Source organism: Microtus pennsylvanicus, chromosome 1 (assembly GCF_037038515.1).
Source record: "Microtus pennsylvanicus isolate mMicPen1 chromosome 1, mMicPen1.hap1, whole genome shotgun sequence".
Taxonomy (NCBI): domain Eukaryota; kingdom Metazoa; phylum Chordata; class Mammalia; order Rodentia; family Cricetidae; genus Microtus; species Microtus pennsylvanicus.
The window spans coordinates 107,396,110-107,516,629 of NC_134579.1; the positions used below are offsets into that span (position 1 = coordinate 107,396,110).

General features: G+C 46.4%; 2 protein-coding genes and 1 pseudogene across 9 annotated transcripts; 1 reads left to right on the forward strand and 2 right to left on the reverse strand.

The window, feature by feature from the left end:
• Positions 1 to 20,755: 20,755 nt before the first annotated feature.
• Crcp (CGRP receptor component) lies at positions 20,756 to 60,265 on the reverse strand. Of its 7 annotated transcripts, none has more exons than XM_075977823.1 (7): positions 60,175 to 60,265; positions 50,564 to 50,600; positions 48,446 to 48,544; positions 42,679 to 42,773; positions 35,172 to 35,229; positions 25,391 to 25,558; positions 20,756 to 23,875 (listed from the first exon to the last, which is right to left on the reverse strand). In XM_075977823.1, the coding sequence occupies exons 1-6, from the start codon at positions 60,180 to 60,182 to the stop codon at positions 25,409 to 25,411; spliced, it is 447 nt and encodes a 148-aa protein (XP_075833938.1). In that variant the 5' UTR covers positions 60,183 to 60,265; the 3' UTR covers positions 20,756 to 23,875; positions 25,391 to 25,408. The 7 variants fall into 7 exon arrangements, with proteins under 7 accessions (XP_075833938.1, XP_075833929.1, XP_075833932.1 ...); XM_075977814.1 differs by having other exon boundaries at positions 20,756 to 23,984; XM_075977817.1 differs by having other exon boundaries at positions 20,756 to 23,984; positions 25,388 to 25,558.
• A 4,673-nt stretch (positions 60,266 to 64,938) lies between these two features.
• Positions 64,939 to 65,038, reverse strand: LOC142842796 (U6 spliceosomal RNA; annotated as a pseudogene).
• Positions 65,039 to 68,711: 3,673 nt separating this feature from the next.
• Positions 68,712 to 86,637, forward strand: Asl (argininosuccinate lyase). Of its 2 annotated transcripts, none has more exons than XM_075977849.1 (17): positions 68,712 to 68,810; positions 68,982 to 69,036; positions 74,273 to 74,467; positions 74,981 to 75,064; positions 75,289 to 75,345; positions 75,477 to 75,574; positions 76,839 to 76,916; positions 77,035 to 77,112; positions 81,337 to 81,389; positions 82,226 to 82,288; positions 82,710 to 82,824; positions 82,949 to 83,033; positions 83,129 to 83,188; positions 83,448 to 83,531; positions 86,049 to 86,129; positions 86,240 to 86,346; positions 86,438 to 86,637. In XM_075977849.1, exons 2-17 carry the CDS (start codon positions 69,025 to 69,027, stop codon positions 86,580 to 86,582), a joined length of 1,395 nt encoding a protein of 464 aa, XP_075833964.1. In that variant the 5' UTR covers positions 68,712 to 68,810; positions 68,982 to 69,024; the 3' UTR covers positions 86,583 to 86,637. The 2 variants fall into 2 exon arrangements, with proteins under 2 accessions (XP_075833964.1, XP_075833966.1); XM_075977851.1 differs by lacking the exon at positions 68,712 to 68,810 and adding an exon at positions 68,885 to 68,903.
• The last annotated feature ends 33,883 nt before the right edge of the window (positions 86,638 to 120,520 follow it).

Consider the following 120,520-nt stretch of genomic DNA (forward strand, 5'->3'; position numbering starts at 1 on the left):
GTCGTGCGTTGCCAGAGCAACGGAGCTGGTGGCCTAACTGGGGGGGGGGGGGGGGGGGGGAGCCAGGCCAGGGCCAGGAGCTCTCACTGGATGTCCAAGAAGACCAACATCCCTGAAACCCAGGCAGTGACACACAAAAGAGCGTTCCTAGCAAGGCTCCCTCCCTGCCTGGCCATCGCTTGACACAGCAGTTAAGCACACAAATCAGTTTGCACAATATTCCATACCACAGGAAAGTATAAATGAGGGCTGAGGATGGAGCTCAGTGGGTAGAGTGCTTGCCCAGAGTGAAGCCCTGGGTTCCATCCCCAGCACTGCATAACCTGGAAATGGTGGTGCACGCCTCTGATCCCAATACTGAGGTGGTGGAGGCAAGAGGACCCTCAGCTGCACAGGGAGTTTGAGGCCATCCTGGACAGCGTGAGATCCTGTCTGGAGACAGATAAAGCGTATAAATGCAAGGAGCTGTGATGACCCTTATCTGTAATATCTCCGAAGGCTGTTTGAAGCCAGTCTGGGATACAAAACGATTTCCAGCCCAAAAGTGTATATTACAGAACGAGATCTTATCCCAGCCTCCCTTTGCTCCCTGCCCAGAAGCCACGCAAAGTGGTGCACACCTATTACCCCAAGACTTAAGAGGCCAAGGCAGGGTGCTATTCCAGACCAGCGGGGGCTGCATAGCAAGATCTGTCTCAGAGCTTAATTTTTTTTCAAACAGGAAGGCTTGAGATGGAGCTCAGATGCTCAAATGCTTGCTCTGTGTGCAGAAAGCCCTGAGCTGCCTCTCGAGCTCGATATAAGCTAGAAACGGTGATGCGCGCCTGTCACCACAGCACTAGGGAGGCTGAGACAGGAAGGCAGGGAGTACAGGGTCAGCCTTGTCTATGTGCTACATCGGAGGCCAGTCTGAGCTATAAATAAATACGTAAATAAATCAAAGGTGATAAACAAATCATTACACAAAAGAAGGACGCTGTGGAAAGGGAAGAGAAGTGAGAAGGAGAGAAGGCTGGATTTCAGAACTGAAAACCAGCCATTTCCGCTTACAACCCCCATGCACACTGAGGCCAGGTTTTACCAAAGCCGCAATTTCAATTCTACTGATGTGGACGGGAGATAGCATGGGCTCAAGGACAGAGATGCCAAATCCAAAATTCCTGTCATCATCCTCGAGCAAATGTCACTTAGAGAATGATGTCCAATCTTAGAAAAATTTACTGAGAAGACTAAAGGAGGGAGCCATGAATGTTCGTGGGCACATCAGTTATTATATCCCTCCCCCTGCACACAAAAGAGTAAAATTCAAGATGAATGTGGTGCTGGGAGGCTAAGGCAGAAGAATCAGGAGTTCGGGACTATATAGAGTTCCAAGCTACATAGAGAGACCCTGCTTCAAAAAAAAGAAAAGAAAAGAAAAGAAAAGGAGAGCCCACAATGTGGGTCTCTGTGGCTCATGGCTATACTCATATACTCCCTACACTTGGGAGGTGGAGAAAGGAGAGTAAATATTTAAGGCTAGTCTTAGCTACATAAGCCAGTTTGAGGCACCCTAAGGCTACATGAGACCCTGACTCAAAAACAAGTTGGGTCAACGATCCATATTGCTATGTCTTCCTAAGGATCAGCATTTGGTTTCCAGCACCCATGTCAAATGACTCACGACCACCTGTAACTCCAGCTCCAGAGAATCCGGCACTCTCTTTGGCCTCCATAGGCTCCAGAGGATCCAATACTCTCTTTGGCCTCCATAGGCTCCAGAGGATCCAACACTCTCTTTGGCCTCCATAGACTCCAGAGGATCCAACACTCTCTTTGGCCTCCATAGGCTCCAGAGGATCCAACACTCTCTTTGGCCTCCATAGACTCCAGAGGATCCAACACTCTCTTTGGCCTCCATAGGCTCCAGAGGATCCGGCACTCTCTTTGGCCTCCATAGGCTCCAGAGGATCCGGCACTCTCTTTGGCCTCCATAGGCTCCAGAGGATCCGGCACTCTCTTTGGCCTCCATAGGCTCCAGAGGATCCAACACTCTCTTTGGCCTCCATAGGCACCCGCATGTGTGTTCACATACACAGAGAGAAACATACATATACACACAGACAAATGATGTAAATGTATTTAAAAGCTAAAACCAACCACGATGCTCATCAACTGATTCATAGCAATCAAAACATAAACAAGATAATGGTCAATCATAAAAAAGGAATTAAGAATTGATTCACAGGGTCAGCAAGACGGCTCAGTGGGCAAAAGTGCTTGCTGTGCAGGCCTGACAGTGTGAGCTCCGTCCCCAGGCCCCGCAGGGAGGGAGAAAGAACCAGCTTTCACAAGTTGTCCTCGACCTACACAGACACACAATGGCACAAGCATGCCTACACACATATACAATAATAACAACAGCAACAATAATAATTGAAATTTTTAAAATAACTGAAGAGTCAGTGAGTAAAGGTGCTTGCCGTATAAACCGGGCAATCTTAGTTTGACCCCCAGAACCCTGATGACAGCAGAGGACCAACTTCTGACCTCTAAACGCGTGTGCACACATACATATATACATACATACATACATACATACATACACACACACACACACCCCACTTATGCCCCATGATGTGGGAGTTATTTCTTTCTAATCTGTTGCTTTCATTGGTTAATTAATAAAGAAACTGCCTAGGCCCATTTGATAGGCCAACCCTTAGGTGGGTGGAGCAGGCAGAACAGAATGCTGGGAGAAAGAAGCTGAGTCAGAGAGTCGCCATGATTCCTCCACTCCAGACAGACGCAGGTTAAGATCTTCCCTGGTAAGCTACCTCGTGGGCTACACAGATTATTAGAAATGGGTTAGATCAATATGTAAGAGCTAGCCAATAAGAGGCTGGAACTAATGGGCCAGGCAGTGTTTAAAAGAATACAGTTTCCGTGTAATTATTTCGGGGCATAAGCATAAGCTAGCCAGGCGGCCGTGAGCCAGGGCGGCAGGAACGCAGCCCGCAGTTCCTTACAACAGCCCCATACACAATAATAAATAAAAATTTAAATTTATCTGTTGGGAGGTCTGTGCAGGTGTGTGTGTGAGCACATGCATGCCCCAGTGAATGTGTGGAGCTCTTGGGAAACTCCTTTCACCACGTGGGTCCTAAGGATCGAACTCAGCTTGCCGGTCTTCATTGGCCTGAGCCATCTTGCCCACCCAACACTGACATCTTCTCATTCCTGTTCCTGAGCTGAGTCTTTCTCCACAGGCAGCCCTGAGGAGGTCGAGTCAAAATCGTAGGGATTTAGGACAATCTTGGCTATACAGCAAGTTTGAAGTCAGCCTACTTCTGCATCCTGAGTGCTGGGATTAAAGGCATTTGCCACCATATCTGGCTTTTTTAAAGATAACAAGCCTCTCCTAGAAAGCTTGCTGTTAAAGGATGTAGAAGCTAGCCCTATGACACACTTCTCTTTGAACCTGGCATCCCTGCTTGCTGGGTAAGTGCTCTGTCACTGAGGTATAGTCCCGGGACCCCTCATCCCTCCTTGTAAAATTTGAGATAAGTATCACTAATTTGCCCAAAATGGCCTTTAAATTTGTTAAAAATTTTACATTTTACTTTGTGTGTGTATGTGTGTGTGTGTGTGTGTGTGTGTGTGTGTATACACAAATGCTATGCCATACTTATAGGGTCAGGCGGCAACTTGTGGAAGCTGGTTCTCTCTCATTCCACCCCATGGTTCCTAGGGAATGAACTCAGGTTGTCCAGCCTGGCAGTCAGCGTCTTTACCCATGAATCCTTTTGTTGTTGCTGGGCTGGAAAGATGCCTCAGTGATTAAGAGCATGCACTGCTCTTGCAGAAGACTCCAAGTTCAATTCCCAGCATCCACACCAGGCAGCTCACAACTACCTGTAATGCCTGATCCAAAGAATCCGATACCTCTGGCTTCTGTGGGCACCACATTCATACATACATACAAATCTTCATACTCAAAACATACACACATACAATTAAAAATTTTTAAATTATCTTAGATTTTTATTGCATTCATTTGTGTGGCAAAGGGATACACACATACCATGGCTCACACACAAAGGTTGGAAGACAACTTTCAAAAGTTGATTCTCTCCTTCTATTTATCATGCGGGTCCCAGGGATCAAACTCAGGAAGCCAAACTTGGCAACAAACACCCTCACTTACTGAGCAATCTCAGCAGCCTGCAAGCTAGCCATTTTGGTTGTTTGATTTCTGTTCCGAGACAGGGTCTCAGGCTAGAGACATAGCTCAGTGGTAAAGAACTTGCCTAGTGTGTACAAGGCCCTGGGTTCCATCCCCAGTACAAAAACAAAACACAAAATACAAAATAAGCAACAACAAGTAAGACAGGGTTCCATGTAGCCCAGGCTGGCCAGGAACTTGATATATGACCAAAGATGTCCCAACTCTTACTCCTCCTACGTCACCCTTCTCAGTTCTGGATTTAAGTGTGTACCACTATGCGTGGCTAGCCCAGTTTGGCCTTGAATTTGTGATCCTTATACCTCAGCTTCCTAAGTAGCTGAATCAACCAAGACTCAATCCTGACTATAAATATTCTTAGACTGGAGAACTGGCTCAGTGGTTAAGAGTGTATACTACACTAAATTAAAGAATAAAAATAGGGGTTGGAGAGATGGCTCAGTGGTTAAGAGCATTGCCTGCTTTTCTAAAGGTCCTGAGTTCAATTCCCAGCAACCACATGGTGGCTTATGACCATCTGTAATGAGATCTGGTGTCCTCTTCTGGCCTCCAAGCATGCATGCAGGCAGAATACTATATACACAATTAAAAAAAAAAGAATAAAAATTAAAAAAAGCTAACGCCCTGAATATGTTCGCCATCCTGCCTGTGCACCTGTTTTCCTGCTCCAGCCTTATCTCCTCCAGGGGACCAGAGCAGACTCCTAAACTCTCCACAGAGACCACAGACTACAGGCCCCCTTGAACAACAAGGAACTCAGAAGGCATCACTCTTGTCTGTTTCGGGGAATAGCCCCAGCAGTACCCACAGTCTCAGAAGTGAGAAGAGGTATTCGCTGGTACCCAAGCAAGGAGCCAGAAGCGTGTCCCATTCAGGCAAGTAGCTGTGCATCTTCTTCGTCAGAGAGAAGGTCTAGCTGAGGTTAAGGACATCACATCTTGCTACAACAATGTTTGAGGACAGATGCAAAGGCACCATAGACCTCAAGCACTCACGGTTGGTTAACAGCATTGCTTTTGAAAGAGACGAAAATGCCGAGGCCTAGTGGCACAGTTCTGTAATCCCGGCTACTACAGAGGCTAAGGCATGAGGAGTGGAAATTCAAGGCCAGCCTGGGGTTCTAATGTGAGTTCAAAGCTAGCCTGGGGAACTTGATGAGCCCTTGCCTCAAAAAATAAAAGTCACAAAGAGAACTTCACTTGCACTCCGTAAGGGGCTAGGGGCACCGCTCAGTGGGAGAGCTCTTCCTAGAATCCCCCAGTGAGGGGCTGGGGTGTGGCTCAGTGATAGAGCACCTGCCCAGAATCCCCCAGTGAGGGGCTAGGGTATGGCTCAGTGGTATAGCACCTACCTAGAATCTCCAGTGAGGAACTTCAACAGTACAGGCTTTGTCCAGCTCACTCAATGCCTGGGTTCCATCCCCAGTACTGAAAACAAAACAAACCTAAAAACTGACAGGGCTCCTGTTATATTGTTCCAGGATCTGGCTTGACAAAAGGATGGTATAGTGGGGCAGAGAGGGAAAAAACTGAGCCCCTGAAAAGCTGGGAATGGGAAGGCTGCAGCAAAGGGCTTACACGTGGAAATGGTCCTCGGGGGGGGAGGGAAGGAACCTCAGAGGTGCACACAGACATGGCCATGAGGGGGACTGTGGCTACAAAGAGGGCTGCGAAGGGCACGGAAGTGATATGACAAAGATGGTTGTCTGTCCAACCTTCCACTCTGACCTGCCACTGCTTGGGTGGGGGTGGGTGAATGCGTGGGTGAGCAAGGAATGAATGAATGACAGCTCTGTGGCCATTCGTGGGGACCAGAGGCACGGGGAAGAAATGGGAGAGCAATGGGGTCCTGCCAGGGGAACGAAGGGAGACTCTAGGTGAGGGCATCAGAGCCAAGATCTGTGATGTACAAACTGAGGGTTAAACTTGCATTCCATAAAGGGATCCAAGAACCTTGGCTAACTTGGGACAAGAAAGCGCTTGCTTACCTGCAGATAGCATCAAAGAGGCAGACGGCAGCAGGAGACCCCTCACCGTCCATAGGCTGAGTGGAGGCAAAAAGAAACGAGTGATATGATTTCAAGGAAAAAGAGAAAAAAGAGCGCGCCTCCTCGCTTTTTCCCACCTCTAGATCCCAGAGCCCTGGCCAGGTCAGGCCCTTCGGCCACATCAGCAACTTAAAAGCCAGCCCAACCTATGAGCAGGCATTTTCCAAACGGCTGCAGAACGCTGCACCTTCCAAAAATACCACTTCGAGTAACTCATGCCAGGGAACCAGGGCCACATGCCCAGGCTAGAACCAGCCAATGGGACGTCCTATGCCCCGGGAGACGCCATCACATGCTCTACAGACCCCACAGACAGGAAATGCTTACTGCCTGGACAGGAAGGCAGACCAGGATGAACCTACAACAAAGCCTCAGGCTGAAAACTTCAAGCATCCTCTAGATTTACTAGGAGTTTTTTGTTTGTTTGGTTGGTTAGTTGGTTGTTTTGTTTTGTTTCATTTTCATCATATAGCCCTGTAACTTGTGGCAAACCTCCTGCCTCCGTATCCTGATTACTAGGATTATAGGGATAAGCTAAGACACCTGGCTTTGCTCATTTACTTTTGCTTTTGTTTAATTTGTTTTCTTTTGTTTTCAGACAGAGTTTCATGTGTCCTGGGCTAGCCTCAAACTTACTATATTACCAAAGATAGTTTTGAGCTCTTGATTCTCCTGCATTAGCCTTCAGAGACGTAGACAACAGGAGCCCCACTGCGATGGCAATGAGACGGGGACACAGGTCAGCACTGCTGCTGCTGCGATGGCAGTAAGATTGTCCCTCGACTAGGATGCAGTTACTCAGTTCACATGCTTTGTGAGTATTCAAAATTTTATATACATTTACACATCCTTAATTAAAAATAAAGACTGGGTGCAATGGGCTTACATTCACAGTGAGAGACAGGCAGATCATGAATGCAAGGCTAGCCTGGGCTACATGGTGTACCCTTGCTTCAAAAAACAAAAATGAAAAAGAACAGCTGAACCCTTTATTTAGAAAGCATAGTAAGCAATAAAATAAATGGTGAGAAGTAACCAATGTGAAATTAACTCCGCGGTGCTTACTCTTTAGCAGGGAATGAGATGTGGGAGCAGTAGGTGTGAATAATTATAATATTTGTGAATATGGAAGAGAGATGGCTGACAGGCAGACAGATAGGCACTGTATGATAGATGTGGTGTGGGAGGTTCTTCTGTCTGTGTGTTGATTTTATTGGTTAATGAATAAAGAAAACTGGCTTGGCCTACAGCATGGGAGGAGGAAGACAGAGTTAGGAGAAGCCATGGATCCGCCACCTGAGACAGACGCTGGGAACTTTAGCTGGTAAGCCACAGCCACGTGGTGATACACAGAAGAATAGAGATGCATTAGTTTAGGATATGAGTTTAGGCAGAAATATGCTTAAGCTATTGGCCAAACAGTATTGAAAATAATATGGTTTTCTGAGTGGTTATGTCGTGGCTGGGCGGCCAGGACGGACAAGAGACCCTTCTGCCAGCATAGATGGATGACTGATGAGAGATGGATAGATACATTGATGACAGCTTCCAGATGATAGATAAATGGATAGACGATAGATGGATGTCTAGATAGACAGATGATAGGTAGATGACTGACAGATGGAAGGCAGATAGATGGACAGACAGACCTCACCATCATTACCACTACTGATCCATTTGAGGGTAAACTTCAGACGGTCTTTGTTCTTTTCCCCAGAGACATCATCAGTATCACCTAACAATAAAAGCACTCTTTTAAAAACATTCTATCTATATGTTTATTTTTTTAATTTCCAGGTGTGTGTCTGTGTATGCCATGCCAGTGTAGAGCCCACGGAGGCCAGAAAACATAGTTGAATCTATGAACTGGGGTTACCGATGGTTGTAGCTGCCATTGTGCGTGCTGGGAACTGAACTCTGGTCCTCTGGAAGAGCAGTATTTGCTCTTAACAGCCGAGCCGTCTTTCCAGTCACAGCGCATTCTCTTATATAATGACAAAATGAAAGAAATTTAAAGTGGGCCTGTTGGTGCTTGCTTGCAAACCCAGCAGGAAAGAGGCTGAAGCTGAAGGGTCCTGGACTAGCCTGGGCTACATAGTAAAACCATACCTGAAAAAAAGATAAGAAATCTAGCATTAATTTGATTCTATTATCTAACAAACAACATTCTCACATAGTATTTCTCCTGAATTATTATCTTGTCTCTCTTACTCTGGACCATGTCCTCTCTCTTCCGGTGAGAAGGCATGGTCATTGTTTGTCCCAGCTGAGGGACTCCGCCTTTACGCATCTCCTTCGGCGAAGGCAGAATCTGCTGAGCGTCTCCAGTATCGTGTCCCCATGGGCCTTTGTGACAAACAAGTTAAGAGCTACTTTGAGTCCACGGAAATATTCTCGTCTGACTGCTGAGGATTCCCTGCCCAGCCCTACTACACTTGGCGGCCATTCAAGGAAAGCGGAGCTGGCCAGTGTTCAGGATGTGAGGTGACCAAGATCCAGTGCCAGGTTGGTCAGGGAAGGGAGAGTAACTAGAGCAGAAATCTATGCCTAGAACCACGGACAGATTGCATGCTGAGCAGGGTCTCACTGGAGCAGGCATCAGTGAGGCTTACCCTTCTGCCTTCATGGCTAGGACGGGGGCCAGTTTGTAGGAAAGAAAGGGGCCGGAGACCAACAAGTCCCTCTTCACCCTCTACTGGTCCCTGATGGTTCCTCGGGGTAAATATGCCAGAGACAGAAGTGCAGCATCTTCCCCCCTCCCCCCCCCCCCGACTCCAAGGAGGGTGGCAGGCTTCTGGGTCTGGTGTGGCCTCCTCCGCTGCAACTCCACATGCCCCTGCCAGTTTGCTCAGCTCCTGCAAATACTTGCTGTGCTGTTTCTGCAGGCCTTGGTTGATGCTCAGTGTGGAATGGGGGAGGGAAGTGGGCATGAAGCCCACAGGATACAAACAAACCTGGATGAGTTGGCCATGTGTCAAGTCACTGTTAGGCTTGACAGAAGGTCTATTAATTTCCTAGGGCGCCATTTGACAAGCGCAACCTAAAGGTAACATTTCTTCTCTTTGTCTCTTTCCTTACTTTCTTCCTTCCTTTCCTTTTCTTTTTCTTTTTCTTTTTGAAAGAGAGAGAGACAAGAGCTCACTCTGTAGCCCTGCTTGACCTGGAACTCACGTTGATCTGGCACTAAAGGTGTGTGCACTACACCCAGCTAAAAATTTATTTATTTATTTATGTGTGTGTGTGTGTGTGTGTGTGTGCATGTGTGTGTACAGGCTACCCTCATGTCAGAGGTGTCAGATCACCATGAAGTTAAATATACAGCTTGTGAGCCACCTAACATGGGTGCTGAAAACCAAACTGTTAGGTCCTCTGGAACAGCAGCAGGAACTCTGAACCACTGAACTATCTCTTCAGCCCATGCGTGACATTTTTTTTTCATGTATGGCTTTTTAACACAGGGGTTCTGGGGATCAAACTCAGGTCCCTCTTGGCTGCACTACTCTCTAGTCCCTCAGAGGTGTGTCTCTGAAGACAGGACTCAGCTTCGGCTCCTGCCCTTCTCTCTCTGCATCCTGGTGCTGTGGGACGATGGTTTTACCCTGTGAAGATTTGTTTCTTGTACTTGTTTAATAAAATGCTGATTAGTCAGTAGCCATGCAGGAGATATAGGCGGGGCAACCAGGCAGGAAGTAGAGGCGGGACAATGAGAACCGGAGAATTCTGGGAAGAAGAAAGATTCAGTCTGCAGTCATGACCCAGCTGCAGAGGGAGCAAGATGAGACTGCCTCACTGATAGAAGGTATTAAGCCATGTGCCTAACACAGACAAGAATTATGGGCTAATGTAAGTTATAAGAGTTAATCAAAAGCCTGAGCTAATAGGCCAACCAGTTTATGATTAATGTAGACCTCTGTGTGTTTTGTTGGGACTAAATGGCTGTGGGACCGTGCATGACAGAAACCTCTGCCAACATCCTGGTCTGCTGGAACGTGAACAGTTCCTTCACATTCCTCCACTACCATGACATCTTCCTTAAACACATGAGGACAGATAGATATGGAATGAAGCACCCTAGAATTGCAAGCCCCAAATTTGTACTTCCCTTCGATACATGGTTTCTTTTAGGTATTGTGGTCTATCAGATACAGTCTACAGTCATCTGATAGGAGAGCCTCAAATGAGAAATTGGCTAAGTCAGATTAGCCCATGGCTATGTCGCTGGGGGACTGCCTGTTACCTGATGCAAGAGGGCCCAGCCCACTGTGGGCAGCACAGGAACCCAGAGACAGGGACTTGGAGGCAGTGACCCGAAGGCAGGGACTTGGAGACAGTGACATAGAGGCAGGGACTTGGAGGAATGGTGCTTGCTGGTTTACTCAAAGTCTCAGGCTTGACCAGCTTCTCATACAGTCCAGGATCACCTTAATAAGGATAGTGATGCCCACAGTGCTGCCATATAAAATAATATATTCATAAACCATTAGGAGTGTGTGTGTGTGGTGTGTGTGTGTGAGAGAGAGAGAGAGAGAGAGACACACACATACACACCACACACATGGGGCGGAGGAGGTGTGTCTCATACAGCCTATGGTGGAGGCTGGTCTGGCACTCACAATATAACCTAGGCTGGCCTTGGACGCTTGACAATCCTGCTCCACTTTTCCGAGTGCTGGGTTACAAGCCTGCCCCATCACACCTGGCTTCCATTTTTGTGCTTATCATGTCTTCAGTGTGTCAGAAATAGATGACCTCACAGACTAGAGCTTCTAGAAAGACTGGGATTTTTGACTATTTGAATTTAGTTTTGGCATTTTTTTTCTTTTTTCATTTTTCTTATGTTTGTGTGATGTGCTTGCATGTTTTTGCATGTGTGGGGTGAGGGAGCATGCGTGTAGGTGTGTGTGCATCTGTGCATATGGAGGCTCAAGGCAATGTTAGCACCAGCCTGGATTATTCTACCACATTATTCACTGAAGTAAGGTCTCTAGATCAAGCCCAGAGATCGCCGATAGAGTAAGTCTTGCTAACCAGCATGCTCTAGGGATCCCCTGTCTTTGCCTTTGTAACTGGGGCCAGAGTTACAGGTAAGCCACCACATCCACTCAGAATTCACGTGGGTTCTGAGGAGAGAACTAAAAGGCTTGTACTTGTAGAGCAAGCGCTGTAAACACTGAGCCATCTCCCCAGGTTCCTGCAGTGCATTTTCATATAAGCCTGAAATCCATTTACTGAACTCTAGTAGGAAAAACGCTGAGTCATGTGATCCCCTCCAGTTCCAGCTCCAGGGCTGGAAGGAAGAACACCCCTATGAGTTCACACACAGTGAGTTCCAGGGCTGGAAGGAAGAACACCCCTATGAGTTCACACACAGTGAGTTCCAGGGCTGGAAGGAAGAACAACCCTATGAGTTCACACACAGTGAGTTCCAGGGCTGGAAGGAAGAACACCCCTATGAGTTCACACACAGTGAGTTCCAGGGCTGGAAGGAAGAACACCCCTATGAGTTCACACACAGTGAGTTCCAGGGCTGGAAGGAAGAACACCCCTATGAGTTCACACACAGTGAGTTCCAGGGCTGGAAGGAAGAGCTCCCCTATGAGTTCACACACAGTGAGTTCCAGGGCTGGAAGGAAGAACACCCCTATGAGTTCACACACAGTGAGTTCCAGGGCTGGAAGGAAGAACACCCCTATGAGTTCACACACAGTGAGTTCCAGGGCTGGAAGGAAGAACAACCCTATGAGTTCACACACAGTGAGTTCCAGGGCTGGAAGGAAGAACACCCCTATGAGTTCACACACAGTGAGTTCCAGGGCTGGAAGGAAGAACACCCCTATGAGTTCACACACAGTGAGTTCCAGGGCTGGAAGGAAGAACACCCCTATGAGTTCACACACAGTGAGTTCCAGGGCTGGAAGGAAGAACACCCCTATGAGTTCACACACAGTGAGTTCCAGGGCTGGAAGGAAGAGCTCCCCTATGAGTTCACACACAGTGAGTTCCAGGGCTGGAAGGAAGAGCTCCCCTATGAGTTCACACACAGTGAGTTCACACACAGAAGGAAGAGCTCCGCTATGAGTTCACACACAGAAGGAAGAGCTCCGCTATGAGTTCACACACAGAAGGAAGAGCACCCCTATGAGTTCACACACAGAAGGAAAAGCGTCTCTATGAGTTCACACACAGAAGGAAGAGCTCCGCTATGAGTTCACACACAGAAGGAAGAGCTCCGCTATGAGTTCACACACAGAAGGAAGAGCTCCGCTATGAGTTCACACACAGAAGGAAGAGCTCCGCTATGAGTTCACACACAGAAGGAAGAGCTCCGCTATGAGTTCACACACAGAAGGAAGAGCTCCGCTATGAGTTCACACACAGAAGGAAGAGCTCCGCTATGAGTTCACACACAGAAGGAAGAGCTCCGCTATGAGTTCACACACAGAAGGAAGAGCTCCGCTATGAGTTCACACACAGAAGGAAGAGCTCCGCTATGAGTTCACACACAGAAGGAAGAGCTCCGCTATGAGTTCACACACAGAAGGAAGAGCTCCGCTATGAGTTCACACACAGAAGGAAGAGCTCCGCTATGAGTTCACACACAGAAGGAAGAGCTCCGCTATGAATTCACACACAGAAGGAAGAGCTCCGCTATGAATTCACACACAGAAGGAAGAGCTCCGCTATGAGTTCACACACAGAAGGAAGAGCTCCGCTATGAATTCACACACAGAAGGAAGAGCTCCGCTATGAGTTCACACACAGAAGGAAGAGCGCCCCTATGAGTTCACACACAGAAGGAAGAGCTCCGCTATGAGTTCACACACACAGTGAGCTCCAGGGCTACTCTCAGCTACCGAATGCAACCCTGTCTCAAAACCTCAAAAGGAACCTTTAATCCCAGCACTCAGGAGGCAAAGGCAGGTGGATCTCTGAGTTCGAGGCCATATGGTCTACAAGAGCTAGTTCCAGGACAGTTCCAAACTACAGTGAAACCCTGTCTCAGAAAAAAAATCCCAAAAGGAAGAATATATTGACACTTTTATAAAAAATTATGCATAATGTAAAAGTTGATTTCCTTCTTCTTTAAAGGATTCATTTTATGTATGTGTGATACATTAAAAAGGAAAGGTGATATATGATAGATAATAGAGTTGATAGATCATATAGATGACAGATTTGGAAGTATGGATGATAGATAGATGATGGATAGATAGATAGATAGATAGATAGATAGATAGATAGATAGATAGATAGTAGATAGATAGATAGATGATTGATAGGTGGATAGATAGATGGATAGATAGATAGATAGTAGATAGATCAATGATTGATAGGTGGATAGATAGATGGATAGATAGATAGTAGATAGATCGATGATTGATAGATGGATAGATAGATAGATGATTGATAGATGGATAGATAGATGATAGATAGTAGATAGATAGATAGATAGATAGATAGATAGATAGATAGATAGATAGATAGATAGATAGATGATTGATAGGTGGATAGATAGCTCTTGAGCAGGTTGTGCATTCCTATAATCCCCAGCACTCAGGAAGCTGAAGCAGAAAAATTTTGAGAGATCTTCTTAGAGAGATCCTGTCTCAAAAACAACAATTTAAAAAAATAAAAAGAAAGCTAGATGTGGTGGCACCAACCTATAATCTTGGGAAGGAAGCAAGAAAAGTGATTAGAGATGGTACATAGGTAGGTAGGTAGGTAGATAGACAGACGGACGGACAGACCGACAGACAGACAGATAGATAGATAGACAGATAGATAATTTAATTTCAGGGGGCCTATAAAGTGTTCCGGGCATTTGTATCTAGGCTACAGTCCCTGGAGTGAAAAGGATCCGGATTTCAGGAACTGGAAATAGGAAAGCTGGAACTGTAAGTTCTGAACGGATGAAGACACATTTTACTCATTAGTGTTGATGCGGGCCAGATTGCTTTCCAAGAAACCCTGCCCTCTCGCTTTTTCCAGGCCTTCTTGATGGAGGACACTGAAGAACTAGGCCAGCCTGGAGGGAACGCTGGGCCCTCGCACGGTGGCCAGCTCTCAGGAGGGGCGTATGCAAGCAGGGTGTGAGGCGTGAGAAGAGACTCCAGCGGCCACCCCCTTCCAAAGACACCACATTTCTCTGGCTCTGGCGGCCACCGGGGAGGCCCGCCTCCACAGTCCAGCTACGACCCTATTTCCCCTGTGCTTCTGAAACCCAACCAGAGCTCATTTCTCATCCAGAACTGCATTACAAAACGTGGCAGCTGTAACAAGTGATCTCATATGTCACACAGAGCTGTAAATACACCCTTCAATCTGGCTCGTTGCTTGTTTGCTTGTTTGGTTGGGTTGAGGTGGAGTCTCTCTGAGTAGCTCAGGTTGCCCCAGAACTCATTTTGTAGTCCAGGCTGGCCTCCAACTCATTTCCTCGCCTGAGCCTTTTATGTGCTGGGCTAACAAGTGTGTGCCACCAAAACTGCTTTTAAAGCTATGCCGCTTAGCCTTGTCTGCAAACTTAATGGGATTTACAGTCACCATGGAAACCGACCTTTGGGCACATCCACGAGTTTCTAGGCTGTGTTCACCCAGGAGGGAAGACTCGCTCTAAATGTAGACAGCACCAGCTTTGGGGTTGAGGGCTTAGGCTAAACAAAACAGTAAAAAGTGACCCAAGCACCCGTATTCATTTTCCCTGCTTCCCGACAGCAGGTGCTTTGTGACCATGACTTCGACAAAGAGAATTTTCCTTGAGTGGCTCTGTCATGACAAAGTAACTAAATACCCCCCCCCCCCCCCCACACACACACACACTCTAAACTCATCTATTCAGATCTGGAGAAAAGACCATAGAGAGTCTATGGCCAGGCTCACACTAACGACTGCTATGTAAGCCAACCTTTTCCCATTGCTGGTCCTGACACCAAGTCCTGACACAATACAATTGGATGACAGAAGGATTTGTTCTGGCTCACAGTTCGAGCAGATACAGGCTTCTGTGGTAGGGAAGGCACGGGGCAGGAGCATGAGGCAACTGGTCCATTCCATCTTATCTGAAAGCAGACCGACACACAACGGTGCTCAGCTCACTATCTCCTTTCAATGTAGTCCAGGAGCCCAGCTCAGGTAACGGTGCTGCCCACTTCAGGCAGGTCTTCCTCCCTCATGAACCTTCTCTAGAAACTTCCTCTCCGCCACACCCAGATGCTCGTGGCTTCAGTCATTTGGTGATGATTACACTCTGCTGAGTGCTGGGAGGGAGGTTAGATAATAAAGGAGCATCTAAGGACTCGGGAGAAGTTGGCCTGGGAGCCTCTGGTCACGCCAGGCAGAATCGCCAGTGGCATATTTTGCTCTGGAAGGGGTTCAGCGCCCCAGCTGGGCTGTCCCGGGATGCTGGCTGGCCTTTCTCTCACCCCATCCTGCAGCGTAGCAGACACTTCCCATCCACATAGATCTGCTCCAGCCTAGGGCTTGAAGCACAGAATCTACCCCGTACTCTGAGAGACGACAAAGCCTAGAAAAGCTAGGGAGGTGGCTCAGTTGCTAAAATGCTTGTCACGAAAGCACGAGGGCCTGAATTTTACCCTCCAGACCCCAGGGAAGAAAGCTGGGTGCAGCAGAATGCGCTTGCGCTCTCAGAGACGTGGAAGCAGGTTCTAGAGAATGCCTGGGTGAACTCTATCCTAAGTCGTAATATTGTCTCAGAAAGTAAAGTGGGGACAGAAGAGACACCTCAGTCCTTAAAAAGCACGTATCGCTGTTGCAAAGGATCCATGTTTGGTTCCCACAACTCAGGCCAGGTGGCTCATGACTGCCTGTGACAAAGGGGGAGGGGAACCCACAAATTAGGAAGTTGGGAGGGGGGCTCAGTGGTAGCGCACTTGCCTATCATGTGCAAGGCCCTTGGTTTCATCCACAGCACTGAAACCATATAACAAAGAGAATGTCCTTGAGAATCTTAAGACAAAGGCCTCCCGTGGGTTTGTGTGTCCTATAACCCACCCACCGAGTAACCAGTCATCTAGATTTGGCGGAACATTGAAAGCAATGGCACGGAGGCTCCCCCAATGGAGAGCCCCTAAGCATTCTGAGATTGGGATGGTTGGGATTCCAACGGGGGTGGTAGGAGAATCAGAACTGCCAGGGGGATCTGTCCAAAGCATTTATCAGATCTCACTTTCAGAAGACATATGAGTTCATGACTATTTTTGATTACATAGTGAGTTTGAGGCGAGCCTGAGCTACCTGAGATCCCATCTCAAAAGAAATGAGGAAAGAGGGAGGGGTGTAGGAGGAGACTGCTTGCTCATTTCCCGGCAGCCCAGACTGAATAATCACACAGAAACTATATTAATTACAACACTGTTTGGCCAATAGCTTAGGCATATTTCTAGCTAACTCTTACATCTTGAATTAATCCATTTCTATTAATCTGTGTATCACCATGAGGCTGTCGTCTACCAGTAAAGTTCTGGCATGTCCTCCTTCGGCAGCTACATGGTGTCTCTTTGACTCTGCCTACTTTTCTCTATATCTCTGTTCAGATTTCTCGCCTGGCTTTGCTCTGCTAAGCCATTGGCCGAAGCAGCTTTATTCGTTAACCAATGGTAATAAAACATATTCAGAGCGTACAGAGGGGAATCCCACATCAGAGGGAGGGGGCATAAGGAAGCAGGCTCCACGAGGAATGCCTGTCAGTGAGGACAGGAAGGCACACCCCGCGTGGGGTGGGCCAGAGCTCTAAGGGTGCCGTCTACACAGACACAGTGGCATTGGTGCTGGTGGCAGGAGCAGGTGCAGTTCTGCGTTGACAGCCACATCCGTGGCTCTGCAGTGAGAATACTGGTAACCTCAAGTTAGTTCTGCAACGTGGCCTGGGCACTGTGCCTGGAGGCTCGGTTGCAGGTGGTTCTGAGTTACCTACTGTCCTGTAACGAGTGCTTTTTCTGTGCAAACTAACTGCAGGAGGTTTTGCTATATGTCATGAAGTCTTATCTGACCCAGTAAGCAGGACTAAGCAATGAAGGCGGTCTGTATCCAGATGAACTATAGTTATAGATGCTTGGTATTTAAAGTGTGTGTCATCCTACACGGATCCCCCCGGAAGGGGAAGTAGACAAGATCTCCTCAGTAAATTGGCATGTGGGGGAGGAGAAGGGTCAGAGGGGGAATAAGGAGGGGAAAAGGGGAGTAGGGAGGAGAGCATGAGGAACTGGAAAGGGTGAGTTGGGTAAAGGACAGAGGAGAGTAAAGAGATACCTTGAAAGAGGGAGCTATCATGGGGTTAGCGAGAAACCACAGACTAGGGAAATTCCCAGGAATCACAAGGATGACCCCAGCTAAGAATCTAAGCAATAGTGGAGAGGGTGTCTAAACTGCCCCTCCTGGTAATCAGACTATGGCTACCTTAATTATCACAGAACCTTCATTGACTGATGGAAGCAGATGCAGAGATCAACAGCTTAAGCACTGGGCCAAACTCCTGGAGTCCAGTCATAGAGAGGGAGGAGCAGTATCATGAGCAAAAGGGGTCAGGACCATGACGTGGAAATCCACAGAACAGGTAAGCTGGGCAAGTGGAAGCTCACTGACCCTGGACTGACAGCTGGGGAGCCTGCATAAGACAGAACTAGACCCTCTGAATGTGGGTGACAGTTGTGTGACCTGGGCAGTTTGTGGGGCCACCAGCAGTGGAACCAGTATTTATCCCTAGTGCATGAACTGGTTCTTTGGAGCCTACTATCTATGGAGGGACACCTTGCTCAGGGTATACAGGGGGGAGGGCCTTGGTCCTGCCTCAAATGAAGTGACAGACTTTGCTAACTCTCCATGGGAGGCCTCACTCTCTCTGAGGAGTGGATCAGGGTGGTGGGGAGAAGGTGGGGGAGCGGGAGGGAAGGAGGGAGAGGGAACTGGGATTGGTATTTAAAATAAGATTATTTCTAAATAAATATTAAACAAACAAACAAAGTGTGTGTCATGACCAGTGGCACCAAGGACTTGGTAACAAATACATCATTTGGAGGTTGGGGCTGTAGTTGTACAAAATCCTGAATTTGGTTCCCAGCAATACATCAAGCAAGTATACTGTCATATGCCTGTAACCTTTGACTCGGGAGGTGAAGGCAGGAGGATAAATTCAAGTTAGGCGGGGCGGTGGTGGTGCAGACCTTTAATCCCAGCACTTGGGAGGCAGAGGCAGGCGAAAAGTTCAAGTTCGTCCTCAGCTACACAGCAAGTTTGAGGTTAGCAGAGGAAGCATGAAAACCACCTCAAAAACAAAATAAAACCAACTAAAAGAGAAGCACACACATAAAAAAATGAGTATTTCTATAAACTGGTATGGAATAACTTCCAGAAAATATTAAATAGATATATTGAATTGCAGAATATAGTAGAATTGCAGAACAGAGCACACACAAGTTCTAGAACAATCTAGGCTATACTGTCTCAAAAATAAACAAAAAAGGGATATAAATTAGTAACAATGGAAAGAAAGCAAGAATTGAAAGCAGACTGCACATAATGAAATCAATTTTATTTCGAATTTGCTCCACCGCCACACTGCAATTTTGTAAAGAATAAAGCCCAGTAACTGAACACAGGATTTGACTCTGTACCCTCAGCTGGGGGCAGAGGATGTGGTGGGGAGGAAAGAGAATCAACAAATCCTAAACTGTTTTTTTGTTGGTGTGGGGTTACTCTTATGAGGCAGGGTCTGTGTGGCCCTGGCTGTCCTAGAACTCACTATGTAGAACAGGCTGGCCTTCAACTCACACATATCCACCTGCCTCTGCCTCCCAAATACTGCAATTAAAAATGTGCTCCACCAAAGCCTAGCTTAAACTTTTTTTTTTCCTTTTGAGACAGGGTTTCTCTGTGTAGCCCTGGCTTTCCTAGAACTCTCTCTGTAGACCAGGCTGGCCTCACACTCAAGAGATCCTCCTGCCTCTGCCTCTGGGGTGCTGGGACTGAAGGTGTGCACCACCACTGCCAAGCCTTAAACTCTTAAGACTAAAATTTTATTTACTAGCATTGTGCTGTGTGTGGGTGAGCGTGGCAGGTATGCAGAGGTCAGAGGACAGCTCTGTGGAGTAGGTTCTCTCCTTCTGCCTGTGTCTGGGGCCAGGGTTGTGCAGGAAGCACCCTCACCCCAAGCTATCTCACTAGCCCTAAACTCTTAAATAGCTGTTGTGCCTAATGGCATGCAGGAAGCCGTTCGGGAACTTTTTAGAAGGAAGAGAAGATTGAGTTTCTATGCTGATATAGTTGGAAGCCAGGAGTCTTAGAGGAAGAAATATGAATGTATGGAATGGGAGGGGAATCAGGTGCACATTTCAGGATCTGGAAAGCTGAGGCACAATTACAAGCTTGAAGCCAACCTGGACTAAATTGTGAGACTCTGGCTCAGTGAACAAAACGAAAACACTAAATGTGTAAGGGAGCTGGAGAGATGGCCCAGCACTTAAGAGCATGTGAGTTTGGCTCCCAGCAACCATGCCAGGTGGCTCAAAACCACCAACTCTGGCTTAAAGGGATCCAATACCCTCTTCCTCCGATGCCCTCTTCTGGCCTCCATGAACACTGCAATCATGTGCACACAGGCATACACACAAATAAAAATGAATCTTAAGCAGAAAAAAGCCATATTATCTTTTACCAGCGATGATGTCAAGACCCTGACCTTGACCTTTAGCACCATTCATTACTAATAGAAATTAAAACTGCTTCACTGGGTAGTGGTGGCGCATGCCTTTAAACACAGCACTAGGGAGGCAGAGGTAGGTGAGCTCTGTGAGTTCAAGGCCAGCCTGGTCTATAAGAGCAAGTTCCAGGAGAGCTAGGGCTGGCTGTTACACGGAGAAACCCAGTCTAGAAAAACCAAAACAACAACAAAAGAATTAGAAATTAAACTGTTACTTTGAACTACTTTAAAGAAGTAATTTAATCCATAGCTGGCAAGATACACATCTGGTTCAATCAAAGAGACTTTTAAAAGGACGGGGTTATGACAGAAGGACCCAGGAGATATCTTAAAGTGGTTTCTACTAACAAATCTGAGGCAATTTGAACACCAAGATAATTTAAGAGAATTTTTTTTTAAGCTAGAGTCTTGTGTAGACCAGACTAGTTTCAAACACACAGTTCAGCTAAGGATGACCTTCTGAACATCAAATGCACACCATGGCATCCCACACACACATAATAAATAAATGTAATTTACAAAAAACAAAAGCTAAGAAAGCCAGATGTGGTGGCATGCATTTGCAATGCCAGAACTCCAGCGGCACTGGCTAGTAGACTGAGTGCTGAGCTCTGGGCCAGTGTGACACAGACAAAAAACAAGGTGAATGGTCCCCGAGGAACAGCGCCTAAGGCTGTCCTCTGGCTTCCACATACACACATATACAAGTGCACACTCTCACAAGCGCTGTGCACACACACACACACACTAATTCAAGTAAATAAAATGTACGTTTATTTTTACATCACCTGCTTTTATTCTTTATCACATTTTATAAATTTGTTTGCACATATTTTGAAAGGTAAACAAAAAGTCCTAACACGGAAAGTGTCTGGAGTGAGGCTCTTGAAGAACGCAGTGTTCTTCCAGAGCGGTGAGTATCAACAGAGAAGCCACAGCTGAGCTGCAGCAGCAAGCACCCCCAACTGAGGAGACTTCAGAGAAGCTGGACCCTCATGTAGTTAGGTAAGTCTGGGCCTGAGGGGTCTGTTGGATGTGCCTCACCACAGCTGGAGAGCTGAACAATATGATGCCTGAGAGACACCCCTATCTGATGCTCCCCCCAGCCTAGCACACACCTAGTTGAGGCTCCTCAAGCCTCGTCCACTCTGGGCCGATCATCCCTCCTAGTCTTGAGCACTTCCAGCGCTGAACCAACCTATCGAGCAGGCCTAGGCCACCATCCACCCTGAGAACAGCCCAGCAGCTCTGGGGATCTGCAGACACATGCCAGCTTCTCCTATCCCAGCCCTTGAGATCGACTGCAGCTCCCTCTTGTGACCTTGCTCACTGCTGTTGACTTCCACCATGCCAGTTCAGCCTTGGGCTTTCTTTCAGCAGCTCTGGCACTGTGTGCCTTGCCCTAGCCCTGACTCCCTGGCTCCCCTATGACTCAGCATTGGCTCCTTGCCCCAGAACCCCACCCTGCCAATGCATGCTCTGGTCCTCCTCTCTGAGGCTCTCACTGGGAAAGAACTGGAAAATTTAACCCCAAATCTCCCAGGTTACCAGGCCCCTCCAGCCTGCCCTGCAAAAGGACAACTTGGAGCTTCTAATTCTGTGAACACAATTTCTGACCCAAATATGAGACAGGACACCAAAGACACGTAGGTGAATAATGAGGCTTTAAGCAGGAATAGCTGCTGCTCTAGCCGGAACTGACTACAGAATCAGGAACGTAACTACCCAGCCCCAAGACTGCCTGCTCTACCCTGGTACTGGTTAGTTTTATGTCAACTCATTACAAGTAGAAGAAGGAACTTCAGCTGAGAAAAAAACCTCCATAAAATTGGTCTGTGTGAAAATGCAGTGCATTTTCTTAATTACTAATTGACGTGGGAGGACACAGCCCCTTTTTGAGTGGCGCCATCTCTGGGCTGGGGGTCCTGGGTAATGCAGAGATACAGACAGATATGCAGGCTGAGCAAACCAGGAGGGACAACTGGTAAGCAGTGTTCCTCCATGATTCAGTTCCTGTCTGACTTCAGCAGTGATGGTCTGGAAGTATAAGTTGCTTTTGGTCAAGGTACTGGTCACAGCAATAGAAACTAGCTGGGCATTGGTGGTGCACACCTTTAATCCCACCTTGGGAGGCAGAGGCAAGCAAATCTCTGTAGTTTGAGGCCAGCTTGGTCTACATAAAAAGTTCCAGGACAGTCAGGGCTACAAAGAGAAACCCCTATCTCCAAAAACAACAAACACGTCCTAATTAAAACAACCTCTTTTATTTGCTCAGAAATATTCAGGAACCCAAGGAAGAAAGATCAGTAAAAGGATTGCTCAACCAAGGATGGCGATGCAGCCCTAGAGCAGAGACTTGCTGGAGCTGGAGGATTAGGAGCTGTGTGCTTAACTGTCTGGAAAAGAGAGAGGGCAAGGGATGGAGTTCAGCAGTACAACTAGCCTAGACTCCATCAGGGAAGGACTGGAGAGAGTCACTCAGTGGGAGAGTGTTTGCTTAGAATCCTCCAGTGAGGAACCAAAACTGTGGCTTAGCAGGAGAGCTTTATCTAGGATTGCCCATTGTTTCTGGGAGCATGACTCAGCAGCATGTCGGGCATGGATGAGACCCGAGGTTCAACTCCCAGTTAATAAATACACATTTAAAAAAGAGAACCAGGCTTGATTAGGAGGCCTGATGATCCAGTCTGTGGAGTCCATGTCTGGAGCAGATAGTCCTGGAGTGTGTACCCCACTTTTGCTGCTTAATGGCTCTGATTCCTCAGGCCAATGCTTCTTTCTGCTGGCAGCTTCAGGGTCTCTGTGACTCAGGAACAACTTCCATACTAGAGACTTTTTTGTAAGCAAAGCCTGACAAGAGCAATTTAAGGGAGTTTGTCTATTTGAGCTCATGGTTTCAGAGGTGTCAGTGTGTGGTTACCGGGTGGGTTGTGTTCCTGGGCCTACAGTGAGGGAGAGCATCATGGTGGTGGGAGCACAGGCAGCAAACAGAAAGCAAAGAGGAGAGAAATGGCAGAAGAGGACAGGTCATTACAGCCACCAAGGCATGTTCCTTCTCACCTACCTCCTCCAACCAGATAGGAATTTCTACCTGCCTCAACAATCCATTCTAATCCCTCAAGCGATTGGGCCTAGCTCAGTCTTCATGATCTATCTCTAGAAACACTCTCACAGACACACCCAGAGGTCTCTCAGAGGTAGACCTACTTAATTCTGAGGCCAACCAGAGCAACATAATGACACCCTGTCTCAAAAAACAAAACAAAGCGAGGAGGTGATGGTACATGCTTTTAATCCCAGCACTCAGGAGCCAGGGGTAGGTAGATCTCTGAGTTCGAGGCTAGCCTGGTCTACAAGAGCTAGTTCCGGGACAGCCAGGGCTACACAGAGAAACTCTGTCTTGAAAAAGTAGAAGAAAATAAGTTTCGAAAAAACCAAAACAAAATAACAATAGCAAGCAGAAGTCTTCAGAAGGCTGGCAAACCTGGTCCTGATGTTCCTCGGCGGGCAACTGAGGACACTGACAGTGACTCTGTGGCCAAGAAAACAACTAAAGACCCAGAAATGAATTTATGGCAGAGAATGTATCTCTGTGGATAAGAAGGTGTGTTTCTTCATCAAGGTTCATCACGGTTGTCACAGAGATCAGCTGGCTGGAAGAAGGGTGAAGAGGAGGGCTGGAGATAGGAAGTTGTCCTCAGGGAGAGCCACTGCTTCACCCTCTGAAGGACAAATACACATCAAGACTCATCTCCAGACCCAGCAGTGAAGATACTTGGTAGAGAATCTTCGCCTCCTGGACCTCCTCCCAAGGACAGGAGTGATGACAGGAGTGAAGAGAATTGCGCTAATGTTCTTGTGGAACAAATACTTAGTTCCTCTGCCGCAGGAGCTAAGACAAAGGGAGACTAAAGGTCAGAATGTTTGACTGTCCATTGCAGCCTCCCTGAAGAAGAACGGGCCAGCTAGTCACCACACAGGATTCATTTCTTAACCCGTACCTTGGGGAAAGATTGAAGGAGAAGATGAAAGAAGGTACTGAAACCTCTGAATCTGATGCTTCTGATGAAGAACCACTATCTCGTACTTCTGGCAGAAGAACACCCTCAACGAACAGGATGAAGTTTCCAGTTAGTACCAGACTTTACGTCCTTCATAGGTCATCTCCAGTACAGAATATCTTTAGCAAAAGGATCATACCATTGAGTTTTGAAGTCATGGCAATGTCCAATAAATTTTTTTTTTGGGGGGGGGGGGGAATCTATGGGACTCAAAAGAGATTACCCATCACTGCACATTGTATTTGATAAACTATGGTGTCTGGAGAAAAAGAATCTCCCCATTACATAATAATGCCATTAAACTCCTATTAAATATGACCAAAAAAGGTCTCAAAAAACAAACTAACCTCTTCTCCCCCCAAAATACACACACACAGTATAGTGGCACACCATATGGTGTGTTTATTTGTTTGTTTGTTTGTTTTTATGAGACAGGGTCTCACTGTGTAGCTCGGGCTGGCTGGAATTTGCTATGTGGACCAGGCTGGCCTCTGCCTTTCAAGCTGAGAGGCATACACTTTTAATCCCAGCGCTCAGGAGGCTGAGGCAAAAGAATCATCAAAAGTCTGATGACAGAGTGGGCTAAAGACTGAGTTCAAGGTCAATTTGGGCTATAAGTGACTGAAAATAAACAAGTGCCTCTCATTTTTCATCAGGTGGGATCCTGTGCTACCCACGCACTCTGGCAATAACAGGGCCATACCCAGATGCCCTTTGACCATGAACCAGAACCATGAGACAAAATAAGTCTCTTTTCCTTGTCACTTACCAAAGCTGTAAGAATTGTTTTTAGCAATTAACAGAAAAAGGATTAATTTTTTGTATGTATGTGGTATGCGTGCATGTTAGATGTGTTCACATGTGATTTCCTTCCTATGCAGACCAGGCTGGACTCAAACTGGAGTTTGCTCTTAATCTCCTTTTCTAAGGTCCTGTTTCTGCTAAGGACATTCCTCTAGAGTGAGCTAAGCTCCGGGTCATTTCCCCAGGAGCATCTGTGGAGGTCTCAAGCATGAGCCATTTCCACAGCTCCACTCTCACCCAGCCGCTCCTGTCATAGCCTACAACATAGGCATCAAAGCGCTAAATAGCTTAGCACTGAGGACAAGTGTGACAGAAGTCTTTCTACCCAGAAAGCTGCACAGGCAAGTCCTGTCTTGAGCTCTCTGCCCTTCTCTGACCCCATGTTTCTTGATCTCAAGGCATTAAGATTTCTTTATATCTTATTTTTGCAATTTCTCCCAACCAACTCTGAGATCGGGCATATTGAGAGAGGGTAAAACCAAATAAACAATCCTCTGAACATCCAGGAAATGGCTGCTGGGGCTTTGAACTCCACGAACAACCTTGCCAGCTGTGCACATCTATGCTGGGTCTTCCTCTTCCATCGCCACATCATTGCTCGTGCTTTTACTCTGTTCATCCTCTGGTCCTGCAGGCAGAATGCTAGTGACAGTATGCAGAAGGGCTTCAATCTGCTCCTCCGTGAGCCGCTCTTCACTCTCTTCTACCATCTACAAGGGAAAGGAAGCCCGTCAGGGGTTAGAAGCAAGCCTCCCTTCATTGCCCACCTGAGCCATGCAGTCCACAGTGCCAGTCCAGAACCTGGACCTGAGCCAGCCAGGTCTTCACCTAGGATCCACAGTAGGATGAAGCCAGCTCAAATCCAAGATCAAGCCAAAGCAAGCATGCAATGTGGGTCTGTGGAGCTGAGCATCTGTCTGTCTGTCTTTCTCTTCCTGTATGTTGCTCTTCCTTTTTTTGGTGACAAGGTAGCCCTAGCTGTCCTGAAACTCACTATGTAGACCAGGCTGGCCTCCAACACACAGAAATCTGCCTGTCTGTCTCGTGAGTGCTGGAACTAAAGATGTGCATCACCACTATGTCCAGCTTGTTCTTCTTTAGATAAAGGGAAATTCTAACTATTCTGTTCCCTTTCACATCCACACACTAGTATGTCGGGTGTGCAAAGAAATTTGCACCCTTTAGGGGGTGACAGGGCCCTAGATAAACTTTAGGATTTCACAACAAAGTACCTCCATCGTAAGTGGTATGACCCAGTCACTCGATGCTGCTTCCCCTGTACCAGTTTCTATCCTCTAACAGTTCTCACGACCCCTGCTGCTCACCAGAGCTCTGCAGGGTCCTCGTGATCTCTTCCAATACTCACTGCAATCCTAGCAAGAAGCAGGACTGGACTCCCAGCCTGGCATGCCCAGGTAGAAAGCCTCCAGCTAACACATACCACATGTGGTTTGGCTCCTAAATGTCCCTCAAATGCTGTGCCTAGGAAGTTTGGTCCTCAGCCTATGACACTACTGAGAGACAGAAGAACCTTTAGTAGTGGGGAGTACAGGGAGAAAGTCAGGATATTGGGGGTGTTAGGACCCTAGACTTTTCTCAAGTTTATGGCTTGGTCACTATCCAGGCCTAAGGCAACAGGGCCATCTGTACTTGGACTGAATCTGAAACCATCAGACAAAATAAACCTTTCTTCTTTGTAAAGTGGTTATGTCAGGTATTTTATTAAAGCAAGAGAAACAAACACAACCCACTAATCTCCAAAGAAGGCAGAAGAGGAGCCTGACAAGAAAGTAGAAAAAAAGAGAAGCTGAAGAGATGATGGCTCAGCAGTTAAGAGCACTGGCTGCTGGTGCAGAGGACCCATTTCGGGTACCAGCAGCCACACAGCAGCTCATAACCACCTGCAACTCCAGCCCCAAGGGCTCTGACACCCTCCTCTGGCCTTTGCAGGCACTCACGTGCACCCTCACACAGGCACAGGCACACACATAAACATAAATAAAAACTAAATTTTTAAGATTTTAAATTTATTTTTATTTTTTACACGTATGAGCATTTTGCATACATGTGTACCACGTGTGTGCCTGATGCCTGCTAAGACCAGAAGAGCACATCAGATCCCTTAAAACTGGAGTTAAAGATGGTTGTAAACCACAGAGGTGCTGGGAACTGAACCTGGAGTTCAGAATGCTCTTAACTCTCCATCCTCATAAAAATACAACTTTAAGCCAGGTGGTGGTGGCACATGCCTTTAATACCAGCACTTGGGAGGCAGAGGCAGGTGGATCTCTGTTGAGTTTGAGGCCAGCCTGGTCTATAAGAGCTAGTTCCAGGACAGAAACCCTGTCTCGAAAAAACAAAAAACCCAACAACTTTAAAAGCACTATGTAGGTATGCAAGACTGTGTTCACAAGGAGGCATGAGCATGTGACTGACACCGGATGAAGGTTTTTTTAAGAACTACCCTCTGAGACCCAGCAACTGATACAAAAAGGTATTTCAGAAAGAACCCTAGCAAATGTGCAGCGGGAAGTCAAATAAGGAAAGGTTCCATCCCGAAGAGAACGGCAGTCTGGCTGCCTCCTCATGCAGACACAGTAGTGCTGATCTGAAGACCACATAAGACACACCCAAGAACACATCGCGGGTGCACAGAGCACTTTCCTTTCTGCCAAACCGTTTCTATAGCTAGAGAATAGTTTTGGGTGTTTCAAGTAGGGAGTGTCCTGACCATTTTCTAATGGTTCTTTTTTTCTTTATTTAGACAAGGTCTCAAGAACCCCAGACTGTTGTCATACTTGCCATGTAGTCAAGGATAACCTTGAATTTCTGATTTGGCAGCCACCACCACCTAAGTGCTGAGATTATCAGGTGCATACAGCAAGCTGGGCTTGTGCAGTGCCAGGAAAGGAACACTTGTTCAATATCCTCAACCATCAGGGAAATCCAAATTAAAACTGCTTGAGATTTCACCTTAGATCAGTAAACAAACGACAGCAGATGCTGGCGAGGATGCAGGGAAAGAGAAACTCCTCCACTGCGGATGGGAGTGCAAAGTGGCACAGCCACTGTAGAAATCAGTGTGGAGGCTCCTCAAAAAGCTGAGAATCCATTCTCCTCATGATCCAGCTACAGCACTCCTGGATATATACCTGAAGGACTCTACATCTTACTACAGAGATACTTGCTCATCCACGTTCATGAAGCCAGAAACCGGAAACAGCCTAGATGTCTACCAGGTGATGAAAAATGAAAATGTTGAGACACTTACACAATGGAATACTGAAATCTGCAGATAAATGGATGTAGCTAGAAATGATCATCCCAAGTAAGGCAACCCCAGATCCTGAAAGACAAACACTGAACATTTCCTCTTATATGATCAGTTAGCTTTTAAGCTTTAGTATATGTGTTTCATTTAGAATGCCTAGAGGTTAGGTAGTTAGTAAGTAACCCGCAGGAAGAAAGGGATCTTCCAAGGAAGGAGAAAGAGAATACGATGTTATAAAGGGATAAAGGGTCTGGTATGGTGGTGCACATTTAGAAGCAGAGTCAGGCAGATCTCTATGAGTTCAAGGCCAGCCTGGTCTATATAGTAAGTTCCAGGACAGCCAGGGCTATGTAGAGAGATCCTATCTCAAAAAACAAAAACAAAACAACAAAAAGAGATAAAGGGGAAACTAGAATAGGAGAATAAAATGGGGATGAAAGAACAGGGTAAGGGAGGGAATGTGGGAAGGGAAAATTAACACTAAAGGCCCTTTGAAAATCCATATGGAGCCAGGTAGTGGTGGCACACGCCTTTAATCCCAGCAATCGGGAGGCAGAGGCAGGTGAATCTCTATGAGTTCGAAACTAGCCTGGCCTACAGAGCAAGTTCCAGGACAGGCTCCAAGGCACAAAGAAACCCTGTCTTGAAAAAAACAAAAACAAAACAAACAAACAAAAAAACCATGGAAACCTATTACTATAAAAGTTTGCTGAAATGTACACATATGTGGAAGAAATTCCCACCAAGACATCTTATGCTACCAAGTAACCATCCCCCCATTGCTAGGAATGGATTACAACTTGGTAAGTCATTGGTCAAAGGGATCCCAAAGAATTCCCCCCAAATCACAGGGTGCTGCCAAGGCTGTTGGTTATCCTCCACAACCTAAGAGTAAGGGCATATATGAAGACACCACTTACTATGTCATCAAGGATGGAACAAGCCAGGCAGTGGTGGCGCACGCCTTTAATCCCAACACTCAGGAGGCAGAGGCAGGCGGATCTCTGTGAGTTGGAGGACAGCCTGGTCTACAGAGCTAGTTCCAGGACAGGCTCCAAAACTATGGAGAAACCCTGTCTCGAAAAAAAGCAAAACAAAACAAAAACAAAAGAAACAAAAAACAGAGTTGGTGCCCAATTAGAAGTTTCTCCCCTACTGGCACATGGATCTCTGTGAGCTCAAGGCCAGCCTGGCCTATAAGAACTAGTTCCAGGATAGACTCCAAAGGTACAGAGAAACCCTGCCTTAAAAAACCAAAAAAAAAAAACCAAAAAAAAAAAAGGTACTTAATTCCTACTTGGAATCTATGCTAAAAGTTAAGTGCAATTTATTAATTTCTATTGCTGTGGGACAATGGTTCTACCCCGTAAAGATATGTTTCTTGCGCTTCTTTAATAAACACTGATTGGCCAGTAGCCAGGCAGGAAGTATAGGCAGGGCAAGAGAATTATGGGAAGAGGAAAGTTTCAGTCTGCAGTCATTACCCACCTATAGAGGAAGCAAGATGTGACTGCCTAGAGGAAAAATGTACTTAGTACTAAAAGGTACTAAGCACATTATCAGAGAAGAGTAGTCTTCAATAATCACCTAGCTACGAACATGTCTGCAAGATGTACTGCTACCACAGTAGCTCAAATGTTACAGGAGTAACCAGCTGCCTTTTGATTGGATTTAAGACCCACTCCATGAGATGGGGCCTCTATATGGCACTGCTAAAGGGCTAAGAACCTGAGACTAGACAGGTCATGGGTCCTAAGGGAAATCTGCTACAGTTATTCTGCTAAAGGAATGTAGCAATAGAATAACTCTTAATGAGACACTGCTGTTCCCACGGATCAGCACATCACACACCCTCACCAGTGAAGCTTCCTGCGGCAGATGGGACCTAACATAGACCTACAACTGGACACTGCAGAGAGTGGGGGATTTTGGAACACTCAGCTCTAATGAGATCAACCCCCTGCTATCAAGGCTCAGAAATCTAAGCTGAAGAGGAGGTGGAAAGATTCCAAGAGCCAGAGGTGATGGATGATAACAAGGAGTCTTCAAGGCACCGCAAGGATGATCTACGTAAGAACTCAGATGGATTATGACAGACAAGTTTAGCCCATCACGGAGAAGGGGAGGTAGACACCAAGAGGCTATTTGCAACAGAAATCTGCAGGGAAAAGGAAAATCTGTTTTCTCCAATGGAGTAACACTGGGCATGCCAATCATACTCCAGGGCAAGACCCATGCCCAGGAGCAAGCTAACACAAAGCAGACTCCATGCTCTTTATGCCTTCTGTTTTAGTTTGTTTTATTAGGGATCTTTTGTTTGCTTATTTTGATTTTTGTGTGGTTGTTTTTTTTTATCCTTTGAGAGAGATAGAACATGAAATTGGGAGGGTAAAGAAGTGGGAAGGATCTGAGTCAGGGGAGAGGAAAGAATATAATCAAAATAGACTTTATAAAATGTTTTAAAATAATAAGAAAAACAAAAAAAAACCCAATTCTTTAAAAATGCATTTTTAGACAGATATGTTGATGCATGTCTTTATTGCCAATATTTAGGAGGTAGGGACAGGAGGATCGGGAATTCAAGATCATCCCAAACTCAACTACATATTAAGTTTGAGGCCAACCCAGGCTACATGAGACCCTACCTCAAAAAAAAAAAATTCACAAAATCAGATCAGACACAAAAAATTAAAGGCAGTAATCCAACACAGTATTCCCCCAAAGAAGAAAGGGAGCTGGAGTGAAATATCTGGTTTGATTATTTAGTGCAAAGGAAAGACTGTAAGCTGATGAAACACTGCCAAACCTGGCCAATTACCTGCCTGGCCAAAGCATCTGTGAAGAGCTCCACCGTATGAGGAGCCGCACTGGAAACATACTGACTGTACTGAAGCATACTGACTTTGGGAGGCACGGCAGTGTGCAAGAGGCTCTGTCTGCAGCCCAGGTCTTTAAGCTCAATCCTAACTCCTTCTGGAGCACCAGAGTCTCTCTCACTGATGCTGGGCAGCAGTACGGAGGCTCCTGCTACGGGGTGGGTGGAACCCTCTGAGGCCTTCCTTTTTACATAGAACCAGTGCTATTGCCCGGCATCACTGACTCTGGGTCTGGCAGCGGCAGTGCCAATCAGGGGTCACTAGGTATGACCTTAGCAAAAGGGCACCAGCTCTCCAAGCTGGCAACTTTACCAGAACTATACCCACAGGGTAACTGTAGTTGGGAAGGTGGTTTTAAACTTAAGATTCAGAGTTTTCAGGCACAGGAAGAAAACGAAAGCTTACCTACCCTCTTCTTGGACCACCAGAGAGGTCAGCAACTATATCCTGCCTCACCTTTCCTCCCCACAGGAGGACAGCCCAAATAAGAAACTCAAGGCTCAGCTGAGCGTTGGTGCAGTGGAGGCAGAGGCAGAGTCACTGTGAGTTCAAGGCCAACTCGGTCTACAAACAAGAGCCAGTTCTAGGACAGGCTCCAAAGCTACAGAGAAACCCTGTCTTGAAAAACCAAAACAAGAAAAAAAAAGTAAAGCTTTAAAACTGCTTTCAGTGTTAAAGCATTTGATTTCTAATTGCTGCTGTTGGCCTGTTAGGCTTGGGTCATGTGAGGAAAGCCGCGTGCTAGGACTGGCAACTTCCAGTGGGGAGTGGCCTCTTCTGGAGTATTTGGCTGCCTCCAGGGATTAGAGAGCTTTGTGTATGCAGAGATTTGTCATTCACCAAGAGCTGTCTGCCTGCTAGAGTTTTACATATTCATTTGCTTTTATATTGTGAACAACTTGCCGCGTTGGTATTGGGGAATATTGAAATGGAGCCTTGAAGTTTTTTTTGTTTTTGTTTTGCCGGAACGGGGGAGTGCTGGGATTAAAGGCGTGCGCCACCACCACTCAACTTACTTTTTCTAGTTTTGCAAGTTTTTCATCTTTGTGATGTGTTTGTGGGGTGTGATCCTCACCGTCCACCTAGTCTGAGCTTGCTTATGCATGGCGGGACAGCTGTCTGTTTCCAGGGATTCTCCTCTCTGCCACCCGGCTCCCTAAAGGAGCACTAGGATCACAGACGCTCACACTACACAAGCTTTATGTGAGTTTGGGTCCTCAAGCTTGTGGGGGACAAGCACTGTACCCACTGAGCTATTGCTTCCACACCATCACCTTAGAATCAGGACCTTTCTGAGCACCAGCACGACACTTCCTTAGGGAAGACTAGACAAAACTGCTCTCCACCTAGGTAGAAATTTATACTTCTGACCTCAATTGACAGGTTGCATAAAATGAATAAATACAACAAAATCACCAAAAATACTGTATACAACAAAACTTTCAATCTATATGTTACAGTACATATAAATCAATCCTATGTTGAAACTTGGGTCTTAAATGATACACCCTGGTCCAATACTAAACAGAGTTGTTCATCCTGGAAAACTCAGCTGTAGCAACAGCCATGACTTGCAGCTATTTGGCCTCTCAACATCAGCTTCCTCTGACCAACTGAAAGTGATGCCGACAGTGAGCTGTAGGGCTGCTATGGGAATGTAAGCCAGTGGGCCTTGATGGGCACAGGCTGGAATGCTGTGCAGGACAAGGATCTGTGATGGAGCACAGCAGAGCAAGCTGGACTCTCACAGCAGGCCCACTTCCTCACAGAGCCTCAGTCAGTGGACAGCCACCAAAGGACCACAACAAACCCTAGCTGAGGCACTGCTTGCTCTCAACCGAACTCTGGCAAGCATGGGTGGTGCAGCCCCTTTCTGAGGCTGTCGTTACTCCAGGGAAACCAAGTCCTTTGCTTTCTGACCTCTGAGAAACCCTCATTCCTCATGCTCTCTGGCAGTCAGGATGCTGCTCTATCTAAGCCCTGCTGCTCGCTATCTTTCGCACCAATTCTATGGTGGGGAAAAGATCTGATAAGAAAATGCTCTGCTGCAGGGAAAGAAGGGTCTGTAGAAAGAGACAGAGGGAACACCACACTAACCATCTCACGAGCTGTGACGAGTGATGCTAGGCATCACCTTGACGGCACCTGGTCGACTGGTAAGGTTCTGGGTGCATCTGTGAGGTGTCTCTGGAAGCCTGTGTGAGCTAATGGACTTACTGGAAAGCGTCTACTGTTAATGCAGGTGAGCGCCACTCAAGTGGCTGGGGTCAGGACAGCCCCATTCTTACCCCAAGTGGGTCACTTGTGTCCTGGGCAACCTCAGTTCAGGCTCCTTGGCCTGAAGGCTGTAGAACATACAGCAGTCACCCTAAGCTCTCAAGCCCTATAGCCTCAGACTGTTTAAACTATCAGCTTCCTTGATTCTGAGGACTTCCCACCTGGACTGAGCCAATCTACTAGTACCTTGGGGTCTTCAGCCTGTAGATGGCTTTCTGGGAGGGGCCTCTGTGATCCCATAACCTTGTGGTCTATTCCCCTAGTAAATCCCCTCATCTCTGTCTCTGGTGATACAGACCCCAACTGGCCACTCACTGTCCTCTGAAATAAAAAGGTGAGAATATCTGTCCTCCTCCAACACTAAAAGGACACGGACAAGGCCCTTGGAGCACGTCTAACATATCAGAGCGCTCAGAATCAGCTCTTCCAACAAGCAAGTCCGGAGCTTTCCCCAGGCTCGGGATGGAGCCCTTCTAACCCTCCTCACAGCTCCTCTTCATCTGTCACTTGGCCACAAACAGCATGTGGTGCTAATTAAAGTTGGAGGAGACCCAACACGTGATCCTTAACCCAAGGGACAGGGATCGGTTTCTTCATCTTTCCCTCTCCTGCAAGCTGAATCTGTCTAACATCTAGAACAATGAGGACACACAGATGGGGACCTCTGTTTAGCATAAAGGCCAAGTCCCCCAGGAAGCTCCCCAGAAGGGAAGGAATGTCTATAATTTAATTCTGGGTATGTTTGGAAGGACAGACACAACTCTAGGAAGACAATGAAGGCTTTAGTCAAAACTTAACTACTTTATAACCTTTGAAATGTTTTAGATAAATTGAGAGGCGCATAGAGGTTCTTGGTCATTGTTTTCCATACTTTGCAAATTTTACAAAGACCTGAATGCTTCTTCTGTACTTGTTTTTGTTTTTTATTATATGTATTTTTCAAGAACGGAGTATAATATGTGACCTGGGCTGGCCTCAAACTGTCACCCTCTACTCCTGCCCCCACAACAGTGGGCTCACAGGCATGCATCCCTAACCCCTGCTAAGAGCTGAATATTTCTTGTCAACTATTTTACTGATTCTCAAAACCAAGTTTTCCTGGTAGTGACAGGACCCGCTTAACCCTTACAGCTAACTGATGCTCTGCCGTGTACCAGAAGGCCCCTGCCGCATGACACCTGAAAGGAGCCTCTCGCTGGCCTGCACCTTCACTTCCTCCCCAGACACCCTGCCCTGTCTCTGTCCACCGTGGCTGAAGCCCTGCACTGTGACTGCATATTGGGCCTTTCAAATTCCGAGGCTGCACCAGATACTTTTATGCAGGGAAATGAGACCACGTTCATGGGTTTAGAAAGGGATCTGCAAGGCAGGTGTGGTCACACATGCTTGGAGAAGCAGAAAGAAGGATGAAAAACTGCAGGGGTGAGTTATGAAATGCGGACAGAAATTAATGTTATATGCTCGAGAGAGAGGGAGACTAAGCAGAGGTGGAAGCAACAGAAAGCGGGGACAACTGAGCATCAGCTAGAACAAGAACTGCTGAGAAGGCTCAGCAGGACAGGCGAGGAAGACAGCATGTGGGGAAGAAAGAAAGAGGTGGAAGCGTGGGGGAGGGGTGCACTTTGAGTCTAATGTTTTTATGCAACATCTGGTTGGCTGTAACTCCTACAGGCCAGCCATGGCCAGAAAGGCCTACAACAGCAGAGGACACAGGGTTGCCAAACCCAAGGAAGGAACTGAACTTCCAGAGTCCCACTCTCCAAGCGGTGAGGCTCTGCTCGGTCTCTCCTTTCACTTACGGCACGGGAATGGGTGTGCAGTCCCTGGCTTGTTCACTCTCAGCCTTTCTGCATCTCAGACCCACAAAACAACTCCTGGAGTCCAGCGACCCCCACTCACCAGCTGGATCTCAACAGCGGTCATTGGCCTGTGGTTCAGCAGCTGAAGCTTCTCGGCTCTGTCAAAAGAAAAACATCAACTGCTTAAAACTCTCCTGCCCTGAAGGACCTTGGGTCTTGATCAAGTTCCTGTCAGGAAATAACTGGAGAATCCCTGCCAGGTGGCCCTGTAATAAGGAAGATTCAAAGAGGAGGGGACACTGGGCCTCTCCTCAGTGGTCCATGCGCCAGCATCCCACAGGGGACACAGGCACAGCGCTTCCTAAGGGAGCAACAGCAGAGGTGAGGGCTGAGCTCACCTGCCTTCCTGTACCTCTTAACGACTGGAGCGCCATCCCAGGGCTCTTCAAGAAAAACTTGCCTGCCAAGGGTTGTCCTCTGATCTCCCCATCCTGCACAATGGCACATGCATGCCCATACTCATATAAGAAATAAGAACATCTAAAGCATGTTTAAAAAGATAACACTTGCCATTCACAGTGGCATAAACCTCTGATTCCAGCCCTTGGGAGCTAGAGGCAGGCAGATCTCTGTGAGTTAGAGGCCAGCCTGTCTCAAGAATACACAACAACAGAACTCCCCATATTTGCTACACTAATTTTTATTTGAAAATGAGAAAGTGTTTTTTTTCTTTTTTTTCTTTACTGCTTTACCATTTTTATTTATACTCTTTTTTAAATTTAACTTATTTTTTTAAAAAAGGAAACAAACTACCATCTTTTTTCATTTTACATAAGAAAGTGTTTTCTTGGTTCAATTTAAAGAAAAAGAAGATTCTCCTCATTGGTTAGTCACTCCTTAGAAATGGTTAAGAATCCAGTTCTGAGAGTAACGTTATATATTGCTCATATTTGTTTTGTCTTAATTTCTTTTTAGAAGGATTATTTTTTAGACATGTATTTATTTATTTATGTGTGTGAGAGAGAGAAAGAGAGAGAGAACGAACATGTGTGAGAATGCCCCAGCACACACGTGGATGAGAGAGAGAAAGTGAGATGCCCCAGCACACACGTGGATGAGAGAGAGAGAGAGAACGTGTGTGAGATGCCCCAGCACACACGTGGATGAGAGAGAGAGAGAGAACGTGTGTGAGATGCCACAGCACACACGTGGATGAGAGAGAAAGAGAGAACGTGTGTGAGATGCCACAGCACACACGTGGATGAGAGAGAGAGAGAGAGAACGTGTGTGAGATGCCACAGCACACACGTGGATGAGAGAGAAAGAGAGAGAACGTGTGTGAGATGCCCCAGCACACACGTGGATGAGAAAGAAAGAGAGAACGTGTGTGAGATGCCCCAGCACACACGTGGATGAGAAAGAAAGAGAGAACGTGTGTGAGATGCCCCAGCACACACGTGGATGAGAAAGAGAGAGAGAAAGAGAGAACGTGTGAGAGATGCCACAGCACACACGTGGATGAGAAAGAGAGAGAGAAAGAGAGAGAACGTGTGTGAGATGCCCCAGCACACACGTGGATGAGAAAGAGAGAGAGAAAGAGAGAACGTGTGAGAGATGCCACAGCACACACGTGGATGAGAAAGAGAGAGAGAAAGAGAGAACGTGTGAGAGATGCCACAGCACACACATGGATGAGAGAGAGAGAAAGAGAGAACGTGTGAGAGATGCCCCAGCACACACGTGGATGAGAAAGAGAGAGAGAAAGAGAGAACGTGTGAGAGATGCCACAGCACACACGTGGATGAGAAAGAGAGAGAGAAAGAGAGAACGTGTGAGAGATGCCACAGCACACACGTGGATGAGAAAGAGAGAGAGAAAGAGAGAACGTGTGAGAGATGCCACAGCACACACATGGATGAGAGAGAGAGAAAGAGAGAACGTGTGAGAGATGCCACAGCACACGCGTGGATGAGAGAGAGAAAGAGAGAACGTGTGAGAGATGCCACAGCACACGCGTGGATGAGAGAGGACAACTTGCAGCTGTTTCTCTTTCTCCCGTGTGGATTCCAGGAGTCAAACTCAGACGTTCAGGCTTGGCAGCCAGTCCCTTACTCACTGAGGCATCGCATTTTTATTTCTTAAGATAGGTTGGCCTTGAACTTGCTATCTAGCTGAGGATGACTTTGAACTCATGATTTTTCTGCCTCAATGTCTTAGATGCTAGGATGTGATGATAGACAGGGGTTGTCAACTTGACTGGATTTATCAACACCATGGAAACAAACCTCTGGACATGCCTGTGAGATCGTTTCCGGATGGATCAACTGGGGTGGTGATGTGACTAATGTGATGGCCACCCACTAGGGCTGGGGTCCTACTGAACAAAAAGGAGAAAGGGGGCTGAGCAGCAGCATCCCTCTCCGAGTGCAGACTGAGGCTGCACTGTGACCAGCCGCCTCCCACTCCTGCTATGCTTTCCCCAGCATGATGGACTGGACCCTTTCTCCGCAAGTGGCTTTGGTCAGGCATTTTGCACAGCAAAAAGTAATTAATACACAGTGTTACTGAGGTCTGAATTATCTTAGTAAATTAAAAGAAGCCAGGCATGATGACTCAGGCCTGTTATCTCAGAACTGGGGAAGCAGAGATAGGATATCAAAGTTGAGCCAGCCTGGGCTAAGTAACAGTTGAAAATAGTAATTACCATATGACCTCAAACTTGGTATGAGGCCAAGGATACTTTAATACCTGATCTTCCTACCTCCACCTCCCAACAGGATTATAGGTCACCATACCCAGTAGCAATTATCACAAGAGATACACTGCCCACTGTTGAAGAGGTTAAAAGGTGACAGGACTTTAAAGATTAATTTTACTTCATGTATGAGGATTTGTCTGCAAGAATATTATGTATACCACATATGGAGACCAAAGGAGGGCATCAAATTCCATGAATTGGAATTATAAACAGTTTTGAGCCTCCATGTGAGTGTTGGGAACCAAACGCCAAGGACAACAAGCGCTACTAACCATTGAGCCATCTCTCCAGCTCCAGTGACAAGACTTCAAGGGGAGAGGAATGACCCTACCTTCGCCATCCCCACACAAGTGGTAAGTTCTACATTTCTTCCTGGGTCTGACTCTAGAGTTTCACACTCATCCTTTAGGTCTGTCCGACACAAATGGAATTTAAAGACACTCTGGATAAAGATGCAAAGCCACAGCTGCCTACTGTTTGAGAAGCAGTGTGAGTTAAGTACCTCCCCAAACCTCAGGTCCACGTATGTAAAAAAATTAAAGAGTAGCAATTAGAACTCATGAGGGCTATGAGAGGTGACATTCTCATATCTGAAGTGGCTGCTACCACCACTTACTGCCTGTTTTCCATTTGCTGCCAAAGGAGGAAGATGTTTAAGTGACAAGGAGATAGGAAGTAACCTGTCCACAGTTCCCAGCAGTCAAGACAGGGGACTCAGCCGCCAGCACTCACACTGGCCATATGCTTCTAGCAGAAACATCACCATGATGACAGCCCCATCACAGATGCCAGGCAGTGCACATAAATACACACATGCCATTCCCAGGAAGACCAGAAGGTGCGGGATCCTCTGGGTGCTGGGAACTGAACCCAGGTCTTCAGCAAGAACAACAAAGTGCTCTTAATCACTGGCCTACCTTTTTAGCCACGGTCTTCCCAAAGGTTTTGGAATCAGTTTGAGTTTCTCTAGCTCACCCCCAAGAACCCTGTGACCTCTGCTCTTGAGCAGTCTATCTCCATATGGTTCCACTTTCACTCAGTGATCCAGCCAAGCTGTAGACACAATACAGCACAGCCTCAGGCCGATTCCCAACTCCATGCCTTGCCTAGCAAATGGTATTCCTCACCTGAATCTGGAGACTTCCTCTCTCCTATCATCGCCTCTTACAAACATAATAGTACCCTAAAAACCGACACTTGCGCGCCTCTCCACTGTGTCCCCTCCATCACAGCACTGAGAGAGACAGAGCTGGCATGATACAAATGCAGTCTGAAGGGTGAGCGGAAGGAAGGGCTAGGGAAGCCTCAACTTCGAGCAGAAGCTTGTGGCGATTCCGAGGAGACAGGAAGCAGGAGTTGATGTTCTGAGAGCAGACCAGGTAAGACCACCAGGGAAACCTGAGAACCCTTCATCTACACTTGAGCTCTGCTGGTCTGAGGTCCATGTCAAAGCCCTGGAGTAATGTGTGTGCAGGAGAGAAGACGGGCAGAATTCCTACAGACCTAACTGAGCTGGCCTGTGAGGGCAAGTGTCCCTCTCCACAGCTGTGTGCCTTAAAGGGTGATCTCAGGATAGGAGCAGAGGCTGCTAGTTAGGCACTGAGAAATAGATCAGGTCAAATCTAAACTATTAAAGAATCAATTTTGGAGGAGACTGGGGTAACACACTAAACAAAAAATTACATAACACATGGTACCAGTGACTTGAAGTTGAATTCCAACTGTATTATTTTGTTGATGAGTCTACGAAGTCAAACAAACACAACCCCTAGCCTACCCTCAATGACTCCAGTAAAGATATCTTAGCAAAATAATGAATGGCTCCCCAAGCAAAACAGAAAGAAGGTGACTTCAAGATCAAATATAAGATTGAAAGGACATGTTAAACATAGTTTTTAACGTGATTCCTGGTTAGCAAGGCTGGCCACCGTCTTATCTGGCAAGTTGCCCCTTCACCAGTCATGCAGGCAAAGAGGCAGAAATCAGCCACAGAGCAAGAAGCTTGCTGGATCCCTCTACTGGCCACTGTGCAGCACGTCGGGAATTTTTGCCCAGGCAGTCGTAAAACCAAGAGGTAAAGATGTAAAAGGCTATATGAGACATCATAAATGATTAGTTTGAAGACCACAATTGGAAAGGGAGCCAGTTAATTCTCTACTCAAGTGGGCTTTAAGTTAATGTGTATTCAACCAAGTCTGAAACAGTTTGCAAAGCGATTCCTATTTTATAGGTTTTTCTCTCTCCCTCCCTTTCTCCAACCCTTTCCCTCCTTTTCTTTTCTTTCTTTCTTTCGCCAACACTGGTGATAGAACTCAGAACCTTAGCCATGCTAAGCAAGTTCTCCACCATGGAAAAGATGCAGGGACTACATCCAAATAGACAAACACTTGCAAAAGGACTTGAAAAATCAGTCATTAAGATTTCTGTACAGGGCTGGAGAGATGGCTCAGCGGTTAAGAGCACTGACTGCTCATCCAGAGGTCCTGAGTTCAATTCCCAGCAACCACATGGTGGCTCACAACCATCTGTAACGAGATCTGGTGCCCTCTTCTGGCCTACAGGCAGGATACTGTATAAATAAATTTTTAAAAAAAAAAGATTTCTGTCACATGGTGCTGGCGTGATGGCTCAGAGGTTAAGAGAGTGTACTGCTCTTGCAGAGGACCTGGATTCAGTTCCCATCCCTCATGTCAAGCATCTCACAACCATCTATAATTCCAGCTACAGAGGATCCCAAGCTTCTGCCATCCTCAGGCATCTGCACTCACCTGAACTTATCCACATGCAGACACGCAGACACACACATAAACACACACAAAATTAAAAATAATTTTAAGGGGCTGGAGAGATGGTTCAGCAGGTAAGAGAACTGGCTGCTCTTACAGGGGACCCTGGTTTGACTCCAGCATCCACATGGTGGTTCCCAACACACTATAATTCAAGTTCCATGGGACCGAACAGACACACGTGATGCACATACATATACATGTGGGCAAAACATTAATACACATAAAAAATCCAATAAGACATTTTACTGGATGGTGGCGGCACCTTTAATCCCAGAACTCAAAAGGCAGAGGTAGGACGATCTCTTTGAGTTCAAAGCCAGCCTAGTCTAAGGAAAGAATTCCAAGGCCACACAAAGAAACCATGTCTCAAAATACAAAACAAACCCCCAAAAAGCAAATAAATAAATAAATTTAAAGAATTTAAAGAGCAATTATGCTTTTAAGGCCAATTCCCATTGATGACAATGAAAAACCCCAGTAAATTTGGCTACATACTACATAACAAAGGGGAAGCATTAACAGAGGCTTGTAACAACAGAATTGCCAGTCTGAACTATCTGAATCGTCAAAAGGCTCAGAATACAATTCATAAAGTTATTTCAACCAGGAAAATATGACTTATTTTCAGAGGAAAAGAACAGATAGTAAACTCATGCTAACTCAGACCTTAGAATATCAAAGGTGTCAGCTATTATCTCAACACAAAAAGGAAACAGTGTTGAACTGAATGGACGACCAGCGGGTCTAGCAAAAAAGTCATTCATAACCGTGTGCAGACAGTGGAAGGGGAACTGGAGAGATGGCTCAGTGGTTAAGAGCAATGGCTGCCCTTCCAAAGTCCAGAGTTTAGATCTTAGCACCCACATTAGGAAGCTCACAAACAACTGTAACTCCAGCTCCAGAGGATCTGATGTCTTCATTTGGCCTCCAAGCGCAACTACACACACACACACACACGCACGCACACACACACACACACACGTACACACACGCGCGCGCACACAGAGTTTAAAAGAGGTTTGTCTCCAGTGTTCACCTAAGTGTAGCAATCATCATCCCGAACACGGTAACAAAAGCGACTGGAGGGCTGGATCAGTGTTCAACAATACCACCTAGCGTGTGCCGAGGCCTGGGTTAGTATCAACAAACACCAAAAAAAACAAAACAAAACAAAACAAAAAACCCAAACAAACAAAAATTTACGAAGCGGCTTTTGGAAGTTATCAACATTAACACTAATCCTAAAAGACATGGACTGGTTGTCTTCCAATGTAAACCCTTAACCTGTGTTTTTAGCTTTTGTAAACTGAACTCACACAAATATTAAAGGCCAAGAAAAGCTGCCGGGAGACATCTGAGGTGCAGGCAGACTATAGTCAAGCCACTTCTACCCCAAGCAAACACAACGCCAGGTAACTTTGTTCATTTATCTTATAAAAAGAACTTCCATTGTCTTTGTTTGTTTTGTTTTCTCTTTTTTTGCCTGCCTTCCTTCCCCTTCCCTGCAACCCCAAACCTCCAATAGTTCTGGGGATGAAACCCTCACACATGCTAGCATGCAAGGTAAAGAGGAGCACTGAGCTACACTTGCAACTCAACACTGTGAATTCTGAACCCTACTTTCAATCTCATTTGGCTGTAATGACAGGTAGCAAAGAGCTTTATGAACACTAAGGAAAGACTCTGGGATAAGGACGCAGTGGCTCTTTAAGGCCATGTGTCCAATTTTCAGTTGTCTTTTCTCGCAATACCATCATCCCACTTTAAAACAATAATGTGTACGCCCTTAATCCCAGCATCAGGAGGCAGAGGCATCTCTGAATCTCTGGGCCTGTGGCCAGCCTGGTCTACAGAGTGAGTTCCAGGAAAGCCAGGGCTACAGAGAAACCCCATCTCAAAAAGGGGGGGGGGACAAAAAACCAACAACAAGAAAAAACAGTTCTATGTACAATTATGAGGCCAAAGTGTGACTGAATGGATGCAGCTGTTGTAAGAAACTATTCTAAGGCATTATTCTCACTGCATTCTGTGTTACCTGTTGCCTACTGAGGATAACTTACTTGGTCAGCTTGTGGCTTTTCATTGCTGTGAGGAATTCTTGAACAATCGCAGGACTCTGGTTCCTACATGGCGTTTTTGATATGTATTTTAATGTCTAAAAAATAAATACACAAAATAAAGCCAAACATAAGATATAAAAATTTTGAGGGTTTTTTGCCCATCAAAATCCCAGCAAAATTCTTCAAAGACCTCGAAAGAACAATACTCAACTTCATTTGGAAAAGCAAAAAACCCAGGATAGCCAAAACAATCCTGTACAGTAAAAGAACTTCTGGAGGCATCACAATCCCTGACTTCAAACTCTACTACAGAGCTACAGTACTGAAAACAGTCTGGTATTGGCATAAGAACAGACAGAAGGACCAATGGAACTGAATAGAAGACCCGGATATCAATCCACACATCTTCAAACACCTGATCTTTGATAAAGAAGCAAAAAATATCAAATAGAAAAAAGAAAGCACATTCAACAATGGTGCTGGCATAACTGGATGTCAACATGTAGAGAATGAAAATAGACCCATATCTATCACCATGCATAAAACTCAAGTCCAAATGGATCAAAGACCTCAACATAAAGCCAGCCACACTGAACCTTATAGAAGAGAAAGTGGGAAGTACACTTGAATGCATTGGCACAGGAGATCACTTCCTAAATATAACTCCAGCAGCACAGACACTGAGAGAAACAATTAATAAATGGGACCTCCTGAAACTGAAAAGCTTCTGTAAAGCAAAGGACACAGTCAACAAGACAAAACAGCCTACAGAATTGGAAAAGATCTTCACTAACCTCACATCAGACAGAGGTCTGATCTCCAAAATATACAAAGAACTCAAGAAATTGGACACCAAAAGAACACATAATCCAATAAAAAAAATGGAGTACAGACCTAAACAGAGAACTCTCAACAGAGGAATCTAAAATGGCTGAAAGACACTTAAGGAAATGTTCAACATCCTCAGTCATCAGAGAAATGCAAATCAAAACAACTCTGAGATTCCATCTTCCACCTGAAAGAATGGCCAAAATCAAAAACACTGATGACAACTTATGCTGGAGAGGTTGTGGGGAAAAGGGAACACTTCTGCATTGCTGGTGGGAGTGCAAGCTGGTACAACCCCTTTGGATGTCACTGTGGCAATTTCTCAGGAAATTAGAAAACAACCTTCCTCAAGACCCAGTAATACCACTATTGGGTATATATCCAAAGGACACTCAACCATGACACAAGGACATGTGCTCAACCATGTTCATAGCAGCTTTGTTTGTCATAGCCAGAACCTGGAAACAACCTAAATGTCCCTCAATCGAAGAATGGATAAGGAAAATGTGGGAAAATGTGGTACATTTACACAATGGAGTACTACACAGCAGAAAAAAATAACGACATCTTGAATTTTGCAGGAAAATGGATGGAGCTAGAAAACATTATTTTGAGTGAGGTAACCCAGACACAGAAAGACAATTATCACATGTACTCACTCATAGGTGGTTTTTAAACATAAAGCAAAGAAAACCAGCCTACAAATCACAATCCCAGAGAACTTAGACAACAATGAGGATACTAAGAGAGACTTGCATAGATATAATCTACATGGGAAGTAGAAAACAGAAAAAGACAAGATCTCCTGAGTAAATTGGGAGCATGGGGATCTTGGAGGAGAATGAAGGGGGGAGGGGAGTAGTGGGGAGGGGAGCAGAGAAAAATGTAGAGCTCAATAAATATCAGTAAAAAAAAGGAAAAAAATGTGAGGGTTTTTAAAAGATCTATTTTTATTTTTAATTATGTGATTCTATGTGGGTATGCCCTTGAATACAGATATCTGTGGAGGTGAGAGGCTTCAGAACCTCCTAAAAAAAGAGTTCCAAGCAGCTAAGTCACTCAGCATGAGTGCTAGGGAATCATTGTGGACTCTCTCTACAAGAGCAATATGTGCTCAAAACCACTGAGCCATTTGGAGCCCCAGGACACAGGAATTTGAATAAGGGGCTGGAGAGATGGCTTAGTGATTAAAAGCACACATTGCTCTTGCAGAGGACGCAGGTTCAATTCCTAGCATCCACATTGTGGCTCCCAACTATCTATAACTCCAGTTCCAAGGAACTGACACCCTCCTCTGACCTCCACAGGCAAATAGGCACGTACGTGGTACATAGACATACATGCAAGAAAAATACTCAAATACATAAAATCTTGAAAAAATAGTTCTGAATAAGAAAAGGGAAAGCAGTGATATAATTTAATATTCTAAAATTTTCAGATTTTTAAGAATTATTTTTATTTTTAAATTATGTTTATGTGTATGCATGTGCGAGTATGTATATAAAAGAGCAGGGGCAGAGGAAAGAAATACTGATCCCCTGACACTGGAGTTAGTTACAGGTGGCTGCGTGTAGAAGGAGCTACGGGCTGCATTCCTGACGCCCAGCTCCCGGCCGCCTGGCTAGCTTATGCCCCAAAATAACAACACACAAATTGTATTGTTTTAAACACTGCTTGGCCCATTAGTTCTAGCCTCTTAATGGCTAATTCTCACAATCTTGCCTAACCCATATTTAGTAATCTGTGTAGCACCAGTCTTACTGGGAAAGATTCAGCATGTCTGACCTGGCGGCTGGCTGCATCGGGAGAGGGGAGCATGGCGTCTGAGCTCACTTCCTCTTCCTCCCAGCATTCTGTTCTGTTTACTCCACCCACCTATGTTCTAACCTATCAGAGCCAAGCAGTTTCTTTATTAATTAGCCAATGACCTTCCTCCATCAGCTGCGAGCTGCCCAGTGCAGGTGCTAAAGTCAAACTCAGGAGCAATAAGCACTTCTGACTGCTGAGCCATCACTCCAACCCCAAAGTACTCAAGAGTTCTAGCCCAACACTTGGGGAATTTTGTTGTTGTTGATGATGACCTGTCTTTAGGCTATGATGAGCTGCAGTTTATACAACATTCTAATGTACTACTTGCTTGCTGTTTCCATTCAATTCCCAAACAGGTTAGGAAGAACAACCTTATGAATTAATTTTGCTTTCTTTTTAAATGCCTTTAAACCCAGCACTCAAGAGGAAGAGGCAAGCAGATCTCTGAGTTCCAAACCACCCTGGCATGTGAGTTCCAGGTCAACCAAGGTTACACAGTGAGACCCTGTCTCGAAAAACTGAAGAAAAGGGAAAAAAATTAATTTGGCCTTGCACAAAGAACAGTTCTAGCCTTTGTCCTAGGTGGTGATTTCCAGGTCCCTGGAATGTTATGCCTGGGCCCCTGGGTAATTCTGCTTATCAGCCTAACTTAGGGGCTGGCCACACCTCTACAGTTTCAGAGCAAGGGTTAGCTAGCATAAGACCAGTGTACATCACAACCCAGCAGAGCTTCCCTGCTGGCAACATTCCATGCTACGGCCACAGACAGACTTTAGAAAAGTAGTAACTCAAGCCCATGTGTGAGGACAGTGGAAACTATGACTTGGATATTCCCCTATTTTTTTATTCTCTTGGATAATTTTATTTATTTATTTATTTATTTTGGTTTTTCAAGACAGGGTTTCTCTGTGGTTTTGGAGCCTGTCCTAGAACTAGCTCTTACAGACCAAGCTGGTCTCGAACTCACAGAGATCCGCCTGCCTCAGCCTCCCAAGTGCTGGGATTGAAGGCGTGTGCCACCACCGCCCGGCCTCTTGGCTAATTTTAATCTGAATCCTTTCATTGTAGCAAACTGTCACTGTGACTATAATAGCTTCAGTCCTGAGACAGATAACAGGAGCTAAGCTCTGCTACCACTGTTACACATCATCAGTGTTACTCTGTTCTTTTCGTTAAGCATGGACTCTGCTGTCCCTTTCCTATATGAGCCAAGACCCTGCGGCACCAGACAATCTTACCCCTCACTGAGCTCTCCCTTCCTGAGTTAAAGGACTGTAAGTCAGTGGACACCATGTCAGACAGTCATTTGGATGGCTCCCTAGACACCTTGGGGAATGGCATAACAATCACTGTGTTGTTGTAGCTCCTGAACAGAAAGGACTGTTTCGAACAGTCTCTACTGGATGTTTACTGTTGTTGTTATCACAAACCACAATGAACTCTAGATGATCCTGCAAACATTTCCATGTAAGCCAGAGGAAGATCATTTCCTTGATGGCCTCGCAGGGGGTCTGCATGACTTGTGTGAGAGACGAGACTATGACTGGAACAAACATAAACTTTATCTGCATGTGAGGTCCTCTGTGGTCACTACCAACACCCCTTATCATGGCTGGTCTCCATGTCAACTTGCCACAAACTAGAACCACCTGAGTAGGAAGCCTCTCCTAAAGAAGTGTCCTGATTGCCTTGATTGATGTGGGGTCCCACTCGTGTTGTGAGCGACACTTTCTGCTAGTAGTCCAGAAGGAGGGTCACCTTGCCCCTGTTCACATGGCCTCCCTCTACTGAGTTAACCTGCCCTGTTGCTGATTCCCACACTGGTATCAGGACCAGTGTTTCTAAGCTTTCGTTGTGGACTAGAGACCAGCAGTTCCCCAGGAAACTACCAGTTGCTCCCACTCCAACTGAGAGCCAGCTGTTGTGAAAATATTCTGACTGCTGGGGCACTGAGTCTCAGGGACCAAGAAACTACAGGGTTCTTAGCTCTCAGGTCTACTGTTGTTACTATTTTAAACCTGACTCAATGTTTGTGTGTGTAACACACATAGTTTTACCCCATGAATTCCAGCCCTCTAAGAGAACCCGGACTGACACACCCCTTCTGTGACTAAGCAGGGGTCAGTTCACTGGTGAGATGGCTAGAAGACACCCTCACCCTCTGTGCTGCGGCCCTTCCCTGATGTCGCCACAGGCCCAGTAAAATGCTTCTCTCAGCTGGTTTCTCTATCTGTCAGCGGTTTTTCCTGTCCCGTGTCTAGCACAGCAAGCTGCTCGGGCAACATGAAGAAGCAACACAGACAGTGAGGGAGCAGCAAAGACGGTGGCAGTGGAGCAGCAGAGAGGCAAAGCTGAGCGGCTGACCAGCCAACAACAAAGGTGGCGTGGGCAGGCTGCTCTGACAACTGAAGATGACACAGAGCTTCAAGGCTGGCAGCTGCCTCCCAAAGCAGGCAGGGAAGGACCGGGAGGGATGGTGATGGAGAGTGGGTGGAGGCCTGAGGCTCTAGAGAGTCAGAGAATAGGCAGGGATGTGGCAGCATTTGCCTGTGTAATCCCTGCACCTGGGAAGTAGAAGCAGGAGGATCGGGAGTTCAAAATCATCCTGGGCTACATAAGAAGCCTGAGATCCTATCTCAGAACAGACAGACGGAAGAGTTCCAGAGAGCCATCAAATGTTTAAGACCAAAGTTGTCAGGCACCCCAGGCCTGCAAAGTATAACACTGGTACTACCAAGGGCTGCTGGGAAGCTACCATGTCAACTGCTGCCTGACTTCCTAGGCCTACCCAAGAACTGGAACACAAAGTCGCACTATCAAAAGCCTGCATGAGGTTATAACACTAGAGGGCGCCATCCACAGCATTGCCTATAGGCCAGCTGCTATCACCTCCAAGGAAACAGACCCAGCACTGGCAAGGTTAGAGCTTCCCACCTATCACAACTCTCATCCAGAGAGAGCAAAAGGCTCCAGCCAGATGACTGGGAGAATCTGAGGGTTGTTCGGTGGGGACCCCAAATACGCACTTTATTCAGGACATTTTACTCTGTCTCACTTACTGGCAGGTATCCCCATTCCTCCCACGCTCACCACTGGAGAGGCCCTGAAGCCTCTGAGCAGCTGGGCTCACCTCGTAGGTGATGGCATTCAAGTTCTGCTGCCCGGCACTGTGTTTGTTCTTCCCACTTTCCTTCCGCTGTTCCTTGAGATCTGTTAGCAGCTGGTACACCTAGGAAGAGGCACAAAAGACATTGTCAGTGAAGCTGAGAGATGTGTTTCTCCAAGGTTCTAAAAGACAGTCAAGTTATGTCACTTTCTTCCCACAAACCTACTTCCCATGAGTTGGTCTAGATCAAGTATTTCATCCTAGAACTGTGCAGCATATTTCAGATGCTCTCTTAGCTAAACCAATTCAAAGCCTCCTTTAGCTATCTAGCTAGCTAGCTAGCTACCTACCTACCTACCTATCGGTTTTTCGAGACAGAGTTTTTGTGTAGCTTTGGACTTGAACTTGCTCTGTAGACCAAGTTGACCTCTAACTCCCGAGTGCTGGAATCAAAGGTGTGCCCGTCAGCACTACCCGACAAAGCATCCATTATTTAAAATATTGTAGAGAAAGCTCAGAGACTAAGAGCACTTACTATTCTTGCAGAAGACCATCGGCCAGCTCACAATTACCTGTAACTCCAGGTCGAGGGGATGGCCTAGCCTGGCCTCTAGGGGCACAATATTTACATGTACATACTCACACACAAAAACACACGTTAGAAATTAAAAATAAAACCCTTAAAATAATAACTGTGAACACTAATTTAAAACATGTATAGCCAAGCAGTGGTGCTGCACGCCTTTAATCCCAGCACTCAGGAGATAGAGCCAGGTGAATCTCTGTGAGTTCAAGGCCAGCCTGGTCTATAAGAGCTAGTTCCAGGACAGGCTCCAAAGCCACAGCTCTCGAAAAACAAAACAAACAAAACCATCTATCACCGGCCAGGGAGACAGCTCAGCTGGTAAAGGCACTTGCTGCCAAACACAGCAACCTGAGTTCCATCTCTGGACCCACACGGCAGAAGGAGAAAACAACTTCCACAAGTCCTCTGTTCTCCGTGTCCATGCAGATACATATCACACAAATAAGTAAGATCTAATGTCAAAATTAAAAACATACATCACTAGTCCCTTCTTATCTCAAGCTATTATGACTATTTGTTTGGTTCCTGTCCTGGAACTAGCTCTTGTAGACCAGGCTGGCCTCGAACTTACAAAGATCAGCCTGCCTCCGCCTCCCGAGTGCTGGGATTAAAGGCGTGCGCACCGCCCGGCAGCCCAGAATGGAGACCCAGATCCCCCGAGACTTTGGGTTTCACTGTGACATGGACACTGATAGGTGCAGGCTCTTCTGCACCTGGAGCTGTCCCACCAGACTGCTTTGCCAGGACCAAACTAGACGCAGGCAAAGCAGAAGGCAGTAAAAATACTAGGATCTCCCTTCTCAGCAACTTCTTTCCTCTTTGTCTCCATCAGTCAGAATTATAAAGCTGCTCACTCTTACTCAATTAGTCAACTCTTAATCTCAAAATGAGGGTATCGATCTCTGAGGCCCTTTGAAGATCCAAATGAAATAAAGGATGGTAATCAGGAAAGAACTAAGTTTTTTTTTCTTTTGTTTCTCTGTAGCTTTGGAGCCTGTCCTGGAACTAGCTCTTGTAGACCAGGCTGGCCTTGAACTTGCAGAGATCCACCTGCCTCTGCCTCCAAAGTGCTGGTACTAAAGGTGACTAAGATTTTAATAGAATGCAGTGGCTCTACAGCAGCAGCTCTTCCTCCTGTCTAATCTAACGACAGACCCTGGGATTTACAGAAGGTCACTTATGAACCAGAGCCTCCCCACTTCCCTAAGGAACCATTCATAATTCACAAAACTCAGGCCATTCCAAGATCCGTCCAGGGCCACCTACCCTGTGTTAAAGTGGAAACTTCAAATGAGTTGTCATTTCTAAAGAAAACTAATCTTTCTTTAAACCAGGCAGTGACTGCGCACGCCTTTAATCCCAACACTCGGAGGCAGAGGCAAGTGGATCTCCGAGAGTTTGAGGTCAGCCTGTTCTACAAGAGCTAGTTCAGAACAGGCATCAAAGCTACAGAGAAACCCTATCTCAGAAAAAACAAAAAGAAAACTAACCCAACATCTTCACAAGCAAAGACGAAACCAAAAGAGGGAAATACAGCAGCCCGTGAGAGCCCTTACCTCATAGTTACTGAGCAGTGCTGCGTTCGCGTCCTTCCTGCAAAAAAACAGTGAGCCACATCCATTACAAGGTCTCAAGTGTCTAGAAAATAATCCCTTTAGTCAAGATCCAGCTAGCTAGTTCAGGAACCGAGAACAATCTAACACTAGAAATGCCTTAAGTCCTGCCTGGGTTAGCGAGCCCTGCCTGGGTTAGCTAGTCCTGCATCAGCAAATTTCAGGTAGAAACAATTTTCCTTTCCTTTTAATATTTATTTACTTATGTGTGTGTGTATGCCTATGAGAGCTAAGAATGTTCTACATGGGTATGTAGATTTGCATGCCTGTGTGCACAGAAGGCACTGACCCCCTCAAAGCTGGAGTTACAGATGTTTGCAGGATACCTAGACTTGTCACGTGGGTGCTGAGATCTAAATTCTGGTTCTCATTATGTAGCAAGCATTCTTAACCACTGAGCTATCTCTCCAGCCCCAAGGCTTTCCTTTTTATATATATATATTTTTTGATATTTATTGAGCTCTACGTTTTTCTCTGCTCCCCTCCCTGCCTCTCCCCTCCCCCTTCAATCCTCCCCCAAGGTCCCCATGTTCCCAATTTACTCAGGAGATCTTGTCTTTTTATACTTTCTACTCCCATGTAGATTAGATCTATGTAAGTCTCTCTTAGTGTCCTCATTGTTGTCTAAGTTCTCTGGGATTGTGGTTTGTAAGCTGGTTTTCTTTGTTTTATGTTTAAAAACCACCTATGAAGGGCTGGAGAGATGGCTTAGCCGTTAAGAGCATTGACTCCTCTTCCAGAGGATCTGGGTTCAATTCCCAGCACCTACATGGCAGCTAAAAACTGTCTGTAACTCCAAGATCTAAAACTTACACATAGGGCTGGAGAGATGGCTCAGCGGTTAAGAGCACTGGCTGCTCTTCCAAAGGTCCTGAGTTCAATTCCCAGCAACCACATGGTGGCTCACAACCATCTGTACTGAGATCTGGCGCCCTCCTCTGGCATGTGGGCATACATGGAGGCAGAATGTTGTATATATAATAAATAAATAAATCTTAAAAAAAATAAAATAAAACTCACACATAGACATATGTGCAAGCAAAACATGAATGCACATAAAATAAAAATAAATAAATTTATTTTAAAAAAAAAAACACCTATGACTGAGTACATGTGATAACTGTCTTTCTGTGTCTGGGTTACCTCACTGAAAATAATATTTTCTAGCTCCATCCATTTTCCTGCAAAATTCAAGCTGTTGTTATTTTTTTTCTGCTGTGTAGTACTCCATTGTGTAAATGTACCACATTTTCCTTATCCATTCTTCGATTAAGGGACATTTAGGTTGTTTCCAGGTTCTGGCTATGAACAAAGCTGTGATGAACATAGTTGAGCACATGTCCTTGTGGCACAATTGAGCATCCTTTGGATATACACCCAAAAGTGGTATTACTGGGTCTTGAGGAAGGCTGTTTCCTAATTTTCTGAGAAATCGTCACACTGACATCCGAAGGGGCTGTACCAGCTTGCACTCCCACCAGCAATGCAGAAGTGTTCCTTTTCCCCACAACCTCTCAGGCTTTCCTTTTTATAGACACAGCATATCATGTGCCCATTTCCCCACAGATGACTAAGATACACATTATACCAAACCTGTGTGGACAGAAAGTTAGGTACAAGAACATGGAAGGTAACCCTCAAAGGAACTCCAGTATAGAAGGGTCTGTAGGCAGCAAGAGCATTAGAAATGACTGAAGAAACAAGGTGCTGATTCATCCCTGGTGAACATCCTTCTCTCATTACAACCAATGGTTCCTGGCATCTTGGACAACCTGAGTCCTTCATGTTGACAGAAATGGCCTATGTACTTTTAGCACAAACACTGTCACTAGAAACCCCAGCAAGGGTCAAGGATCCGATGAAAGTCACAGAAACGTCACATATTTAGTTGCTAAAAGCCTGGTTTTTCCCCTGCATAACTGATAAGCAATCTGTTACCGCTCCTGTATGAACACAGCTATGGCACAAAATGACAACTGATCCACTCCACACTATCATATCAAAATATACCAGTAACGACTCAGATCACAACTGGCCCATCCCACACCGTGGCAGCAGAGGACGTATTGCTTTGAGCAGCCCAGAGTCAGCATGCTATGACAATTAACGACAACTGAAACCAGACATGCTGAGGTTCTGATTTCCTCTCTGCCAAGTTAAGATGTAGATTTTATTGGACCAATTTCTCCCCAAGCTTACCCCAGCTAAAACAAGATATGGGAACAATCTAGTGTAGCATGGACAATGGAGCGATGGCTCAGTGGTTAGGAGCTCTTCCTGCTCTTGTACAGTCCAGTTTCTAGCACTTACATCAGACAGCTCACAACTGCCTGTGACCTGTTCCAATAGCCTCTTCCAGGTTCCAAGGGCACATGCACTCACATGGTACACAGACAAGCAAGCAGACATACATAAATATAAATATATTTATATATATGAAGTGTAACCTGATTCTAAACCCCATTATGTCTGTCATTGGCTGTGTGTATTTTCTAAAGTGATTTCATCTCTACAATTAAATCTTCACATTTACAACATGGAAATTATACTATACACCTCTGTAAGATTATATACAGGATTAAATGTTATACACCTTTGTAAGATTATATACAGGATTAAATGTAAAGATATAGGTAGAACATTGTAAGTGCTTAGAAAATGTGATTATCGTTACTTTCGTCTGTGCGGCTAAATGTCTTACTTCATGAAGATTTTCCATTCTGGTGAAATGAGACAGCAGATTGGAAAATTAGAACCTCCACGAATGGAGGCCAGTATTTAAAAAAGACTTCAGACTGAAGAGATGGCTCAATGATTAGGAGCACTAGCTAGCTGCTCTTTCAGAAGACCTGGGCTTGATTCATGGCATCCACATGGTGGTTCACAATCATTTGTAACTCCAATCATGAGGGAATTAGCCCTCTTCTGACCTCCAAAGTCACCAGGCATGCACATGGTATACAGACATACATGTAGACAAAACACCTATGAGCATAAAATAAATTAAAAAAAAAAAAGATTATGTCAACTCTCACTAAAAGCCCTCCAGTGCAGGGGCCTATCAATACGATTCCAACTTTCAGATGACAAAGCTCAGGCTCGGAGAGTAAAGTAACTTGCCATACAATAAGAAGTTCCATGAACTGGAAAATAATGATGACTATGAAAAATGAGAGTAGACTAGATGAAGGGAAACTAGAACAGAATCTAAAAATCCAGGCAGAGCAGTCTGGAGCGGACACACGGGCAACAAGAACCACTGTGCGGTCTGTCGCCCGGAGTGGACCTGCACAGTGAAAATGACAGCGCAGAATTTCAAAACCATGGCGTGAGATGGCTGCTTTCCCCAGTCAACAATTACAGCGGAGCTCTTCCACAGCTAACACGGGTCAACAAGGCAACAGCACAGTAATGTCAGCACAGAAATCAAATCGGTGAGCAGCGCCTGGTCAAATGCTCCTGGTAATTCAGCAAACGCTACAATTGCACAAATCTCCTGCTTCATCCCAAGGACACTGAACCCAAGGCAGGGTATTATATTTAGAAAGAATCTAACACAAGAGAAACAGTGCAGAGCTCAGCTGGCAGAATACTTGCCTAGCAAGGACAAGGGCTTTGGTTCCTATCTAGCACCAAATACACCAGGCATGGTGGCCTGTAATCAGAGAAAAAAGTATCAGAAGTCTAATGTCATCCTCAGCTATACAGGGAGTTTGAGGCCAAACTGAGTTAAATGAGAGCCTGTCTTTTAAAAAACTAAACAGACAAATCAAATCATGTCTACTTAATCAGGAAATGAGCCCACACGGCTTCCTACTGGTTGAAATTGAGTTACAGTTCCCTTGCTCTCAGAGGAACGCTGCGCCTGTGATATACCACTTCAAGGTGAATAGCAATGGGTCCATTCCCAGCGTCACTGGTATATGTTTTTTCCAAATCACAAACCACTCTGTGGTCACGCACTGAGAAATTCCAAGTCACTGCCCAACTACTTGAGTCAATATTGTACACACAAAATCAGAGGTAAGATGGTGAATACTTGTAAGCACAACACTGATGGATGGGGAAAGATGACATTGGCTACGTGGGGAGACCCTGTCTCAAACACGAACACACACCAACACTCTCTAGGAAACAGATGTAAGAATCCAACAAACATCATCCGCCTTTTCTAGCATGAGAGAGAGGGAGAGAACTGGGAATTCTCTTTCACATACAATTTGTAAAAATGGAGAGCTGGGTCAAGCTGGGGTCAAGCTGGGGGTCCGACACAGATTAAGCAAGAACTCCACCACCAACCTATGCAGTCCCTCAGGGACATTAATGAGTCTGCTTGAGGATCAGGAGAACAAGGCAGACATCGCATCTTACAGACTGTGGATGGCAGAAACCAATTAATTCCTGGAACTCACTTTGTAGACCAGGCTGGCCTTGAACTCACAGAGATCCACCTGTCTGCCTTCCGAGAGCTGGGATCAAAGGCCTAGGCCACCACCCGGCTAGTTTCCATTTCTTTTTGGTTTTTGTTTTTGTTTTGTTTTTTTTGGGGGGGGAGTATCTCACTATGGCCTTTATACTCATGATTCCCCTGCCTCAGGCAGGCATCTTAGTGCTAAGAATGTAGTTGTGTACCACCAGATCTGGCTGATTTTAAGACCCAGCTACTCAGCTATTCAGATTAAATGCCAATACATTCTAGGCATAATTTCATCTAATAGAAAGCCAGTGAGAGACTAGGATACAGTTCAATGGTAGAGCATGTCTTTAGAATGCAATCCCCAGAACCAAATCTTTTGTCAATGGGTAAATTAACCATTTTTCCATGAAGGCCTACATGAGCTGTACATCTTGGAAATTTCTTTTTATAAGACTTATTATTTATTTATGTGTATGTGTGTATGTGCACGTGTTCAGGTGCCTTCCAAGGCCAGAGAAGGGCATCAGATTCCCCTAAAGCTGAAGTTATAGGTAGCTGTAGGCCATCTGATGTGGGTGCTGGAAATAGAACCCAGGTCCTCTACAAGTGTAGTAAATGCTCTTAACCAAGCAGCCATATCTCCAGCCCCAAGGGAAGTTCTTTTTTGTTTGTTTGTTTGGTTTTGGTTTTCAACAGTTTTCTCTGTATAGCCCTGACTGGCCTGGAACTAGCTCTGTAGAGCAGGCTGGCCTCAAATTCAGAGAGATCCTCCTGCCTCTGCCTCCTGAGTGCTGGGATGAAAGGCATGTGACACCATCACCCAGCTTAAAAAGTACTTTTAAAAGGGTAAAATAATGATGTCTGCAACTGTCAAATGGTTCAGAATAAAGTGTATGTAGGTGTGTGTATGGAGAGAATGCTTGGACAAACTATAAGGCAAATATCCATAGCGAAACTTTAACAAGCGGGCCGGCAAGATGGCTCAGTGAGTAAAGGCACTTGCTGCCAAGCCTGACAGCCTGAATTTGATCCCATATGGTGGAAAAAGAACTAAGTCCACAAGTGGTCCTCTGACTTCCACATGTGTGCTGGAGTATGTGTATCCCAATACATAAATAAATAGAACTCAATTTTAAAAAAGTTTTTAACAAGTAAGGCCTCAGTGAGATGCCTTAGCAGGTAAAGGAGCCCGCCACCAAGCCTGATGATCTGAGTTCAATCCCAGGGACCCACAGAGTGGAAAAAAAGAACTAACTTCCACAGGTTGTCCCGACCCCCACATGTACACCGAGACATACATATACTCATAGATAATTAAAATGTAATAAAAGTTATGTTAACAAAGGAGCTAGGTGTAGTGGCACCCAGTATAAACCAGCACCTGTCAGGTTAAGGAAGGAGGATTAGAAATTCAAAGGCAGCCCAGGCTATAAGGTGAGAACTTTGGTTGGTTGGTTTTTAAATAAAGTCTTTTAAATTTATTTATTTATTTTTATTTCATTACATTCATGTTTTCCTTGCATGTATGTCTGCGTGAAGGTGTTAGATCCAATGAAACTGGAGTTACAGGCAGTTGTGAGCCACCATGTGGGTGCTGGGAATTGAACCTGGGTCCTCTGCAAGAGCCACCAGTGCTGAGCCATCTCTCCAGGCCATTTGTTTGTTTCTAAACTGGGTACTGGAAATCACAAGTGTAACCTCAGCATTTGGAAGGTGGAGGCTAGATCTGCTCAGCTCAGAGTTTGTGGTTTTGCTTTATTTTTAAGCTCGGCTCTCACTGTGTAACAGACTGACCTGGGACTTGCTATGAGCTGGGGCTGCCCTTAACCTTGTGATCCTTCTCTTGCTGCTAATCCTAAATGCTAGGATTACAAACCTGGGCCTAAGTGAACTTTAAAGACTATGGAATCTATGCTATAGGTAGGCAGTTACTTAGTGTCCCTTAAGTAATTCATTACTGGACTAAAGCTGTCTTACTATTTGAAATTTAACCTGTAAAGTGTGCTTAATGTGCGGAGTCAACTTAATGAAAGCAAACAACCACTTTGGAAAACAGAATCCTGAATAAACAGAACAAAATGATCTATTGACACTTTCCTTAAAAGCACACATAAACACCCAAGAACAGAACAAACAAAAAAGTGAGCCCTATCTATTCATTGCCACACACTTAACTTGCGAACGAAATGACGAACAAAATTGCTAAACTCTTCTCTGCTTAAAACGTCATCAATTCATGTTCTGAAAAACTAAACTTTGATACAGGAAAACTGAAAGCTTCAAAGTCAATGAACACTTTAACTTGTACCTTGCACTTCCTAGCTAGCCAACACGCACTCTTCCTAAGCCCACTGCTGGGTTGTTGTGTATCTTTTGCTTCTCTTTCTAAATCTCCATATTGCTAGCTGTAAAAGGACAGCACTCCTAACGCACACACACTACAGAAGACAAGGTCCATTTGTTCAACTCTGACTATACACTACATAGGCAAAGCCACGGCAGGCTGCAGAGGCTCAGCAGTTAAGAGCTTGTACTGCTCAGGCAGAGAACCTGATTTTGCATCCCAGCACCACATCAGGAGGCTGATGGTGGACAGGAACTCCAGCTCTGGAGGATCAGATGCTCTCTTCTGGTCTCCAAGGGCACTGCACGCACATGCACAAACCCACAAAGACATATACACACATTAAATGATTTTTTTTTTCGAGACAGGGTTTCTCTGTGTAATTCTGGCTGTCCTGTAACTCACTATGTAGCCCAGGCTGGCCTTGGACTCGGAGATCCGCCTGTCTCTGTGCTATGAGTAAAAAGTCATTCACCACCACTGCCAGGCATTAAAAAAATAATTTTTAAAGCCTTTAAAAAAAAGGGGGGGGACCATGAGTTGGGAATGTAGCTCCGTTAGTAGAGTGCTCTTCTAGCCTGAGTAAAATCCTGAGCCCCATCCCCAGCACTGCATAAACCAGGGTGTGGTGTCACACACCATAAAAGTTCGGCAGTGAGAAGTAGTCAAGGTCACTCTTGACTATTTAGTGAGTTCAAAGCTAAACCTTGAATACAAGAGACCCTACTTAGGGGTGGGGTGGGAGGGAACCGGAAACAGGAAAAAAGACTGTCTAATGACTGGGAAAGAGCTAAATTATGGTTTAAACAATCAGACAGGAGGGGCTGGAGAGATGGCTCAGTGGTTAAGAGCATTGCCTGCTCTTCCAAAGGTCCCGAGTTCAATTCCCGGCAACCATATGGTGGCTCACAACCATCTGTAATGAGGTCTGGTGCCTTCTTCTGGCCTGCAAACATACATACAGACAGAATATTGTATACATAACAAATAAATAAACATTTTAAAAATATATTTAAAAAAAAACAATCAGGAAATGAGTGGAAAAGAAAGGTCATAAACATTGAGGAACCACCATCATATAAATGAATAAAGTAACAAAATGTGCTGGGATTAAAGGCGTGCGCCACCACCGCCCGGCCCAAATCATCTTTTTAAAAAAAGGTATGGAGAAAAAACTGTTAGGATGGCTTTGCTGGTGGGAGAGTAACTGCCTAGAATGTTCAGGACACTGCCATTCCAAACACCACAATACGAGGATAGGGGGTTGGCTCGGTGCTAAAGTGCTTGCCTAGTTATCCCTAGTTTCCGTCCCCAGCACCACAAATAATAGCAGCAATAATAAATGTGTGGAGGGTGCCATTCAGTGGTACCCGCCTAGCACGTGCAAGATTCTTGGATACCATCCCCAACATCATAAAATGATGGTGATGATGATGATGGCTAGGGAGGTATATAGCTCAAAAATTTGCCTAGTTGATTTATTTTTTATTTTTTATTTTTTGGATTTTCAAGACAGGGTTTCTCTGTGGCTTTGGAGCCTGTCCTGGAACTTGCTCTTGTAGACCAGGCTGGTCTCGAACTCACAGAGATCCGCCTGCCTCTGCCTCCCGAGTGCTGGGATTAAAGGTGTGGCTCTGCCTAGTTGATCTTAATTGCGAACTTGAAACAGCCTAGCTTCACCTGGAGAAGAAGCCTCAATTGAGGAGCTGTCTCTTTGTCAGGTTGCTTTGTGGGCATGTCCGTGAGGGACTGTCTTGATTATTAAGTAACACAAGAGTACAGCCCACTAGAGGTGGCACCATCCTTGGGTGGGTGGCCCTGGGCTGTATAAAGAAGTTAAGAAAAGCCAGAGAGTATACCAGATAGCAGAGTTCTTGAATGCTTTCTGCTTCAGGTTCCTGCCTTGAGTTCCTGCCCTGACTTCCCTCAATGATAAATTGTGTCCTGAAGTGTAAGATGTAATAAACCCCACCAGGTGGTGGCACACACCTTTAATCCCAGGAGTCAAGGAGACAGATGCAGGCGGATCTCTGTGAGTTTAAGACCAGCCTGGTCTACAGGGTAAGTTCTAGGACAGTCAGAGAAACACAGAGAAACCCTGTCTCAAATAAAAAAAAAAAAATTGCAAGAAACCCTTCTACCCCTAAATTGCTTTTGCTCATGGTGTTTGTCACACAACAGAAAGGAAACCAGTACACCTGGTATGTTCACAGCCCTGGTTATCAGTATCACAAAATAACGACGGAGAGAATGGCTGGGGCTGCAGCTCGGTGGCAAAGCCTTTGCCTAGCACGTGCGAACTCCTGGGTATCATCTCCAGCATTACAAAAAGATGATGATGGTGGCTGGGGGGGATATGGATCAGCAGTAGAGTGTTTCCCTAGCATATGCAAAGCCCGCATCCCAAAATGGTAATTGTGACTGCGAGGTACTTCGGGGGCAGACTACTTGAGGAGTACTGGTAAGGTCTTGAGTTTCAAGCCCAGAACCAGGAAAAAAAAATAATAGTAAAGAAGGAAGGAGGGAGGGAGGAAAAGAGGAAGGGAGGGAGGGAGAAAGGAAAGAAGAAAAAAGAAAGAGAAAGAAAGGAAGAGAAAGAAAATATCTATTCCTCCCACATCCCCTCCCCTAACGAATGTGGGAGGGGAGCCGGTTGCCAGACCAGCAGGATCCCTTCCTTGCCGCCCCGGCACCAGGTACTTCCGGCCCGTCCACTCCGCCCACCCGTCCAGCTCGCGGTCCGGAGCTCATGGTCCCCAGATGAGTCGGGTTTCCCTTGGACTGGCCGCTTACACTTCCATATTGCCTCTCCTTCGTCGTGCAGCCGCTGGAAGGGACGAGCCTCACGTTGCGCCACCGCCGCACGGCGCTCCGCTGCTGTGCGTGCCGCAAGGCACTGTGGGACGGCCTGCTGCACGCCGGGGCCGCCGGGCCGCTGCAGGGCGGGCGGGGCTCTTCCTTGGTCGTAGGTGTCGTAGCGTTTCGACTTTCATCCCGTCGAGTGTTTGGAGACAGAATTTAAACATCTTCGTGGTCTAGGTTTTGTTAGTGTTTAAATAAGATAAGGTTCCGGCCTTGGATGCGTTAAAAGCCCCCAAGCCGGTCATGTTCGCTCATACCTGTTATTCCAACCCTAGAGAGGTTGAGGCAGGGGGATTGCCACGAGTTCCTGACCAGCTGCATAGTGAGTTTCAAGCCATCCTGGGCTATTGGTGACCCTGTGTTTAACGAATGAATGAATGAAATTTAAGAAAAAAAAAACAGAAGCCAGGAATGGTGGGGCAATGGTGGCACACGCCTCTATTTCCAGGAAGGGGAGGTAGAGGCAGGCACATCTCTGAGTTAGAGACAACCAGGGCCACACAGAAAGTGGGAGGGAGGGAGGGAAGGAGGGAAGGAAGGAGTTGGAGAGATGACATAGCAGTTAAAAGTACTTCCAATTCTAGCAGAGAATCAGGACAACATAGTGGCTCACAACAACCTATAAATTCGATTCCAAAGGATCCAGGGCCCTCTGATAGCCTCTCACCAGGCATTCATGTTAAGTATATACATACACGCAGGCACTCACACATATACATAAAATCAACCTTTAAAAAGGAAAAGGGATGCACCTGCTGGCCCATATCTGCTATAATTCCAGCATTTGGAAGTTAGAGACAGAAGGATTCAAGATTCAAGATCATCCTCTATACAGTGAATTCAAGGCCAGACTAGGATACAGGAGACCTTGTTTCAAAAAGAAAAGAAAAAGAGTCTAATAAACAAAACTTGCCAGGTGGTGGTGCATGCCTTTAATCCCAGCACTCAAGAGGCACAGGCAGGCAGATCTCTGTGAATTTGAGGCCAGCCTGGTCTACAGAGCAAGTTCCACAACAACACGCACTACACAGAGAAACCTTGTCTCTAACACACACACCACAAAACAAAAGTAAAAGCAAATATATAGACATAGTAGATTAGTGGTTGGTTAAGGCTAAAAAGAGAAGCTGGACAGAACTAGGGAGCAACTTAAAAGATACTTAATTCCTTTTAGAGGGCACAAAAACGTTTTAAATCTATTGTAGGAAATCTAGGGTGGTAAACATCTGTTATCCGGGTACTTGGGAGGCTGGGGCAGATGGAATGCCTTGAATTTGAAGGCAGTCTGGGCTACATGGTGCATTCTGGGTCAACTAGGGATATGTAGGAAGATCCTTTCTCTTAAACAAGAGGAACTACATGAGGATGATGGCATAATTATAGGAATATTGAAAACATTGACTATTGGAGCTCAGCCGTGAAGAGTGGGTGAGTCCTACATCTGCAGGGGACCAGAGTTATCACCAATACACATAAAGGCCCTGTGCTCCGGCTCAGGGAATCCAACGCCCTCTTCTGACCTCCTGGGGCACCTGCACTTACATGCTCGTACACACTCACACATGCACACACCCCCACACACACATGAAAATAAACTTTTTAAAATATTGAATAAATTGAGGGGCAGAAGCAGGAGAATTTCTTGTGAGTTTGAGGCCAGCCTGGTTTAGATAGTGAACTCCAGGACAACCAAGATTACAGGAAGACACTGCCTCAAAACAGATGAATAATACTGAGTATTGAACTGCATGGTTTAAATGAGTGAATAATGGAATATATAAATTATGTATCAAAAACCTGTTAAGATTTTTCCAAGAAAGACAGGTTCCCACTGTGTAGCCTTGAGTAGCTTGAAATTTCATGTAAACCAGGCTGGCCTCAAAGGCAGAAATCCACCTGCCTCTGCTTCCCAGTGTTGAGATTAAAGCTGTGTACCACCACTGCCCAACCATGTTAACGTGGTTTACAGGTGATTGTATCTGAGGAACTGATTAAAAGTGGGGGGAGTCTGGTATGGTGACATATGCCTGTAATTCCCCCACTTCAGAGCTGGAGGCAAGAAAGTAGTTTAAGGTCATCTTCAGCTACATAGGGACTTGTAGTGAAACCCTGTTTAAAAATAGTAAAAATTTAAAGACAAAATGAAAAATCAACAAGTCAACAAAACGTCATCCCAGGTCCAGCTGACATAATATGTGCTGACGAGTGCCCTGTACCTGTCTAGAACAGAGCAAGCCCCACAGTGTTGTCCATTGGGTTATTGTGTTCATTGTGATGTTCATTGTGTTATCCACTCAACAATCTTACAGCGATTGCCCGCTGGGTGCTGGTGATTCAGGTCTGAGTAATACACACTCCCTGTCCAAGCCAGTTGACAGCCTAGTTGGAGGACCAGTTCTGGACGTAAATAACTATGACATGCTGTGTTTGACTCTGTAGTATAGAGGAGGGGTTAACTAACAAGGCAGAGAGGCGTCCCCAAGCCAGAAGTGTTTTAAGGTGAGTGGAAGAAGGAATAATAAAAACCGAGGCTTCAGAGATAGATTCTTCTGAAACACAAGCTAAGTGCCTCTGAGAGCCACACCATAAAAATGGCTCAGAGATGAATTCAAGTAGGAGAATTGGTTTGCATCCATACTGAAATGGTGTCCACACAGGTAACTGCTAAGTACCTGTATCAATCTCATTGACGCATCAGTGATTGTCCCCAAGTAAAGGGCTTTTGTTTGAGTTTGGTTTGTTTGCTTGATTTGAGATGAGGTCCTAAGTAGTCCAGGCTGGTCTCAAACTGGCTAACCAAGGATGACCTTGAACTCTCCTTCCTCCTATCTCTACCTCCCAAGTACAGGGGCTACAGGCAAGTACCACCACACCTAGCGTGTTAGGTGCTGGGAATGGAACACAAGGCTTTGTGTTTGTGAGACCAGTATTCTACCAAAGATCTACATCCCCAGCCCCTGAACTAACTAGTAAATATTCTCTTTGACCTTGGTAGGGTAGGGTGTTGCCATTGTGATGTATGGGTTTGTGATATCAAGAAAACAACCACACAATCAAAAATACTTTGGAACACAAAAGGGTTCCCGGCAGAAGGAAGCAGGCAAGTGCACCAAGAGCAAGGGCACCCGGAGGGCAGGGCATCCACACTGGGTGTTTATTCCTAACCCAGAGGGTCCCTGTGCCTCACCCAAAGTGGCCAGAGCTTGGCCTCACAAACAGATGCAGTTGATAAGCAGAATACAATTTCTCACAGAGAATGCAGCCTTGAGCAAATATTTTGATATCAAGAAGAGAGAACTGGGGCTGGAGAGATGGCTCAGCGGTTAAGAGCATTGCCTGCTCTTCCAGAGGTCCTGAGTTCAATTCCCAGCAAACACATGGTGGCTCACAACCATCTGTGATAAGGTCTGGTGCCCTCTTCAGGCATGCACGGAGACAGAATATTGTATACATAATAAATAAATATTAAAAAAAAAAAGAAGAAGAGAGAACTGGCTGGGCAGTGGAGGCACACGCCTTTAATCCCAGCACTTGGGAGGCAGAGGCAGGCAGATCTCTGAGTTCGAGGCCAGCCCTGTCTACAAGAGCTAGCTCCAGGACAGGCTCCAAAGCTACAGAGAAACCCTGTCTCAAAAAAACAAAAAACAAAACAAAAACAGAAGAAGAAGAAGAAGAAGAAGAAGAAGAAGAAGAAGAAGAAGAAGAAGAAGAAGAAGAAGAAGAAGAAGAAGAAGAAGAAGAAGAAGAAGAAGAAAGAACTGACCTGGAGGAATTTTGATTTCTGCTATGCATTACGGTTTTTTTTAATGGAGTTTTGTCTTATGTAACCCATTAATAGAAGAGACAGTACATTTTGCTTATATTTCCCACACCATAAAGAAGTAATTGATAAATAGAATAATACCACCACCAACAATAATTTCCATTCAATATTAACCTCTTAAAATCAAGTTCGGGGTAAGTGAGTCAGCAAAAACACAACTGTCTCCTCAAAGGGTATAAGAGACAGTTTATCCTGAAGTCGTGTGCGTGACAATGGCCCATGAAAAAAAAAAAAAAACCTCAGGGTACCCAAATTCTATGTCCTGATATGGTCCCAGTTAGATGAGATTTTTATAGTAACAATAAAGAGCATCACAAATTAAAACAACTTCTCCACGATCTCCAGGTTCTAACAGACTGTGGTCAAACAGGTATGTCTTCCTTCTAGAGATTTTTTTTAAATATTTATTTATTATGTATACAATAGTCTGTCTGTGTGTATGCCTGCAGGCCGGAAGAGGGCACCAGACCTCATTACAGATGGTTGTAAGCCACCATGTAGTTGCTGGGAATTGAACTCAGAACCTTTGGAAGAGCAGACAATGCTCTTAACCTCTGAGGCATCTCTCCAGCCCTTCCTTCTAGTGATTTTGTCCCCAGGTGCTTCACATGTGGACCCGAGGGATGGAACTCAAGTAGTGGGAATGGGCAGTAGGCAGCCTCCCTGGATGAGCCGTTTTTGCCTGTTTGTTGTTGTTGTTTAGGGGAGGAAAGTTTATTTTGGCTCCTGGTTTTCAGAGGTTTACGTCCCTGGTAAGCTGACTCCATTGGTGTGGGTCTAGGGTGAGGCTAACGTGTGGCCAACAGCAGTTGTTGGAACAAAGCAAGCTCACCTCATGGCAGATGGGAAGTAAACAGCTCTTCTAATGCATCTAAAATACGGAAGACTTCACATGAGTGTCATCCCTGTGCAGGGGCCACTTCATCTTCTCTGTAGAATTCTAATTTTAAAGAATGCAGTGCTGAGGTGAGCATCACTGTTGTTATATAATTGTGTGTGTGTGTATGTGCGCGCGCGCGTGCGCGTGCACATGCAATCCCATAGCGTTCATGTGGTGTGTGGGTGGGTGGGTGTGCACACATGCACATCCTATAGCATTCATGTGGAGTGTGTGTGTGTGTGTGTGTGTGTGTGTGTGTGTGTGTGTGCATGCTCATCCATAGCGTTCATGTGGTGTGTGGGTGGGTGGGTGCGCACACATGCACATCCTGTAGCATTCATGTGGAGTGTGTGTGTGTGTGTGTGTGTGTGTGTGTGCATGCTCATCCATAGCGTTCATGTGGAGGTTAGAGGACAACTTTCATGAGTCATTTCTCGCCTTCCACCCTGTGGATTCTGGAGACAAAAGCTCAGTCATGAAGCTTGGCAGCAGCGTCTTTACCCACTGAGCGGTCTCTTAGACCTCCCCCATCCCTCTTCTCTGCGGTGCTGGGAGTGCTTGGTGAGCACCCTCTCTTGCTGAGCCATACCTCTCCAGGCTTTCCCTGCTGAATGTCTGTTTTCATTGCCGGGACTGGAAAGGCAGGTGACTGTCATGTGAGGTTCAGTAGCAATCCTGTTAGCCAGTTGATCATTAATGTGATCTCTCGGGTAATTAATTAGCCTCTGACTGGCCAGCTCTTGGAGAGCTTCCCAGGCAGATGTCCTGTTTATCCTGAGATGCTAGATTTAGTTCCTGGCTCTGCAACTTCCTGTCTTGGTGTCTTTAGGCAAATCATTCATTCTCCCTTCACCTGTCCTTCCCTCACCTGGAGAACCATGGGGCTACCGGGGTTGCCTTCTAGGAGTGCTTGTGAGGACATAATGCTGCCAAGCTTGTGAGGTTATCCATATGAAATATTTAACATGGTGCCTACGACACTGTTAGAATTCAAGCTATTGCCAGGAGCGCTGGCACACACATGTCATTCCAGCCCTTGGAAGGCTGAAGTAGAAGAATGTCAAATTTCTGACCAGCCTGGGCTACCCAGTGAACTTAAGTCTAGCGATGTAGAGAGATCCTGCCTCAAAATACACAACGAAGTAAACAAAGGAAATACAATTATTGTTATTTTGTTTATTCTCTACACATAGAGCTAACGCCTCAATTAGCTCCCTTAAATGTTTTTCACTTGTTTTGTTTATTTGAGGCGGACCGTGCAGCTTAGTCTCACCTTGAATTCACTGTGTAGCTGAGGGTGACCTGGAACTCCTGACCCTGCCTCCGCCTCCTGAAAACTGGAATTCCAGGCATGAGCCACTGTGGTAGCTTTAAGCAGTACTGGGGATAAAACACAGAGCTCTCTGTGTGCTAAGTGAGCACTCTACCAACTGAGCTGTGTCTCCAGCCTTCTCCTACAGTGTCTTGAACTTTGTCTGTCATTTGGGAAAGAGCCAGAGCTTGAGGTTTTCTAGGGTGACTGGGTGACTCTAGGCAAGTGTTCACTGCCGAGCCTTGCCCCCAGCTCCTCACTTCATAGACTGTAGGCAAGGGCTCTCTCTACTCCTGAGACATGCGTGAGCTCTTACATATTTACAGTCATCTAGGCCTGTTGGCAATGAATTTGAAAACTTGTCACTTCACGAGGCACAAACATTTGATTAAATTCTTACCATTTCAACTGCACTGTGTGATGCAGACACCCTAGCAATTACTAGGAGTAGTCTCCAATGCGCCCAGTACTGTCTTGGCTAGCTCTAATGTATCTGATCTGCTGGCGATCAAAAAACGTCCACAGTCCACAAGGGGCTGGAGAGATGGCTCAATGGTCAAGAGGACCCAGTTTCAGCTTCCAGCACCCACTTGGTGGCTCAAAACCATCTGCTCCTCCAGTTCCAGGGGTGCCGACACCCTCTTCTGATTTCCATTGATACCATGTACTGTACATACGCACATTCAGACAAAAACAACCTCCACGACAGGGAGACGCTCATAGCTGGTCTACACAGTGGCCGCGGCCCAGTCTTCTGCCAGCCATGGTCCCAGACTGATTCCATGGAAGCCTACACTTCCTGCTTCTAGGATGGACTTGATAGACTCTGGGATGGGCTGAGTGTTAACTCTCAAATGCATGAAATAATCACTTTTAAGATCCCTTTCTGGACTCTCTAGAGACTACCAACTGAGCTACATCCCCAACTTTTTTTAGGTGCTTTTATTTTTTTAACTTTATTTATTTGTTTGGTTAGGGTTTTGTGGGGGGGGGCGCACGCGTGCACGCATGTGTGTACACACACACACACACACACACACACACAGATGTTAGAGGGCAATTTGGTGGTGTCATTCTCTTCTTCCACCATGTAGGCCCCTGGACTCAAACTCAGACCTTGACTCTAAGCACCTTATATCCAATGACACGTATGGCTAGATCCGTCTTTTCTTTAACTGTTGATTTATTTTGGGTGTGAGAGGTGGGGAAGTGTGCATACCATGTGCCACAGAGCATGTGTGGATACTGGGGGGCCACCCTCTGAGGTCGGTTCTTGCCTTTCCCCCTTATCCAGGCAGGGCTTCTCTTGGATTTACCACTGCTCCGAGTACTCCAGACCCGCTGGCTCCCAAGCTCCCAGACGATTCTCCAGTCTTCTCTCCTGTCTTGAGCTGGAAGTGCTGAGATTACAGACGGGCCTCCCAGGATCGAACTCAGGTTCCCAGCCTCTCGTGGCTGGCTCGTTTACCTGCTGAGCTATCTCTCTAGGCCAGCGGTTCTCAACTTGTAAGTCTTGACCCCTTTGGGGGTTGAACAACTCTTTCACAGGGGTTGTCCGAGACCGTTGGAAAACACAGATATTTACATTATGTAAAGTGTAGCAAAAATGCAGTTATGAAGTAGTAATGAAAATAATTTTATGGTGATGGTAGGGAGGAGGGTTGGATCACCACAACATGGGGAACTGTATTAAAGGGTCACAGTATTAGGAACATCAAATACTACAAGGGTCTAGGAATATCAGACTCTTGATATTCCTGCCTCAGTTTCCCAAGTGCCGAGATCACTGGTATTAGCTAGCACACTTTATCTTTATCTTTATTTATCCTTTATCTTCCCACACTCTGACTACCGATCTTTTTGTTTGTTTGTTTGTTTTTAAATTGCTCTTGTGTAACCCAGGCTGCCCTTGAACTGGTTAACGCAGCTCAGCTCAGGAAGACTTCAAACTTCTGATCCTCCTGCCTAGATTTTTCCCAATGCTGAGATTACAGGCCTGCACCACCACAACCACCATACAAAGCCGCATCTGATTTAGTACGTGCTCTTCCCCATGCCCTCCGCTTTGAGACAGGGTCTCAATGTGTAGTCCTGATTGGCCTGGAACTCACTAAGTAGACCAAACTGGCCTTGAAATGAGAAAGACCCTCCAGTCTCAGCCTCCCAAGTGCTGAGTCGGCGGCTTTTTGTTTGTTTTTAAAACAGGTTCATTTGCAACCCAGGTTGCAACTTCCAGCCGTCTTCCTGCCTCGGACTCCTGGGTGCTGCTGGGATGACATTCCTCTCACCTTTCTTCCCTCCTAGCGTGGTTCTCACCTGTCTGAATCTCCAAACAGCCCGTGGCTAACTAACTGGTCGGAAATCACAGACTTCCTCTGGCAAGTAGCTCAGCCAGAGGCGGTCCCGCCCATAGGCGGCACACCCACCTCTCCCAATTGGCTCTACGCAGCCAGGAGGCGGGGACAAGGCAGAGGGGCAGCAGCCGCCATCCGGGCCAGGAGAGGCCAGAAGGGATCAGAAGGCACCTGTCCACAGAGAGTCTGTTCGACCAGGTCCTGGGAGCGTGGGACAGAGGGACAAACACGAGGGAACGCCGAGGACTGTGGCGCGCTTGCTGAGTGCTGCCCACGTCCCGCAAGCCGAGCGTGTGTCCCCAACTCTGAGCAGTCCCTACCCCCGCAGACCTCCAGAATCGAGGTGGTCAGTTTGATCTTGTTTTCCAGATCGTTAGGACCGAAGCTCCAGGAGAAGGAGGAACCGCCCAACATGGCATCGGAGGTGTGTAGGACTTCGGGGACCTTGCAAACGAGCGGGGAGGAGCCACTTGGGTTGACCCGTGCATGGGGCCACCTCCCTCCAGACAGCCCTGCAGTGATACAGAAATTCCCGACCACACTTCCAAAGCCCAGTTTAATGTAGGCTCACTCAGGGATGTCCCCATCGTCTTCTGCCCATCGAGCGCCACCAAGTGGCTCAGGAGGTGACCTCACTAATGACTGCGAGTTGGCCACCACGTGTGGCTGTTTCTCCCCCAGCCCCCCCTTTAAAAAAAAAATTGTATTTTGAGGCAGGGTCTTCCTGTAATGCCCTGGCTGTCCTGGGACTCGCTCTGTAGATCAAGCTGGCCTCAAACTGATCTACCTGCCTCTGCTCGAGTGCTGGGATTAAAAGCATGCATTATCACGGCCGGCACTGTTTTCCCTTAAAAAATAGTTTAGAATTTTTGTGTGTATGGATGTTTTGCCTGCATGTATGTTTGTGTGCCACGTGGGTGACTACTGCCTGTGGAGGTCAGAAGAGGGTGTGAGACTACAGGAACAGGACAAATTGCTGTGAGCCAGCATATCGGTGCCGAGAATCAAATCTGGCTTCTCCGGAAGAGAAGCCAGTGCTCTTAATGGCGGATCCATCATTCCTGCCCCTGTTTCTCCTTCTCAGCTCACTTTAGCCCAGGCTAGCCTGGAACTCACTGTCTGCCCAGCTTGGCCTCAGATTTCTGGCAATTCTCCTGCCTCCACCCACGGAACGTTCAGATTCCAGGTGTGAGTGAGCAACCACATCAAAACTTTCCGTTTACTTTTTTCTTTGAGGATTTTCTTGTTTGTTTATCTGTTTATGAGTACGTGCATGTGTGGGCATGGCTCACATGTGGAGATCAGGGAAGAACTTGTGGGAGGAGATTCTCTTTCCTGCAGGCTTGGCAGCGAGGGCCTTTACCCAATGAGCTCCCTCATCTTTCTCAACACCTGCCTTTCACCCCCACATCCTCCTGTCAGTCCCCACCCTGTAGGATACCCTTCATGCCTTGCGCTTGTCCTCACATATAGGAAAAGTTGAGTCCCTAAATTGTACTCGGGCTCTGTCATATGGAAAGAGCCAGAAGGTAGGGACCTCTCTCTGTGGCTCCAGTGACCCCCCTAGGGTGTCCCTGTCCTCTCCTTTGGGCCAGTATTCCTGGTTTCTCTTCCAATTTATTTTTTTATTTTTATTTTTTATTTTTATTTTTGGTTTTTCGAGACAGAGTTTCTCTGTGGCTTTGGAGCCTGTCCTGGAACTAGCTCTGTAGACCAGGCTGGTCTCGAACTCACAGAGATCTGCCTGCCTCTACCTCCCGAGTGCTGGGATTAAAGGTGTGCGCCACCATCGCCCGGCTTCTCTTCCAATTTAATGACAAGTGTGCAAGACATCGGTCCCTTCCACGGACTTGGTTAGTTTATCTAGTCAATGGACTAATGAGAGCTGTTGGGCTCGGCCTGTAAGGGATGGATCATGGAGTCATCACTCTGACGTCACAGGGGAAAGGGGGCTGTAGGGAAACAGATGCTAGCATGCCCAGACCCTTCTGATCCTCAGTAGCTGGCGAGTCACTTCCTTCCTCTCCGCTCATCTGAACACGTTAAGATGGCCTGATTTACTTAGCTGCTGGGTCGTGCGGAGGGTCAGGAACAAGGACTGGACTTTGGAGCCAAACAGATGTGATTTGTACACCAGGAACAGCCTTGACCTGTTAGTTCCTTTGTGAAGTAGGGGTAATTGTGTCCACTTCATAAAAGGATAGAATTGCAATGCCCGGTGTCGCAGTGCACACCTTTAAACCCAGCTCTCAGGAGGCAGAGGCGGGTAGATCTCTGAGTTTGAGGCTAGCCTGGTCTACCTGTGAGTTCCAGGACAGCCAGGACACAAAGAAACCCTGTCTCAAAACAAAACAGAGCAAAAAGCTATTAATCCTCCTGCCTCCACCTCCCTAACACTGGGGTCATAGGTGAGCACTACTACGCGCAACAAGCAGTAGCCACTCCGATACTTCTCTTGTGCACTTGAATTGAATTTTGCTCATTCTACTCGGCCCAACTCTGAGCCGCTTTTGCCTTGTCCCAGACTCCTAGCCTGGAGCAGCGCCCTCTCCAACTGCATTGTAATGAGTTCTAGGTCAGCCTGAACTACGTGGCACGGCCCTGTCTCCACATGCCAAGAACATGGCCGAGGTTGTTAGCTCAGTGGTAAACTACCTGCTTAGAGTCCTCCAGAAAGGGGCTGCATATGACTCAGTGATATAACACCTGTGTTTCACACACAAGGCCTCAGGTTCAATACTAAATATCGAAAGGGGACAAAGGGAGTGTGTGCCTGGAAGCCTGCTGGTGGGATTGGAGCTGTTTGCTCCCCAAACACAGTGGACTGGACTGCAGATGACCTCAGCTTGCCTTAAGCCATTCTGTGGGTTGGTACTAATTGTTCTGGCTGCTGTCCTGCTTGTTAAGGGGTTGTTATTACCAACAAACCAGACGCAGAAGCCAGAAATCTGGAAAGGAAGACAGCCGCAGGATCCTCCTGGGCCTTCCCCAACAGACTCCTGACTTGCTCCCTATTCTGATTGGCTGGCCCTGACCCCCAAGACCCAAGGGCCCACGCGCAGCACTTTGAAAAAGATCTGGCTTTTGTTGAGGTGGCTAAGGGTCAGGTGCAGAACCTCTCAAAGCCGGGGGTGATGGTGGAGGCTGCCTCATTGAGTCAGAGCCCTTTGACAATAAGACTGTTGGGTACCGAGGAGGTCAGCTCCAAGTCTGGAGCCAGAGCACAGTGGATGTTCCCATGGCGCCCACAGCACCAGACCCAGGAGCACAGATGGTAGAGCAAGCCCCAAAGATCGGGAGGTGGCTCGCCTGGCGAAATGCTTGTTGTGCAAGCGAAAGAACCTGAGTTTGGGTCCCAGTGCTGAAGAAGGTGAAACTGTTGACCAGCCAGGCCAGCTTAATGGATAAGGGTCAGGGTCAGTGAGGGGTCCTCTAAAAAATGTGACAGGACACTTTAATTCCAACATGTGGGAGGCAGGGACTGGCAATCTAAACTCCAGGCCAGCTTGATTGATATAGTGAGTTCCAAGCTAGCCAGGGCTACATAGTGTGGCCCTGTCTCAAAAGTTATAAACAGTAATAAATAAAAAGGTAGAGAGCAATTGAGGAAGACACTCAACACTGACCTCTGGCATTTGCGTACACACGTGAACATGTACATACGAGAGAGAGAGAGAGAGAGAGAGAGAGAGAGAGAGAGAGAGAGAGAGAGAGAATAGAGAGAGCACACCCTGTCTGTGAGCACCCCCAGCCTCCCTTCACTATGCATGCACTTTGCAAATGATATCAGATTGAATGCTTATAACTGTGGATCTCGACCTCATTGGGGGGTTGAACTACTCTTTCACATCAGAAAACACGGATATTTACATTCCAATTCATAACAGTGGCAAAATTAGTTATGATGTAGCAATGAGATACTTGTATGGTGGGGGTCACCACAACCTGAGGAGCTGTATTAAAGGGTCGCAGCATGAGGAAGGTTGAGAACCACTGGCTTATAACAAGCCTATCACGTGGGTATATTTCCTGCTTTGCAAAGAGGCAAAACTGAGGTTCCAAGGAGTTATATGATAGGCCCAAAGTCAGTTCAGAGTTCTGGGGCAGAAGTGATATGTCCCCAGTGGCTCTTTTTTTTTTTTTTTTTTTTTTTTTGCTTTTTTGAGACAGGGTTTCTCTGTAGCTTTTTGGTTCCTGTCCTGGAACTAGCTCTTGTAGACCAGGCTGGCCTCGAACTCACAGAGATCCGCCTGCCTCTGCCTCCCGAGTACTGGGATTAAAGGCGTGCGCCACCACCACCCAGTTCCCAGTGGCTCTTGTAGACACCCACACACAGAGAGAAAGGTTGCCAACGATGGACATGCCATATCTCTTAACTTTGTCCTTACCACACTCTCCTCCGAGTCCTGCATGCTCGGTGTCCTATCCTCCCACCCTGCCTGTGCCCTTCTCTTTCAGAGAGGTGCCTCTCTCACCCACCCTTCTGCCCTTTGGTGCCTGGGGTTAGGGGCTAATGTCTTTTAAGAATTACAAAGCATTGTCTTTGTAAGGTCTGGGGTACAGGCCTGTAATCTTAGTTGCTTGGAAGGCTGAGGCAGGAGGATCTGCCTAGGCCACAGAGTGAGCTCAGTACCAGTCTAGGCAACTTAGGAAACTCTTTCAAAATTAAAAGAGGATCATACATGGTGGCTCACACCTTTTTTTTTTTGTTTGTTTGTTTTCGAGACAGGGTTTCTCTGTAGCTTTGGAGCCTGTCCTGGAACTCCCTTGGTAGACCAGGCTGGCCTCGAACTCACAGAGATCCGCCTGTCTCTGCCTCCCAAGTGCTGGGATTACAGGCGTGCGCCACCACCGCCCGGCTGGGGCTTCTGATAGTGACCTTGGCTCACACCTTTTAATCACTACTCAGGAGACAGAGATAGGCAGATCTCTAAGAATTCCAAGCCAGCCAGACACAGTGAGACCCTATCTCAAAAAAAATATGAGACCGGGGAGATAGCTCAGCAGTTAAGAGCACTTACTGATTTTGCAGAAGACCAAGGCTCTCAGCACCCACATGATGGTTCATAATCATCCATAACTCCAGTTCTAGGGAGTCCAACACACTCTCCTGGCCTCTGTGGGTACCAGGCGTGCACATGGTGCACAGGCATACATCAGGCAAAAAAATACATAAGATAAAGTAAATAAATCCAAAAAATAAATAAAGTAAAAGAGGACTGTTAATATATAACTCAAACACAATGCTTGTCTGCCATGCCAGAGCCCCTAGGTTTAATCTCCAGTATTAATATATACATATACACATATATGTATATATATACACACATATATATGCACTTATAAATATACATGACCCCATAGAATAAGTACATACTATGTTGTTTGCCAGTTAAAGAAAAAAGATTCTGTTGTGCTCCAAGGAATGCCACCATCTCCCTGGTCCATGCCATGTGGTGAGAAAGAGCCCCGACTTCTGTGTCTATCATATATATCCCTTGCACACTCACCAAGTTCCCGACCTTCTGAATCTCAGTTGCCCCATCTGTCCAGTGAGAATAATGTCTAATATCCCCCCCAACACACACACACAGTCCTTTCTGGGTATCTCTCCTAAGGGTCCCTTTTGAGACTGTGTTCTCTTCTGCCCTCTTGTTCAGAGTGGGAAGCTATGGGGTGGCCGTTTTGTGGGTGCTGTCGACCCCATCATGGAGAAGTTCAACTCATCTATCTCCTACGACCGGAATCTGTGGAACGTGGATGTGCAGGGGAGCAAGGCCTACAGCAAGGGCCTGGAGAAGGCGGGGCTTCTCACTAAAGCCGAGACGCAGCAGATACTGCAAGGCCTGGACAAGGTAGCCTCTGTGACACGAGGTCCACCCTATATCCATTCCCCTGGGAACCCAGGCTCCTACCCAAAGTCCCTAAGCACTGCATTCACCTTTATTCCCTCCTAAGGCTGGAGTTGGAACCCAGACCTGTGGTGCATGCTGGGTAAATGCTTTGGTGCTGAGCCACACCCCCAGCCCCTCGCTGGGAGATTCTAGACAATTCTATTTCAATTTTCAATTGTACCACTGAACCATATTCCAGTTCTTACATCCTGAGTACAAGCTGTAGTATCCCAGATTTATTGTTTGACCTTGTAATAAGTAGGTGACGGGAAAGGTATGCTATAATTACCAGCTCTGTCTTTTAATGACTCCTCGTGGCTTAAGACCAAGGTGGACTGGGTCAGAGATGGGGAATATTCTATGGCTCAGCTTCCGTACAAGGACATTTAGCAAACATGGTGGATCCAAGACCAAGGCAGGGAGGCTCCTGATGCCTATCAACCTGACACCCTGTGTTGCTGCTGCCTGCTCCAGGTAGCTGATGAGTGGGCCCAGGGCACCTTCAAACTGCATCCCAATGATGAAGACATCCACACAGCCAATGAACGGCGCTTGAAGGTATGGAACGCCCTTCTTCCTACAAATCGGTCTCTTTATCAACCTTACCCTGGGCACTAACCATCACTGGCAGAGTAGAAATGGCAAGAGGCTTGGGCAAGACTGGGTCCCTGGCGTAGGGAGGGAAAGCCATAAGGCTGGCAAGGACCACTACCTAGACTCAGTGTCCCCACTGAGCTGGGATTAGAGTGTTCTAGCCTATCTTCATGCCTCTCCACCCCTAGGAGCTCATTGGTGAAGCTGCAGGAAAGCTACACACGGGACGAAGCCGCAATGACCAGGTGTCACCAGCCCTCTTTGCCCTCTGCTGTGACCTTTTCAACCCTGGGAACCCCGGAGGCTCTTGGCACGGTTCTCCGGGGAAGGAAGCAGCAGGCTCCACTCCCTGAGCGTGGCTGTCTCCTCCCCACAGGTGGTCACGGATCTCAGGCTCTGGATGAGGCAGACCTGTTCCAAACTCTCCGCCCTGCTCCGGGCGCTCATTGGAAGCATGGTCGACCGGGCTGAGGCGTAAGTCTTCTGGGAGACACCGCCACAAGAATTCTCTCCCTGGGCGGAATCTAAGCAAGGAATAAGTGTTAGTAACCCTAAACCGGCCGTGCCAGAAGTATGCAGCCAGCGTGGATGACGGTTCCCCGCGGCTCATAGTAGACTGGGTCCTAGTCTTCCTCTTATGTACTTGAGCTTCTCCAGGGACCAGATGCGAGAGCAGGTACAATTAGGGCAGAATTGCACATAAAGGCCCGAGAGGAATAGTTAAATACTCAAGTGCGGGACCAAAGAACCTCCTGCTCCTTCCTAAAGGAAGCAAATATCGACAGTCCACAGGCCCGGTTGGGCTTGGGGGGGGGGTGTTTGTTTGTTTTATATTTATTTTATTTTGTATGTATGAGTGTTTTGGGTTTTTGGTTTGGTTTGGTTTGGTTTTTTGAGACTGGGTTTCTCTGTGTAAGAGCCCTAACTGTCCTGGAACTAGCTCTGTAGACCAGGCTGGCCTTGAACCCACAGAGATCTGCCTGTTTTTGTCTCCTGAGTTCTGGGATTAAAGGCATGCGCCACCACCGCCAGACTACAAGGTTGTTTTTTAATGGCACGATGACAGTATTCTGAAATTGAACATGGTGATGGTTATATACTACAGGTAGCCTGGGACTTGCTATGTGTAGTTCAGGCTAGCCTCAAATTTAATCTCTCTTCCTTCCTGTCCTGGACTTAACTTACTTACTTTCTTTCTATCTCTCTCTCTCTCTCTCTCTCTCTCTCTCTCTCTCTCTTTCTTTCTTTCTCTAGATAGCCCAAACTGGCCTCCAACCCACTACATAACTGAAGCTGACCTTGAACTCCAGGTCCTCTTGCTTCAGCCTCTCAAATGCTAGGGTTACAGGTGTGCACCACCACCCAGAGCTGGGCTTGGTTTTTCAGACAGGGTCTTGTCTGTAAACCAGGCTACATAGGACTCAGCGTATAGCCAAGGTTGGTCTCAATCTTATGGCATTCCTCCTGCCTCAACCTCCCAAGCAGATCCATAGACTTGTACCACCATGTCCTTCCTGGCGTAATGTTTGATCTCACTGACTTGCTTCTGTTCTCTTTCCTTAAGGCCTGTTTGTCCCCCTAGTGAGCATCTGGTCCTTTATTCAGGTAGAGCTCACCGATCTGCTCTTACCTTCCATGCAAAGAGCCTAGCCTGTAGGTTTCCAGGGGTCCTCGGCAAGCCTTACCTGTTCCTCTGGACCCCAACCCCTCAGGTGCCCTGCTTCTTCTCCTATTACAGGGAACGTGACGTCCTCTTTCCAGGATACACACACCTGCAGAGGGCTCAGCCTATCCGCTGGAGCCACTGGATCCTGAGGTGAGCTTTGTGGAGTAGGGACACTGGGAAGGGGCCCTGACTGGGGGCCTTGGTAGAAGGGGAGGTTCCTTGGTATCCATCACCCAACCACCGTCCACCCGTTTCTGGTTTCCCACAGCCACGCTGTTGCACTGACACGAGATTCAGAGAGGCTGCTGGAGGTGCAGAAGCGGATCAATGTCCTGCCACTGGGGAGGTAAGGCCCCAGAGTCCCCAAGGCCTGAGGGAAGGTGAAGGCAGATCCACTTCAGTCAGCAGGACTGAAGAAAGCTTGGGGATTAGAGGGAGGGGCTTGCAAGGCCCTGCCCCTTCCTCAGAGTCTATATATAGACTTTGTGGTTGCATTTCTTCAATGATTGAAGAATCTGTCCATGCTGTTATTGGTAACCACTCACACATGGCCCCATAAGCAACCCCAGCGAAACTCACTGGGTCACTGAAAAAGAAGGAACATAGGGCTGGAGAGATGGCTCAGAGGTTAAGAGCACTGCCTGCTCTTCCAAAGGTTGTGAGTTCAATTCCCAGCAACCACATGGTGGCTCACTGTAGTAATATGGAGCGGTGGCAGGGTTGCGTCCTCAAACACCCCAGCCGCCTGCCCGGCTCGGCTAGCTTATGCCCCGAAATAATTACACAGACACTGTATTCTTTTCATCACTGCTTGGCCCTTAGCTCTGGCCCTTACTGGCTAATTCTGATATCCCAATCAACCCATCTCTAATAATCTGTGAGCACCGGTCTTACCGGGAAAGATTCAGCATGTCTGACCTGGCGGCTTGCTTCATTGAGTGCGCCTGCTTGGGAGAGCGGAGCTGTGGAGTCTGACCTCACTTCCTCTTCCTCCCGGCATTCTGTTCTGTCTACTCCTCCCACCTATCTTCTAACCAATGAAATGGGCCGAGGCAGTTCCTTTATTGCTTAGCCAATAAAATCAACAGATTGATATGACACTCCCACATCACTTCCCCTTTTTCTGTTTAAACAAAAAAAAAAGGAAGGCTTTAACCTTAACATAGCAAAATTACATATAACAAAACAGTTATCAAGTAAAAAATTACATCAGAAACATTCATACATATAACAAAATTGACCGTAAATCTCTATCAATGCAAATTATTCATACCTATATCATTTCCCCCTTTAAATGTAAAAGAACATTTATAAACTATATTTGGGAACGTGGGCGCAGTTTTTTCTCTCCAAACTGCTTCCTGCTGAATGGGGGCGTCGTTAATTAGGTCTTTCATGGTATAACCTGTGTGCTAGTTTCATCCCTGTTGGCAGTTGAGCGAAGCAATTTTCTGAGGGCATTCACAGGAACCTTTCGGGAGGTCGTGGTCTATCATACCAAATCGGGATAGAAGAAATCCAAAGGGTCTGGTCCTCTGTGAAAACAAAAGAAGAATCTCTTTTCCAAAGTATCATATCCTTAGATCCAAATTCTGAAATCATACCCTCATGATATCCATTCTGGTTCCAATTGGCAGCCCATATAATGAAATGTCTCTCTGTACTTAGCTCCTTCACAGTCAAAAATTTTAAAGAAAACACAATGTACATAATCCAGACTCTCTCTGAATTTTCCATCTTTACGTGGCTTATTTTTATTTATATCTATAACTATCTGTACTCTGTCTCTTTAAAGACTTTACTTTTACTTTTTTCTTTTTAAACCATTAACTTTATTCTCTATATTCTTTTTCTTCTCTCTCCCAAGCCAACGTACATTCATCCAACAGTGTGACTCATTTAGTGGTCTGAATCTGTCCTATTGTGAATCTACAATTTTTTACTATCCAGGAGCACTTTTGATTTGCGCCTTAAAATCACTAGGCGCTTAAGAATCTAAGCTGTGACATTCCTAGGTTAACTTTTTGCTTTTTGAGCGTATATCTGTAGACCAGGCTGTCTTTGAACTCTCAGAGATCCGCCTGTCTCTGCCTCCCAGGCATTGGGATTAAAGGCGTGTGCTACCACACCTTGAAGTCACAGAGTTCTATCTCCCTGTGCCTCCCAAGTGTTGGGATTAAAGGTGTGTACACACAACAACTCTCTTCCTTTTTTTGTTTTTTGCTTTAAGAACTTCAACTTTCAGCTTGCATATATTTTTAACACACTTTAAACCATTCAGAAATTTTCTCTGTCTTTGAATCTCTCTTTACTGTATATCTCTCTTTTTCTGACCACATGAGTCTTTAATTTGCCAAGCAATCTCAGTAGGACTAAAGCCGTGGCTTTGCCAGCTAGATCCAGTCCATCCCTTAGCTTTCCAGCCTCATGGCGGATATACAGGCTGCAGCCATGATTATAGCATTTCAAGGTCCCTGCCAGCCAGCAAGCTACAACAGACGACACTCAAGTCCTCTCTCGGTAGCCAGCCCTCCTACCTCAAACAGTCAGAGTTTGCCCTGGCAGGATGGCCCAGAAAGCCGGCATTTTTAAACGCGCAGCTTTTTTCCTGCTACGGCTGAAAACCGAAAAGCATGTGTTCAGCTTTTCATCAACACCGTTTAAGTGTTTCGTGGCAGGACCTCTTAATGAGCTTCAGGGATTTGCAGCTGAAGCTGAGTCAGGAAAATTTCAAAATGGAGGACGTACCATTTTGTGCTAGCTCTGGGGCTACCAGGTAGGAGCAGCACTCAGCACTTTAATTCTGAGACTGAGCGTGCAGCACAGAAATTCTTTTCATCCAAGTTACGTCCAAATCTGACACGCAGAGCACTGCGCAGTCTGAAAACACGTCCCTGTATGGCGGCAGGAATCCGCCATGCTCTTCCGCCTGCCTAAGCCTGATTCTGCCTTCTGCCCAGGAGCAGGCGGGGAGCTCTGAGTCATCGTCAAGGTCTCAGAGCACTCTCCTTCCGATCCCAAGCGGGAACACAAACATAAAGCCAGATTTTGCACTGGCGGCACAGCCCCGGGAAGCCACACTTTAAAATAACGTAGCTTTTTTTCTGCTGCTGTTGCTGAATCAGGAAATCTCTCTACAGCACGCCACCAACAAACAGCAAAAATCTGTGTTAAACTCTCTCTCCATTATTTTTAAGCCTTCTCAGGTTTTTTAAGTGGGTTTAGTTAGCCACACGTCTGGGCGTCATTTGTAGTAATATGGAGCGGCGGCAGGGTTGCGTCCTCAAACACCCCAGCCGCCTGCCCGGCTCGGCTAGCTTATGCCCCGAAATAATTACACAGACACTGTATTCTTTTCATCACTGCTTGGCCCTTAGCTCTGGCCCTTACTGGCTAATTCTGATATCCCAATCAACCCATCTCTAATAATCTGTGAGCACCGGTCTTACCGGGAAAGATTCAGCATGTCTGACCTGGCAGCTTGCTTCATTGCGTGCGCCTGCTTGGGAGAGCGGAGCTGTGGAGTCTGACCTCACTTCCTCTTCCTCCCGGCATTCTGTTCTGTCTACTCCTCCCACCTATCTTCTAACCAATGAAATGGGCCGAGGCAGTTCCTTTATTGCTTAGCCAATAAAATCAACAGATTGATATATGACACTCCCACATCAGCTCACAACCATCTGTAATGAGGTCTGGTGCCCTCTTCTGGAATAATGTATACATAATAAATAAATAAATAAATATTTAGGAAAAAAAAAGAAGAAGGAACATAGAAGGAGCTGGGGAAAAGGGATTAGCAAGGTGGGAGGGCAAGAGAGGATAATGGAGGAATGAATATCATTAAAATACATTTTACACACGAATGAAAATGTCATAATGAAATCAAATATATATAATATACATATTAATTAAGAATTCTAATATAGGCAGAGAGATGGCTCACTGGTTAAGAGTACTTGCTGTTCTTCTAGAGGAAGCGGGTTCCCAGCACCCACATTGGGTGGCTTATAGCCCACCCATAGCTCCAGCTCCAGGGAATCCAATACCCTTTTTTGGCCTCCATGGGTGCCTTCACACACGCACACATATGTACACATAAATAAAAATAATAAAACAAAGTTGTAAAGGCTGGGGAGATGGTTAGGACCACTGGCTGCTCTTGCAGAAGACACAGGTTCAGTTCCCAGCACTCATGTTGGGAGGCTCACAACTGCCTCTAACTCCAGTTCCAGGGTCTCTGAAGTCCTCTTCTGGCCTAGGTGGACACCTACATGCATGTAGTTCCCATACAGACAAAAAAGCACACACACACATAAGGTTTTTATCACCACCAACAAAAAGCTGCCCCTTCTTGGCCTTCCAGATCTCTAACATGGGGATAGCCAAACTTGAGAACTTGCTGAAACTCCACTGATTTCCCATGGGCACCATTTCCCCTGCATGATGGCAAATGTTTGGGTCCTTAAGGTGTCCAGGCCAGCAGAGGGGCTGAGTTACTAAGATTTAGCCCGACATGTTGCGTGTGGGTGGTATCCAGAACTTTAATCACTTTGAACCCTTGTCTCTACAGCGGGGCCATTGCGGGCAACCCTCTGGGTGTGGACCGGGAGCTACTCCGAGCAGGTGAGGTCTACTCTGCTCATCCTTCTCTGGAGACTGTCACTCTTAGACCCTGCAGGGTCCCAAAGACACAAGGGGTGACATGTGGAAGACATGGAGGTCCTCATGCTCACAGCTAAGCACCAGGGGAGCCAGGAATGTTAAACACATGGGGTCGCAGGTTCAACAGTGTTGGTTCAAACTTTGGGAGTCTTATCCCACGTATTTTATTTTAGGCATATTGAAGCACGCCACAATTTGATGAAATCTTTCCTGGTGATGATTAACTCAATCCCATGTCACAATAAAATTTATGGCATGCCTACCCTGAAACTCTTTGAATAGTACATGTGGCACCTTCCATAAAGATAGGTTCTGTAGATTGACAAGTTCACGATAAGGGTTCAGGGGAGGATCTGGTGTGTCTCAGCCACACAGACAGTGCAAAGGTCACCAGGCTATTAACCTCTTCTGCTCCCAGCCTTCTGGGTGGAAAACAGGGTATATCTCCCCATGTGAAGTGACAACCCTGTGTATTTAGCATTCCTGGTTCCCCTGGTCCATCTGTGAGCCCAAAGACTTCCATGCCTCCCACAATGAGAGGGCAGAGGCTCTCATATCTTGCCTTTGGGTATTGAGATTATTGAGGTTACCTATGTCAGGGGTACCTATTGCTGGGAATACTTCGACCTCCATCCACCCTCCTGAGATCGGTACAGAGACCCCCTTCCCCACCTCAGACTCCTCCTCAATTCTCATTTCCAAGAAGGGGTCAAGGATGAGGCTGGGCATCCTGGTTCCGGGTAGAGAAGAGCGCTTCTCAGCTCCCAGTCCGACTGTTTTCCCTCCCTCTCATCCAGAACTGAACTTTGGAGCCATCACGCTCAACAGCATGGATGCCACCAGCGAGAGAGACTTCGTGGGTAGGATACAGGGCTGGGGATGCAGAATGCTTTCTTAGGGGGCGTGAAGCTCCGGGTGTGATCCCCACAACGGCACGCACTGGGCGTGTTGGCACACACCCACAGTCGCGGCACTTAGGAAGCAGAGGCAGGAACACCAGTAACTCAAGGACTTCCTCTGCTAGTTAGCTTGAGACAGCCTGAGCTATCTAAGATCCTGTCTCAAACAAACAAAACCAAAAAATTTCACCACCAACAATAACGACCAGCAAAGATTACTCAGTGGGTAAAGCGTACACTACCAAACCCGATGGCCCCAGTGTGATGCACTGAACCCACGTGGTGGGAGGAGAGATCTAACCGCTGCAAGCTGTCCTCTGACTTCTATGAATGAACACGTACAGAAGGTAAATTAAAAGAGAACGCCTGCTGTCCCTTCTAGCCGAGTTCCTGTTTTGGGCTTCTCTGTGTATGACCCACCTCAGCAGGATGGCAGAGGACCTTATCCTCTATGGCACCAAGGAATTCAACTTTGTGCAGCTCTCAGATGCCTACAGGTAAGGCCCGTATCTCAGGATGCTGGAATGACTTCCTCCTACCCCAGTCCGCCCTGCCCAGTGCCTCTGCCAGAGGGCCAGCCAGGCGTCAGTAGAACCTCAGTCCTCACACCTCTGTCCCCAGCACTGGAAGCAGCTTGATGCCCCAGAAGAAAAACCCAGACAGCCTGGAGCTGATCCGGAGCAAGGCGGGCCGAGTGTTTGGGCGGGTAAGCTGGGAAGAGAGGAGGGACCCGGTGGGTCCTCTGGAGGGCTTCATGACTGGCTCTGGTGTCCCAGTTCCTCAGCTTCGTTCTTCCTACAGTGTGCTGGGCTCCTGATGACGCTCAAGGGACTTCCCAGCACGTACAACAAGGATTTACAGGTAGGAGGCTGGGGATGTGATGAGGACCCCCTCTGGCTGTACCACGTACTACTTCTCAGAGCCGCGACACCCAGAGAGGAAGGAGCCCCTAGAATGACTCCTTCCCGTCCTGGGCACACAGTCTGTGACTACCCTCAGACGTCCCCTGCTGCTCCTTGGGGTAGCAGGGAGAGGTGCTAAGTGTCTCCAGTAGAACAAGGGAAGAGGTCTGGGTGAAGGGCAGGGCTGCCGGGCCCCTCACCTGCTACACGCCTTCCAGGAAGACAAGGAAGCTGTGTTTGAAGTATCGGATACCATGACTGCCGTCCTCCAAGTGGCCACCGGAGTCATCTCTACGCTGCAGGCAAGACTAACGCCCCCCACATCTCCTACCTCTCCTCCCCAGGCCCTTGATCCGTGGAAATGCCAGACAGTGATTTGCGAGGGAACGGGGATGAGGCCAGAAGACCTTGATGGGGAGGGCAAGGCACCAAAACCTGGCATAGAAGAATAGGGATTGGTTAGACACCAAAATCCTAGGTTTTGGCCAGAACAGGACTTTTTTCTTTTTTTGAGATAAGATCTTACTGTGAAGCACAGGCTGGTCTCCAACTTGAGACCTCAGCTTCCCAAGTGCTGGCATTATAGGTCTGCCCCACTGTCTTCTCTCTTCCGCCTCCTCCTCCTCTCCTTCTTCTTTTTTTCTTCTTCTTCCTCTTCCTCTTCTTCTTCTTCTTTTGGTTTTTCAAGACAGGATTTCTCTGTAGCTTTGGAACCTGTCCTGGAACTAGCTCTTGTAGACCAGGCTGGCCTCAAATTCACAGAGATCCGTCTGCCTTTGCCTCCTGAGTGCTGGGATTAAAGGCGTGTGCCACCACTGCCCGGCCTCCCCCTCTTTTTCTGAGACAGGGTCTTGCATATAGCCAAGGTTGGTATTAATCTCACCATCCTGCTCTCTTAATCTCCTAAATGCTGGGATTGCAGGCATGCACCTCACCGCTAGCCGCATTTCTGCTGTTTATCACAGAGATGCATAGAGAACCCCCATGTGCCAAGACCCAGCTTTAAAAACAAGTGCCTCGTGGCCGTTCTCTGTGTGGTTCAGACAGAGCCTCACTGTGTGGCCGCATGTTGCTTCTGCTGTCTTTATTCATCTCTTTGCCTCTCCTAGAGTTATTCGGAAGTCAACTTCCAACTTCACATCATTTCACCCCTGGATAGTTCCACTGTTTCTAAAGCACTGGTTCTCAAAATGTGCCTCTGCTTACCTGATAGGAACTGGGGGAGATGGCCCAGTGGTTAGAGCACTTGCTTCCCAAATGTGAAGTTCCCAAGTTCCCATCCCTAGAAACACATGCAGATACCAGCCGGGCATGGAGGCACATCTTTAATTCCAGTCCCCCCTCACCAAAAAAAGGCAGGGTGTCTTAGGATTTCTATTGCTGTGAAGAGACACCATGACCATGGCATGTCTTAAAAAGGAAAGCAGAAAAAACAGTTGAGGGTTAGTCCATTTTCACCATGGCAGGGATGGAGGCGTGTAGGCAGGTATCATGCTGGAGAAGGAGCTGCTCAAAGTGGTCTGAGACACCAGGCATGGTTTGAGCATATATGAGACTTCAAAGCCCACCTCCACGGTGACACACTTCCTCCAATAAGGCCACACCTACTCTAAGAAGGCCACACCTCCTAATAGTGTCACTCCCTTTGGGGACCATTTTCTTTTAAACCGCCACACAGGGGAGCTGGCTAGTGAAACTAGTCATGTCTGTGAGCTCTGGGTTTGATTGAGGGACTCGTCCCCAGTGAATAAGGTGGAAGAGCTAACAAAGATGATCCCTGCACCTCAGGTCTTCACATGTATGAACGTCCACATGTGCACATGTGCCCACACATATTTAAAATAAAAAAAAAACAGTGGGGGGAGGAATGCTGCAGAGATGGCTCAGAGGTTAAGAGCATTCACTGCTCTTCCAAAGGTCCTGAGTTCAATTCCCAGCAACCACATGGTGGCTCACAACCATCTGTAAGGAGATCTGGTGCCCTCTTCTGGCCTGCAAGCATACATGCAGGAAGAACTCTATACAGAATAAATAAATCTTCGCTGGACAGAGGTGGCAGACACCTTTAATCCCAGCACTCTGGAAGCAGAGACAGGCAGATCTCTGTGAGTTCAAGGCCAGCTTGATCTAGAAGAGCTAGTTCCAGGCCAGGCTCCAAAGCTACTGAGAAACCCTTTCTTGAACAACCAAAAAGTAAAAATAAATAAATAAACAAACCTTAAGCAAACAAAAATAAACCCCAAATTTAAAAAAAATCATGCACAGACACGTAAGCACAGCACACATGCATAACAAAAAAATGCAATCCTATACTGAGAGCATGGATGCACCCCTGTAATCCCAACACTAAGGACACCAAGACGGGATTGTAAATTTGAGGCTCGTCTGGGCTACAAAGTCTCAAAAGATAAAAACAAACTAATATTGATGAAAATGTTCAAGCAGTGAGTGGATTGCTCGTGGGGTGGGGAGGGGCTGAGTGGGGTGAGGTAGGGGCGAAAGAGACTCGTCAGTTGCTTAGAACACGGTAGGGGGCTGGAGAGATGGCTCAGAGGTTAAGAGCATTGCCTGCTCTTCCAAAGGTCCTGAGTTCAATTCCCAGTAACCGCATGGTGGCTCACAACACTCTGTAGTGAGATCTGGTGCCCTCTTCTGGCCTGTAGGCAGACATGCAGACAGAATACTGAGAGTACTGTATACATAATAAAAAATAAAATCTTTAAAAAAAAGAAGAAGAAGAAGAAGAACACGGTAGGGCAGGCTCCACGCCATCCCCCCCCCCCCCCCCCGCGCTCACATTTGCTGGACTGTGCCCCTAGATTCACCGTGAGAACATGACACAGGCGCTCAGTCCTGACATGCTGGCCACCGACCTCGCCTATTACCTGGTCCGCAAAGGGGTGAGTGTGAAACACCTGGGCCTGGGGACAAGGGTGTCCCCAAAGCCGGGCACTCAGGTCGCAGCGGGAAAACAACTCCCGATGGCACCACCTTCTGCCTTTGTATCCAGATGCCGTTCCGCCAGGCCCATGAGGCCTCCGGAAAAGCTGTGTTCATGGCAGAGACTAAAGGAGTCGCCCTCAACCAGCTGTCCCTGCAGGAACTGCAGACCATCAGGTGTGCCACCCCCACCATCCCCACCCCATCCTGAATCTGACCCTGGGCAGCTCCATGGAGTGCACTATCCTGACTCCTTCTTTCTCCCCAGCCCCCTGTTCTCAGGTGACGTGAATCACGTGTGGGACTACGGTCACAGCGTGGAACAGTATAGTGCCTTGGGTGGTACGGCACGATCCAGCGTGGAGTGGCAGATCAGCCAGGTGAGGGCCCTGCTGCGGGCCCAGCAGGCCTAGATTCCACCCACCGAAAGCTGCTCCCCAATAATAAAGTGGGGGCTCTGAAGAGACACCACGTGTTTCCTGCCTCAGACTGTCTTCGTCGTGGGTGGAATGGGGATTTGTTGAACTGGCCCATGGGGGCAAGAAGGAAGTTGTTATGGCAAAAATAAAACGGTGCTGTTCCCCGAGTGGCAGCAGCTGGCAGTGGGCCACGAGGAGCAGCAAGTCCCAGGCAGGGAGCCACGTGGTGGGTGAGAGGCCTCTGTTGGGCAGCCAGTCCCACAAGGAGCCACAGCCTTGGTGTGTAAGAGACAGAAAAGGGATAGGCATACCATGCAGAGTGAGGTTGGATATTTATTTAGTGGGTTATGGAAAGGAGGGGCAAAGGGGAGAAAGGAGAAGAGCAGAGAAAGAGAGAGGGAGAGAGCACAAGAGAGAAACCGTTGGGGGAGGAGCCACGGTAATAGCGACCTCTTCGAGAGAGAGAGGTGGAAAAGAAGGAGCTCAGGTTGGAAGCGGAGGGAAGAACTGCTTGCCTCTGTAGATGGGGGAGGGAGTAGGTGGGGCTTGCCTCTTAAAGGGACAGGCCAGGCCATTGCATTCCCATCTCTTTTTTATAATAAAAAGGTGGAGGTTAGACACAAAAGGTTAAAGGAATTGGGACAGCGTATTCTCAAGACTGCTTACTGCTTTTTTGTGAGCATCATCTTGTGGGGGACCTGACAAAGCTGGGTGCTAGTCACATTCTGGCATAGCTGGTCCCTTTAGGTAACATCCTGGGGTAGCTGATCTCTTTGGTCCTGTCCAGTGTTTGTGGTATGGAAATTTCTGGCATCTCTTACACCTGTTTAAGGTACTGGCAGAACAGAGGACAAACTTAAGTTTAGGGGGAAAAAAATTAGGACCAGGGAATTGAGAGGGGTGTGTTTGACCTGTTTAAGGTGGATCCTTTAATTCAGCTCCTTGGAACTCACAAGAATTCTTTGAGTTTATGAAAACCTAAGTTTAGACATATACATTGTATAAACAGTAGCATATTTATGTCAGAATGACTGTGACAGGTGTTTTTGCACAATGAAAATTATTTTTAAGACTATGGAAGGCAGTGTGAGAGAGATTTGAAAACTTGTACTTGTTGAAATCTGTTTGGTGAGGCTGTCCTTTTAAACGACAAAACCTCTCAGCTGTCAAACTGCATCGGAGATCTTTGAGAAGGATAAAATTTTACTTGAGTTATTGATTAAAAAACGACAGAGAACTTACATGGTTGGCACCTAGAACTACTCTTTTTGGGTCCCCCATGGTTGCTGAAGGTTGCATTTGCCTTTTGCTGTTCAGCACAGGGCCTGCCAGGCTCTAGAAGATCCTGTGGGCTAGGAAATCTGTAGGAAGAAAAGCCTACCTTGACCTGAGCCAGCGATTCTTTCCACTGTCTGGAGATCTTCAGTTTAGATGAAAGGAAGTTTTTCCCAGTGGTCAGCGCTTGGCAGTTAAAGTGAATTGTGGATGGACGTTGTTCTGTGCCCATTTGTCTTCTGTCTTCTTGGGAGGAAATAGAGTGCTGTTGCTAGGATCCAATCCAAATTGTCTCTTTTGTTATGAAAAGATTTTTGTTTTGTTTTGTTTTTTTTTTTTTTTTGGTTTTTCGAGACAGGGTTTCCCTGTGTAACAGTCCTAGCTGTCCTGGAAATAGCTCTTGTAGCCCAGGCTGGCCTCGAACTCACAGGGATTCACCTGCCTCTGCCTCCTGAGTGCTGGGATTAAAGGCGTGTGCCACCATCTGGCAATGAAAAGTTTTTTTAATAATTAAATATTTAAATGCCATATTCTCCAGAGCTCTGAGCAGTTGAGGGCTGTTTACCAGGTATAGAATCTGTCTGGAGAAATGGGCCTGAGCTTGACTATACTGGCTCCCAACTTATCAGGTAAGATTTACACTCATAAAAAGACAGAAAGAAGAAAAAAACTGTTTGCAATAGAGGGTTAAAAGCAGAACTGAAAATAATAGAGAACAGCTTAATATATTTTATACCATATTTTTGTAAGAGACTTAAAAGTACATACCAATTTAAAACATGAGATTTATTGTTTTGTAGTCTGGAATGAGATACAATGAACAGACATTTAGCATTTAACAGTAAACATAGGTACATTTAAGTTACATGTATACATACACAACACAGAGTAAACAGGAATTGGGCAAAGTGGATGCTTTGGTGGGCCCTACCAAAGGCATGCCAATGCATAAAACACACATGTAACAGAGTCAGCACCAGAGGACTAGGCAGGGAATACCTCAGTAAAGATGGCAGGACTTGGTCACCTGATCTGGCTCTCAGTTAAGATGATGGTGAAGTCACTTGACCTTAGTTAAGATGGCGGCAGTCACATGTTGCATGAAGAAACCACGTTTTTTGAGCTGCAGGAATTTTAAACATAATAACAAGAGAGACCTAGAGGCATGATCCACCCTGTTGCTGGGCTACTGCACCACAAGCCACGCCACAGCCACGGTGGGGAGCAGAGGCTGAAACCGAAAACAGCTGCCTTGCAGATCTGACTAGTCTTGTTTCTGTGGGACCAGCGGTAGCAGTGGCAGGGATAGTTGGAGGAAAAGCAGAGCCGGCAGCACACCAGCAGAGCATTCACAGGCGGGTAGCTGATACTTTGAGGGCTTATACCATAGCTGAAAACGTGGAAAACCTGTAAAAACAGCAAACAAACACCACAGGACCTATAGAAGGGCATCTCCTCTCTACAGGCGGGGTGTTAAAGCCTGACTGGCTCCGGTCCAGGAGACTCAGCAACCAGAGGCTGGAAGCCGCTCCAAGCTGTCTCTCAGGGCAGGGACCACTTACAAGTGGTCCAAAAGAAAAGAAAAAGAAAGGAGAAAGAAAAATCCAAGGGAACCCGGGCCCCAAATCGAATGCACCACACTGCATGTGCATGGAAAACCAACCCTGGGTAGTCTGACTGTTGTTCTTTTTCAAAAATGCTGCAAGATCCCCGCAGCAGTAGGCAGCAGAAATGCTGTAGGTCCCAAATAGTGGCAGGGGGCCATGTGGTGGCAGGCAGCGGGCTCTGGGATCAGCCAGTCCCAGGCAGAAATGGCTGCCGGTCCCAGAGCTGCGGCCCGAGCAATGGTGGCGGGCCATGTGGCAGCAGGCAGTGGGCCCCAGGCAGGGAGACACATGGCGGGCGGGCGGGCGGGTAGAAGACAGAAACATGGATAGACACGACATGCAGGATGAGGTTGAATGTTTATTCAGGGGGTTATGGAGGAGGAAGGGTGAAGGGGGGGACAGAGAGAGATGGGGGAGAGAGAGAGAGAGAGAAGAGGAGAAAGAGACAGAGACAGAGAAGTGGGGAGAGAGGCAGAAGCGAAGCTGCCTCTCCGAGAGGAAGATGGAAAAGAGAGCGAGCTCAGGCCGGAAGCTGAAGATCAGCCTGCCTCAGTGGATAGGGAGGGAAATGGGTGTGGCTTGTCTCTTAAAGGGACCAAAACCATAACACCGACTACGTTTTTTAGCTACGGGAAACAACCAGAGATGAATGTCAGCGAAGGGCTCAACTGTAGCCATGAAGGCTGTGGTTGGCTGACTGGAAGGGGAAAACTCACCACCGAAGCCACTGGTGTGTATAGAGATCGCTGTTCAGGCAGATTTCCGGTTCCCGAGCCCACGGTGTTTAGAATATTTCTTAAAGCCAAGCCTCTTCGCCGATGCAAATAATCCCAATCAGACCAAATTAAAAGATATCCAGGTTTAATTGGACATCTGCACTCTCGGGTGGCCCAAGGGGGGAACGGAAAGCCAACACGACCACCCAAGAGAAAGAGGGAAGACCACATGTTTAATCTCTGAGGGGCAGTTTAAATAGCCTGTGGGAGGAGTCAAGGTTTGGTGGGCTTCCTTGACCCTCCCTGGGGAGGTGGGCTTCCAAAGATGGATACCAGGGGCTGGGATGACTCTTTGTATAAGGGGGTGACAGGGAGCTGAGGTGATGCTTATGATCAACATTTTAGGCTCTCTTTGGATAAAGGGGTGTTGACTCAAGTCTGGCTATTTCCTGCGGGCATGGGGTGATGTCAGGGAGGGATGATGTTGGGGAAGGAGAGAGGTGGGCTCGCGCTCAGCGAGAGGTGTGGCTGTCATCCCGGAGATGCCAGGCATCTGTTCCTTGAGGGAGATGAGAAGGCAGGTGACTAGGAGAAAAAAAATATTGTATTGCCCATCTTGTTTGTATCAACAAAGATAAGTGTGTCAGGATAAGGAGCAGATAAGCCCCTCACTGTGGCATCTTGGAAAACCAGAGTGTGGAAGGTCCTAACTGCTGGACAGACCAAGTATTCTGAGTAGGGACCCGCTTGAGCCTGAAGCGATGGTACCAGCATGGATGTCCCAAGACAGTCAAGGAGGTAGTGAAAATTACCGTGTGAGGTCCTGTCCATTAAGGTTCAAGAGACCTAGGAACTAGCTGTTTGAGGAGTACTCTGTCCCCTGGAGAGAGCGGGGCAGGTTCAGGGACATTAGGGTCCACTGGTGTAGGGGCAGGGAGACAGCTGTCAAGTGTGTGAACAGAGAAGAGACCTCAGAAGGGAGAGGTAGGGTAGATACCCCACCAGTGGAGGAGTTTGGGCTGGGAGGTGATGGTTAAGAAGAAAGGGCCTGCCGTAAAGGAGCTCAAAAGGGCTCAGACCTGTAGGGAAATGTGGGGTGGCCCTGAGGTGAGTAAGGGCAATGGGGAGAAGGGAGGGCCAAGATAACCTGAGTTCAATGGAGAGATTGATTAGCTGTTGTTTGATGAGTCCATTGGCCCTCTCCACCTTACCCAAGGATTGTGGGTGGTAGGGGATATGGAGTGTCCAGGAGATGTTGAGAGCTTCTGACATGAGCTCCATGACCCTGAAAGTGAAGGCTGGCCTATTGTCCATCTGGATGGCCCACAGGATGCCAAACTGAGGAATGATGTGGTCCAGAAGTACCTGAGCCACCACATCTGCCATTTCCCTAGAGGCCAGAAACGCTTCTATCCACGCTGTAAAAGTGTCCACAAGTGTTAGGAGATAACGGAGTTTTTTATGAATAGACATATGGGTGAAATCAACCTACCAATCCACGCCTGGTTGGTGTCTATGAAGCTGATATAGATAGAGGCTGACATATGTGGAGAGGCCCCTGTGGATTGGTCTGGGCACAGGTCTGGCAGGAGGAGTGAACCTGTGAAATACGATCTCAGAGATGGGTGGAGTCAAAGAGGGGCTCCAAGAAGTAGAACAAAGCTTTGCAGCCTACGTGTGAGGTCTGGCGGATGTCTGAAATGATCGACAATGCCTGGTCATGAGGAAGGATGGGGCAGTTATTTAAGTAGAACCACACATCCTTTGCTTTTGTGGCCCCCCTTTTTATGAGCTTGTCCCTCTCTTTTGGTTGGTAACGGGGCTGATAGGAGGGAGTTAAAAACAAAATACATAGCCGGGAGGTGGTGGTGCACCCCTTTAATCCCAGCACTCGGGTGATGGAGGAAGGTCATTGGTTAAAAAAATAAAGAAACTGCTTGGCTGGCCCTCATAGGTTAGAACACAAGTGGGTGGAGAAAACAGAACAGAATGCTGGGAGGAAGAGGAAGTGAGCTCAGACTCCACAGCTTTCCTCTCGGGAGCAGACACCTCAGAAGAGACGCCATGCCCCGCTCCCAGGCAGACACACGCGATGAAGCTCCGATCCAGGATGGACGTAGGCTAGAATCTTCCCGGTAAGACTGGTGCTCACAGATTATTAGAGATGGGTTGATCGGGATATCAGAATTAGCCAGTAAGGGCTAGAGCTAAAGGGCCAGGCGGTGTTTAAAAGAATACAGTTTGTGTGTTGTTATTTCGGGCATAAGCTAGCAGGCGGCCGGGGTGCTGGAGATGCAGCCCCGCCGCTCCTTATCACTACACTCGGGAGGCAGAGGCAGGTGGATCTCTGTGAGTTTGAGGCCAGCCTGGTCTGCAGAGCGAGTTCCAGGACAGGCTCCAAAGCTACGGGGGGGGGGGGGGGGAGTATGGGGGGAGAACAAAATATGTTCTGAGGAATCAGAGGAGCTGGAGACCAGCTCCTAGGCCACTGAGTCAGCCTTGGCATTGCCTAAGGCCACTGGGTCCTAGGAGGATTGGTGTCCCCAACAATGAATAATGGCTACTTCTGTGGGGAGCTGGAGGGCCTCCAAGAGGTTGGCTATAAGTGGTCCATTAACTATGGGAGTGCCCTTGGTAGTAAGGAAGCCCCTTTCCTTCCAGAGTGTAGAATGAGTGGGCTATCAAGAAGGCATATTTAGAGTCAGTATAGATATCAGCCCATTGGCCCTTGGCTATCTGGAGTGCCCTAGTCAAGGCAATTAATTCAGCCTTTTGTGAGAAGTTTCCCATTGGCAGGCGGGTCACTTGTACTGTGTTAGTGGAAGTGACCACTGCATAGGCTGCCTGGCCGTGTCCTGATTTATCTATAAGGGAGTTTCCATCAACAAACAGGGTGAGCCGGGCGGTGGTGGCGCACACCTTTAATCCCAGCACTCGGGAGGCAGAGGGAGGCGGATCTCTGTGAGTTCGAGACCAGCCTGGTCTACAAGAGCTAGTTCCAGGACAGGCTCCAAAACCACAGAGAAACCCTGTCTCGGAAAAAAAAAAAAAAGACCCAAACAGGGTGAGTTGGGGATCTGTAAGTGGCTGGTCTACAAGACCCAGCCGGGGTGAGGTTAAAGCCTCTACAGCCTCTGGGCAAGAGTGAGAAGAGGTACCATAGCGGGAGGGAACAAGATGGAGAGTTGTGGGATTTGGGGCAGAACTGGAGGCCAAAGTAATTTGAGAGTTTTCTAGAAACAGTAAGTGAAAAACCTGGACTAGTGAAGGCTCAAGGAGAGAGAGAGAGGAGTCTCCCAAGGTCTGAGAGGCGGTGGGTGGAATATCCGTGATTCGCCTGGACAGGGGGATCTTGAGAGCCTCCCGAGTGAGTTGAGCTGCTGCTGCCAGAGTTCTTAGATGTAGTGGTCATGCAGTGAGGACCGGTTGTTTGGATAAAAAGGCGACATCCCGAATCGAAGGCCCAGCCTGTTGGGTTAGAACTCCCCTGGCCTCTCCTGACCTCTCATCTGTATAGAGGTGGTAAGGTCTCGTGGGGTCTGGAAGAGCAAGAGCAGGGGCTGTTAGAAGGGCAGAGTTTTAAGTGGGGAGGAGCAGGTCCCATCTACCCCCGTGACTGAAACTGGTGAGGGGAACGTAGGGCCCGAGTGAGATGTTAAAACAGAGGAGGTAGCTCCCATGTCCAAAAGAAAGGCAATGGACTTACCCGCTACCTGCAGTGTTACCCTAGGCTCGGAGAGGGCAATGGGATTCACCAAGTCTTGGGGGCCACATCAATCTTCCACCAGGCAGAGTAGTTCGAAGGCTGGCACAATCTCACTTACCAATATTGGTGAGGCTGGACCTCCATGGCATAGCATAGAGGACGAGCCCACATGGGGCCATTGTGATTTCCAGTGTCCAGGTTGCTGGCAGATAAGGCATGGCCTTTGTAGGCAGAGGCCCAAGGCAATATCGTGCCAAATGGCCATTTAGACCACAGTTTAGCAGCCTACCGGCAAGGTTGACTTGAGCTAAACTCCCGCGGGATGGAGCCTCATGGTTGACTTTCCTTGTCCTCCTTCTGGGGGTCCCGGTGACCTCAGGGTGGCTTCTGGGGCTTAGGATTTGGAATGTTGCTGCCTGTTGCAGCCTCATCTGTTGGGAGGACTCAGCTGCTTCTTCTCGGGCATTAAAAACTCTAAAGGCCATTTTCACCAATTCCTGTATGGGGGTTTGGGGACCTTCCTCAGCCTTTAAAAAAAAAAAAACATGGTTTTTTAAATATCTGCTGCTGAGAAATGGAATGGGTAGCCAGAGCTTTCTGGGATGATCAGGAATCTGAAGGCGCCGTTACCCTGGTGACCAGAACCGATGCTGTAAGACACTGGATACTGAGGGAGTGGCAAGAGTGCAGTGCCCAGAAACCGTGGACATATGAGAGTTCTGTCCATTTGTCCCCAAGGCCGCAAAATTTTCGAGGTCCTGGAGGATGGAAAGCTCAAGAGCTCCCTCTGGTGGCCATCGCATCTCATTTTCAAGGTCGTATTGAAGCCAGATCTTAGTGCAGAAAGAAATTAGCCCTTAGGGGTAGATTGTATCAGACAGTCCCAATTTATAAAGATTTTGTAGGAGGCAGCCCAGAGGCGATAACGGATCTGGCTTCAAATTGCAAGAACCCATTTAAAAGTCTATGCCAAATTATGGGATTCAAGTCTGCCACAGTACGTTCACCGGTACAACTCTTGAGCCAAAACAGGGTTGTGAAAAATGAGTGGCAGACGTCTCTGGTACACACAATTTTCACCTCAGTGAAGTCCGGCCTTGCCGCTTGGGTTGGACTTTCACTGCACGATGGTAACTTTAACAGAAAGCCCAAAAAATGAACAAAAATAAACGTGAATGGGTCCTGTCTCTCTACCGGCATAAAGAAAAAAGGGGGGGGGGGCTCACTGAGACAAAGCCAATATTAGCATGGAGGCCAATTTTAGCCTGGAGAAGAACAAGTGTGCTAGAAGGGCATTTTCCTACACATGGCCCTGAGCCCATGGGAAAAACAACCCCCTCTCCATGGGGCCTCCAAAATGTTAGGAATATTTCTTAAAGCTGAGCCTCTCTGCCTATGCAACTAATCCCAATCAGACCAAATTAAAAGATATCTAGTTTTTTAAAAAAGATTTATTTATTATGTTTACAACATTCTGCCTCCATGTATGCCCACACACCAGAGAAGGGTGCCAGATCTCAGTACAGATGGCTGTGAGCCACCATGTGGTTGCTGGGAATTGAACTCAGGACCTCTGGAAGAGCAGCCAGTGCTCTTAACCTCTGAGCCATCTCTCCAGCTCTTAACCTCTGAGCCATCTCTCTCCAGCCCCCAAAAGATATCCAGGTTTTATTGGACATCTGCGCTCTGAAGTGACCCTGAGGGGGGAACAGAAAGCCAACACGACCACCCAAGAGGAAGAGGGAAGACCACGTGTTTATTCTTGGGGGGGGGGCAGTTTAAATAGCCTGTGGGAGTGGTCAAGAGGAGGGGTCAAGGTTTGGTGGGCTTTCTTGACCCTCCCTGGGGAGGTGGGCTTCCAAAGATGGATGCTGGGGCTGGGATGAGACCCCCAAATTAATACAGGGTTCCATGTGTTCTCAGCTGGCCCGCTTGTGGGTGAGAGGGAACATGGAAAGAGCCTGACCCAGTCATAAGCACCAATGTTATGGTTTAAGTAAAATGCTGCAGGTCCCTGAGTGGCAGCGGTAGCAGCAGGCACAAGACAGTGGCAGGTCACAGAGACAGGCAGGTCCCAGGCAGGGAGCCCCACAGTGGGTGAGAGACAGAGAGCCATGCAGAGAAAGTGGGTATTTATTTAGTGGGTTATGGAAGGGAAGGGGGGTAAAGGGAGAAGGGGGAAGAGCAGAGAGAGGCAGAGAGAGGCAGAGACAGAGACAGAGAACAGGAAGAGGAGAGGGAGGGGGAGAAGCGGGGAGAAGGGAGAGAAGCAGAAGCTGCCTCTTCAGGAGAGAGAAACGGAAAGGGAGTAAGGGGCTCAGACTGGAAGTGGAAGGAAGATCCACTTGCCTGGGTGGATGGGGGAGGGAGTGGGCGGGGCTTGTCTCTTAAAGGGACAGGACAGACAATTATAGAAAAACAAAACTGAATGCCTGGTCTACAAGAGCTAGTTCCAGGACAGGCTCCAAAGCTGCAGAGAAACCTTGTCTTGAAAAACCAAAAAAAGAAGAAGAAGAAAAGGAAGGAGGAGGAAGAGGAGGAGGAGGAGGAAAAAGAGGAGGAGGAGAAAGAGGAGGAAGAAGAAACAACATTTTTTCCCTAATGTAGCACAGAGCCCCCCACTTGTTGAAGAAAAATCAGAAGAAGAAGAAGAAGAAGAAGAAGAAGAAGAAGAAGAAGAAGAAGAAGAAGAAGAAGAAGAAGAAGAAGAAAAAGCAGCAGCAGCAGCAACATTCTTCCCCTAATGTAGCACAGAGCCCCCCTCCTCCCTTGAAGAAAAATCAGGTCCACAACCCTCCTATTCTGTAAGCTTAATCACTTAGCTGGGGCCCACTGCCATAGACCGAGTCATTTGGTAAAGAGTCTTATGGTGAATAAAGCCCCTGGATCCATGCCCTTCCAAAAGCACAACCTTTGTTGGGATGCCTAATTCTCCAGTGTATCCTCCAATCCAGTTGACCTCTTTCTGCCCATCCTGCAGAAGTAAAGTTAGCAGCATTGAAGCAACCAACTTTGGCTAAAGCCTAACATAACTGACATACCATTTTCAAAGGCAAGCAACTTTTCAAAACTATCTATTTTTGTCATTCCCAGAAGAGATATTATTCCTAGGAATTCTTTGCCTGCAATCCCTTTGCAAATGTCCTAATTTACCACAATTAAAACACCTGGCAGTTTGATGTCTCCTCATTGCTTTGGAAATCGCTTCTCCTACCCAAGATTCATCATTATAGCTAAATGTCTCAACATTCATCGTATGCTGAATCCATTCATCCATAGGTGCTGATCTAGACTTTAAAGGCCCAATTATCCTTTTGCATTCTATGTTTGCATTCTCAAAAGCTAGAGATTCAAGAAGTATTCGTCTAGCTTCTGGGTCTGTTACCCCTATGTCCAGAGCCTTAATTAATCTTTGCAAAAAGTCAATAAAGGGTTCTCTCTGTCCCTGCCTAATTCTGGTATATGATTCAACCCTTTTTGCTGGATCTTGTATCCTATTCCAAGCATTTAAAGCTGCTCGGTGACATAGACACAGTACTTCATCGTCATAAAGAGCTTGGACTTGTGGATCAGCATATTCTCCTGCACCAAGAATTTGATCTTGAGAAACCTCAACACCTTTTGCTCTTCCTTGCTGTTCCATATGTTTGGATTCTTCTCTGAAATAAATTCCAAACATCAAGGAAGGTCCATTATCTAAAACTGCAGACACTAACTGATGGAAATCATGGGGGGTAGCTCTAGCATTAGAAGCCCAAGTCCTTATCATTTCCTTTACATATGCATTGTGCAAGCCAAAATTAACAACAGCTTGCTTAATTTCTTTCAGATCATTCATTGCTATTGGCGTCCATCTAGCTTCTCTGACTCCCTTTGAGCCTTTAGAAGTTGATGCTTTGTCAGAATTAAGTATAGGGTATGTCACTAGAACCCTGGGTAAGCCAGTTCTAATAGCTGGTGGAGGCATTGTATCCTGTCCTTGTGCCTCCTTACTCTGTTCACCAGCTGCAATAATTTCTCCAATCTTTTCAAATCTTTTTATCATTGTCTCTCTTAAATCCTGAATCTCCTGACCTGTATATATTTTCAGTGATTTCACTGAGGTATCAATTTTTTGGTCCCCATTCTGCACCTGTGATTCCAAAGCTTTAATTTTTTTCCTTCAAAGATAACATGTCCTCCTTAAACTTTTCTTGTATATCATGTAGATTCCCATCTTGGAGGTACATTCTGTCTGTTACCTTATCAAAACTTTGTGATAAAGTCTGAAGGTCAAATTCAACAGCCTGAACCCTTTCAGGTAACTTTCTAATACCCTTGGATATTGAGTCAGTTTTGTCTGTCATAGTATCCAATTGTTCAGATAACCTCTGATTTTCAATAATTTTAATCCTGTCAATTAGTTGTTCATTATTAGTTCATAAAGATTCTATCGTTCTTAGGAGTGCCATATTCTTCTGTTCATTATTAGTTTGTAAAGATTCTATCGTTCTTAGGAGTGCTATATTCTTCTGTTCATTATTAGTACGTAAAGATTCTATCGTTCTTAGGAGTGCCATATTCTTCTTTAATGATAGAATATGGAAAAGAAAACTGAAACCTAATAACAAGCAAATTAAGGTATCCCCCATAATCATATAAACCTTGTATGATTTAATCCATTGTATTAGTAAATATAAATTTACTAATCCATTGTATTAGTGAAAGCAAAACAGTAAAATTTGCGTTAGAAACGAAAACTGCCATATTACCTATTATCCAGCAGGTGGCGCTGTTGCCGAGTCGCGATGAAAACGGGGTCCTGTTTCAGTGCCTTAGTAGATGTTAAAAACTGGAAAATGCAAGTTTCTCAACAAAGTAAATGTAATTAAATCAATTCCAGAGACGGAACCAGAAACCCAGAATCCAGGGGTAGAGAAGAGCAACCTGGAAGCCGCTTATGCCTCCACGTGACAGAGTCACCCTGAGGGGTTGCAGCTTTCAGCAACCCGCAACCACGTGCTCTGGTTCGCGCCACTTAAGAGCTGTGCTTGCAAGGGAGATTTAAAAACGACTCAGAAAAGAGCGAACCACGCAGGCAGAGACTACGCGGGCCTGTGGAGTTTAAATCCATGTGGGGAGGCAGACGATAGGGTGCGTGGGGACTGGAAGTCAATCTGAGGTGTCTAAAGGGAAAATATAAAGAACTGCAGCAAGAAAACCCAGTGCGTGATGATTTATATTAAGCTGCTGGCTCCATGCACAAGACACAGACCACAAGGCCGCCGCCCGCTGCCGCAGCCGCAAGACACAGGCCGCAGCTAAGGGAGGCAGCCGAGCTGGGAAAGGAGTCCTAACACCTAACGTTGGGTGCCAACTGAAGGCGTAAGTCACAAACAATGCCACACCAGTTTGGAATTATGATTAATAGGGTGGTATTTATTTAAAGGGGAAAAAACTTATAGGTCACCGTCCCAGACAACAGCCCTCTGCGCAACCAGGAAGGGAGTCTAGTCGCCGGCGGAGCAGGAAGTGAAGAGAGAGAGAGGGAAGTGGCCGCATTTTTAAAGGGAGAGAGACCACGCCCCAATGGGCTGGTATCTCAGCGGCTATATGCTGGAGGAGGGGGAGGACCTCCCACAACATGTATACATGCTTATGTGCCTATTGGACTTCTCGTATGGCATCAAGGAGGTCTTGGTCATCTAGCTCCGCCAGGAGGTCTGTTTACAGGCTTGGAATATTAGGGGTGAGGGACCAAACATAAGCTCACAGTGAAAGACCCTACAGACCCCCCCTCAAAACCCCAGCTAGCATGCTCCCGTGAGAACGCCCTGTTTGTTTGAAAGATGTTCATGACCTGCAGCTAGCCGGCTCTCATGAGAACATCCTGTTCGCTTGAGACCCTCAGGACCCTCTCAGGACCTGCAGCTAGCCGGCTCTCATGAGAACATCCCATTTGCTTAGGGAAACAGGATGGTAAGGCTCTCTTTTAGAGTTCTGTTCATGCGTTCTACCTGTCCTAAACTTGGGTCTATAAGTACAATGTAATTTCCAATCACTCCCAGGACAGGGTCTAAATTCTGACTCACCTGGGATACAACAGCCAGTTTGTTATCGGACCCTATCATAGTAGGAAATCCACACCTGGGCAGGACGTCTTCTAGGAGCTTCTTGGCCACCACCTGCACTGTCTCATGTTTGGTGGATTCATCCTGAGAAGGTGTCTATAAACAGTAAGTACTTATATCCATATTTTCCAGGTTTAATTTCAGTGAAATCTACCTCCCAGCATGCCTTAGGCTTTTCCCTCTGAGTCAGATCCCAGAGTTTCTGGGATTGGCCACAGCATTGGTTAGCTGACAGGCTTTACTTTAAGAGGCTATGTCCATAATTTTCTGCTGTTAATTATGTTAATTGATCCCTGATCTTAACTCCAGAGCGCCTCTGTAGATCTTTCATTCTGTGGGTCCCCATGTGAGAGGAACAATGAATTTTTTGCAGTAACTGTAGGGGAATGTGATACAGTAGTGGCGTTGGGATATCCTTATCGGGAAGCCAGGATATATTAGAGCTGCAACAGGACAGCTCTGGAGGCTGGAGCTGCGGGGAAGCCAGGCTACCTGAAGCTGGGGTGCGGTTGGGAATGGTCTCCTCGCAGGGTGTGGGGATCCTGCTCCTCTCCTGGAGACCCGCTACAGCTGAGTTCTGCTGTCCCCTTACAGGAGTGTTCTAGCAGAGCTATCTGCTTCATCTCTGGCCCAAGATGTTTCTTCTGCTAACACTCTGCTAGAGGAAGCCCCTGCAGAAATGTATCAATCTCCTCCCGCTCCAGCGAAAAGTTGTTACTTTTCCTCCGCTGGCATTGTTTAGCCCCCTTAAGGAGCTTCCTAGCAAAGTTCTTCTGTTCTGTTCCACCTTGCTGAGGCCCCCTAGGGAGCAGCTCAGCCAGGTTTTTCAGCTCAGTCCTCTAAGCGACTCCCCAGACAAATTCTTCTGCTCTGCATCTGCAAATGAAGGTCGTCACCCAAGACTCCTTTGAGAAAGAGATTTATTTGGGAAGGAGGAATCCAGGAGAGTGGCTGCCTCTGCCAGGGAGGGATTAACAGCAGCTCTTTAACTGAAGGGGTGGAGAGGCTTATATAGGGCTTCTTAGGGGCGGAGTTTTCCCAGGGAGAAAGGGGCATTAGTTAGTTTTTCCCTGCTCAGGGATTGGTCAGTCTAGCTGGTCAGAGGCAGAGAAGGCTCTGACTTTATGGCCAAAGTGTGTTTCTTTCACTGGTCCTTTTTAGCTCTCTGACTCTAATCTTAGGGCCAGGGTATATTTCTTCCACTGGCTCTGATTCTAGGGACAAAGTGTGTTTCTTTGACACTAGTTTCAGAGCCAGGGCACAGGTCTTTAGTCCTGGGTTCAGGGATAAAGATGTTTCTTTCCTGACACAGGCCTCAAATACAGGGTGTGTTTCTTTCACTGGCTCTGGGTTTCGAGTCAGAGTGCTCAGTGATTGGTCGGTTCCCTGCTCCAGTTGGCCCTTTTACCCTACAGTAACATTTGCCCCAAATGGACAGGTGGAATAATTTTGCTGTCCATCTATCACCACCATCCCTCCAGGCATTGCCCCATGGGGAGGGATTTTATCCAGTCCGGGTCCTCCCAGGTGTATTTGGGAGTCTCCGGAAAAACAGGGGTCCTGAGTCTACTAGAGCTGAAGCCAGGATCAGGCTGATCTGTACTGTTACCTCCCAGGCTGTCTTATCTGGCAAATGTTGCCCTGAGGGACAGGCCCGTCCTCCTTCTGGTGCCCTAGACACTTTCTAGGATTTCCACAGGGCTTTGAGAAGGGCCAGAATTTCTTCTCTTTGTTTTTTTTTTAATATTTACTTATTTATTATGTATACAATATTCTGTCTTGTGTGTCTGCCTGCAGGCCAGAAGAGGGCACCAGATCTCATTTCAGATGGTTGTGAGCCACCATGTGGTTGCTGGGAATTGAACTCAGGACCTTTGGAAGAGCAGGCAATGCTCTTAACTGCTGAGCCATCTCTCCAGCCCTCTTCTCTATTTTTGATAACCTTTCCCTCCGCAGTCAACAGTCTCCTTTCTTTACATATCACCCCGTGTACACAGGGAGTTGCAAATGCGTAACAGCTGTTGGAGTCGACGTTAATCTTCCACTCCTGTCCCAATTCTAGAGTCTTTATCAGGGTTACTAATTCTGCTCTTTGAGGGAGGAGATAGTAGGCATTGGCTCTTCCCAAACTACTTCCGAGGTACTGACCACAACCCCGCACACACCTCTCTGTCCGTTCTGCTCAGAGCTGCTCCATCACTGTACCGGGTGACTTCCATATCAGGCAGATGGGTGTCCTCCAATCAGGTCAGACACAGTGTACCTGAACCAGGATTCCAGAGTAGTTGTGCAAGGGTGCTTCCAGGTCTGGGTTAGGCCGGGTTCAGGGCTGAGGGCACCTGGAACGTTATTCCGGCAGGATTGAGTAACATGGTTTGATTGTGAGTCATTCTGGCATTACTCAGCCACCTGTCGGGAGCTGCTTTAGGACGCCTCAAGTATGAGAGGTAGTTATGGTGAGATTTTTGTCCCTAAGTCAAGCTGTCACCATCTTGACTAGGAAGACCACAGCCACTATTATACACAGACAGGGAGGCCATCCAGCTGCCACGGGGTCCTAGTCAGTTCAGCAAAACCTGGAATCCACAGCAAAATCCGGCTAGGAACTCCCTCCCTTGTCTAGCTGTGGTGGAGTCGGGACTTAGGCACCGTCTCTTTTTGTGCATCTGAGAGCCACTGCTGTCCTCCACTTGGGATGTGCCCCAGCTATGTTACCTGCTGCTCGCCGATTTGGGCTTTCTTGACTGAAGCATGGTGTCTTAGGTCCACCAGTGCCGCACCAGCGCAGCCTGGATACCAAAATTGGCAGAGGGTGCCGGGATTGAGACACGGAGGCTTCTTTTCAGGTGGAAGAATGGAAACCTTTATTTTTCCTCAGCTAAAGCCTTTTATACCTCTACTGCTTCTGTGGAAAACCATCGGCCAGAAAGAACACAACATCCTTGTCAATTACAGACCACAAGTAAGTTCCGATGTTGGTCAGGGGGAATAAGGGCAGCTAGATCACAACAACTCCCCCCATTTTATTTTATAAAGTAAACGGTGTCTGTCTTGTTACTTTGAGTGGAAAACCTTGTCTGTCGTGGGGAATAGCCCTCTAATACTCCCTGTCTTAGGCGGCATCCTGCCCCCAAAGTATTGCCTGTCCGTGGCTACCCATACACACAGCCCTAAACCAAATATCCCCAGGACTGACAGCACCAATGAGCCAGAGATGAGGAGTTCAAAATCAGCCTTGTTTATATAATCACACACCTGCCTCTAATTACGAAGAGATTTTAAAAGCAAGACAGAGCAAGATGGAAAGATGGGGGAAATACTGGAAAGGTGGCTCAGTTGGTGGAGTGCTTACCTGACAGAGATGAAGGCCTGGGTTCCATTCCCAGCGTCAGAGAAACTGGCGGGATGGCACACACCTGTAATCCCAGCACTAGTACTGGGGAGGAGACGGGGGTGGCAGGATTAGAAGTTGAGTGTCATCTTTGTATATAGGGAATTGAAGACCAACCTGGGCTACATCAGACCTTGTCAAAAAGGAGGAGAAGGAGGGAAGGAAGAGAGACGAAGGGCGGAAGGAAAGAAAAACTAAGAGGACATGAGAAGAGAAAAAAACCTCACCCTGTCCTGGCTAGTTTTATATCATCATGACACAAGCTAGAGTCATTTGGGAAGAGGGAAACCCAGTTGAGAAAGTGTCCCACCAGACTGACCTGTGGAGCATTTTCTTAAAAATTAGTGACTGATGTGGACGGTACAGCTTGCTGTGGGTGGAACCATCTCTGGACTGGTGGTTTTGAGAACTATGTAAGAAACACGCTGAGCAAGGCATGGGGAGCAAGTCAGTAAGCAACCCTCCTCCATGGCTTCTGCATCGGTTTCTGCCTCCGGGTTCCTGCCTTGACTTCCCTGAATGAAGGTAAAATAAACCTTTTCCTCCCCAAGATGCTTTTGGTCGTGGTTTTATCACCGAAATAGGTGAGAACTTGGGCACAACTGACAACATCAAAATTCCCATTGAGCCGGGCGGTGGTGGTGCACGCCTTTAATCCCAGCACTCGGGAGGCAGAGGCAGGTGGATCTCTGTGAGTTCGAGACCAGCCTGGTCTACAGAGCTATTTCCAGGACAGGCTCCAAAGCCACAGAGAAACCCTGTCTCGAAAAACCAAAAAAAAAAAAAAAAAATTCCCATTGAAATTTCCTTCAGAGACAGCTCCATTTTCAAAGCTGTGTCTTCAGCAAGAATGTTTAAATGTCTGTGACCTTTGACATAACCTTATGAGCCCTGCTCTGCGTGCCAGATCTGAGCAGTACACCCCAGAAAAATCACTTTACAGTTTCATTTACGAAAGAAAATTCTCCGAGATAAGAGGGATACACAAATCAGTTCATTTTCTCAAACAACCTTTAAACCCTACTTAATATTTAAACTCTGTTCAATCTTTGAACCTGGTTCTACTTGACATTATTTAAGTACTGTGATTTTAGTTGTCATTTCGGCACTGGGAAGGTACAGGCAGGATCGTGAGGAAAACAAGGTCATCCTAGACTACCTACTGAATTCTGTATGTTGAACAAAGTCTGTACTTCTGGAATAAAACCACCTTAATCGTGGTGGATGATCTTCTGTATATGGGCATGTATTCATTTTTCTAGTATTTTGTTTTAAAAAAAATTGCCCCTGAGATCATCATGCTCTCTCTCTCTCTCTTTCTCTCTCTCTCTCTCTCTTTCTCTCTCTCTCTCTCTCTCTCTCTCTCTCTCTCTCTCTCTCTCTCTCTCTCTCTCTGTGTGTGTGTGTGTGTGTGTGTGTGTGTGTGTGTGTGTGTTCGTGTCTTGGGGTTTAAAGTAGTACTAGCTATGTAGAATACCTTTTGGAGAGATCCTTAACAGTCTATGATTAAAAGAAACACTGAGACAGTTCGGTTGTAATTCTTCTTTGCAGGGCTTGTGATGAGACTGCTGTCCTTTTCAGGATTATCCGTACTGATTCCAACAGTTGCTATACCAGTTTTCACTCCAACAGTGAGCATGAGGGGTCTTTTCCCTGCATCCTCACCACACTGTATTATCACTTATATTGATCTTGGGCATTCTGGCTGGGCTAAGACAAAATCTCTGGACAGTTTTTATTTTATTTCCCTGATGGCTAACAAAGATAAACACTTTTCAGTGTTTCTCAGCCATTTGTGTTTCATTTCCTGAGAACACTTTTTTTAGTTCTATAATCCATTTTGAAAAATGCAATCATTTGTTTTCTTGATGTTCATTTTTCTGGGAAGGCAGAGAAAGGAGGACCCCTGGGCATTGTTAACTTGCAAAACATGTACCTTTTGGGGGGGGGATTACGGCTGTTATGAGAACTCACCTGGGGAAAAGAAAGCAAAATAGATTCTGCAGTTTGATGCAGGAAGATTATCCCTAGCCACCATGAGAGTACTGCCAACTAAAAGCGGTATTTAAATCATCTCTGTGGTAGTCTTGATTAAGAAACAACCATCATGAGCCGGCCGGTGGTGGCGCACGCCTTTAATCCCAGCACTCGGGAGGCAGAGGCAGGCGGATCTCTGGGAGTTCGAGGCCAGCCTGGTCTACAAGAGCTAGTTCCAGGACAGGCTCCAAAGCTACAGAGAAACCCTGTCTTGAAAAACCCAAAAAAAAAAGAAAGAAAAAAAGAAAAAAGAAACAACCATCATGGTACCTGAAGAGATGGCCTATTAGTGAGTGTCACGTCTATTCAATAACAAATTGATACACTGAATGAAAAAAAAACCACTACACATTGTCTAGAAATAAATTTTTATGTGAAAAAACTATCTGGAGACATTTTGTTAGACATATTCACATCTTTAGGTAACAGTGTTCTCCGTGTGAGCTTCGGATGACCTATAATATACTCTGGCTTTGTAGCATATTTCAGTTCCTTGGAAGGATTGATAACTTTCCGAGTAGCCAAAATTGTTCAGAGTACCTATCAGCATGAATGTGCACACCCACGATGCTTTTGTCCATGTAGAGGAAACTCCCAGATCCTGTACTTATACTGGGTTCTATGGTTGCCATCTTCTTGTGTATACCCAGTGACTTTGGTTTGAGCACCGGCCTTTCAAACTAAAAATCAAACAGAGAAAGCATGAGTTAGTCTTTGTCATCATTGACTTCATATAAAAGGCCTTCAAGTTTTACAATGAATTTGAGTGAGCAATATTATCAATGAAGCAATCAGCATACAGAGAGATAGGACCAAAACACTGCCAGGTGGTGGTGGTGCACGTCTTTGATTCCAGCAGTCAGGAGGCAGAGACAGACAGATCTCAGTGAGTTCCAGGCCAGCCTGGTCTACAAAATGAGTTCCAAGACAGCCAGGGCAGTTACACCAAGAAACCCTGTCTCAAAAAAAAAAAAGAATCAAACCCAAACCAAAAAAAAGGGGGGGGAGGACCTAAGTAACTATGCTTACCTCACTTTGGCTAATACATGTTTAGAAAATAATTATCCTGTTTGTAATCATAGATGACGCCCTTATTTGTTTCAATCTTGCCACTTATTATGGAGGCTATGATGCTTCCCTATTCAAACTTCATTATTCATTGAGTATCTCTTACAATATGTTAATTCTTTTGTTCTAGGCCAGCCATAATGTATACATGGGTTTATAGGAATGTATTTTAAGTGCTTTTATTTGTAACCTAAAACAAAAGTCTAAGGATCCAATTGAGGGTCCAGTTCCCTTATGGAGATAACATTGGACTCTACCCAGGGAGTGGTTTGCCTACAGAATGTTTTGGTCTAGGGTGTGAGCGTGACTTGTTTTGTTCTAGCAACAGAATGTTTAGCTGTGGATGTAGCCCGCAACCTTCAATTGATATGTTCATTTCTTTGTATTACCATGCAGTTTTTCAATCTTACTCCTACCTCTTGGGATCGGGATATTTTAAGCAATTGGAAATTAAATGTGGGCGATTTCAGTATTCGCTGGAACTCCCTCCCAGTACTAGTCTGTTGGCTGAGGTTTTCTGTCCCACCTGGTCCCATAGCTGTTCAGTCCCCAAGACTCACACAGAGGTCTACATCAATTATAAACTGGCCCAGTATCTCATGCTCTTCTTATTAACTAATTCTTATAACTTATATTAAGCCATAATTCTTGTCTATGTTAGCCAGGTGGCTTGGTACCTTTTCAAGTGAGGCAGTCACATCTTGCTTTCTCTGTGGCTGGGTCACGACTAGAGACTGAGCTTCCCTCTTCCCAGAATTCTCCTGTTCTCATTGCCCTACCTCTACTTCCTTCCTGGTCACCCTGCCTATACTTCCTGTCTGGCTACTGGCCAATCAGCATTTTATTAAAAAATACAAGTGACAGGATAAATGACCATTGTCCCACAACACTAGTCTAGGTTTTTCTGTTTTATCATTTTCATGTCTTCGTACTCTTTATTTATATTCCTAATCCCCAATCCCCTACCCTGGCAATGATATTTTTGTCAAGGTTGATCCCTGACATAGGCCAACACAATGTGGGGGTGATTGGTGAACCCCAAAGCACACAGAAGTATGCCCGGGTGTACAAGGGAGTATGTGAGGAACCCCACAAGAAAATTGCACCACAGGTGGAGAGGTGAGTAATGAGCGCCCAGAAATAATAGATAAGGGCTGGAGAGATGGCTCAGTGGTTAAGAGCATTGCCTGCTCTTCCAAAGGTTGTGAGTTCAATTCCCAGCAACCACATGGTGGCTCACAACCATCTGTAATGAGGTCTGGTGCCCTCTTCTGGCCTGCAGACGTACATACAGATAGACTATTGTATACATAATAAATAAATAAATAAAATCTTTTAAAAAAAGAAATAATAGATAATAGATAATAAAAAAAGGAAAGAAAAAGGTGGGATAAAAAAAATCGGGATTAAAACTGTAAATACTTGTAGATATGAGACAAGGATATAGTATTCAACTATCTGCACAGTTGCTTAGATGTATTTTGATAGCTAGAGGAGGTGAAATGGAGCAGAAACTAATGCAGAGATTTTTTTTTTGGGGGGGGGTTTCGAGACAGGGTTTCTCTGTGGTTTTGGAGCCTGTCCTGGAACTAGCTCTGTAGACCAGGCAGGTCTCGAACTCACAGAGATCCGCCTGCCTCTGCCTCCCAAGTGCTGGGATTAAAGGCGTGCGACACCACCGCCCGGCTAATGCAGAGATTTTTTTAGAGTTTGAAAATGTTACATTCCTGCCCTCGCACTGGCAACATACCCGCTGGTACCTTCAGGGTACTCTGGGACTCAGGGAAGCCAAAGTGAGGCCTTGCCTTCAGCCACCCAAGCAGTGGTGCTTTGGTGACCTAGCCGCATCCTCTGTTGCTGCTCAGTGGGTAAGAAGAAAGACAGGAGAAATGGTGCATGGCCCAGCAATGGCCTGGGTTACCGCTGAGATTGTGGCAGTCCACGGACACGCACGATAGCCAGCTAAGTCGGACCCACGCTGTGCCGTGGAGCCAAGAAAGGCAGGAGACAAGAAAGTTAGAAGGGCTCTACCTCCCACAGTCAGTGCTCAGAGCTGGTCAATAGAAATGCCTAGAGGCCATTTGGCCTGTGATCCAAGAAACCAATGACAGATAATAGAGGAGAGGATGCAGGAAGTCTCCTTATATCATGATTACAGAATTTCAAATAAAAAAGCAAGGATAGTAAAAACCAGCGTGGTTACATTCGCCTAAGCTTGTGGACATAGCGGTCTCTAAATCGCTACAACGGTGGATAACTGAGAGCCTGTAAATTCATCAGTGGCCTCTAACACTGGCCTCTGAGGGGACTGCTAAACATAAAAACACAGCAGGCAATGAGGGTCCCGCACCTCCTGGTTCCAAGTCCCCAAAGGGACACTGCCAAGCAGAGAACATGGCTTGCCCAGCTTCAGCTACAAGGCAAGATCCTGGGTCCTGGCCTGACAGCCAAACCTCAAAAAAAAAAAAAAGTAGCCTCAGGAAACTGCAGCTTTAGGCCAGTCAAGGGTCTGTGGAAATGTAAATGAGCAGGTTAAGCCTATCAGCTAGGCAGGCTTGCAATTTGGATTAGAAGAAAGATAGTTTATAAACCTTAAATAAGACATCCCATGGCAATAACCTTATTTTAAAAACCCTTCGGGAGACATTGAGCCACTAAGTAAAATTCTTAAAGGGAAAAGTGTAATGGATTAAATAAAAGTGCTGCAGATCCCCAAGTGGCTGCAGTGGCAGAAATGCTTTAGGTCCCCAAGGGGCGGGAGTGGCAGTGGGTCCAGAGAGCAGCCAGACCCAGGCAGGGACTGGAGCAGGCCACAAGTCCCAGGCAGGGTGCCTTGTGTTGGGTGAGAGACCTGGATGGGGCAGCCAGTCCCACACTGCAGGTCTCCAAAGGTGCACACCATGCAGAGTGAGGTTGGATATTTATTTAGTGGGTTATGGAAGGGAAGAGGGAGAAGGGGAAAGAGCAGAGAGACAGAAAGAAACAGAAGGGGGAAGGGGAGAAGTGGGGAGAAGCAAAAGCTGCCTCTTTGAGAGGGAGGTGGAAAAGAAAGGACTCAGGCTGGAAATTGAAAATGAGCTTGCGGGGGGGGGGGGGGATGACAAGGGAGGGAGTGGGCGTGGCTTGTCTCTTAAAGGGACAGAACAGACCATTACACATCTTTATCCAGGACTCTACAATTCTTTTCTTATTTGTTAAAATAGGTGGTTCATCATATATATCCCTAGTAACATGTATCAATTAAATAAGACCCTTCTTTCACAGTTACACACACGCACACACACACACTCACACACACACTAACTCACAAACACAGTAGTCTTATTCTGTTTCCTCTTATCTCACACTTCTCAGATCTTCACATAACCAGAGATTTCTCTACCACCCACCAGTTCACAAATAACCACACTGAGGCTTAATATTAAGTACAAACTGTTTGACCCATTACCTCAGGTTTATTAACTAACTCTTACAACTTAAATTAACCCATTTCTCTTGTTTTACATTTTACCACGAGGCTCACGGCTTGTTACCTCACCTCTTGCTTCCCTGGTGACTACTGGTGTCTCCCTTGACTTTGACTTCTTTCTCCCTGTATTCAGTTTGACTTTCCCTCCTAGCTTTATTCTGCATCGCCACAGACCAAAGCAGCTTTGTTGATCAACCAATAAAAGCAACACACATTCACAGCATACAGAAGGACAATCCCGCATCACTTCATGTCAAGCTCATCAAAGCTTCCCCTACCAACAAGTCCCTTTTAGAGATTCATTTTTTTTAATTTTCTTATCTGACTCAATAAGTTTATCCTATCAGTGTAACTACAGAGAGCTTTGGAAATAATAGTGGGACACCAGGGGTCTCACCAATGGATACAATATTGAAGGTAATGTCTCCCTACCAAAAAAAAAACAAAAACCACCTTTCAATGGCCCATAGTTCAGAACGGAAGGGTCTGAACTTTGTCCATCACATGGACAAAGTCTAGTGCAGACTCAGGGCAGGCAAACATGTAAGATGTGAATTAAGGTCAATGGATTACAAGTAAGACTTCACAAAAAAATATAGCCAAAGAAATAATAAATGGTATAAAATGGAAGCCCACAGAATGAGACGGTGTTGGGGACTGCAGACCCTCAGACCCTGAATTTTCTATGACCCTTTGCCTGCTGGAGTGAACAGCCTGTTTTCCTGTGCTTGCAGCTGCTCAGAGCATGAGACCCTCATGAGTTCCTGATGGCAGGGGACTGATTTCTGGTGGGTTTGCAGCTGAAATTCCCAAGAGCTAGGGCGTGGTCATTAGTCAAGGAGAGCCCTATAGAAACTGCCCTGGAACACAATACAATGGGCATTCTTGTTTCAAGAGGGACCTGTGTCTCTGTGTGTTTTTTAATCCCCAGACCCTTGCCCGATCGTGGTTCCAGGTGGTGCAGGCTCCACAAGAGGGAATAAAGAACAACAACAACAAAAAGATACAAGATCAACTCCAAAAATTCAGTTGCCCTCCTATACACAAAGGATATGAAAGCAGAGAGGGAAATCAGAGAAGCTTCACCTTTCATGATAGCCACAAACAGCATAAAATATCTTGGGGTAACTCTAACCAAGGAAGTGAAAGATCTATTTGACAAGAACTTTAAGGCATTGAAGAAAGAAATTGAAGAGGATACCAGAAAATGGAAGGACCTCCCTTGCTCTTGGATTGGGAGGATCAACATAGTAAAAATGGCAATTCTACCAAAGGCAATTTATAGATTCAATGCAATCCCCATCAAGGTCCCATCAAAATTCTTCACAGATCTGGAGAGGACAATAATCAACTTTATATGGAAAAACAAAAACCCAGGATAGCCAAAACAATCTTATACAATAAAGGATCTTCTGGAGGCATTACCATCCCTGACTTCAAACTCTATTACAGAGCTACAGTAATGAAAACAGTATGGTACTGGCATAAAAACAGAGAAGTCGACCAATGGAATCGTATAGAAGACCCGGATTTTAACCCACAAACCTATGAACACCTCATTTTCGATAAAGGAGCTAAAAGTATACAATGGAAGAAAGAAAGCATCTTCAACAAATGGTGCTGGCACAACTGGATGTCAACCTGTAGAAGAATGAAAATAGACCCATATCTATCACCATGCACAAAACTCAAGTCCAAATGGATCAAAGACCTCAATATCAGTCCGAACACACTGAACCTGATAGAAGAGAAAGTGGGAAGTACCCTACAACAGATGGGCACAGGAGATTGCTTCCTATGTATAAACCCAGGAGCACAGACATTAAGGGCAACATTGAATAAATGGGACCTACTAAAACTGAGAAGCTTCTGTAAAGCAAAGGACACTGTCACTAAGACAAAAAGGCAACCTACTGACTGGGAGAAGATCTTCACCAACCCTGCAACAGACAAAAGTCTGATCTCCAAAATATATAGAGAGCTCAAGAAACTAGACTTTAAAATGCTAATTAACCCAATTAAAGAATGGGGCACTGAACTGAACAGAGAATTCTCAACAGAAGAAGTTCAAATGGCCAAAAGACACTTAAGGTCATGCTCAACCTCCTTAGCAATCAGGGAAATGCAAATCAAAACAGCTTTGAGATATCATCTTACACCTGTCAGAATGGCTAAAATAAAAAACACCAATGATAGCCTTTTCTGGAGAGGTTGTGGAGGAAGGGGTACACTCATCCATTGCTGGTGGGAATGCAAACTTGTGCAACCACTTTGGAAAGCAGTGTGGTGGTTTCTCAGGAAATTTGGGATCAACCTACCCCTGGACCCAGCAATACCACTCTTGGGAATATACCCAAGAGATGCCCTATCATATGACAAAAGCATTTGTTCAACTATGTTCATAGCAGTATTATTTGTAATAGCCAGAACCTGGAAACAACCTAGATGCCCTTCAATGGAAGAATAGATGAAGAAAGTGTGGAATATATACACATTAGAGTATTACGCTGTGGTAAAAAACAATGACTTCTCGAATTTTGCATGCAAATGTATGGAAATAGAAAACACTATCCTGAGTGAGGTAACCCAAACCCATAAAGATGAACATGGAATGTACTCACTCATAATTGGTTTCTAGCCATAAATAAAGGTCACGGAGTCTATAATTGGTGATACTAAAGAAGCTAAATAAGAAGGTGAACCCAAAGAAAAACATATAGTTATCCTCCTGGCTATGGGAAGTAGACAAAATTGCTGGGGAAAAAATTGGGATCTTGAGGGTGGGTGGGATGGGGGTAAGGGGAGATGGGGAGAGAAAAGGGAGAAGGGGAGGATGGGGGGAACTTGGGGAAACAGGATGATTGGGATAAAGGAAGGTTGGATCGGGGAGCAGGGAAGCACAAATCTTAGTTAAGGGAGCCACCTTAGGGTTGGCAAGAGACTTGAACCTAGAGTGGCTCCCAGGAGCCCAAGGAGATGTCCCCAGTTAGTTCCTTGGGCAGCTGAGGATAGGGAACCTGAAATGACCCTAGCCTATAGCAATACTGACGAATATCTTGCATATCACCTGATAGAACCTTCATCTGGTGATGGATGGAGATAGAGACAGAGACCCACACTGGAGCACCGGACTGAGCTCCCAAGGTCCCAATGAGGAGCAGAAGGAGGGAGAACATGAGCAAGGAAGTCAGGACCATGAGGGGTACACCTACCCACTGAGACAGTGGAGCTGATCTATTGGGAGCTCACCAAGGCCAGCTTGGACTGTGACTGAAAAAGCATGGGATAAAACCGGACTCTCTGAACATGACAAACAATGAGGGCTGATGAGAAGCCAAGGACAATGGCACAGGGTTTCGATCCTACTTCATGTTCTGGCTTTGTGGAAGCCTAGCCAGTTTGGATGTTCACCTTCCTAGACATGGACGGAGGGGGGAGGACCTTGGACTTTCCACAGGGCAGGGAACCCTGACTGCTCTTTGGACTGGAGAGGGAGGGGGAAAGGAGTGGGGAGAGGGGGAGAGGAGTGGGAGGAGGGGGAAGGAAACGGGAGGCTGGGAGGAGGCGGAAACTTTTTTTTCTTTTTCTCAATAAAAAATTTTTTAAAAAAGTCAGAAAATAAATACTCCATTCAAAATGGGCCTTGGACCTGTAGAGAGTATTGTTTAAAAGATACAAAGGGGGGGCTGGAGAGATGGCTCAGTGGTTAAGAGCATTGCCTGCTCTTCCAAAGGTCCTGAGTTCAATTCCCAGCAACCACATGGTGGCTCACAGCCATCTGTAAAGAGGTCTGGCGCCCTCTTCTGGCCTTCAGGCATACAGACAGAATATTGTATACATAATAAATAAATAAATAAATAAATATTTTTTTAAAAAGATACAAAGGAAAATACTTTAGAAACATCTCATAAAATGACCCTCTGCACTAGTCATTTGGAAATGCAAACAAAAGCACTGTTGATATTTCATCCTAACCCAGTCAGAAGGGCAAAGATCAAAAAAACAACAAACAGAAAACCTGGGAGGGATGAAGGGGAAAACAATGTTCATTCACTCTTGATGGGTCTGCAAAATTGTACAACTCTGCAGACCAGTGTGGATAATTCTCAAGAAGTTGGCAATAAATATATTGTATGAAACAACTATACCACTGGTTTATATCGGACGTTACAGGAAGCAAAAAGAACTTTAAATATCTGAGGGCAAAAGAACTCTCTTACGCCGTGCTGCTCAAACAAATCTCTTTATTCTTCTCTCTCTATTCTAATGCCCCTGTTCTAATTGTAATTCCTCATAACTACTTCTCTAGCCTCAAAATTCCCTTTCCCTCATGGGGTTTGAAGCAATGAAAAAGATTAAGAGTTATCTCTCATTGGTCAAAAGAACATTCCTAGGGTAGGTGATAAGAAGCCAAGACATTTGCCATGGCAACACAAGGGTTTCAGGAGTAAGACTGTGACTGGAAGGAAGGGGCACAGTACCCAGGGACAACTTTGAGACATATACTAGGACATGTCAGCTCTGTCAGCCGACTTGGCAAGAGAAGAACTGGCATGCTTTTCTTAGTGTGCTTTGTATAGCAACCCTGGTTGAACACCTGCCACTTTGACCTTGTACACAGCCGTAAAGTTTCAAACTCATGATCTATTTACAAAACCTTTAGTCTAGTTTGAACTTGCTCTGAGGTGAAAGTGAGCTAATTGTGTGCAGTTAGTCTGAGCAAAAGGAACAAAGCAGGCTTTTAAGTGTCCACAGTCCTCATGGGACAAATAGATCTAGTTAAGAAGCATGTACAAGTATACTTTCTATATATCAAAATTATACAGCTAAATGAAAAGTCATCTTCCTGACCATCCACAGATGTGGATGCCCCCATAAGACTGAGATGCAATCATGAGATGACATATGCACATCACATGAGATTACACACTACAGGAATGGGGAAGGATCAAACCCATCTTTGACTGGTGACCTCTATAAGCAAAGGGTTAAGGGAGAAAGTACTTCTAGGCTCTGTGTCTCTGAGCCAAGTTTCTGTCAAGAGAGTTTATCAGCAATTGGCTAATGATAAGTAAGCAGATAATATTTTGGGCTATACATACAATATGGCTATAGTGTCTCCTAATTCAAGGAGTGGAGGATCACTGGGATGGGAATGCTCTTTTTGAATCAGTATAGAGTTTTTCTTAACAGTATACAGTTATATCAAAATCTAAATTTGTCTTATCAAACATGTTGAATTCGAGAATTTACTGGTAATGTCATACATTTCTTAGACAACTTCTAATCTTTATCTTATAGTGGACTAAAGCATTAACAGGTCAAACCCATAACACAATTTGTCAAATCACAATTCTCTCCAATTCATTTTAATCAAAAGACAGGAAAGGTTTCTGTGAAGGGTGAGAGTCCAACTGCATTGCTGCTTTTACGCAATTGTCCCAGTCCCTTAGCAGCTGAAAATCCCTTATGCTACCTTCTTCACAGCTGAAGAGGGGCTTCAGTCATTCCTTGCAATGAGTCTTTTTTTTCCCTAAGGGGAAAATTGAGGTCTTAGTTCTCAGGTTCTTTCAACATTTCAACAGCAGACTGAATACCTCACTGGCAACCTGAGTTCTGTGTCTGAAAGTATAAAAGAGTTAAATGTTCAGTCTGTGCCTCTGGTCTGGTTCCAAAGCAAACAGGACTCACTAGGTCCCAAAGTTTGTGCAGCAAGTCCATCAAGAGGCTGGAAATCACAGTTGTCACCATAATCTTCTTTGCCTTCTCAGACTGCAGCAGGTTGTAGTAAGTCAGGAACATTGATTCAGGTACCCTTTCCTCGGCCTGCAGCATGGTGGTATAAGGTAATTGGGATCACATGCTCAGGAGTCTCTTTCTGCTTTTCCTATGGAATCAGCTGCAGCTGTGATTTCATCAGGGCTGGTATTCCTCTGCTGTATGCATCAAACCAGTCATTCTGGAAGCCATCTTGCTTGATCCTTATCCTGTAAAAAAAAAAAAAAAACCATGAACATGACTTCTACCCCATATTAACACAGGATTGGGTCCTTTCGATAATCTAGTGCAAGGGTCTTTCCACATTGCTTTAGCAAAGATTTCCTTGGTGCCATCATGCTAAAATCTGTCCACAGAAGATTGCTCATGGACATCCATATTTAAGAAGTTTAGTGTAAAAAGTGGATGACTCAAGGTATTATGTGGTATTTGAGGATATAATTCTCCTGTTTTTAATCTTTTGAAGTTGTGTTTTCAAGGAGTCATAGTACCCTCCACAATTCTTTGTCCTTAAGGATTATAAAGAATACCTGTCTTATGTTCACTAGTCCATTGGGAACAAAATTGCTGAAATACTTTACTAACATAACTGGACTCATTATCTCTCTTTATAATTTTTGGGGTCCCCATATGTGAGAAACATTTTAAGCAATGAGTTATTACATGCTTAGTGGCTTCCCCATTTGTGCAACAGACATCAAGAATCCGGAATATGTATCGATTGTCACATTCATATATCTTAATTTGCCAAACTCTGCAATATGAGTAACATCCATTTGCCATAAATGATTAGGAAGTAGTCTTCAGGGAGTTACTCCCAGATGAAGTACAGGTAAATACTGTGAACACACATACCTTTGCTTAACAATGTGGAAAGCAGATTCTCTTGTTATTCTAAATTGTTTTCTTTAACTTATTCCATTAACAACATATGCAGCTCTTCCATTGGAAGAACCATCTGTAAAAATTAACATAGCATCCTTTAAGGAATCTTTTGCTACAACTTTAGGAAAAATAAGGGAACGTAGTTGCATGAATTGCAGCAATGGATCAGCTGGGGAAAGATTATTAATCTGGCCTTCAAATTGAGCAAACACAATTGCCCAAGAATCACTTGAAAAAAAAAAACAATCAATCTGTTGCTTAGTATAAGGAACATTGATCATAGCCTGTTCTCTGGCAAAATATCTTCTAGATTCTTCTAGATTCTGTCCTGCTCTTCTGTGCTAAGCAAGCTACTACTTAATAACTTAACTGGCAAAACAGGAAGGCATAGCCATAAAAGAGGACCCTTTGTTAAAATACTGCTGTAGAAGTGAGTTTTGTAGGTAATAGACATGCTTGCCAAGGCTGATCATAATTAACATAATATACTTGCTGTTTCTATATAACATACTCTACCTATGCTACCTGTGTGAGTACTTGTCTTGCAGCTTTTGTAAGCTCTCTAGTGGAATTTGCATCACTGCTTGTAATGATTTGTCCTGTCCCTTTAAGAGATGAGCCATGCCCACTCCGTCCCCCCACCCCATCTGCTGAGACAGCCTGATCTTCAGCTTCCAGCCTGAGTTCTCTCTCTTTTCCATCTCCCTTTTGAAGAGGCAGCTTCTGCTTCTCCCCACTTCTCCCCTTCCCCCTTCTATCTCTTCTCCCTTCTCTCTCTCCCTCTCTCTCTCTTCTCTCTCTCCTCTCTCTCTCTCTCTCTCTCTCTCTCTCTGCTCTTCTCCCCTTCTCCTCCATAACCCCCTGAATAAATATCCAACCTCACTCTGCATGGCATGCCTATCCATGTCTCTGTCTCTTGCCCGCCACTGCGTGTCTTCCTGCCTGGGAGCAGTCACCGCTTAGAGACCTGCAGCTGTCCCTGCCTGGGACTGGCTGCTCTCAGGGCCCGCTGCCTGCAGCCACATGTCCTGCTGCCACCACTTGAGAACTTTTAGCATTTCTGCTGCCTGCCACAGCCAGGGATCTGCAGCATTTTTTCAATTTTTGCATTACAATCCTAATATCTCAATTTTGAGAACGTTTGCTGTTCCATCTCCACCTCTCTCCCACCATCATAGAACCATGCATTCATTTAATGGTATTTTCTCTAAAAATCTTTTCCTCTCTCCGCTATACAAGTTCTTAAAGTCTCATGTGATCATTTCCACTACAGCTTCTGCAGCTTTGCTTCATAAATATTCAGGTCCATGACACATCTGTATGAATCTATCCTATTCTGGAAGATGCCCTATAAGATTTTTCTGATAGATCTTTGTTATACCCAGATCCACAGAGTCCCCCAAAAACCAACAAACAGACTGAGTCCCATATGTTCAAGCAAAGAGCCTTTATTCTTACATGAATTTGTGAACTCAGATGCTAGCACAACTGGAAAAGCCCTGAGCACATTTGGGGTGGAGTTTTTATATTAGCAGGGGGATTTTTAAGGATCAGGACCACTGATTGACTGACATTTGTCTAAAGGAGCCCTGGCAAAAAGGGGATGGGTGTGTGCTGGGCTAAGGAACATCAAGTGATCCTATTTACAAAAGTTGGAATGTTTAAGAATTTCCTTTGGATGGTCTGTTCCTGGGTGAAGCATGGGTGGTCTCAGTTTGTGGTCTTTCTTGGAACCAGGTACTACCTTAGGGTAAACTGAGACTCAGACCTGCCTTTCTGTTGGTCTATAGAGCCTGTCTTGGCAGGCGTGTACCAAGCTGCCCTGGGTCCTACATGGCCCCCTTTACAAGTACCAATGACAGGATTCAATCATGGGTCCTGTCCATCCAGAGGTCCAAAGGGGTGATATTCGTACCTTAGGATGATCAGTTGAACACTATTGACCCATTCTCAAACAAAAGTCATCAGTCTGTTGATGAGGCAGGGGCTGGGAGTAAGTAGTGGGAACAAGATCATTAGGGAGCCTGCTAGAGCTGAAAGGAAAGTGGCTAATCATGGAGACCAGTTGAACAAGTTTTCATACCACCCATCTTCCGCGTGAGTGTTTGCTCTCGATCATTAATCTGTTTTCTTAACAAGGCCATTGAATCTCTAATTACCCTGGAGTGATTGACATAGGAACAGCATTCCTTCCCCAGGGCAGCACATAGACCCTCCTGCTGCATGAAGAGGAGGAGGTCCAAACCTCTTCCATTCTGTAAGGCAATCTCAGCCAGAGAATCTAAAGAGGTCTCTAGCTTGAGTGTAGACTGTTCTATGTTTTTAAGATTCGAATCAATAGCCGACAGTAGGGCCTGGTAATATTTGTCCTGGAGGATTAAGGTTGAGATGCCCACTCCCATTGTCCAGCTATGCCCAGTCCTACTGGGAGGGAGAGCAAGACAGCTGTTGTCCCTGTAGCCCGTTTTACCCTGGCAGGAATAGGGGATAAGGCCAGTTCCATTTGGTCCTCTGTGTAGTATTTCATGTTGGGGAACAATTGGACCATCACACAAAAAACCTTGTCCTGTGCTAAGGACTGTCCCAAGGATGCAGGGAGTGAGCCCTGAAGTGCAAACCCACCATCCAGTGGAAACCAAACAGAGGGTGTTCTTTTGTATGGTGATGGTCGGGTTACATAGACCTGCTGGGGTTTGCCTTCCAGGAATCGCCATACAGGTTCCCATACCTGTCACCTGCTGTAGCAAAATCTTTTCTTTTTTTCCCCAATGGCAGGATTTTGGGGAGAATGAGGTGTAATCGCCAGCTATTACAATACTAACATAGAAAGGTGATTATGCATTTAGACAACGCCAGCATCAGGGTTAGAGGGCCGCAAGGGGCATGGACTCCTTTTCTCACCTCCCCCTTCCTGACCGCCTCTCCCAACTGATCAGGCAGCCAGGAGGGGGGCCAGGGAGACTCAGATAATTGGAAAGCTGGCCTTTCACCAGGGGGTGGACCCAGTGAGAATCGCCCCAGGTCACTGACTCTGTCACTCTTCCCCTGAGGGCAGTCAGTCCATAGGATGCTGAGGGCAATGTACAGATGCAGTCAGTGTACAGTGATCTCTATAGTGTGTTTTGGGGGGGGGAACAAACCCCAGTATCTCAAACAATCCGAGGGCCCTTATTAACCTTTTAGATTCTGTTAGAGTCACTCACCAACCCACCTGGAATATTGCCATCAGCTGTGACAGGCTCTGTTTACCACAGGAGAAAGAGAGAAAATTCTGATAGAGGCCAAAAGTCGGTCCCAGGACCAGGAAACCCAACTGTCAACCCTGCCTTAATAGACATAGACTAAGGCTTCCCCCTCACCCCTCCTAACTGGAATTTCAACTTGACAGAAGGGAAGGAGAGGCTCCAGGTCTACCACCAGATTCTGATGAGAGGTCTCTGGGCAGCTGCTTGTTGGCCTTCCAATTTGACCAAAATCAGTAACGTGCTGGCAAGATGAGTCTTTCATTGCCGGTCATCCATCAACTCACTGACTGTTGGGGTTGCCATGCACTCAGGAAGAGCTGTATCATGCATAAATCGGCAAGGATATTGGCTGGACTCTCTGGGAAGTTTGGCGGTTCTAGGTCCTGTAACATTAGGGCCAGGACAATTGTCTGCTCTACGGCTTCCTTTGCCACCCGATCTGCCTTCTAGTTCCCTCTAGCCATTGGGGTATCATTTCTTTGATGCCCAGGACAGTGGATAATGGCCAACTTGATTAGCAGCCATAATGCTGCTGGCAGGTCTAAAATCTGCTGTTTGTTTTTGATAGTCTCCTTCGGTGGTAAGGAGCCCGCACTTCTGGTAGATGGCCCCATGGACATGGGCTGTGGCAAAGGTAAAACGGTT

Excerpts from the sequence above, each read along its gene's own strand:
- Asl (XM_075977849.1), top strand. Across the intron at positions 81,390-82,225 it reads CCGGGAGCTACTCCGAGCAG|AACTGAACTTTGGAGCCATC; the intron begins GTGAGGTCTACT and ends CCTCTCATCCAG. Across the intron at positions 83,532-86,048 it reads GAGTCATCTCTACGCTGCAG|ATTCACCGTGAGAACATGAC; the intron begins GCAAGACTAACG and ends CTGTGCCCCTAG.
- Crcp (XM_075977823.1), bottom strand. Across the intron at positions 42,774-48,445 it reads TGAATGCCATCACCTACGAG|ACATTAAAATACATATCAAA; the intron begins GTGAGCCCAGCT and ends TTTATTTTTTAG. Across the intron at positions 35,230-42,678 it reads AAAAGCCACAAGCTGACCAA|AGCCGAGAAGCTTCAGCTGC; the intron begins GTAAGTTATCCT and ends TTCTTTTGACAG.